The sequence below is a fragment of the Callospermophilus lateralis genome, chromosome 3 (assembly GCF_048772815.1).
Source record: "Callospermophilus lateralis isolate mCalLat2 chromosome 3, mCalLat2.hap1, whole genome shotgun sequence".
NCBI lineage: Eukaryota > Metazoa > Chordata > Mammalia > Rodentia > Sciuridae > Callospermophilus > Callospermophilus lateralis.
In genome coordinates, this window is record NC_135307.1 from 60,788,582 (window position 1) to 60,932,760 (window position 144,179).

A 144,179-nucleotide genomic window follows, 5' to 3' on the forward strand; every position below is an offset into this window, starting at 1 on the left:
TCTAAGAATAGCAAGAAAGATGATGTGAAGAAAGAGAGGGGAATTGAAGGTTATGATAATAATGAAGGCAAAATAAAACCCAAAAGGGTGTATTAGAGAGACTGATTGTTCTTAATGACTGTTTGCGTGTATGGGTGTGGGTGGGGAATGAAGAAATACAACTGTGACCCAGTTAGAAAATGCAGAAGGAGGAACAGGTCACAGTGGAGGTGCTAGTAAGTTCAGTTTTCCTGGAGAAACCAGGAAGACAGAGTGAGCAGATGGGTGGATATGTGTACCTCCAAATCTAGAGGGAGAGTGATCATAGACTCTGTGTACAAGTGGTGAAGTGATGAGTGGGTCAACCTGTGTCTCTAAAATGCCAGTAATGTTAGGGGCTTCCAAATGTGGTCCAAGGACAGCCTTGCCTGTGTCACAGTCCCTTGGTACTGGACTCTATCAGAGGCCCACTGATACAGTCTCTGTAGGCTGAGGCATGAGCATTTGCATCTTAACCAGAGTCTTTGCTCTGAGAAGAAATACATTTTGAAAAACTGACAAAAGCTGTAGACCCAGCACCATCCAATAGAAATTTAATGTGAGTTAGATATATAATTTTAGTTTTTCTAATAGCCATATTTTTTAAGAAGTAAAAAAGGGCAAAATTAATTTTAACAATGTTTTTTAGCAAGCATATAGGTAATATTTTGATTTCAGTTAATCCATATAATAATTATTAATGAATATTTCACATTCTTTTTTATCACTGTAAGTCTTCAAATTTGAGTGCAGAGTTCATTCTTTCTAACTTTTAGTTATTGATAGACCTTTATTTTACTAATTTATTTATATATGGTGCTGAGAATTGAACCCAGGGCCTCACACATGCCAGGCAAGCACTGTAACACTGATCCACCACACCAGCCCCCAGATTTCATTCTTAACCACCCACTTTAATTGAGGGCAGAGCATATCAAGTGCTCAGTAGCTACACGTGGTAGTGACAACTGCAGCTATCCACTTCCCATTTCGTGCCCTGAAAAATACACATACACACAAAATTTGCTAGCATCCTGGGGATTCTCATGGCTCATAGAGCACATCTGTACTTGGTTGACAACTTTGACTTCTAGGGTCTTTGGGGGTTTTGTTTGTTTTGTTGTTTGAGCCTGATTCTGGGAGTAGATGACTTTCTTTGGTAGAGTAAGGATTAACTTTAAATGTTTTACTCACATAGAATATAGAGTAATGTACACTGTAGAATGATTAGAATTCATCCTTGTACTCAAAAGAATGGTTTAAACAAATCTCTTTGTTTTGCAATTCAGCAATGGACTGTCTATTCTAAAAGATGGATTTTTGCATTTTCCAGGACATACTGTTGGTTGCAGACTTGGTTTATTAACTCTGTGGATATTGTTTCCAGGCCAAACAGAAATAGAGTTCTATGTGACATTTTCTGGGTGAACCCTTTAGATAGGATTTTAGTCCTGTGAGTTCTTTTCTCTGGTTTGAGTGGCTTCCTTTCCCCAGGCTTGGTTATATACATATTGCAGAGAACTGTCCTGAGGCTGTCCTCCCTTCCCAGACTCCTGCATATGGGTCCTTAGGAGCAGTACCTTCATAAAGAATACTTCTTACTGAGTCTCAGGCAGAATTATTTTTAGAGGCAGCATCCTGTTGTGTTTGAAAGAATGACCCCCTCCTGTAATTAGGACTATTGGGATGATTTGATTGTGGTCTCACCTAATTATAGACCTGTGACAATGGTCTGAGACCATCAGCATATTTCCGAGGCCTCTAAATCAAGGGTGAGCAGTTAATTGCTCACAGGTGTTTTCTTGTGCTTATGAATACATGCAGTTTGTGAGTTTTACAAAACTTGGCAGAAAAAGGGGCCATAAGTCTGAGCAGGTTCTTAGATTTACTGAGCTGATTAATCAGGCAGAGGAGGGATTTGACTACTCTGTTGAAGAAGCTGAATGGTTGGAGTACAGCTGACACGTAACCTACACATTCAAAGGATAGTTTAAGAGGAAATCAAAAGGAAACAGAGAAAAACTTTAGTAAGCTGCTGCCACTAAAACTCAGTGCTGTGGCTCAGCCTGTCCTTGCTGCTCTGTGGAGATAAGTCACCTCTGAGAAATGGTGCTAGGTGCTAAAATAAAGCAGAGTATGTCAAGATACAAATTTTAATTTCTAAAGCTATCTGTAAACTACAAGCCACACCATTGATTCTTGTCTTCTGCCCACAAAGAATTATTGTTGGGACAATGACCTTGGAGAGTATGGAAATGTAGATGAGAGGAATTTTATTTTAGATGTGTTTGGAAATTTATCCTAAGCAAGCAAATGTGATATTATTATTCTATGGCATATCATAACACCTCAAAGAATGCCCTAATAATTGTCCCAGGTAATTTCTACAGCAGTTACCCATGAGAATAAAAGCACATAGACTTGCAGATATATAATTCACTTACAGCCAGGTAGACCACATCATTCTGCCCAAGAAACTAGGTAGAAAATGATTTTGCAATTCAGTTCAACAAGCTAGAGTGAATGCCCATAATGAGCTGGTACTGATATTAACAGAGATGAATATATAGTACATTCCTGCTCTCAATTTACTTACATTTGAGAGGAGATGATGAAGAAAAGAAAAGAAAGTGGAGAATTCCAATTGAAAGTGCCACATGCTATAGAAGTCTCAAAGCAGCCAGGGAATTCTGGAAACATTTCATAGAGACTGTAGCAACTGAGCCAAGTTGTGAAGGATTAGGAAGACTTAGTCTGGATGTGAAAACCTAGTGTTCTGGGGAGAAGATTAGCAGAATACAAAGGACTATGTGGGGAGTGGGTAGACATGAGAGTGGAGACAGCAGTAGAGATGACAAGCCCCAAGGATTCCTTTCCAAAGAAGGAGAATTAAGTTTGCTTGCAATCTAAATGGAAAGATCCAGTAGAAAGAAAGAAATAGAGACATGTGGAAAATATGGGTATAAAGGACAGAGTTTGAAGTTGTTCTGAAATAGAGGGATGTATCAACCTCCAACCCAAACTGGAGAGAAGGGCAGCAGGGTGAGAGTGGATGTGGAAAGCTTGTGGGGGGATGCAGAGTTGAGACACCTGTGCTTTATGGCCTCACATTTTCTGATAAAATAGAAGATGACATTATCTGCTTAGAGCAATGGTTATAATCCTTGGCTATAAACTGGAATCATCTAAAACAAAATAATAAATTTATTAAAAAGTACTGATTCTTGGCCTCATTGCCAGTAAATTAGTGGAACTAGGATGCAGGGTAGGAACTGGAATTTTTCAAAGTACCTAGGGTGACTTTAATGGGTTGCTACAGTTGAGAACTGCTGGTTTAGACAAAAGGGGTTCAAGAAAGCAGTGAATATTTGAAACAGATACTGGGTGTGGGGCCGGGGGCGAGAAATTCAGCAAAGAATAAGCAGTGTAACTGACAGAGCCACTTTTCTGCTAGGCTAAATATATAAGGTCAGTGTGAGGACTCTCAAAGACAGGTGAGTCTTGAGCTCATATATTTATGAGGACCAATCTGCAAGAGCTTATCTATCTATCTATCTATCTATCTATCTATCTATCTATCTATCTATGTATCATCTCTCTATCTGTATATATTATTTATTTATTTATCTATCTATCTATCTATTTATTTATTTATTTTTGCCTAGCAGCACTGTTTGTGGGTTTGTCCCAAGGTGGGTTTTGGTGGCTTCTGGCCTGATGGTGTTGAAGAGCATGGGCTCAAGGAGACTGAGGTCTGAGAGAGGGTTCAGGTCATTTCCATGCAATCTAAGCTGTGCTGGGAAGAAAATGAGGCAGGAAGCAGACTATCTGAATTTCACTATTATCCTATATTTTTGTTGGAGTAGTTTTGATAAACAGAAATATGGGCCAAAAACCAAGCAAATAAACAAATCACTAGGAGAAACAAAGGAAGCAGGGACTCCACTACCTATGTAATTAGTTGCTGTATAGCCTAGAGGTGACAGTGCATGCTTACTATAAATATGCATGGCATTACTATGTCAAGAACTAAATTTCATCTCCATCCTGTTTTGAAAACCACTTTATATGCTCATAAAGTAAAACCTTGAATATGTCTATGATGTGTATGGCTTTCCCATTTGTCATAGGAAGCTTCTCTTAAATCCTTAGGGGAGCTGTGTGGTAGCCCCCTTGTTTTCCACAGAGACAGGCAGCATTGCTCTTGTTAAGGTGGTGACCTACTATTGAACTGCTTTGCATGTACACAGTGAGTCATTGTTCTGGCAGAATTCCCTACTCTCCACACACATTTTGACCTACCTTTGGAATGTGGGAACACTGACCTTATATATGTAGCCTGGCAGAAAAGTGGCTCTGTCAGAGATTTTACTACTGAACAGCAGGGGGTTGGTGGTGGGGGGAGAGAAGAGAAGAGAAAGGAAGGCAGGAAAAGCAGTAGCAGGAGATGGAGAGCAGAAAGGGCACAATGGTGAAGAGGAACCGGAAGTCATTCTTCCGTCTGCAGTATTGCTCAATTATGGGAAACCTGATTAAGCAAATCACAGTATGTTACAGCTACATTTCAGTGAGATAACAATATGAATGTGTATTTCTAATGCAAAATATATTTAAATAATATATTACTGAGTGAACATGTTTGGGACCTTGAACAAGTTATGTAACCTCTTTGTACCTCCAATTTTCTTACTTATAAAAAAGAATGATTATATAACCTCCTTGTAGGGTTGTTGAAGGGATTAAATGAGTTAATATTATTGGAACAATTCTGGCACATGGTAAGAGAGCAATGTGATAGAGAGGACTTTGTTCCCAACACAATGAAATATGTCTGAAGGGACATATTTGCTAATTATTCTGATCTGATCATTATATATTGTATACCTGCACTGAAATACAACAATGTACCCCCCAAATATGTACAATTGCTATGCTTCAACTAAAAATATATTAATGAAACATTAAGAGCAGTAAAGTAAATATTTATTCTTGTTAATATTGTTTTTCTGTGTATTAGGCAGCTGTGAACTTGAGGATCTTAAACCTCCTTTTCTTGTTTAATTTCCTCCTTTAAACTTGTTTTGGTATCTGTAAAAGGAAGATATAATCATCTGGGGAATATATCGATAAATTTAAGGGATTAAGGACAATTATGTACTTTAAAATATGCAATATACAAATGTTATAGCATACAGTGATGATACATTTATTCACAAGAATTTATTGAACATTTATTATGTACATTTATTGAGCCAGAATAGACATAGTATCTGCCTTCATGTCTATAGTTTGTGGTAGAAGTTAGGTATTTTACACTGAGAAAGAAACCTTACACATATTATGTGTTAAATTATATAAGGTATATAATGATACAATAATTATTATAATAAAATAAATACAAAATTCAAAGTTGTGAGGGTTGTGAAAGAGAACAGATTATTAGGTCTGAGGTTAACAATTGCATTCTCTGGGTGTATTACATCACCTACCTTAGTCTGGGTGCAAGACTTTTTTGAAGATTTACGTTTAGAGAAAACTTGAGGGTAAAAAGAAACCTGTCAGTGTCCAGGGTGGGGTACAGGGTGATAGGGAGAAGAAAATATTTTAGATAATTTTCAATGCAAAGAAGGCCAAGACAGCTAGAATTTAGGAAGCCAGGGGGAAAGTGGCACAAGATCTGAACTCCATTAATGTATCTGGAAGCAAGAGCATGAGTTGCTCATATTTTCTTCTTTAAAGGGCTGGCTGTGAATAAAATAGAGTGGTTAGGGGCCAGTGTGGACGGAGAGTGACCAAGGGGAGGCCATTGATAAGTGGTCCAGCAAAGAAATGAAGGGTGGCTTGGGGAGAATGGAATAAATTGAGGTGGGGAGAAAAATAGGCAGAGTCAAAATATATTTTGGAGGTGAAATTGACAGGAAATGGTGCTAGGAAGATCACAAAGTGTGAGTGCTGAGAAGTATCAAGAATGATGCCCAGTTTTCTAGTCTGAGATGCTAGGTAGATGGTGTGTTCACTGATTGAAATGAGGAAGTCTAAAGCAGGAACAGGTTTGGTTGGAAGATGATTACATGTTATTTGCTTTCAAAATTATTGAATTAAATATAGAAATTATTTTAATCCACTGAATTCAGTAAATTATTATAATTACAAATGTACTTTTATGAAGAATTGACAGTTTCACTTATGTGAAATATTCACGTGCATGTGTATTTATACATATATATGTAAATTTGTAATATTAAGGAAGTCCAGATGATCCTTGAACTTCACACACTTAAAGAATTTCAAATAATTGGTTGTGAGTAAGAAAAAAAATATGTAATCAATCATCAGGGAACTCAGAATCCCCTTGATTGTTATTTTGGCATCATTTGAACCTACTATTCTGCACATGACAGAAATTTGTCATGACAGAAGTTTAATTCAATAAAATGAAGAGTCTTCTTGTATTTATATTAAAACAAATTTATATCTATACAGAAGCTGAGAAATATGAAGGAATATTCATTTTTTAATAAATGCACAGGAGACCAGGCATGGTGGGACACTCCTGTAATCCCAGAGACTCTGGCAGCTGAGGCAGGATGATGGAATGTTTGAGGCCAGGCTCCGTAACTTAGATTCTGTCTCAAAATAATAAATAAATAGGATTGGGGATGTAGCACAGTGGTAAATCACCTCAGTACCAAAAATAAATATACTAAATGCATAGGAAGCTAGGGTTCAATCAGTGAACAATGAATACATGTCTCTTCTGCAATCTTTTGCTGTAGATAGCCATTCATTAAATAACATAGTTGGGCTTTGAGATATAAAATAAAGCAAGGGAAAGGAATACAAAGAGAAGAACAGAAGGAAAATAAGGACAAAAAAGATGGGAAAGGAAATGGAGGAAGGAATGAGAGAGGGAAGGGAAAGCAGGAAGCAAGGGAAGGGGAAAGGGAGAGGAGAGAAAGATTTCTTCCCAAATAGCCTACACACACACACACACACACAAAAAAAAAAAAACCTCCCTACCATCATTACCTCACAGAACCATCCCTCTCTATTCTATACTCAGAGCATAAAGGTCTCTAGCTATTGGGCAGTGTATGACTGTAACCTAGGACACAAATCAGTCCAGATGTTTGGAGAGCCTCATATTTCCTAGAAGCTGGTCCTCGTACCTACCAAATTAAATCAGCTACTTTGCATACTTTTTGTCTGAAATAACTTAACAGCTGGATTCCGTGTGTGTGTGTGTGTATGTGTATGTTTGTGTGTGTGTTTGTGTGTGTGAGTGTATGTGTTTGTGTGTGTGTTTGTGTGTGTGTGTGTTTGTGTGTGTGTGTTTGTGTGTGTGTGTGTTTAGGATTTAATATTAGTCCATGGAGAAAAAAGAGTTGGAAAGTGAAAAGAAAGATGAACTTGAGAGTAATAGACGAGGCTTTCTTATGATAACTGTATTCAAGTTGTCCCTGAAGATAAATGGGCATTTCCCCTGTCGCCCAGATCCTTTCAGAGATGACCAGCCAAGAGCTGTGAGATAAGACAAGTTATTCACCTTTACGAGCCCCAGGTCCTTCGTTTGTAGAATGAAGCAACTAAAACTAAATAGTCTACTTGAGATTTCTTCCAGGTCTATCCTTCTACGACTTTGATTCACCTTCCTGAGAACACTGTATTCCAACACCATGGGAATTGGCTTGACTTGCTCTGTGGAGGTCATCCAAACCTGATTTCCACTCAGCTTGGTCTGTGGATTCTACTTTTAAATTGGCCTGGGAACTTTTCCTCTAAAATTTACAACTGGATGAAATAAATCCATCAAGGGCAGCTAATTAGCACAAGTATAGCTGCCAGCAGTAACTTATGAAGGAAGTTCTGTAAGGATAAAAGGAAATTATTCTCCCAGACCACAAGAAAATTTCCACTGATTTGGCACAGGATCAGGAATTGGGCACCAGAATAAAGGGCTGAGGGGTGATAACTGGGTCCTTTTCACTGAGAAAGGTATGATTCTAAAATGGGAATGGACAAAAGTCCCCCTGTGCCCTTCATTCTATTTAGAACAAAGTTGGCTACCTCAGGCACAAGAGCTTCCACGGAACACATGACTACAGAACTATGGTCCAAGTATTGTATTGGTCCCCAGCAATGTTGCTGGCATATTATTGTTTATAAGTTGACACCAAACTTGGTGAGCTGGGCAGAGCACATACACTGTCTTTAAGTTCTGACCTTCCCAGAGACAGTTCTAGAGTAGGAAGTAGTAAATTCAGGGAGAAGAAATGTCCAAGCCAGCTGACTTGCCAGAGTTTGCTGATAGAATCAACTTTGTTTGCTGCAATGGGGCTTTCACATCACCACATTCCAGGCTGAAGTATAATTACTTTAAACACAGAGTGGCATTTAACGACGCCACTGTTTATATGCCCAAATCAGCCCTCAGAGAAAACTGCCTTTTAAGCCTTAACTTTTTGATATAACCTCAACACTGCACATGACTTTGGCAGAGCAAAGAAGCCTGTTTATTTGTGCCTGATGGGATGACTCCAAGGTGCTGAGTGGTAGAGTTTCCAAGGGAGCTGTCTCAATGTCTTCGTGGGTCCAGCTTTCAATGGGGTGGAGGTTTTCTGCCTTACTGTCCTTTCAAAGTGATGTAGTAGTAATGAACTATTGTGACCCATTAAGGTCAAGTTATTGCCCACATAAACTTCCTTAGCTCCACCAACACATTCAGATGGCATGTTTCACCCAAAGGGGAAGGGCCTAGATGAGCTTTTTAACTGACCTGAATTTACTACTGCTCCACCCAATAGGTTGTTCAGGAAGATGGGTGGATCTTCATGAGAACATAACAGCAGGGACTAACTCTACTGGATTAGATAGTACCATTTATAGATTCTTGGATTTCTAAATGAAAGAAGCTGTACATACCAATGACTGATTTGCTTATTTTCTTCTGGTTCTAGGAATTGAATGTAAGGCCTGATAAATGTATCAGTAGGCAAGTACTCTTCCATTGAGCTACATCCCCAACCCCCAGTAACTAATTTTTTTAAATTTATTTAATTCATATAATATCCAAACAATGCCTTTTAAGAAGATAGAAGAGCATAAAAGAACCCTTTTCACAACCTATTATAAGTAGACAGTGTTTCCCCTACTTTAGGATTAGAAAACAGAGACTATTTCAGGCAAGCTGGGACAGAAAGCCAGTGAAAATACTGAAGTTAGAAGTGAGAGCTTATCATCTGAGCCAAGCTTGTGTGGTCACAGAGGGCACCAACATAAATAAGCTGGCCATATCATTTCTCATGCAAAACAGGACTGTTTTTTAGATTGCAAAGGGGATTATTAAAATATAACCAAGAATTACAGGTTTAACCTGAGACTTTTATCCAAACCACTCTCCTGCAGCCTTTACTAGTTGTACCACATCTGGGTGAACCCTGAAACCAATGAAGTGGAAGCTTCAGATTGCACAGGTTTCTGTGAATGCTTGGTGAGGCCAGCACTCCTAGAATGTTGTAGGTTTAGAACCAAAGCAATCAGGAAGTATTCTTTTGTAAAATTTATGGTACCTCATTTAAAGAGAGGTAAAGTCCCAAATCTCCAAGGCTTGTCATTTAGTTTCTTCTTCTAAATAATTATTCTGAATTGTCTTTATTTTACATACATATTTTTATTTTTCTCAAAGAGCACCCTCCTATTCACTCCCTCACTGCCATCCAAATTGTATAAACTTCAAGCTCCACACCTGGTAGAAGGCCACCTGTTTAAATGGGATGGTCTGAGAGAGAAGTAGGAATCAGAGTCTATCCAACAGGCTGCAAACCAGGCAATTTCTCACACTACCACATTTGATCAATGGAATCAGAATTAAAACCATCACTAAAAGTTTCTCTAGAGAAGCTAAAGCAAAGGGTCACAGGTGAAACAAAAAGGGTAGCAGTAGTTCTGATTCCAATTTTCTGGGTGTAGAAAGAAATGTGAAATTAGTTCACTGAATGCTTATGAGCTTCAGAACCTCTTGTAGTGTCCTGTTAGAGTTACTTCCCTGTCCTAGAGCTTCACTCCTAGGCAGTCCCTGACCACACCACAACTCCCCCACCTGGGAAAAACTCAATTGAGTTTCCACAGAATTTAATTATATTCACAGTACTACAAAGATACAGCCCAAATCAGGCTTTGGGAATCCTACAACTGAATTCCTTCTCTGCACAGACTATTTTTGTGGTTTTGTAATGTGTCATCAGAAGATCCCGTTTTCTTGAATGTGCAGTGAAAATAAATAATCCCTGCTCCTCAAAAAAAAAAAAAAAAAAAAAAAAAAAGAGTTCCAATTTAAAAATCAACTGGTCTCTATACTTATGAAGCGATGTCTTCAGTGTGGAGAATGTAAGATAGGAACATGTAGTTGTTAAAACAAAACTAACAGCACAAAAAACCCAAACTAAAATAATCTTGGTGGTACTCATCATGTTTTAAAGAATAAATTGAGATTCTCACACTGCAGAATCTCTGCTTCAACAAGTTGTGCATTTTGAACCAGTCCATCATCATTTTCCTGATCCTAAGGAAGTGGCCTTTTAAATGGGCTCCTGGATTCTTCAGGTCCTAATGCTCAATTACAGTTGATGAAGAACATCAACCCCAGGTCAGTCACTCTGAATGCTGTAGTTCTGCACATCACTCAGTCCTCTCTCATCTCTGGGGCCTTTCAGATTTTTGCAAAGATCACACACATTTTCTCATGCTTCCCTACCTATTTACAGCTTTCAACCTGGACTACTTCCCATCATTCTCCAGTTTTCCCACATACCACAGTTTCCTGGAAGACTGTCAGACCACTCACTGTTGCCCGCTTTCATTAATGGTAGCCTCTTGTTCCTGCTCACGCCCCAGGATGCTGAGCTGTGTTATGAGGTTTTGTTGACTAACCCATCTCCTTCACTAGATGAAGGCAATCTGAGTGTGAAGACTGTTTTGGCTATAGTTGTAGACATTCAAGGAGTGCTGGGTAAAGGAACAAATGAATGAAAGCAAGAAGACACTGTATGGCACTGACATGGCAAGAATTGTAGTTTGGTGGCTTTGGAAATAGATGTAGAGAATTTCTTATGAAACTTATTCTGCTGTTTCTCAACTTAGAGTCTGCAGCATTTACTGAAAATACCATGTGGGTAATACTATTCAAAGACACATAAAAAGAAAATTCCAAGGTCTGAAAGATTCTGAATGATATATTAAAGGATAAATTAGACTCTCCAGTCTAGTTTCTGGACTTTCTTTCTTTCCTAGCTTATAATATTGTGGCCTTCCTAAAATTGAGATAAATCTGTAGAGTGAGTGTGAACAAATATATATCATTCCATTGTGGAATACATATATCTATCCTGTTGGTCTTTTTGAAAGGGTTTCTGGAAGGCTCTGCTTAGCCAGTGGACCAGAGCATCTTCTGGAGCTGCTTCCGTGCAGTTCCAGGAGCCCTTTAGGGATGTTTTTCACTTGACCTTATAAACTGCAGCACTGAGATAGCTAAACATCAGCATCAAATCTTTTATGCTCCACAGGTTAGTAAAATGAATTTTTAAAGTCAAAATTGGAGCTGAGGGAGTTTGGAAAGATTTGTCTGGAAATCTAACTTGCTATCTCAAAACTTACTAAAATAATTGTTCATCCCAGTCTTGTACTCATTTAAAATTGCATAAAAACACTGGAAATTTTTCAAATTGTCCAGGTAGAAGAAAAATTGTAATGACAATATAAGATTACATTGTATTGTTGGAAAGCCATAAAGACAGTTAACATGATCTCTCCTGTTATATTAATGGGCCAACATTATCATAATTTTAAAACATTACTTACTGCTTATTCTATCTCCAGCATAATATGAGTTGGAAGGGGGCAAAACAAGGTGGTTGGAGGGAAACTTTGTAAGCAAAATCTATATTTGAACATTCGATATCTGACTTCCAGCCATCTGCATATTTAGAATGAGATGAATTTTATTGTGTGGGAAGTAGTAGTAGAAGGTTGTATGTATTCATCTCCTAAAAACTAATCCAGAAGAGGTTTAATAATTTCTACTAGTGCATTTTCAGACAACATATGAAACCAAAAAATCTAAATAGAACCCAGAAATTTTAAGATTTCTAAGCCTTTATTTGTCCTATTGTCCTTCTGGAGTTTCCCTTTTCTTCTTTTTAAATGATGGTTGAAAAATAGACACATTTCTATCCATGGCAAGAAGCAGTACCTGGATAACTCTTCCTTGCACCCTTATTGGAATGGAATTTATTTAGTGTCATAATGAGCTGCAACACACACACACACACACACACACACACACACACACACACACAAATTGCTGTAGCCTTCAAATCTTGTTAGCTGCCAAGAACAAACCCTATCATTCCAACCAGGTGGTTGTCCTCCTTGTTCTTTGATATGACATGCTCATTCCTAGCTCTAGGTCTTTGCAGAATGTTCTTTCCTTTCTTCTCTGCTTATCCACACTTGCTTCTATCAGGTCACAATACCAATGTGTCCCCCCATTCTCTTCAGCTACTGTTAACTGTGCCCTTTTCTAAATTTCCCTAGTACTTACTGTCCAAATCATTCTTTTTTTTAGAACTTAATCTTATTTTCTTTTACAAGGTCTATGTCTTTTTTTTGTTTTGTTTTTTTTGGAGTTGTCATATGCTGGGTTCATGCTTGGCATTAAAGGTACAAGATAAATATTTATCTAAGCAGACTAAAAAATCATCTAGCCCTGGGGTGGCACTCCAAGGTCTGGAGAGCAAGATAGCATGTGGATTTTGAGTCAGACAGAATATTTTAACCTCGCTTGCCCTGGTTTTTGTTGTTGTTTTGTTCTTTTATCCTAAAAATAGGAATAAGAATACCTACTTTGCCAAGTTATAAGTATTAGAAATCATAAAGGGGAAGGGACAGGTACAGGGCCTTCTGCATAAAGACTTTCAATAAGTAGAGGTGGTTGTTTATGTACCTGGTAAATAATTATCCTATTTTGTATTAGTTTGTAAGTGTATCATAATCATCTGTGATATAATGCTCTTTCAATTTCTTGATAGTCTTAACTTGAGATACTGGGACTGAATAAAGTTGAAAGGAAATGTTATTAAATTATCAAGTCTTAAATTAGCCAGATTTAATTAATCCTTGATATTTTTGGTCACATTTGTTTTTGTCCATAACATAAATTGCAGATTAATAATCTTGGCTTCTTAGGTATATCTTTGTGAATGAGACCTAGAAAGACACTTCATGAGTGACTGAAAAATAATGATTGAAAGATAGGGTTTTCCTTGATTGAAATGGGGCATAAAGGAATCAAAAGAAGGTAATAGCCAGATAGTACAACCTGGTACACAGGAGACTGAGACCAGCAGATGGAGGAGCATAGTCCAAAGCTCAAAAATCAAGACAAATCAGGAGATGGTAGGGTACAGAGTGGCTGCTGGGCCAAGATAGGAAGTGGCAGATGGACATGTTGGGTGCTAGTTCTCAAAAAAGTAGGTCATGTCATTTTCATTGCTAATGTTGGAGGATAGAAGAAGCTTCTGGCCTGCTCATCTTCTCCCTGCTTCTATGGATTTTGTATTTAATGGAATAACACAACATAATCTTTTTTGCAATGTATCTTTTGCTTGGTATAATATTTTTGACATTCATCCATGATGTAGTGTTTATTCTGAAATGGTCCATGTCCATGCATCAACTCCTATTATTAATAAGGCTGCTATAAATATTCACATGCATGTCTCTGTGTGGATATATGTTTTCATTTCTCTTGGATAATTGCTAAGAGCAAAATTGTTGAGTGATATCATAGGTGTAATTTTTAAAGAAATGACGGCCAATTGTTCTCTAGGACGAAAAATATCTTACATTCCCACTAGCTCCACATCCTTTCCAACACTTCTTATTGTCTGTCTTTTTAATAGTACCCATTTAGTGGATGTAGGCATTCTACCATGATGAATCTACTTATCAACTTGAAACAGGCTCTTTGATATCTGAATAAGCAGAAATGGGATGTTAGTTCAGGAAAAATCAGAATCAAGGAAGTTATTTATTCTTCATTTTATTCTCGAAATAATGGGACTGGGTGAGAAGACACACATGCAGAGGAAAAAGGAAAGCAAAGAACCCAATGTTTACTAACTGTCCACATGCTAGATATGAAAGGAGCATTTCCATGTTTTTTAAATGCAAAATTTATAATCCTTGAGTTTTATAATTGCCATTTCACAAATGAAGCAGAACAGACACAGAGATAAGAAAATTAAAAGAGGTCACACAGATAATGAGTGAAACTGGGATTCAAGCCCATAGTATCCAGTTCCAAACTTGATTTTATTTCACTATGCTAACTGAGATAAACAAAGAAGGAAAAAGTTTAATGATCAGGAGAATTTTAACAGGAAATAAATGTACCTGTCAATTAATGAGGAACTATGAGATTTTGCAGTTGCCAATTATTATACCTAAATTACACAGTCAACAATATCGTGTAATACAGAACTTCTACTCATTTCCACACTTTGGTGCTGTATGTATATGCAAAGTTCAAACCCTGTGGTCTAAGAGTCCTAATTGAAAGCTTCAGGAGGAATGTGGAGGAGTGGGAGTCCTGCTTATTGAAAAGGCATTTTGACTTTCTCCCAGCTAAGAAAAGATTGTTCATTCTGAGTACTTGCCCAGTCAGTGCAGAGAAAATCCACAGAGACATTTTTACCATCCAAGGTGAGAAACTGAGACGTTCCAGAATTAAACTGGTACATTTTTTGAGTAATAGTTTTGCTTCCCTCAGGGAAGAGGAATCTTTGCTGATGTCATTGCCACCCACCACCACCTGGCATCTCTGCATGGTGGCTCCAGGGCAGTATGTAGAAGGAATGGTGAATTTAGAAGCAGTTGCAGGGCCCTTGGAAGACATGCCTCTCCAAGAGACACATTTAAAGATTCCACAGTGAGCATCTCCTTAACCTTTCTGTTTAGAACATCGGACTTGTGGTCTCACCCTGTTTTTCCCCCATAAATGTTTATTTGGTTTTCATGAGAGGAAAAGGTGGTATATTATCTTTAGGATATCTAGTTTCCTTAATTCCCCTATTACTTATAGAGTCCACTTAAGGGGCGGCTTGTGCTTAGGTTGGGAACAGCATAAGAGGAACAGGGATAGGAGATGGGCATATTAGTAAAATACTATGAAGTTGCTTTTTCTCTTTAAAACAGCCCACAAAAACTCTGGTAATTGGGGATTATTTGGATTCTTACCAATTACATCTTCAAATTTTAGGGCTTTAAAGTAAATCCTAATTCTGTCAGTAGTTTGTTAACTAGGCCTGTCTGTGTACTTAACAGCAATTATCTTCTAATGGGAATAAAAACACCAGTTAACAAACACAGCATCAAAGAGTGAGAAAAAACCAGCAACATGGGAGTGGGAAAGATGGTGGAATGAGATGGCCATCATTACCCTAAGTACATGTATGAAGACACCAATGATGTGAATATATTTTGTTTTGTGCTCTATATGTGTAATATGAACTGCAATATTCTGCTATCATATATTACAAATTAGAATACAAAATAAAATTAAAAAACAAAAGGAAAAAAACAGCAAGAGTGACAAGGCATTTTTCCAGAAAAAATTCTCATTGGTGTACTTATAAAAGCAGTGGTATTATAGCACACAGGTCAATGTACTTCCCAAAGTACGTTGTTCTAAGAAGTTTTTTTTTTGTTTGTTTGTTTGGTTTTTTTTAAGCAGTGCTGGGGATCGAACCCAGGGTATCAGGCAGGCTAGGCAAATGCTCTACCACTGAGCTACATTCCCAGCCCTGTCCTAAGAGATATTAACAGGTAATCTATTTGGGGTGGGGGACCCCAACTCCATAATCAAATAAGTCTGGGAAATACTAAGTAAATTTTTTATTGAACATCAGAGTCTTTATTACATTAAATGTTCATTATGAATTGTGTAAAAGAACGTTCTGTGGAGTATTTTCTGGGTTTCTTGAAGAGAAAAACTTTTAATCGCAACATCATTTGATAAAACATTTGGGGGGGAAAAGATGGCACAAAAAATGTACAAGAATGTAGTTTCTTCTCTATGTAAAGTTCTCATATCCAGGCAACCCTTTTCATCTCACTTCCATCCCGTCTTTCTAAGAGCTTCAAAGAGGGTCCAGTCTGGTAAACCCATGGAGCATGGGAATATATTGAAAGAGGAATGATGCTTATGGCTCCTTCTATATCTGAATTGTCTTCCAGGAACCTAGAAAGCCAGGCTGATTTAGGTACTCATTAATGATGATTTCATGTACAAAGGGAATTCATTGTAAGACAAAACTAACTTATACAAACAGAACTATTATTACTGTTTGAACTTGGATTTACAAACTGACTGTAGGAAGACAATTTTAGGATCATGGGAAATTTGAATGGTAAGGAATTATTATTAATTTTGTTAGATCTGATAATGGTAGTTGGTTATATTAAAAAAACACCATTTTTAAGGGACACATACTCAAGCATTTAGTGTGGAATATTATGATGTCTAACATTTGCTTAAAATGCCTCAAAAATACATGAAGCAAATAAGGCAAATATTAATAACTTCAAATCTAAGTAATTTGACATATGGGAGCTTTATATTTTTCTGTAGGTTTGGACTTTTTTATCTTGAAGTTTCTTAAATGTGGATTTATCAGCACCAAATCAACCAAATCAAACTGTCATTACTTGTTGTATCCTGGGTTGCAAGTGTACAAGTTGTTTCCCTCTTTCTCTCATGTCACATTACCAATGTTTTGGGGGTGTGGGAAGCCAAGATGATGGCTGCCTCTGGCCTTTTAGGGTCTTTAAACCTTAACCAGTCATTATGGCCTGGTTCTTTATTTTCAAGAGCCCACAAAGCAGTGCTATAGGTGTATGAGCTTGTAATGTAACAAAAACCTTACTTATTGCCCAGATATATATGGTGACACTACAGATGCTAGCTCAAAGATCAACTATTTCATTAAGCAAGTAAGTATAACATGTCTTGTTATTACTGATTAGTTCTGATGTTTGCTGTCTATAATACAAACACAGCTGCATATCTTTGAATTAAAACAGAGAAAGTGAATAATAATTTATCATAATTATAAGGTAACTATAAATTAAAATAAAAAGCAATGATATGTTTTAAAAGGAAAAGAATTTAAATAATACAAATAACTCTAGTCAATTTATAAAATGTGTCTTAAAAATAAGTTCTTTGGGGACAAAAGAACTACTTAGGATTAGCATAACAAAGTTATGTATTATATTTCACATACTAAATGACTATCAATCTTTAGAAGTGATATTTTAGTGTATCTTTCTAAATTTTAGTTTTGAAAGTAGCTTTTAAATGAATGCTGCAATGGACAGAATTATGTGTAGAATCCATGCTATTAATCCATATCACCTGTATTTTGAATAATCCATATCATACTTTTGAAATGTTACTGCAGAAGGTTTACAGAACATGCTGAGTATCTGCCTGTAGTTCTATGGTCTACATAAAGTGGATTCCCAGAATGATCAGCCATGGCCTAAGGCATAAAGCCATTAAATGTACATTTGTAAGCTGTTTTGGTTTTTCTACGTTGAAACAAATATATAACTACATTTTCATGTACTGAAATAATATACAACTATTTTTTTAAAAGTGCTTGTCTGTTACCATCTAAAATCATGTGGCATAACACAAAGAGTACTCTTAGTACACTTTGGAAGATATCAACCTAATTTAAGAGCAACATGAATAAATATATCAGAACCTTTGCTAGTAGAGAAGAAAGGGAAAATTATTCCTCAAAGGACAAACTATACTGTAATTATATTTGCATGACCTGTAGCTGGCAAAGTGTCTAAAACATCTTAAGCATGCAACAGATATCTGTTTGAATAACTGAATGAATTCTTATCATATCTCTGAATTATCTTTACTCCCTATTCCCAAAACCAATTAATTGTCAAGGTGAAGGATTTAATGAAAGCTCTTAGTCCATGAAAATTAAATTGCTGGGCTTGGCCCCTTTTGTAGAAAATGTAAAGCTCATAAAATGCAAATACTCCTGGGAAATCCAAACACATTTCATTTACAAATATCTATAAAAAATGCAAAAATATTTTGATAAATATTTACTAAAATACGTTGATATTAGCTTTCAACATTTTTTCAAACACAAGAATATGGAAATTTCTCTCTCATGAATCTGAAAGCAGCGTAGTATAATTAAAAGAATGCAGTCAGAAAGACTAGGCTTGTATCCTGGCTCTGACACTAGTTAGCTATAGGTAATCTGGTAAACACACTTAATTGCTCTGAGCTTTGGCTTTTTCATCTATGAAATAAAAATGGTAAATTATCTATAAGTTTCCTTACATCTCTAAAACAGAGTCCACTTTCTGATTATCCTTCTCCCACAGGATACTGAGTAGTGTGCTTGGTGTTAAGTTTTAACTTCTTTACTAGTATTGAGCAAGAGAGTCTGGCATGAAACTATTCACGGACCCAATAAATTATCATTCTGAATTATGAACCTAACTCCTGGCAAACAAAAATCCTGGGCATATCAGTAAAGGGTCTTGGTTGTCCAATTTTTAAAAAAGTTTATTTAGAAAAATTTAAAATGCTCTCATTTTCTTTAATATTTTAAATAAGTTTACTATGAGGCAGAACATTTTAGTTTCAAGAACATATTCTCTGCAGTCAAAAACTGTGTTTGAATCTGGTTTTAAAACCTAGGACATGGAATTTTTTTGTGCCTCAGTCACTTCACCTTTTTTTTTTTAAAGTGATTATTAATTTGAAAAAATACTCTGCTTCTTGCATTTGTTGGGAGGTATAAGAATTAAATGAAAACATACTTTGCACTTGGGTGTCTGATATGTAATAATCACTCAGTAAAACTGATACAAACTTTGTTGTATATCCTTTATCTAGAACAAGAAAAAACTTTTTTCTGCTTAAACAAGTCTCTTGTGGGTGTGCCAAGCCCTTCACTCTGACCTATTTATGTTCTTGTTCTCAGAATGAAAGAGGAGGCAAGTGAAGACCATCACCTGAGTGGTCCTTCCCATTCCTATCCTGGAGTCCTAGTCCTCTCTTCCACTGATAGAACTGCTTTGGTCAACTCAACTTTGCCCTCAGTTGGCTTTTTTTCTGTTTGGCTTTGTGCTATTGCCCATGTGAAATTCTATGTTGAAGATGGCTCAGGAAGTCCTTGTATTAGCTAGCACCCTTCTGTTTTTGTGAGCCACATGAGATAACGTCTGTGGTTTAAGAACTATAAAATGCTACTTACTCTATGTAAGGTCCAATTTGAGGATAAAATCTACAGGGAAAAGGCTAGAATGTGCACTATGACCCCTAGAAGGTCTCATTGTTACAAGGTAAAGTGCTCATGAAGCTGTTTATATGTCCCCATTTGTGAACCCTGAGAGGGATGATCTAAAGGAAAGTAGAAAGCCCCTTTCCCAAGAGGTCTGAGAAACAAGCTAAGAAAATAAGCAACTATTGAGAAGAAAAAAAATTCACTCATAAACATCATCTCACATTCACAAACATTTTAATAATATTTCACATTTAAAATTCTTCATTTTTAATTAAAATAATTGGTCATAAATTCTATTTGTATGTGTATGTCCCATATTTAAGGGAAAGAATAAACATCTTAAATAAAGGCTATTACATCAAATCCTTTAAGAGCTGATTATACTTTGATGTTAATGAATATTCTTCCTTTATTTTAGGAACAATTTTTTTTACATATTTTTTAATTAAAAACCAATATATATATTATTTTCTTTTTTTGAAGAGTAACAAGAGTGATACCATTGGCTAGAAATAGTGCTGTCTCACATACTTCCAATGCAATGTATCTAAACGCAAATTAAGGGGAATGAAGAATAAGGAAAGTATTCCCCCCATTATTTACCATAAGTCACAAAAATTAAAGGGATTGCATTTTGAAGGAGGAATTACAAGTAGTAAGAATAAAGTTTAAATTCGGAAGTTTATGTCTTTATATTCTCATGAATGTAATCCATAAATCTAAATATAAGTTTTTTTTCAAATCCATTTCAATTTAGGTCATCTTTCCTCAAATCTCCCAAAAGATTTTAATGGTTGTCTTCTCTTGAAATTAGGATATATATTTATGAGTTCTCCAAAATGCTGAGTAATAACAATCTCTGATTTAAGAAAGTTTGCCAGTTTGCCGTTTTTTTTCTATAGGTAGTGAGTAGAGTGAGACAGGATAGCTTGGTGCCCAGTCCCCAAGAACAAGGGAACGGCAACTCATCCTTACCGTGTTGAAAATGGCTCTGGAAGTCCTTGTATTGGATCAGTCCTTATATTACCACTCCACTCAGACTGAGAGCTTCCAGCTAAGGGTGGTTCTGCATTGTTCACATTCCTACTAGAGAGTCTCACTGCTGTGCCACTTTGCTGAGAGTCACAGCTGACATAGGAGGTTCCAGTGACATGCTAGATTTTACAACCTGGCTTCAACAATGATACACAAAAGCATAGGAACTAAAGACAAAGATGATTCCAGGGACTGCCAATTTCCCATTTGCAAGCTAAACTGTCAAACTTTCTCCTTTATACTATGTTGTATGGCTCAAATGAAGTAACTGGAAACTTGGAAGAGAAAAGGCTGAGTTGCAAATAGAATGCAGAGGGGTGTAGCAACTTAGCTGAGAGCTTTGATAATTCTTGCTTGAAACTTATCAGTTTAAGACATGGGCAAGCTGAAGCTGTTGTAATGGAAGCAGTGTCACCAAGCACAGCCATATTGATTCTTTCTTGGCAAATGACTTCACATAATTCTTTATAATTATTTTAAAATAGTTCTACCCACTGGAAATGGGCTGAGAATTTTGTTCCTAGCCCTTTTTGTTCTATATACATATCTGGGTTTGAATCAATTTGAGTGGGCACATATCTTGAGTACCTCTTTCAGTTTGCTGAAACAGTTTATTGTCTTAAAACCTGGTACACTATCAAAAAATTGTACACTCCAATTTCAGATTCTTTTTTTTTTTAAACACTAAAACCAAGTCGGTCCGTCCGTCCTTCCTTCCTTCCTTCCTTCCTTCCCTCCCTCCCCCCACCCCCCACAGGGCTTTTTTGCTTTTTAAAAATGATTTAGAAACTCAACTACTGATGAGTTATTTAACTTTGGGTAATTGTCTGTGCCCTGGCTTCCTTATTTATAAATAGGAATTATGGTGTTAACCTATCTCATAGGATTGCTTTTATGATAAAATGAGATAATAAACTTGGCACAGTACCTAAACACAGTAAATGATCAATAAATAATAAGCTATCATTTTTATTTTAAATGAATTACATTTCTGGAAACTACCCTTAAACTTTTCATTGCAAAATAGTTTGTATCCATGCCATCTTACATTTACCTATGGAGTGTCCCCTTCCTGAATGGACCGGCACAATGAGGATGAATTACATCTCTCTATATATCTAGATATACACACATTATATTATGTATGTATGTGTGTGTGTATATATATACATACATATGAAATATTTAAATATTCATTAGACAGCATCAAAAAAACAAAATTATGAAATGGGAAGTAGAAATTGGGATGCTTATAAATCTCATTCAGTTTATATTCCATTTCCTCAACTCTGCCCTTTAGCATATTTATGGAAATGTTAATTAAGACTATGCTTCATTCATACACAATTAGTTTGATGTGGCAGTTTATGGTGACTAGATGCAATTATGTTATTCAAAAACTTCATCTTTAGTTGAATGGCTTCTTATTGACCAAATTAATAACCAGCTTTAGTTATTCCATTCACATCACAAGAAATTAAAAATAGACAACCTTTTCCCAATTTAAATTAGATGTTCTGACGTCAATGTCCTCACTGTGATAAAAAGATTACTAATTGCATCTTAACACATTCCCCCTCCTCACATGTTTGCATTCATTGGAAGAGGGTGATACAGTATCTAAAGCACTTGGAGCTGCAAATCAAACATTTCAAAATCTGACCTCTTCATTTAAAACTTGCTTTAGCAACAGGGCGACTGCTCATATGGTCATGAATGGGTGTCAAAATCATTTGGAGTTTGTTGCTGTTATTTTAATTCAAGACCCTGTCACCAGTTCTTCAATGGTATCCTCAAAATCACCCCATACTAGAAACAAAGACCATAAGGAAGACATAAAATGTGTATTGGCTGTTTCAGGGCTAAGGGAAAATCCAAATAATGTTAGAAGAAGGGTAGATGTAGACTCTAAGTCCAGATGCCTCACTATGTAAGTTCCAAAGACACGATCCTTCAGCTCCAGCTGCTTTTCAGCAGGCCCTTGGCATGTTCTGCCAGTATCCCAGATGTGATCCACTGACCACCTAACACACAGGGCACCTAAATGTTCCAGTCAAGTTTGCCTTTTAGATCAGCAGTTCTCAAGCAGAGGCAATAATCCTTCGTTGTGGGGCTGTCCCCTGCCCAGAAGGCTGTTTAGCATATCCTAGCCTCTACCTGCTAGGTGCCAGGAACATTTCCCTTCTCCCATCCCCACGAAGTCATGACAACCAAAAATACCTCATCACTCTCTGCTTGAGCAGCACTGAAGTGGCAAAATATGGGTTGAAGATTCTTTTGCCTCACAAATATCTCCTGTCTTCAGATGCCACAATACCCTTAATAAAGTCATGTACTTTTCTTTCTACAACCATAGATTAAAAATCTTCAACTATGGGTACAAGTTTAAGGTAACTTTGCTGAGAATACATTTCAATTAATGCTTAACTAGTCAGTGCATAATGGAAAAGGGTTGGTTCTCAGTACCTACTCAGAATGGAAATAATAAGTGTTAGAGGTTTCTGGACACATGAAATGAGCAATTTTTAATTAAAAATCCATTAATAAAGAAGAAACTTCTAAATCTTGACTGTGTTACCTGGAATTATTCCATCCATTTGTCAAACATGTACCAAGTGCCTTGTCAGGTGAGGTGCTAGGCATAGTATGAAATATATAGAGATCAGCATCTCTGTAGGTGAGAAAGGTCTAAATGGTGAGATGTTGAGTATTTAAGAGAAATAATTTTAATGTAAAGCTCCAGGACAGGAGGTTAGTTTGTTTACTTCTGCATCCCTAAAACCTAGTACAAAATGGTACTTAACAAGTATCTGCTAAATGAATCAATAACTGAATGATGGGAGAAGGCCTTGGAAGAACTAGAGGGGCTTAGGACACAGAGTTTGGGGAGGGGACTGAGGAGTCAGTTTATAGAGAGAGTTCTATAAACTATTTCAAAAGGAGGTAGAAGGGACTAAAATCCAGTAAGGAAACACATGACTAGTTCTGTAATGAGAGCATGACACTTGTCAGAGTAAGAAGTTAGCATAGAATTTCTTGGGTTCAGACCCAGGCACCACTGTGTATTTTCTGTAAGACGTTGGGCCAGCAGTGGTATCTCCCTTAAAAAGCTGTTGTGAGGACTCAATAAAGTCATACTTATACATCTTAGATGAGTGACCAGTAAGGATTGGTTGACTGATTAGAATGGTAGGATTTGGGATGAGGAACTTGAAGAGAGCCATGGGCATCTGAACAGTCATTGAAACAAGAAAGTCAGGCAAACAGGGATGAATAAAAAGGTGATGAAGCATCTGTGGCAACACTAATGGACTGTGGTTTTGGTGCTGTACTTGACTAATCAGCTCGTTTATTCAGTTTTTGTTAGGCTTCCTTCATGATTTTAAAGCAAACTGCAAGAAAAGGGATGACCGAGTTGACCTGATTTTTGAGATTGTTAAGAAATTTGGATTAGAAGGTCAAGGGGATTGGGACACAAGACAACCCCAGGGATTAAACAGAAAAGAAAAGAAGCAAAACAAACAAAAGCAGTTAATAAATTGAGGGGCTTGGGGACAGTAGGACTGAAAGTCTGGAGAGACAGGTGGAAGGGCAGGATGTGGTGAACAGAGCAGCTTCCAGGAAGGGTTCAGAGGTACAGCCACTCCTGCTGACATGGAGTCCAGTCAAATTTCTAAGGAGAGTGAGCAGTAGAAGCAAGGCCATTCATTTACTCTTGTGGAACTTGAGCCACTCTGTTCCCAAGGCTATCTCATCAAAATTATTTGATGGCAAGGAATTAAATAATAAGTAATCACTCCAGTAAAATCCTTTTAATGAACTTCTTATTATTGGAAAGATTGTAGGATAAACAGTTTTAAAAGCAGAAGTGAATGTGAAAACAAAATCTACCATAAGGAACAGGGATTAATATAGAATATTTATCATATAATTATATCTACTTGAAAAAAATAAACATTAATGAACTGGCTTATATAAGATGTCCCATTCAAATCATCCAGAAGTCTTCTCAAGAGATAGATCCTTTCTCATAAGTCCTTGGGATATCTGCCAAGAAGCATCTCAAAAAATGTTAATCCTTTCCTGTTCTCATCTCAGCATGTCTCTCTTCTCTCCCCCCAAACCTTAACACACAAATGCACGCATACAGACATTCTTCCTCCCTCTCTACATATAATTTATGAAATTCACTCATTTAAAAATATGTGCCAGACACTATTCTAGATACAAGGTCACAGAATGTAGAGATCAGCTCTGTGTTCATGAGGCTTAACTTCTAAAAGAAAAGACAATGAATAAATAAGTGAACACATTCATAAAAAATTTAAGAGTGAAGTGCTATAAAAAATAAGCACATGATAATACTTTATACTGATTTGTATATTGAATCTGTATTATACATAAAATTAGCATAGATTAGGTATATATCTCCATTATTTTTTAAGAAACTGGGACACAAGTGACAAAAATTATTGTCTAATATAGACTATCAGCAGAGTAGAAAACTGCTAATTTGTTGATTGCTTTTCTGCTCAAGAAACCACACAGAATGTTTGGCTTCATTATGTATGAATCACAAACATATACAAAGTTTTAACAAGGGAACATATTTAAGGAGTGTCTACCCTACAAGAGTTTTCCCTTCAAAGCTAGATCTAGTTTAGAGTGCTATTGCCCAGCACTTTTTTTTCTCTCCATGCTTATCAAAACTAAACATCTGGATCAGAGGTATTTTGAGAATAGTTTCCCAATCCATGGTTTCTAGTTCAAACTCCCTGGTCTAATTACCAGTAGTCTTTCCTTGAAGAACTATAATATAAGAAATCAGTCTAGGCTAAGAAAATGCTTGATTAGGTCACCTTGAAAAAGAAAAATCTAACCATTCCTTACCTGTAGAAGACTCGTTCCCGCCCCGCCTCCCTTCAGATTTAGATTTATAGCCAAGCCAAAGAAGACTAAGGGAAGATTTTGTTTCTTAGACGAGAGGAAAATAGGAATCTAATTTAGGTATCTAATAACATTTTGTTGCTTTCATCCAACCAGCTAGTATAACAAGCAGATAAGAGCTTTATTTTATATACCCTGTTTTATAACCAAAATATCAAAGGCAAAGATGTTTCTTGGAAGTCCCATAAACAGAATCCTTCAGTGTTAGTGAACTTCCTATGAAATTCCAAAGCAAGGGTATTTATCTATACTTTTATTCATCATTCATTTATAAGCAATGAAAAAAATTAGGGCATATATGTTATGCTTACAATTTCCTTAACGTAATTAAGTTAAAACAGAATGGTCAGATTTCAGAAACCCTCTTCAATTGGGCTGCTGTTGATATTTTCTATAAAGCCAATACTGGCCAAGCTGGAAATGCATTTCTGAAAGATGGATGTTCCATATCCCACTGCTTTTGCTCAATAGGTCTTAGGCACAAATTGAGAAAATGTCATAAAATACCAAAGAACTTTGCAGGGACCTATGACATCCATAATGTTATCATTTGTGTTTGAAAGTAACTCCTCCAAGAATATTATCTCAGACACAGACAGAGCATGCCTGAGGCATAGTTCAGAGTGACCAGGGTGTACCCAGATTCCTGCTTCCTTTTGTCTCACATCTATCTCTCTCAGTGGGAGTAGAGGGAGTTGCCTCCCAACAGTGGAGTAGGTATGTTTTATTTTAGCTTCTCAGAGAGTAATCAAGAAACCAGAGCTAAAAAAGTACCCTGGAGCTTTGAAGACCCACTGTATAAACATACAAGTAATACACAGTACATTTTTATACCATAGGGAATCTATCCTTTTTCTCATACTTCTAGACATTTTTCTATACTAGAGCCCTTCTACTTACCCTCAGTCTTAACCCTCATGCCTAAGGCAGCAGTCCTACTTTTTGCATGGAACTCCTCAACTCTATTTAAGTTTAGCAGCATCTCCCTTCAGCTAGTCCTGCCTCTGCTGCTATGCCTTTCAACCCTAACCCTTCAATACAGTTCTCTATGCTGGGTTTTCCTACCTTGTACAACCAACAACTTCATAAGAACGAAGGACTGAGCCTGGCCTTCTTAGCCCTATCAAACTTTCTTTTTCCATCTGGAGTATTCAAGTGTTCAAGCCCTCTATGAATTGGAATGTGATGTTAATGGTCAAATTGAAACCATAACAGAATAAAAACAACATAGCTCCTCAGCTCTGTTGTATATGTCTACTATATACTTTCATATGCGAAAACAAACCAAACTTTGTCCCTGTGTATCAACTTATCCTTCTTTTAACTATTTTCTCAAAAGTTGATGAGCAAGAAAGCAGAGTTTAATGATTATAATTTTTTCAACTTTCTATCTCTAAATTGGGGAAGATAAATCATTCTGAGTTATCTTGCTATATAATATCAATCCCTATGCTGTTGTACCACTGTAAAACAATGACAAATGCACCTCATGGGGAAACAACCTCTAAACCCATGGCAACATGAAAATATTGCAAATTGAAAATTCATTTAATACACCTAACCTACTAAAAATCATAGCTGAGCCTACTTAGCCAACCTCAAATGTTCTCTGAACACTTACATTATCCTATAGTTAGGCAAAAAAAAAAAAAAAATCTAACATGGAGCCTATAATAAAGTGTTGAATATGTAATTGATTGAATCAACTACATTGCAGAGTGTTGGTTGTTTACCTTTGTGTGGCTAATATCACAAGACAATATTTACTGCATAATCACTAGACGAGGAAAAGATAAAAATTCAAAGTGTGCTTTCTACTGAATGTTTACCAATTTTGTACCATCATGTAATCATTAGTTAGGGACCATAAGTTGGGTACCATCTGTATTTGTATTCTTGGTTAGATGCTCCTAGAGCATGATAATCAGATAGTTGGATTAAATGATGTCAATAAATTTTCCTGATTTGAGCACTAAAATCTTTTTTGCTGTTTTTACTTTACTGAACACAGTAAAATTTCAGCTGAGAATAGTAAGAAGGGCATTTTAAATGTTAGGCAATGGAAACCAGAACTATAGCACTACACTATTTAAGTTTCTATGTGTAATGATTCTATCTTTTATCAGCTACAGGGACTTTAAAACCCTACAAGAGGACTTAACTTTGTTTGAAATACATTTAATTTTGTTTTTAAAGTGAATCTCCGTAATTACAAAAAAGAAAAATGAAACTAGTTTCTTTATTATGACCTTCAGTCAGAATGATGAGTGGTATTTAATTTCGGAAAAGTATTTTTTAAAAACCGGTATGTCAAATTACTGACTTCTCTTCTCAGATTAGAACTTATATTTCAGCATTTAAATATACTCTGAGGGGCTAGGGTTGTGGCTCAGTGGTAGAGCACTTGCGCAGCACATGTGAGGTGCTGGGTTCAATCCTCGGCATCACAAATAAATAAAGAATAAAGGTATTGTGTCCACCTACAACTAAAAAAATATTTTTAAAAAAACTTGTTCACAAATTTAAAAAAAATATACACTCTGAATCCAAAAATCCTTGAATTAATTACATGAGATGAAAAATATTTTTTTCTCCTAATGCACTGAACTAAATTGCCAATATATTATCCTAGTGTATAGAAAGTACCTGTAAAGACATATAAATTACATGTATGAAGATGTGGGGGAAAAAAAAGAATAGCATCATCTTAGATTGGGTAAAGAGAAGTGAGGGGAAGGGAGGGGAAGGGATGAGGGAAAGGGGTGGGGGAAAAGGAGGAATAGTGGAATGAAATAGACATTATTATTGCTGTGTGTATACATGTGACTGCATGACCAATGTGATTCTGCAACCTGTACACTCAGAAAAATGAGAAAATTATATCCCATCTGATTCAAATGTAAAAAAAAAGAAATGTAAGTTATAAATTATATAAAAATTATAAATTATAGCAGTTACTATCTATTCATTTTCTACATAACTATGTTCCTTACACCAAAAAGTTTAAATATCACCTACCAAAGCTTAAGTCTTTTTAATTACAATGGTAGGCTATAAGGTCATTGTGCTTTAAAAGCATGCCTCTGTGCTTGCTAATTCTGTGACTTCTACCTGTCTAAACTTAAAATAATCTGGGGATATTTAAAACAATCCAAAGCTCATGTCATATTCTGGAAAAATTAAATGGTGTGCCTGGGACACACACATTCATAGTTTTTGAAAATTCTCATATGATTCCAACATGCTGACCAGCTTGAGAGGCGCTGCATCAATGGACCTGTTTCCAAGCAAACTTCTGTTCATCTTTCCTATCTCAAGAGATGTCTGATGCTGTCCCTGCAGGTCCTAGACTTTTTGCTTTTCCTCTTGCATCTCTCTACATTAGCAAGCTTTAAGGATGCTTTAACTCTTCATGTGCATGCTTATTTCTCCAATCTGCTATAAGATTCCAGAATATTTTTGTTTTTGAACTCCGGGTCTAGCACTGTGCCTGTTTTATAGGTATACTCAATATACCCATGGGATGAATAACTTTTTCCTAAGAAAAACAAAAGATAAAATATAGTTGTGTTGATATTTAAGTGTGCCTCCTGTAAACTTTTACATGCTATATAGCATCAAATTTTGTCCCTGGATAATCAAGTTGTGCTATTTTTAAAATACATTTTTTTCGAAAAAGTAATAATTTCAGATGTTCAGGATGATGTTTCACTGGTAGGATTACAGGACTGTGCCACCATACATGGCCTGATTTAAAAGTTTAAAGTACATAGTTTACAAATGTATTATATAAGAGTCTATACTTACTGCGGCACTCAACACTGTTAAAATGATCATTACAATTCAAAAAATATTCATGTAGTAAATTTTGTTACAACCTAATTCTAGACAATAAACCCAATCTTAAACACATGTTTTTTTTAAAAAGCTGTTTAAAATATTTTGCTCTTTGGTTTGCCTAATTATTTTATATTAGCAACAATGTTTCACAACCTAACAATATGTTGTTTTTTTATCTACTAGGTTTCCATGCATGAAGCTTGAAAATAAATTAGATTTAGGAACTGTTCTCCAAAATAGTAATATATTTCTCATTTACCTCGTTTATCATATACATGAAGTGCTGGATTATCTCATTAGACATCAAATTAAAGACCTTACCAAGTAGGTATTCAATATGCACATATTCTGAAGGCATATAAAAATAAAATTGAGAGAAAAAGTTTAATCTTCCACTTTAAGTGACTATATTGTGATCTACCACTGTTAACCAGTATTTTATTTTAGTATACTAATTAAGTACAACTAATTTTAAAAGGCAGGGATTGAAAACATACTTATTCTCCTTTCCATAAAGTTGTGACTTTACACCATAAATACAATATCTCTAGAAACTGTCCAAGTTTTACAAGAAATGAGTTCTGAAGATATTATCAGTTGTGAAAAACACGAAAGATCACAGCTCCTAATATGCAATTTTAGTGTCAAGTTCTCAGAGCTGTAAGACAACTATTCCAAGTGAGCTCCAGTTGTAAAGAACACAAAGTTGAATTTCTTTTGCTATGCAAACAAGGCACAAGGGACAGGCACATTTTGAATCAATAATAGCTAGCTTTACACATTTGTTTGGGTCGAAAGCAGAGGACAATTTTAAAGTTGGCTTTTGTCAGCCATCTACCAGATGTTGGCTGGTGTCCTTTCTCAAGTTCTCCTTTGCTTTCTTGTCAAAAACAGACACGTGGAACCCTCTGAATCATTCCTTTTGTGAAGGACCACTGGGGTATTTCTGCCACCACAGGCCAGGGGTCACAGGGTAAGCAAAGTCAAAGGAAGACCTAGGTGATTGGAGTTTCTAGGGGCCAGAAGGAGTTTGGGCCTCTTCCTCTGTCCCTAGAAACTCGCTCCTTCCTTAGACCTAACAACGAAAGGTGACAAAGAAACCCCCAAATCCTGGCTCCGTTCTTAGTGCTATAAAAGCTTCGTCCACGGTCCCTTTCTATCACTCGCCGCCCAGCCGGCCACCCTCGAGAGGGGACAAGAATAATTTCTAAGGGTAACATACACCCCAAACAGCAGAAGCTGTGTCTACCTGGAAAACAGGAGAAGCAGAGAGAGCGGGGGAGGCCTGGCTTCCTTGGCAGCGCCCCCTCCATCCAGTATATAACCTGAGGGCATGGTATCCCGAGAGGTGGGTGGGCAGGTGGGTGCGGGACTGAAAGGTTGGAGGGAATCGAGGAGTCACGAAGCCTCCTCCGGTAGGGGCCGCCTCCCTTCCGAGTGGCCTCCCCTCCGTTTGTTCTGAATTAGTAAGAAGCAGCTCAGGCCAAACAGCCGCCCCCGCCAGCCGACTCTGCTTGGGAGGGAGCATCCCGAGGGAGCGGGGCTGAGCCGCGGAGAGGGCCATTTGGCCAGAAGGGGGAGTTCCGACAGTGTTCCCTCGCGCCTCGGTCTGCCTCGCACTAGGAAAAGCTTACATCGCCATGGGCCACACCACGGCGTCCACCTGAGGTTCGTTTCGCTCCTCAGGGCCTGTGAGGGGCGGTTCCCACGGCTTTCTCCCCTTCCAGGCCCGCGGTACCCCTCCGGAGTACGCTTGGTTGGGTCCGAGGCGGGGCGGGCAGGGCGCTCCACGTGCGGTGGCGAGCCCTGCGCTGGGACTCCGGCGGCTCCTCAGCCTCCGCCACCACCTCGGGCGGGCTAGGGACTGAGCCTCGGGGGCGGGACGGGGCGGAGCCATGGGGGGCGGGCCGGGAGGCGAGGTGGGGCGGGGCGGGGCGGGCGCGCAGCGCTCGTCTAGCAGCCCGAGCCTAGGGGCCGAAAGGAGCGGGCAGGCTCGGCGCCGGCAGGAAGAAACCGAGAGCTGAGGAGGGTCCGACGCCTGGCGCTCGGGACTTTTTAGAGGTAAGAGTAGGATCCCAGAGCCTGGGGCCTCCTAGTCCAACCCCTCGCCTGGGCACCGAGCCCCGGCCGCCGGCTGGTTCTGTGTCGGCCGGACCGTGGCCGCCGCGACTGGACGGGTTTCGGGAGGGTTTCTCGAAGTCACCAGTCCCGGCGAAGGCAGTGTCCCCCTCTCCGCGTCTTTCTTCTTTTTCTAGCTCCCTCGGGTCTAGGCGTCGGGCACCCGGCGAGCAGGTCGCCTCGGCGAGTCGGAGCTCGCCCACGCCGGGGCGGGAGGACGGGGCCCCGGGGCAGCAGAGCCTGGCAGCGGGGGAGGCGCGGAGCTCCCGGGCCGCCTCTGCGGAGGGCGGGAGGCCGGTCGCGACTGCGGGCTGCGTTCCTGGGCTCCGTGCGCCGTGCCTCGTCCCCCGGATCACTGGGCTCCGGAGGTTGCAGGGCTCGGTGGTGTCTCCGACGCTCTCTTCTAGGGCTCTTGCCTGTCGCTCTCCGTCACTGTGAAGGGGACCAGCATCTGAGCCCGCATTCCTGGGGGCTGTGCGGTGCCGCCTGTTGTGTGCGCCTGGAGGCCGGGCAGCCCGGCTTCGGGAAAGGACCGGAGCGCAGCGTCTGCTCCGTTGACCCTGAAAGTGCCTAGTTGGGAAACCCAACTCCGGTATGGAGCTCGTGGGCGCCTGAAGGGGATCTCGGGGATATACGAGTTGGGGGCGCGGCCTGCAGAATTTGGGTTTCTGGAGGAGTTTGCGGCCGTAGGCCGGGCGTCAGGCAAAGAAGACCACCAGTTTACCCTCCGGGCTGGCCGGTCAGGCACTGTCAGGTACGGACACCTGGGGCCACCCGTGGGAGGTCCACAAGGATTAAAACAATTAAAACAACACCTCGAGTCCCAGGATGGCATAGCCTAATAGTGGGGCATTTTCTAAGCTATGAATAGGTGGAAAACTGTCAAAACTAGTATATTTTAAAGTTGAAATGAAAGCTTGCAAAATTTTGGGGCCGTACAGTTGTGTAGCTAGTGCCTAAAGAAATATTAGGCCATGGACTCCCTTTTTCGTTTTTGTTTTTATTTTAGCAAAGAATCTGTTTTGCCAGTATTTTCCTCAGGAGCTGTGCGTTACCCACAGCAGGGAAGAGAAACTTAAAAATTCTCAGGTTGCTTTTGACTTAAAGTCTGTGCTCTCGCACTTCTAAATGTAGGGGAAAAAGTATTTCTTGCTGTATTTTCCATGCATGATTCCTTCTCTTCTTCTCAAGGACCCGGTGATATTTGTTAATTGGTTTTATAAGCATCTATTTAAATGTAGTTTTTGTACGAAATACTCCCATTTGCCACAGGGTGTAGTTTGGGGATTAGAAAATGCTGTTGGAGAAAGCTGCTAGTGGCTTCATTTTCCAAGAATGTAAGTCATTTCCTTTCTGTGATTTCAGGGAGTTGATATTTCACAGCATCAGAACTTTGTGGGGAAAATTTTCCGTAATACATCTGTCATTAAAAAGGCTTTTGGGTTTCCTTCCTAAGAGCAGTGCATAAATTTAAGCCAAGCAATGTTAAAATATAAGAAGTTTTTCAGCATCTAGAGCATTATAAGACTACTGTAGAAATAAATTTTAACAACCGAGACCTACAAATGGTCTGCAGGATGTAAAGTGGGGGAGGGGAGAAGACCAGAAAAAGGCAGGAAAACAGATGCCTTTGCTTTTGTCCTCTGTAGTATAAAACTTGTAGCACCTAATCATTTTCCTTGGGTGTAGTTTTGGGAAATAAAAGGTTTATGTTAAAAAAGAAAATACTTCACAATATGAGACAACTGACATTTGAATGCCTTTTCAGTATGTTTGTAAACATATTGGATTCATATTTCATATTAAAGTGGACCTTTGGTAGGATTATTATATATAAAGAGTCCCTGAGGGGATATCTCATATCAGGTTATCTGCAGGATATCTTCTTCAGAAAGCAGACTGGCTGTAATATGAACTTACCCCACACCCCCCATATCCCCCTTTGAATTGCTTGTAAGAATCCCTGAGATCTGACATTGATGGGCCACAGTAATCAGCAGTTCTTGCAGTGCTCAAAACATTTTGGGGGACAGGAAGTCTTTCTCTATATCCAGTCCCTCCTTTTGGTGGGTATCAGGGGTAAGTACACAATTTGAACTTGCAGATTTAAGATGCCCCTGGTTCTACAGAAAAAAGCCTGAAAACGACATGGGCTAGGATACAGACACTGCTTTTAAAAACAAATGCCACTGTGCCAGGTAACAGTTTTTAGCTACAAGTTCCTTAAAAACTATCATTAGACTGGGCTAGCTGAATTAGGGGTGTTATAGAGCTTTTTCTAGATTCTGGATCCTGTTTCCACCTTTAACTATGTTTGGATTTCAGAACTTATGACATAATAGACTGTGTACCCTTTTGTGGCAGATACTTGGAATGAGAGTTTCAAACAGAATTGTTTTTGACTGAGCTGTCAGTTTTAGAGTTTAGTGCAAATGAATCCTGTCTCACAACTAACTTTTTTTGATAAAGGAATTCTTTGTAGTTTTCAACTTGGATATTGCACATTTTGATTTCTAAAGATGTGTTTTTTTTAATAAAACCTGCAAACAATTATTTTATTACATGAAAGTCAGTACCAAGAAAAGATTAATTCAATCCAGATGTAAAAATGTATGTGAATTTTAAATTTGGATGATCTCAACAAGTTTTCTTTTTGTTGATGAGGCTGCCTGGATCCCAGATGGCATTCACAAATTATCCCTTAGGTTGTATTCTGAATTGAGTGCAAATTTCATGGGCATTCTCTAAAAATAATTTTATCATGGTTTTAAGTCTTTAAAAGGTAGAAAGTGGAGATGCATTTTTTTTATTATTCATTAATACGTACTTCATAATGCTCTGTTTGGTACATGAAGCCTGTTTCTCAAGTGGGAAAATAAGTTATTTAGTATTTTGTATCCTTATGTGCAAAGTATAGTGACTTTCTTTTTTATTTGTGCAATTTCAACTTTTTCCTTTTACAGGAAAAAAAAAAGTTTTAGTCTTCAATGGAATTCTGCTGCAGTATAGTTTGTGATTTCAGGTGAAGCAATTAGTTCTTGTATGAAGAGCCTAATTCTCTGTGGCCTTCTTACCCCTGACAACAAACAACAAACACAACTTATAAGAAAACTTCAGTGTATTTTTTAATCTGTATCCCTAACACTGGAATTTTAAATGGTATTTGTGGCATACTTACAATTATATATTTTTAGGACGTCTTTGAATGATTTATATATATATATATATATATATATATATATATATATATATATATATATATATATATTACACATTTTGAGAGTTTGCTACATTGTGATTGTGTGTAAAACAGAAGGAGGAATAGGAAAAATTTAAGGAAGGAATTTATGATAGTGAAATTTTAGTTAAAATATACCCTTCCTAAACCTAAGCAAGGAAAATGCTATTATTGGCCTCTGTGGTTAAACTTCAATGTAGGGGGTAGTCTTTTTGAATTGTACCTTATCCTGGGGTAGAGACTTTGGTGGGGGGCTATAAAAATAAGTAAAAACAAGCTAACGAGATAATTTGAGAGAAAGGAGAAAGTAGAATACTGGGCATTGAGTTGCAAGGAAAATTTAAACTTAGAAGGATAAGTATTTAAAACAAGGCTGAGGTAGGAAGAACTTTTAATTTAGATGTGGGAATTAAAGATTGAGATCTTTTTTAGTTGAGGAAAAAGGACTAAATGATTGGAATTGAGCTGCCTATAAGCATGGAATAGGTCTTCTGGTTGATATTTGCCTTGGAAACCTTGTCTCCCTTAGTGTTGTGTTGAATCACTAGTTTGATGTTAAATAATGTGCAGAGTCTGGGTGCTTATTACTGTCCCCTACCTCCACCAAAAGCCAGTTCCTGTTTCAAAGATTGGGAACATATTTTGTCTAAGAGCTAATGATGAAACAAATACAAATATTTAATTAGTCCCCCAGCATTTGGGGAAGCTACCAATGCCTCCCTCCTATGCTGTGGGACCAAAAGGACTCTATAGCAGTAATAGCTGAAGTTATTATAAAGTTTTGAGTAAAAAAATTAGCAATCTGTATTTCTCATTATCTTATGTAATTTAGTGTATAATTACTTCTGATGCAAGTTTGTATACTATCACTTTTTATATGAATCATATTGCGCAATCATGCAGTATACCATATTGATCAAAGAGGGATTACAGAATACTGAGAATGGCAAAGAATTCATTGATCTGACAATTGGTCATATTACCTCATCAAGATAAAAATCTTATAAAAAAAATTCCCAGATGAACCCACTGTAGTCCTAAGGAGAAGGCAGTGCTTTTCTGAACGTTCTTTTGAGTTGTATAGCATTTTCTTGAATGTCTTTCCCCACCTGTGTCCTTATCAGTAGAGTTCAATCTCTACAGCAGGACACTTGGTAGAGATTGGGTCATTACTGAGGTCCTTGCATTAATGTGGTGATAGTTTGGATGATTTTTAGACCCTTAGTATTCCAGGTATTTTCAGATGTTTTTTTTTTTATTTTATATAAAGCAACACCTTATATTAATTGATAGTCATTGTTTTATGTGAGAGAAGGATTCATTGTAAGAATGAATTCTGGAAGAAGATTTTAGGAAATGCATTGAAGATGCACACTGAGCTTTCTAGGTGGTTCTCTTTCTGCTCACATTAAATGATACACTTGTGGTATATCATTTCAGTAGATGTTGTCGCCGTCATCATTGTCTCCTTCTCCTCCTCCTCCTCCTCCTCCTCCTCCTCCTTCGGGGGTGGGTACTCCTTGTTTTATTTCTTCAAATTTGTTCTTGAATTATTACATATAGCCAGAAAAATACACAAATCAGAATCATACAGCCCAAAGTGATCACATTTGGGTAGCTAGCATCCAAGTCAAGGAACAAAAAACCTCACTGTATGGTCATAGTCCTTGTCCCAAGGTTAACTACTATTCTGACTGCTAATGTCATAGGTTAATCTGTTCTTGGACTGAATTTAAATTCAATCAAACATAAGATGTTGTTTTTGGTATCTTCTTTAGCTCAATATAATGCCATGTAATATGTCCAAATTGATAAAAATAGCAACAATTCTTTTTTTTATTTCTGTGGATGAATATACCCAATTTATTTATCCATTCAGCTGATGAACATTTGGGTAATTTGGGGCTAATATTGTTGGGTAACCTTTTGATGGCTCTTAAAGTTAACACTTTAGGTTGGAAGGAGAGCACAGTCTTAAGATTAACAAAGTAACTTCCAAAATTTTTTTCAGAATAGTCCGTTCTTTAAAAAAAGAAAAAAGCTGCGAAGAAGATTTATTTTTTGCATTCCTCCTGTGTTTATGCTTCTCCCCTCTACAAAGTTCTTTGCTTACTCTACACCACCCCCTCCCAATGAAGTTATCTTTTCTTAAATACTCATGGAAACATTCAGTCTTTACCCAAAATAGCAGTGAAATTCTGATTTTAAAGTCTGTGGTAGTCCCCAGAAAGCACTTAATATAAAACATAGGATTATGATTTCACTGAGAGATCTAATAGAGAAAACAAAGTGCTTGCAAAGGATGACTATTTGTACAGATATTTTATTTCGTGTTTACCTAAAGAATAAAGGAGATTTCATTATTCAAGAAAGGGGTCAGCCTTTTAACTTAGGATTGTTAAAAGGTGAAAAAAGTATAAAATTATAGATGTTTTATAAGTTTGTTGTAAATATATCCTGCTTGGATGAGATATTGCTTACAACAGCAGAATTTAGCATGTATAATGTTAGATTTTTTTCTTTTTTTTTTAAAAGAGAATTTTTTAATATTTATTTTTCAGTTTTTGGTGGACACAACATCTTTATTTTATTTTTATGTGGTGCTAAGGATCAAACCCAGCGCCCCACGCATGCCAGGTGAGCGTGTTACTGCTTGAGCCACATCCCCAGCCCAGATTTTTTTCTTTTAAACCTGTTGATCATAGATCCACTTGGATAGGTTGCTCAGTGAATTATAAAGGTATAATACATCTTGAACATAGAAGAGAGGCAAAAAAGTATTGAGATCAGTCTTCTGGGGTCCAAATCCAGTTCTTTTATTCTCCATTATTATATAACTTTGGGAAAGTTACTTCAACTCTCTGAACCTCTTTCTTAATCTGTAAAACCATGGGTAATAATAGTAACTACGCTACAGAGTTGTTTCGATTATTAAATGAAATGGTACACATAAAACAACTGGCCTGGTCTTTGCCACATAGTAAAAAGTCAATAAATATTGGCTATTATTACATAAGACAAAAAGAAATCATATATAGAAAGATTTGTGTATTTTTAGAAGTCTCTGAGCCTTTGTTTATCGGAAATTCATGGGGGTGTGTGTGTGTGTGTGTGTGTGTGTGTTTGTATTTATTTATTCATGACATTAAGCAGGGGAAAAAAACCTAGTATTTCTCAGTTACATATGTTGGAAATCATTATATTGCTGTATAAGGAACAGCTGGCCTGTCCCTCATCACTAATTGATCGAGTTATTTTTTTCCTAATTCCCAGCCATCTTGGTCCCCCTGGCTTCTGCCTGCTAGATAATTGTCTTTTTTTGCAGATGCCAACAAGCAAATCCACAGATTTAAATTCTCTTTGTGGTGATTAATGTTGTGTAAAGTACTTTTAAACTTAAAGAGTACTGGTGACCCAGGTCTTCTGCTCATGTACTCTGTACAGTTTCATGTGAGTCCTTTTAAAGAAAGCAGCTATGGGTGTGGGGCAGTTGTTTATTCCTCCCACTTCCCTGCCAATATTGACAGTTTATATAATGTGAGTCAAATCCTTTATGATTTTTGTTATGAGGCTCAGAGTTTAAGATTTTAAACCATTCATTCAAAGAAAATTAATAGTCGAAAGTTTCAAAGGGAGCATTTAAGAAAAAGGAACTTAAGCATGTTAGAAAGACACACTTACATCTAAATAGCATAATTACAAGCTCAGCCAAATAGACATAGGATCCTCTAGATGAATCATGCTTTATCATTCTACTCTGTTCATTAAAGGGGGGACTGTCCCCATATAACCCTTTTCCACATCTGCATTGTTTGTGTAAAATCTTGAACTTAGTACTAACTTAACACTTTAAAAAGGTTCACTAAGTCCATAAAACATAAGTTTTGTCTTTTTCAGTATTCAGGACTATAATGAATACTTTCAGCAATGCCTGCCAAAGTATTTTATGTCTGGAGTTAGGGAACAAAATGTATGGAAAGGTATTAGACATTTCCAGGTAAGTGTTAAATTGACTCCTGGATTTTAGGTAGCAAAGTCAATGATGGCCAAGCATAAGATGTCCCCAGCTTCCTTAGGGTTCTGGGTTTATTTAGGGTCATGAAGTCTGACTGAGATCTATCTTCAGGGACTTTTCTAGGAGCAACAAGAAAATCAAGAAATTGAAATTATTAAATGTTTAAATTACTTTGTTTATTTAGTCAACATAACATATGCTCAGGATATGCCAGACTATGTTCTAGGTCCCAGAGACAGGGCAGTGAGTGAAAAAAAGAAAAAAAAAAAAAAACTGTGCCTCTGTGGATCTTATATTCTGAGACAAATAACAAACATAACAAAGTAAATTTTATTGTGTTTTAGAAGGTAATGCCTATGTGTGGGGTGGAGTAGGCTAAGGGGCATTAACTGGCCTGGGGTAGAGGAGGTCTTTGCAATTTGGATTCCAGATGCTCCTTTACTTAAGATGGGATTTTTGTCCCAATAATTTTGAGAATATTGTGAGTTGAAAATGCATTCGATACACTTAGTCTACTGAATATCATAGGTTAGCAACATAGTAGACTAATGATTATCAATTGTTTGCCCCAGTGATCAAGTGCTGGCTGGAAGCTGTGATTCATTGCCAGTACTCAGCATCATGAGAGAATATCATACTGCCCATTCACTATACTGAGAAATATTAAATTTCAAAATTCACAGCACAGTTTCTATTGAGTACATATCAATTTCATACCGTGGTAAAGTTGAAAAATCATAATAGAACCATCCTAAGTCAGGGATTTTCTGTAATGTGGTCAAGGTAGTCCTCACTGAGAAGATAACTTGAATGAGGACAGGAGCCACCCAGAGATCCCTGAGTGAAGAGCGTTCAGCAGAGGGACTAGTGAAGGCCTTGGGAGGACTGTGCCTGGTGTGAGAAGGCCACAGCTGGGGTTCACAGAGAGCCAGGAGAATAAGAGTAGATGACATCAGAGAACTTTGGAGACTTCATGGGGTAGGGCCTGCCTGGATCATTTTAAGGACTTTGTCTTTTACTTTGATTAAAATGGGGAGCCATTGGAGGCTTTTAAGCAGAGGAGTGAAATGATATGATTTGCATTTCATAGAATCACTGGCTGCTATGTTGAGAATAGAAAAATGGAAGGGTGGTCAAGGGTAGAAACAGGGATACGAATTAGTATCTATTACCAAAATCCATTTGAAAGATACCAATAGTAGAGGAGGAGATGTTGAGAGATGGCTAAAAAGAAGAGCCAGCAGAATTTCGTGACCAGTTGTTTGAGGAGTGTGAGAGAGATCATGAGAGAGATCAGACAGACTATAAAGATAACATAAAAGCATTTTGCGTAATTTTGGAGTTGCTAGTAACTGGGATGGAGAAGATAACCAAGACCTGTTTTGAATATCTTGTGTTTGACTTCCAAGTAGAGAAGTTGGAGAGGTTGTTGGCTATAGAATCTGGAGTTTACTGGAGAGGCCCAGTTTGGAGATACAAGTTTGGAAGTTGCCAACAGAATTTGGTTGGGGTAATTTGAGGAATATATGTAGACAGAGAAGGAGGCCCATAGACCAAGCCTTGGAGCAAATCAAGTATCTGCAGTTTGTAGAAAAGAGAAGAAATACCACAAATAATATAAGAAATTATTTTAAACCTAAGGAATTATGCACATATTTCAACATAGTGGATCCAGTTAAATGTCTCTATTCCTTGAGTAACAGTGTTTAATTATTGGAATATATTGATAATTCCATTGACCTACACCATAGAACAGATAGACTAAGAGATATTTTTCTATCATAATGATGTACTGGGTTAAAACTAGATGCTTTGTCTAGATGTTGAGTTTAGAAGAAGAAATGAGAGAGATAGGAAGGAAATTAGAAGAATGACCCCAAAGACAAGAAAAGAAAATGTCCAGGAGAAGAGAGTGAATCAGTGGTATCACATGGTGCTAAGAGGTTCAGTACTGGATGAGGATTGTGAGTTGCTTTTGGATTTAGCAACCTGGAGGTAATTCCAGTTGTTGATGGAGGGATAAGGACAGAGACCCATTTGGAGTGGGCTCAAAAGAAATGGAAAAACTTTTAAAAGATTAACAATTATTTGCAATTTGGTTTCTTATCAATATTTAACACTGGATGTGAGTATTTTTCATGTCTGATAGGATATGGGGTAGGACTCCAGAAATGGGAATGTTGGAGGCAATAAGGGCTTTCATCAGACTGTGATAGGGATGGGGAGCCTCTGAGTTTCCCCCTAGTTGTTATTGATAAGACTCTAGTATGAAAATTATAGTCTCTTGATTTTGAACAATTCCCATGCAGTTTAAAAATTCTTTATAGAAAGTCTTTGGACTGTTTCCTGGGCTTGGAATGTAGCTCAGTGGTAGACTGACTGTGTTGCCTAGTATGTGTGAGGCTCTGGAGTTCCATCTCCAGCATCCTCTGAAGTACACACACACACACACACACACACACACACACACACACACAAAGAAAAAGAAAGAAGTATATACTGAATGCACTCACACTTTGTGTTAACACATTTTTAAATAAAGATGACTTATTTAATTTAACCTATCAATTATTTTCTATGAAAAGTGAGCCGTGCTTTGAATTGGTTTCTTTGTCAGCTTTGCTGATAGGTTTGAGGTGTCCAAGTCACATAGCATAGTGCCCCACCAGCCTGGAAGCCTCAGAGGAGATGGTTCAGGTTAGGGATCCCCAAGAGCCAGAGCAAATTAAGTAATAGAAAAGTTGCTTTTTTCTTATTTCTTTTCTACTTCACTGATGAAATTCATCAAGGATATTATTCCAGAGTATGTGATTAAGCAGTCTTCATAGTTCTGTATTTTATGTCATAATTATGTACCAAGAATTTTCCAGGAATTACCTTTGAATTATAATGCTAACTGTCTATAATACTATCAAAACAAATCAACAAGTCTCTGATACTAATTATCTTTGCTTTCTCTAAGCTTATTAAAACACTCACACTTAGGCTTTTAATGCATAACTATTGTTTTTGGAGAGTTAAAGGCTTACAGTGATTGGTAGAAGTAGCAGTTTGTTATATGTATTTTGAGTGTTGTTTGGTAATAAAAGGAAGTATAGTATTCGCCTTTGGAAAGTTGCTAATTACAGAAAATCTTAAAAAGGGCAAGAACTTCTCATTTGCAGTAGATTATGGCACATATGTTAAGATGTAGAGCTCCACTGATTATATATGTGTTTCTAGTGAATTGTGTCATAGACACACAATGTCAGCATTCTCTTAGGTACTGCTTTGTCAACACTATTTTATTAGTATCATTTTGAATGTTTTTTCAGCTGAAACTTGTAAGTCACTCTACAGTTAAATGAATGTAATTGGCTTGTAAGAGAAATAATCAAGGCTAATGTGAAATTATTTGGCAGTGTGCAGAGTGTTTTACATGTTACATAGTACAGTGTTCAGAGGTTTAAAGCTAAGAAAAAATTGAAATTAATGTTAACTCTTTAAGTCAGTGACCACAGGATAAAACTCAGATCTCTCATCATGGAATTCATCTTGCCAAATAAGAATTGCAAGCCTGAGGTCCACAAGCAAGATTGGCTGTAAATATGTTTTAGCTCTTGGTGTGGTGTTAAAAACATTTATCTGCCAACATTTAAAAATCAAAAAATCTGACATTTTTAAACATTGAATTTTATACTTTCTTCTGAAATATTGGAAGGCCTGTCAGTGATCTCTTGAAGCAATATAACTTTCCACTTTGTACAGTATGGCCTCTGCAGTCCTCACAGTTCCCAGAAGAGATTTTCTTGCCCCCAACATCAAGACCAAGTGGCTTTGAACATTCCGTTGTTGCCTGCACCTGTGAGTTTGCTATGCTTGTTTTATAGTTACTTATTTTCCCATTATCATTTCATAGTCCCTCAATTCTAGTCAAAATGTTCTCCCTGTTATGTGAGATATACATACATGCTTAGTATATATCATATTTCCTCTTCTGGATTCTCCTAGTGAACCCCGGTTACATATTGCTGTATCACATCGTTGAAACCTAGTATGCAACACTTTAGTCATTTATATATGTATATATATTTTCCCCTAACTTTCCAGTTGTACTGTAAGTTTCTTGAAAGAACCATATAAATTCCTAGTGCCTAGCAAATTTATTTTATAGTTTACTGGATTAACTATTGTTTAGATTTAGCTTCCAAGGCATGGTAGTCTGTGATTGTAATGACATTGTAGAAGTACTAGAAAATGCCAAAATGTTGTTTAAAAATCTACTTCTTCAAATAGTGCTTTCTTAATTTACTCTGCCCATTCCTTTGTAGTAGCATGTACACGATCTATTTGAGTATTAATTCACTAAACACTTCATTAATTACCTATTCCTTGGTTCTGTTATATAGATGAGTGAAGTTTCCAGATAAATGGGCCTTTACTGCTTATCATTTTCTTTATTTAAAAAAATTCTTTTTAGATATACATGACATAGAGTGTATTTTGACATATATACATGGAGTATAACTTATTCTAATTAGGATCTCATTCTTGTGGTTGTACATGTTGTGGATTTTACTGGTGGTGTATTCATATATGAACTAGGAAAGTTATGTGTGATTTATTCTACTGTCTTTCCTATTCCCATCCCCCATTTCCCTCCATTCCCCTCTATCTAATCCCCTCTGTCTAATCTAACTTCTCTTCTTCCCTCTCTCCCCCTTATTATGTGTTAGCATTTACATATCAGATTCATTTTATTTTCAATATGCTTCTAATGACTAATAGTATTAAATGTCTTATTTTTTCATTCATTTGGCAGATAATGTGTCCAGTATGATATATCCTGAAACTTTTTTTTTAAGCTATAAAGGTAGATTTTAAATAATGGAATACTAATGATTTAATTTTGTTAAATATTACTGAGAAATAGGTAACTTTCTCATCTATTCCATGGCAGTTTATAAAATAATCAGAATATAAAAATATATAACTTTCAAAATGTAAGAAATTTCTATAGCAAAATAATAGAAGTGTGCTTTTTTAATAGGATACGAGTATTCAGGGAAAAGAAAAAATTGCCATTAGCCATAATCATTGCATTAATAATAAAAAATGATAATTTATAGCTTTAGAACTTATTTTATGATATATAAGTTGAATTCTGTTTTAAAAAGTAAATAAAAGACAAAGGGAAACTGATAGAAATTTAAACTTAGCTAACTTGGAAAACAACTTTCGTTTTATGAAACTATAATAATTCCAAAAATATTTTCAGTAAGTATTTTTATCATAACTTTCAAAATAAATAATTAAAAAACAAATATATTTGCCTACAACTTGTTAGAAGATGGTCCCTTTGTTTAATATTTCTAAGCTAATGATGGAAACACATTAATTGTTGGTCAGTCTAATATTAAAGTCATATGGTATCATAAAAAAAACTTAGTAGTTCAGTGGAGACATGCATGAACCAAAAAATAGAGTGGGTTTTTATGTGGCTGCATGTATTTTATCACAACATCAGAAACGCTTTACATACTTTTTCCAAAGAAAATCAAATTCTATACTTAACTAAACCCATCTAAATATAGTGGTGAAGTTAATTTTTCGCATAGCTCAGTGTCACACTGAAACAAAGGTCAGCTGCCATGGTGCCATTTCTGAAGTCTGTTGAGGAACTCATGTTACTTATAATTATAGAAAGAGATTCAGAAATAATTAACCTACATAAGGAAGTTTTATTTCAAATAGAAGCCAATGTGATATTAAAAATATTTAAGGAAATCATTAGAAAACAGTTTTTAAGAAATGTCAAGTGTCATCTATAACTTCACTTCTAATTAAGTATTTTTAAAATAAAATATTTTTAACCTAAAATATTTATTTTCTGGTCCTGCATTCATTTTAAATTTGTAAAAAAAAAAGTCATTGAGCTAATGATTTGTAACTGATAAATTATTTGCTCTTACAATTGTGTTAAGAAATTAAAAAGAAATTTTCATATATTTCCTTCACATAATAAAACCTAGCAGGAAAAACTAATGGAAATTATCTAATTTATCACACAAAAAATCTTTTAAAAACTGCTTTATGTATTTTTGATCTAGGCCAGTATTTCTGACTAGAAAGTTTTCAGGAAATTTATAATCAGCATATTATAGACAAAGATATAAATGCATTTTAATCTATAGTCTATTTTCTGTCAAGGAAACTTGAAATATATTTTAAATTGCCTAGGAAATTGAAAAGGCTGTGAAATTTTGTTTGAGGTCTTGGGTGGGCTGGGTAGTGGTCAAATTGCATTTCTAAGTGCTTGAGTCCTTACCAGACAAGCTGTCATGGTGACTCCAATAGGTGTATGTTTTTCTGGTGGAATGACACTGTGTTATCAAGGTAGTCATGTCTGCACAAGTAGACAGTGAGCTGCTTGAGGACAAAAGGAAGCTATGTTTATGCCTCTCTTGAGCACCTTGCACACTGCTAGCCCTTGACATAAGCCCACTACATTATAACTTTATTCTTTCTGATCCATGTAAGGGAGAAAATTGCCATCTGGATTTAAACTAGCAAATCAAGTGTGACCTGATGACCCATGGGGAAAAAAAGAAAAAACTAAAAGAATATGTTTATCAAAATCCATGTGCCTCTTTTTCAAGTCTGGCATATGAGCAAAATATAACCCTCTTCATATTGCCAGTATGTTGGCATTGAAAAATATACATTTTATTACTGAAATTTTCAAAATAGGCAAAATACATATTAAGTAGTCAAAAGACCCCAAGTAAAGTTTTCCTTTTTCAATTGCCAGTGTAATGCAGCAATAGAAATTATCTCTGATTTCTCAATACAAGAAGGCAAGGAATCTTTTGAAATGCCTTAGTTTAGGGTTTATTCTCAGTCTTCTCTTATATATTTTCTTATATATTCTCTTATATGTTTTCTGTGAGCCTAATGAAAATATAGTATTAACCCATTTTCCCTGCTTTCCTGGGGTTGACCAAGGCATAAGATTAATCCATTGGAAATTCTCATTTAAACATGACTGCAGTTTTCCCTCCTGTTGTCCGCTCTTGGGGTGATTCAGTTGTCCACAATGAGATGGTCTTAATTTGGCCTGGATCTTGCTCATTTGAGTTGGTGTTCTTGGCCCTGTAGCCTAGGATTTAGGTGATAATGGATGTCATATTTTCTTATATAAGAGTGTTGTATTGCCTACCTTTCAGATTGGGGAGGGGGTGAGACAAGTTTGGATTGTTTCCAAATAAAAATTTTATGCTGCTGTGCCAGCCACCTTCTGTGCTGTTGCCTTGACCCTCTTGGAGATCTATGAATTTCAGCTTCCTCTGACTTCTATTCTTCAACTCTCCTCTCTTTTCTGTTTCTGCTATATCTAACCACCTATGTTATCTATTATTACAAGAAACAAAACCTCTGCATATGATATGTCCTATATTGGGATTAAAGGGCTAGTGGAGAGGAAAGTAACTAAAATCATATTTAGAGATTTTATCTCCTAAAAGTTTATAGGTATTACAGTTAATTTTACTCCTGTGTGCGTATTTGTACATTTTTCCTCTTGAAAATATTCATAAAATTACCATGTAGGTGGCCTTGTGAATTTAAGCCTTCAGAAACTTAGGGAGAAGTTTGAGCTATACAAAAACTAAACAAAAAGTTAAACAACAAAAAACCAAATAACCCAATCAACAAATGGGCCAAGGACTTGAACAGACACTTCTCAGAAGAGGATATACAATCAATCAACAAATACATGAAAAAATGCTCACCATCTCTAACAATCAGAAAAATGCAAATTAAAACTACTCTAAGATACCATCTCACTGCAATAAGAATGGCAGCCATTATGAAGTCAAACAACAATAAGTGCTGGCGAGGATGGGGGGAAAAGGTACACTCATACATTGCTGGTGGGACTGCAAATTGGCACAGCCAATTTGGAAAGCAGTATGAAGATTCCTTGGAAAGCTGGGAACGGAACCACCATTTGACCCAGCTATTCCCCTTCTCGGACTATACCCAAAAGACCTAAAAAGAGCATACTACAGGGACACAGTCACATCAATGTTTATAACAGCACAATTCACAATAGCTAGAATGTGGAACCAACCTAGATGCCCTTCAATAGATGAATGGATTAAAAAAATGTAGCATTTATACACAATGGAATATTACTCAGCACTAAAAAATAACAAGATCATGGCATTTACAGGGAAATGGATGGCATTAGAGCAGATTATGCTAAGTGAAGCTAGCCAATCCCTAAAAAACAAATGCTGAATGTCTTCTCTGATATAAGGGGGGTTACTCAAAATGGGATAGGGAGGAAGAGCATGAGAAGAAGACTACCACTAAATAGGGAAGAGAGGTTTGAGGGAAAAAGAGGGAGAAGGGGAAGATAGAAGGAGACCCTCATCGTTATACAGAATACATGTATGATGTTGTGATGAGAAAAAGAAAAACAAAGTGTGTCACATTAGATTGGATAGAGAGAAATGATGGGAGGGAAGGCGAAAAGTAGGGGGGATAGGAAGGGCAGCAGAATAGAATAGACATTATGGTTGCTGTATGTATATAGGTGACTTTATGGCCAGTGTGATTCTGCAATCTGTACAGTTAGAAAAATGAGAAATTATACCCCAATGATTCAAATGTATGAATTGCCAAGATCATTGTAATGTCATGTGTAGCTAATAAAAAAATAAAATAAAAAAATACTAAACAATGTGTTTAAGAAAAATCCACATGTTTATCTTATAAGTCTGACTTAAGCAAAATACAACTCTTTAAGAGTACTTAGATTTAACATTGGCATTGAAAAAATATAAATTTTGTTGTTTAAATATTTGAAAGGCTATAGAGATTGCATTTGAAGATTACTAATAGCATGTAATTGTAAAACAAACCATTTCCTCGGAAAAACAAACCGGCGTGTCATTGATTAGGTCACATGGAAAACAATTTTAACTACATATATATTTTTAAATGTTTGATTATAAGAATCATTCCAAATGGTGTACTTTAAATTCTCTGCTAAAAGGTAAAATAGTATATCTGTACTTTAGTTAATAAAGTTTTTCTGCCTGATTATGGTGAGAAATACAGCCACACAGAATGATTAAGAATTCTAAGCTAGGCGCAGTAGCACATGCCTGAAAGCCCAGTGGCTCGGGAGGCTGAGGCAGGAGAATCAAAACCAGAGTTCAAAACTAGTCTTAGCAACTCAGCAAGGCACTTGGCAACTCAGCAAGACTCTGACTCTAAATAAAATATAAAAAAGGACTGGGGATGTGGCTCAGTGGTTAAGTGTCCTTGGATTCAATCCCTGGTACCCCCCACCCACAAAAGAATTCTGTTAGAATTTTGTATTACAATAAACTGTAGTTCAGAAGTTGAATTATATCCAGTATTTGAGAAGATGTATTTGGAAGATACTACTAGGATGGAATAACATATTTGAAAATGCCTTATAAGTGTGGTACAGACAAATTTTAAGTTTGAATCACAAGTTAGCTGAATGTGCATTTACCTCTGATAGGTGTCAGCAGAAGAAACAAGAGCAGAGAATTTGTTATAGTGTGAATGTGCCAGCCTAGAGAATGTTGCTTAACCTAGGCTGCAAGTAATAGAAGGGAGATTCTGAAACCCTAAATTACTATTCATTTATGGATGCATATTTGTAGGGCAAGGATGTACAACATGTATCATATTATTCTAGGGGTCTAGAACCCAATATGATTAAGAATCATGGTTTGTTTATGTTATCTCTTTCTTAAAAATTAATGTAATGTGGGCATCTATTTCATTAGATTTTCTAGTTTTGTATAATAGTTTATAGGTATATGACATTTTGTAGTTTTAGAAAGAATATTTACTTTATTTTACTGGATTCTCAAAGTGGTAGTTTGTTTTACAGATGAAGAGACTTTAATGATTACATGTTTTCTGATGCATTTTGTGACAAACATATTCCACCAGAACATGGAACTCATCTAACATGGACATCTGTGCTTTTTTTTTTTTTTTTTTAATTTTAAGACATTTCTAGAGTGTTTGCAAAATATTCTGCATATTTTTATTTCTTTTTTGATACCTTTTAAAGTCAATTTTAGTTTTTGCCAGACACTAAATATTTTATGTTCTTTAGCTTACATTGATTTTGCCATAAGAAAGTTTTATGTCAGTCTGAGCTAGAGATCTTTTCATTTTCTACTTTCTATGATAATGCATTTAACTTGATATAGAATTTTAGATCATTAGATTTTATACGTAGAAAGCAAGGTACATATCAAGCTTCGCATTATCAATCCTTTCTTCAGGGCACTTGTTATCTTGAAAAATCCTCTACTAATTTATGGAACTGGTTGGAAAAGGGAAATTAAAAACTGTTTTGAAATGATTTCACGTTACACATTTAAGGTTAGACGTTAAGGATAACTGCTTGATCTACTCTTTAGGACTTCATTATCTTTGAATTGGAATAAAGAAGGCTGTAAAGTTCAAGTGGAACAAGGCTAGTATTTAGTGGAAGCATTTGCATATATCTGTAGCTCCTTTTTATTAATGGGTAGTATTCAGTAGTCACAATTTATACACAAATTTATATCACTTTCTGTTAATGGATATTTGACTTGTTTTCAGTTTGTTAGTATTAATGAAGTTACTATGAACATTCGTGTATAAGTCTTGTGTGTATATATTTTTAGTTCTTAGCTGCATGATAAATGAATGCTTAAATATAAAAAAACATAAAAATTCTTTTCAAAGTGGTTAAGTCATTTAACATTTCTAACACCAGATTATCAACAAGACTTGCATTGTCAGTCTTTTTAATTTTAACTCTTCTGGCAAATGTTCAGCAGTATTACAGTGTAGTTTTATTTGCATTTTAATAATGATTAATAACATTGAGTATCATTTTCACGCTTATTTGTCATTTGTATATCTTCTCTGGTAAAGTGGCTTTAAAAATTTTGGCCATTTTTTTGTCTTCTTTTTGAGTTTTAAGAGCTATTTATGTTATTCTTGACTTAAGTCTTTAGTCAGATGTTTTTAAAATCTTTATTTGTTCTTTTTAGTTACACATGACAGTAGAATCTATTTTGATATAGTTATACAGCATGAAGTCAGATATGTTTTTAAAGTGTTTTTCCCAGTTTGAGAATTTCTCTGTCATTTTTAAAATTTTTTAATATTTTTTTAAAGATGGAAGATTTATTTTGAAAAATAAATTTTACTATAACAAAATTTAAACTTAAATTTAAAGAATTAGACAGTGAACTCATGTACCCCCCATGTACTTTATACATTTAAAAAAAATTGTAGTTGTAGTTGGACAGTATGTCTTTATTTTATTTGTTTATTTTTTGTGATGCTGAGGATTGAACCCAGTGCTTCACACATGCTTGGCAAGTGCTCTACCACTGAGCTTTATACAGCCCCAGCCCAATTTCTCTGTCATTTTTAAAGTGTTTTTCAAAAGGCAGAGTTCTTACATTTTTTTTTATAGCTCTTTTTTTTGTACCCTAAAAATCTAAGGTCATAAAGACTTCCTAGAAGTTTTCTGCAAATTTTAGGAGTTTAGCTTTAAAATTTGAATCTGTAATTCATCTCAAGTTAGTTTTTGTGTAAGAGTTATAATTTTTTTCCATGTAGATATCAAATTGTTTCAGCACCATTTGAATTGTCCCCCATTGAATTATCTTGCTGCCTTTGTCAAAAATCAAATGATTTTCTACATGTGACTTTATTTACAGGCTTTTTATTCTATTGGATATTTCTGGTTTCTGTTCCGTTAACCTATATGTCTGTCCTTAGCCCAATATTATACTGTCTTGATTCTATATCCTTTATAGGAAGTCTGCAAACCAGGAAATAAGTTCGCCCACTTTATTTATTTTCCAGATTGTTTTGGCTAATTTGGAATCCCCTTGTTTATTTTTACAGAAAAAAAGAAAGAAAGCTCATTGGAGTTTTTTAGAACTTCGTTTTGAAATTATTTGCGACTTACATGAAGTTGCAAAAATAGTAGTTCCCATATTCCCTTTGTTAGTTTTCCTCAATGATAATCTCATAATTATGTTTTTAAAACTAGGAAATTGACATTGGTACAATACTCTTAACTATGATATACACATTATTTCAGTTTCTACAGTTTTTTTATGCAATATTTTAATGCTTTGGCATTTTGGTCCAGACTGTGTTGAATATGTAGATCAATTTTGGAAAAATTGACATATTTTAATAATATTGGATCTTCATTCATATACATTGTCTCTCTATATTTAGTTAGTTTCTTTACTGTTTGAAGAATTTTTTCTTCAATGGATAAGTCATATATTTTGTTAAATTTATCTTTAAATACTTCATATTTTTGATAGTATTATAAGTGACAGTTTAAATTTCAATTTTCAGTTAGCATTCAACATAAAGCAGATTTTTTTTTTTTTTTTTGGTACGTTAACCTGTTGTTTTGAACTTTGCTAAACTCAATGATAGTATTTTTGTACATGTTTCAAGATTCGCATTGGCAATCATGTCTGCAAACAAAGACATTTTTACCTCTTCCTTCTTCTTCCTTACTTATCTGGCTGGGATGTCAATATCATGTTGAATTGAGTAGTGAGGCTGACATCCTTGCCTTGTTCCCAGTCTTAGGGGAAGAAAGCATTCAATCTTTCAGCATTAAGTAGAATTAATATTAGCTGTAAATTTTTCATAGATGTGTTTGATCTGGTTGAAGAAGTTCCTCTTTATTATTAGTTTGCTAAGGATTTGTATGTTTTACTATGAACATGTGTTGAATTTTGTCAAATGTTTTTCTGTATTTTTTTGAAATTGATTTTGTAGTTTTTCTTTTATCATCTATTTTTATAGTGAATAATACCAATTGTTAAAAATTTTTTTACTAGTACATTATAGTTATATATACTACTGACATAATCATACATGCATGTAATACAGTTTACTCCATTTCAGTCCTTTCTCTTTTAGTCCTTTCAATATTTTCTCTTTTCCTTTCTCCTCACTCCTCCTTCCCCCTGTTCCCTTTCTCTACTGGTCTTCCTTCTATTTATTTATTGTTTTATTAAAATTGGTGCTTTATAGATATACATAAAAGTGGAATTCAGCCAGGCACAGTGGCATACACCTGTAATCCCAGTGACTCAAGAAGCTGAGGCAGGAGGATCACAAGTTCAAAGCCAGCTTCAGCAACAGCAAGGTGCTGAACAACTCAGTAAGACCCTGTCTCTAAATAAAATACAAAATAGGGTTGGGGATTTGGCTCAGTGGTCCAGTGCCCCTGAGTTATTCCCCAGTACAAAAAAAAAAAAAAAAAAAAAAAGTGAAATTCACTATGGTATATTCATAGGTCTACATAGCATAATTTGTTCAAAAACCCAATTTAGTCATTATATTTATTCTTTCTTTATGTGTTACTGGATTCAATATAGCAAATTTTGTAGGATTTTTGTGTCTGTGTTCATGAGGGATATTGATTTTTTTTTCTTTCTTTGATCCTTACATCACCTCATTTGGTGAATTGCTGGACTCAGAATTAGGAAATATTTTTTTCTCTTCAAATTTCTAGGGGACAAAATGAATAAAATTGGTATTATTTTTTCCTTTAAACATTGATTGAGTTTACCAGTGAAGCCATCTGTCAGGAGAGTTTTCAAAAAAATTTTAATTTAATACATATAGGGATGTTCAGGTAATCTATTTCTTCTTGAACGAGCTTTGCTAGTTTATGTCTTTTAAGAGACTTGCCCATTTCATGTGTATTATAGAATTTATCAACTTAAATTTGTTTATAATATTTTCATTACTGGGTACTGGATTTGGAGAGTTTGAACTGTGTTCTGACATGTAGGTATATTACCATTTGATTCTTTCATGTACTCCTTTTATGCTTTAAAAATATAGGTCCAGGGCTGGGGATGTGGCTCAAGCGATAGCGTGCTGGCCTGGCATGCCTGCGGCCCAGGTTCGATTCTCAGCTCCACATACAAACAAAGATGTTGTGTCCACCAAAAACTAAATAAATAAATAAATATTTTTTAAAAATATAGGTCCAGAGCAGCCTTCAGGCTAGAACTACTTCACCTGCTATAAGGTAATATCCTTTTAAAGCAAGCTGTCTGATGCCTTAAGTATTGAAGGTCTCTCCTGTCTGCCTAGTGAGAGTGAGAACCATTCCCAGATCTATGTGAGCTCCAGGAATTGTATGCACTCTTGCTTTCTGAAGATTCTTTCCCTGGCCTTGTGAAAAACATTTTTTTTCCACATAGGTTTGCCAGTGATTTGAGGGAATCTTTGTAGATCTTTGGATCTTGCTCTGGTGCCACTGCTTCCTCTTTGATAAAAATCTATGCTGCCTACAAGTTCTGGCTGCCTTTGTCGCCCAGACTTTAATTTCACCTTTTCAACTCAGTGAGATTGAGTTGATGGGCAAGAACTAGGAGTTCTTGGCTCTAACAGGTAATTATTTTTAACTCCTCAAAGTGGAAGAAATACTGTGTAGAATATAGTGTTTATCTTGATTTTTAAGGTAGAGTCCCTTAGAATAATCACTTGTCAATTGAAAATGGTTTATAGGTTGTTTTGAGTATGTGGTGCAATTGACAAGTTAAGACTGAATTGGATTACTTTTATAATATCCATTTATTAACAAAAGTGGATCACTTAAAGCTCATTTGTCATTTCCAGTTCTATAAATGGCAACTTAAGAAACTGTCCTATCTTATACTCTTGGCGCAAATAATTTCTAAACTCTAGACAGATCCCATTCACTTGGAAGATGCTTTTGAAGGAAAGACTATGCAGAGGGAATTTCAAGGTTTGATTCCCTGAATATTGGAGACCTAAAGGTTTGTTTGTTTCAGTACTGGGGATTGAATCCAGGGTTTCACACATGCTAGACAAGCACTCTACAATTCAGCTACATCTTCAGCCCTTGAGACCCAAATTGAAGGTGAAAAGCAACTAGATAATTCACAGTTTTGTGAAACTTATATCTGTTAAAAAGAATCCTCACCCATCTTTCCCTAGTACAAAATCCATTACCCAACCTTTTCTTAATTGGTTCTTCTAAATGTGAGGGTCATGAAAAAAAATAGACATTCCTCTTTGATTAATTAATTTTATGATGCTGAGGATCAAACCCAGGACTTCACACATACTAGGCAAGTGCTCTACCTTTGATCTACATCTCCAGTCCCAGACACTCCTCTTAATGAGTACTTAAAAAGACAACAACAACAAAAAAAAGTCCCACTTGATTGTTTTTGTCTTTGGGACAGAAATGAGATGATTCTAAGGCAGCTCTTGGCAATAGACAGTTTTGCTTTGGGTACGGTTAAGAGAGTAAGAAAGTTATAATGTGCTATTGGTGTTGAGTGGTGGTCCTTCCATGAGTGATGGCTAACCTTGGAGTAGGCTGCCCATCCAGTTTCTCCAGGATAAAAGTTTATGGGTCAGTTTCAGGAGTAAGTCACCTTTCTGGTGTGATTAAAGCCTTATGGGGGAGGGGGGGGAAGAATGCCAAGCAGAGGTAGGGTGGTTTCTGTTTTTTGTTTGTTTGGCTGTTTTTTTTTTTTTTTTTTTTAAACTCTGTCCTTCAGAGTTGATGTATGGTTCTGTTTTTCATGGAAGATTAACCTTGTTAGTGTAAGGTAACATATAATTGTATTTTCCTTCCTCCACACCCTTTAAAAACCAGACTTTAAGTCTCTTACAGCATCACAGGATGACTGCCATAAGAAGGAATGCTCTCTTTTGGCAATATGGAGGGGGATGCACATCATACAACCAGAAAATCCACTGAGTTGGTTTGTCAAAAGAAGGTGACTTTACTAGGCTATTCAGTGATAAACTATGGAGTTTTGTCATCTTCACATACCAGAGAGTCTAGAGGTTCACCATGTGGTTTTATGTCTATCTTTTTTTTTTTTTTTTAGAAAAATGGATAATAGTTGACTTAGTCTGTAGCTTACTTCAAAACCCCAGTTGAGAAGAGTTTTACAAATAAAACCTGCAAATTGGCATATGGGAAATAGAATATTATTCCACAGTAAAGTACCATTGGAAAATGATATCCACATATCATAGCCATTTGGTGGAACTGGCAAATCTGTGGTAGTCATCTTTCAGAAGCAGGGTAAGGCAATTAACTGAGCAGTGGATGACAGGTAAGAGAGACAGTTTCTGATTAAAGCTGAGGTAAGGTGGGTTTTCTTTGGGAAAAACATAAGGGGTGCAGCCCTGATTTTCTGTGATGCTCCCTCCAGCCACCAATAGTCTCCAGAACAACACGAGACACCTCTGTCTCCTCAGAGTAGATTTGCCTATTATTTGATGACACCCTAGGGAAATGGGTTGCTTTTAAAGATTGGATTGTTGGTCTCAAGTTAATGAAGGCTGTGTTAAGATAGAAGTGTCTTTTAATGAGTTGGAGATTGAATCCCTACATGACAATGACAATGGGAAGTATTTTGTGAAGCTATAATAAAGAAGCTATATATAAGATAAACACTTTTATCATTGTATCTTAAGTGCTTTTAAAACTATCAATCAGAATTCTGAATGGATGTGACAACTTTGACTGCAACCTATGTATTCATAGCAAAACCCCAAAGTGGGTGTTAAATAAGGACTTTTGTAATATAGAAAGCCTTGTTAGAAATGTTCAGAGGGTTTTTTTTGTTGTTGTTGTTGTATTTTTTTTTTTTTTTACTTTGAAATCTATAGATTGTGCTTTTGATCTTTTACTGTAAAGAATGACTTGCCCCATGAGTCTCACTTTGCACCATTCTGCTTGTGTACTGTATGAGTGAGGGCATGGCCTGTGGCCAGTGCTACTACTTTGGGTGTGTCTCAGGAATAACATAATCTCAGCCATGAAATTTGTGTTGTATAAGGGTAAAAATTGGATTCCTGGCATTTCAAAGTCTTTTTCAGGCTACGTAAAATTTTTCTTTAATAAAAGGTGATTTATATGATCTGAAGAGATTTTTTTTCTGTAGTTTTCAGGGTAAAAGGCATGTTTTATTAGCACTTGATATATTTGACTTTCTGAGTCATTTTAGCACATTTCTTAACTTTTCATTTAAATATATAAATCATTAACTTTATGAAAGAGACTAAATTATTTTCTAACCATTAGAGTGTTTTAACAGAACTGAAAAAAAGATCCTGTAAGAAAAAGCATACATTGGGCCCTCAAATGACTCAGATAATATTGGCCAGGGCGTTCTCTCAAGATGTTGAATTTTTTTTTAACCCATAAAATTAAGGAGTTGGATGAGGTCATCTCTCAGATATGATATAATATATAGTTTTCATTTAATTACACTTCCTTGAAAGTTTTCCATGGAGTTATGGGTAGAAACTCAGAAATTAATCCATGTATGTGTCAACTAATTGTCTCATAAAAAATTCATTAATAACACTAAAAGCTCTAAGCTTGTTTACAGTTTCAGAGCCATGAAAACAATCATGTAGTAGGTGAAATAATATTTTATAATGATCACATTAGTACATGGTACACTCTGCATAGGAACTCAATGGATTCCTCTTATGTGAAACATTATAGCAGTTACAGGCAGTTACAGCAGAATCTCATACTTGTTCTACATTATGTATCATTTAAAAAATTTAACCACCAGTATGTGATTATTCGCAGCATTATCAACATCAGTACCTCTGATTTATTTTACTTACTGAGATTGTGAAATATACAAATAAAAATGTTTTTAATATTTATGTGCATTTCAAGAAATAATAATGATAAAAGACACCATTGGATTTACTACCAAATTTAAGAAGAATGTTTCTCTAGAGTCTTTGAAGCTCCCTGTCCCTTTCTGAATACTTCTCCTACCCCCATCCAGCACCACTGTTATAATTTTGAGGTTAATCATACCTTTACTTTTCTTTAGAGTCTTATCACATTTATAATGCCTCCAAATGAATTGTTCTTTGGTTTTTGCTTATTTTTGAAATTTCTGTTCACAGAAATAGAATTATGTCATATATATATTTCTGATACTTGCTTTTTTAACTCAACATTGTTTTTGAGATTCATACTTAATGTGTAGCTGTAGATCGTTAGTTGTCGCTACTGAATGTTTTTAATGTACTTTTTATTGTATTGTCAATGGACTTCTTTGTTTCCAGCTTATATATTTTATTGTTGTTCATAGGAGGTTTTTCATGGTATAGAATATTCTTATACAATGTTCTAAGAATGCTAGAAACTTTCTAAATGTTTTGTTTAATCTTCGTTAAAGGAATTATATGCTCTTTGGGGCGGGATAGTATTTCAGAGGGAAAAAGTAAAGATAATGTTAAGATTCCATATATTGCTATCAGATAATGAGAACTTTACAGCAAAATCATTATCTACAAAACTATAATTCCTGTGTCAGAGAGAATTGTGTGCAAGTCCCATGAATGAAAGAATCAAAGATTTCATTGTGGAAATTAGAAGCAGATGCTTCTAAGTCAGAGGATTTTCCCTGAGAGCAGCACTTTTTGTTGGCGATGTCATGCTAGAAATTCATCTTGGTTGAAAGGAATTTTTGTGCCTGGTTGCTAAACCTGATATGACTTTTGAATACAGATGGCTGTGAAAATAAGATTTCTTTGGTTTAAAATTCATGAATTTTACATTGCCTTCGTACTTCTTGTTGGTTCCCTGTCTGGTATCTCCCCTCATTCCTCAACTTCTCAAAGGTACCCAGGTTTTCATTTTGCTATTCATGTACTTCAGGGGAAGTTGATCCCACTTCCAGATCCAGAGGTAGGCTTGTTCCTACCAAGTGATGGAAGCTGTGTGACCCAAGATATTCAATAAGAATAAGTGTCAACATTATTTACTTGCTTGCTTCTATATTCTGCTGGTTTGGCAACTCTGAGAAATGTTAGCTTAAAGATGGAGCTGATTTAAAGGTGCAGGAAGAAACCCGTCCTATATGACATTGTAAGCTATCACATCAAACCACCTATGGGCCCATTTATTCTACTTCTAGGCTCCAAGTTACTTTATCTTTTAATCTTCCTTAATATCATTTTATTAGTCCTATTTAACTACTAATAGTTAACATTTATGTAGTGCTTCCATACTATTGTTATTTTCATTTTACATGTATAAAAACTGAGATAGATGAAGGGACTTGTCCAAGGTCATACAGCTAGTTGTACAAGGTTATTTGCTTAGTATATAACCAGCCGAGTAAGATCCAGGCATTTTGGCTGCAGAGTCCTAAGTTTCAATTTGGTATTTTGGGTACCTGTGACTTAGTGTATTCCAACCAATATGTCTTCTTGTATGTATACTTTCACATAAATTATCTTAACCTGACACAGAGACTTTTCTATAAACATGTGTCTTGATAGTGTTGGAGGATAGCATTTTCACTGTTTGTTTACTAAATTTTGGGGAAAATAATGCATCTTTTCTCCTATAACTAACTTGCAGAAAATATTCAAGAAACTGTGACCAATAGTGATTCCCACTGGGTGGGAAAGTACATCTTAAAGAATTTTACTCTCAATTGCTAAGGAACTTACATTTATGATGAATAAGTCTAAACAATTTATTGAGCCAGTCCTACTGGGTACCTAATACAGAGCCAGTACAACCCTAGGCATTAGAGAGGCATAAAGATGCAGACAGAACCTGTCCTGGAAGAGGTTTGAGTCCTCCACAGGGAGCAGGGGAATCACCAGTCGGCTCCTCAGGATGTGGAAGCATGCTTCCCAGACCAGTGTCTTGCATGGTCCATGGAGAATGAAGATGTTTTGTTCTCTTGGACGTGGATGGGTTGATGGGACAATGCCCAAGGGAGGATATTCTAGGCAGAGGGAACAGTGTGGTCAAAAGCATGAAAAGTATGAGAGCAGGACTTGTTGAGAAAACCACAAGGAAATGAATCGTAGTAATTCAAAACATGAATAGGAAAATGGTTATGTTGAGGAGGAGTGGGACTGATGGTGAAAGATTGCAATGCCTTGACATTTAGTTATCCTGTGAAAGTGCTGAACCATTAAAGAATGTAAGCAGGGCCGTGATATATAAGGTTAGATATATAATTTAAGAAGGTCCCATGGCAGCTTTGTAGGATGGATTTAAGGAATGAGACAAGAAAACATTAAAAATCCAAGTGAGAACACAACAAGGATAAAGCGGGAGTTAGCCATTAAAAAGGTAGTCTAGAGAGAAGGAAAGGATTTTTTCTTACTAATATTATTTTTTAAATATATGTGTAGCAATTAAATAATCCTCAATCTTTCAATCATTGAGGTCCATTAATTTTTAAAATTCTTCTTCTCCTCTATCTTCTTCAGTCTTTGTGTCTGGAAAGATGGTTTATCAAAACAAATTAAGTCATTTGTTTTCATTTTTTTCACTCTGCATGTGTTATCAAAATAAGCACTTAAAAATGTTTTGAATGCTATTTAAGTGAATTATCTTTGAATTTCCATTGAGATATCACCATAGGTAAATATTCCATCAGGCTTTTTGAAATATTGAAAGATCCACATGATTTCTATTATGGGCTTTAGGATGGAAGCCATTTAATAGTTGGTTAACAGAATTATGCTTATTAATCTTTAATATAAGAAAAATGATTTCATTTTCCCAAATACTCCTATTATCATTATCCTTTGTGTTGCCTCTGTAAAGTAAATAAATGAGTATAGTCATACCAGAAAATAATGCCAAAGAAGGGAAAAACTTGAGAGTAGGAGTCAGAAAAACTTTTACCAAAGCTAGAGAAGGTGATTGGTAGAGGTAACAGAACAAAACTTTGAAGTGTATGCTACTTGTGAACCTTCCTGATGAGTCTCATCAGAAGCCTCTCCAGGTACTAAAGAAAGTGACTTACGTTTCGGGAGAACACCCCATAACTTGGTGTCTCAGCTGTCCAGTCTGTGAGTTCAGACAGGAACCCTGCACCGGGCTGGGGCCTCCCTCCCGCCTCTCCGCCAGGCCCTTATGTCTGTTGCTTTCCACTCTTGGAGTTCTTTCTTCTTCTCCCCACAACAAATGTTGTTTCCTCCCTTCATGAAATCTTTTCTGAATGCTACATTTCTGCCAGTTGCAGCCTTTTTCTCAAATCCCACAGCCTTCATCTTACCACATTCATTTAATATTTAATTTAAAGTAAAATTACATCACTTTCTATTGTTTCTACTGTGTTAATTTTGACTCTTTGAAGAGATTATGAACTCTCTAAGGGCCACAATTTAGAAATAGTGTGAGAGTCTAAGAGAATTTCGCAATTATTAAAAAATAATTCTCAAATATAAGATAGTTGTAGTTTTGTGGATTGGTTTCTGTGTCCTCTATTCTGTACCATTGGTCCACCCACCTGTTTTGGTACCAGTACCATGCTGTTTTTGTTACTATTGCTCTGTAGTATAGTTTGAGGTCTGGTATCGCTATACCTCCTGATTCACACTTCCTGCTTAGAGTTGTTTTTGCTATTCTAGGTCTTTTATTTTTCCATATGAATTTCATAATTGCTTTATCTATTTCTACAAGAAATGCCATTGGGATTTTGATTGGCATTGCATTAAACCTATAGAGAACTTTTGGTAATATCGCCATTTTGATGATGTTAGTTCTGCCTATCCATGAACAGGGTATATTTTTCCATCTTCTAAGATCTTCTTCTATTTCTCTCTTTAGGGTTCTGTAGTTTTCATTATTTAAGTCTTTCACCTCTTTTGTTAGGTTGATTCTCAAGTATTTTTTTTTTTTTTTTGATGATATTGTGAATGGAGTGGTTGTCCTTATTTCCATTTCAGAGGATTTGTCGCTGATATACAGGAATGCCTTTGATTTATGCGTGTTGATTTTATATCCTGCCACTTTGCTGAATTCATTTATTAGCTCTAATAGTTTCTTTGTAGACCCTTTTGGGTCTGCTAGGTATAGAATCATGTCATCTGCAAATAGTGATAATTTGAGTTCTTCTTTTCCTATTTTTATGCCTTTAATTTCTTTCGTCTGTCTTATTGCTCTGGCCAGTGTTTCGAGAACTATGTTGAACAGAAGTGGTGAGAGAGGGCATCCCTGTCTTGTTCCAGATTTTAGAGGGAATGCCTTCAATGTTTCTCCATTCAGAATGATGCTGGCCTGAGGCTTAGCATAGATTGCTTTTACAATATTGAGGTAAGTTCCTGTTATCCCTAGTTTTTCTAGAGTTTTGAACATAAAGGGATGCTGTACTTTGTCGAATGCTTTTTCTGCATCTATCGAGATGATCATATGGTTCTTATTTTTAAGTCTATTGATGTGGTGAATAACATTTATTGATTTCCGTATATTGAACCAGCCTTGCATCCCAGGGATGAATCCTACTTGGTCATGGTGCACAATTTTTTTGATATGTTTTTGTATCCGATTTGCCAGAAATTTATTGAGGATTTTTGCATCTAGGTTTATTAGAGATATTGGTCTGTAGTTTTATTTCTTGTAAGTGTCTTTGTCTGGTTTAGGAATCAGGGTGATGTTGGCCTCGTAGAATGAATTTGGAAGTTCTCCCTCTTTTTCTATTTCCTGAAATAGCTTGAAAAGTATTGGTATTAGTTCCTCTTTAAAGGTTTTGTAAAACTCTGCTGTATACCCATCCGGTCCTGGGCTTCTATCTTATATTTGATAAAGGGGCTAAAAGCATGCAATGGAGGAAGGATAGCATCTTCAACAAATGGTGCTGGGAAAACTGGAAATCCATATGCATCAAAATGAAACTGAATCCCTTTCTCTCGCCATGCACAAAATTTAACTCAAAATGGATCAAGGAGCTTGATATCAAATCAGAGACACGGCGTCTGAAAGAAGAAAAAGTTGGCTACGATCTACATACTGTGGGGTCGGGCTCCAAATTCCTCAATAGGACACCCATAGCACAAGAGTTAATAACTAGAATCAACAAATGGGACTTACTCAAACTAAAAAGTTTTTTCTCAGCAAAAGAAACAAGAAGAGAGGTAAATAGGGAGCCTACGTCCTGGGAACAAATCTTTACTCCTTACACTTCAGATAGAGCCCTAATATCCAGAGTATACAAAGAACTCAAAAAATTAAACAATAAGAAAACAAATAACCCAATCAACAAATGGGCCAAGGACCTGAACAGACACTTCTCAGAGGAAGACAAACAATCAATCAAGAAGTACATGAAAAAATGCTCACCATCTCTAGCAGTCAGAGAAATGCAAATCAAAACCACCCTAAGATACCATCTCACTCCAGTAAGATTGGCAGCCATTATGAAGTCAAACAACAACAAGTGCTGGTGAGGATGTGGGGAAAAGGGTACACTTGAACATTGCTGGTGGGACTGCAAATTGGTGCGGCCAATTTGGAAAGCAGTATGGAGATTTCTTGGAAAGCTGGGAATGGAACCACCATTTGACCCAGCTATTCCCCTTCTCGGTCTATTCCCTAAAGACCTAAAAAGAGCATGCTACAGGGACACTGCTACATCGATGTTCATAGCAGCACAATTCACAATAGCAAGACTGTGGAACCAACCTAGATGCCCTTCAATAGATGAATGGATAAAAAAAATGTGTCATTTATACACAATGGAGTATCACTCTGCATTAAAAAAATGACAAAATCATAGAATTTTCAGGGAAATGGATGGCATTAGAACAGATTATGCTAAGTGAAGCTAGCCAATCCCTAAAAAACAAATGCCAAATGTTTTCTTTGATATAAGGAGAGTAACTAAGAACAGAGTTGGGAGGAAGAGCATGAGAAGAAGATTAACATTAAACAGGGGTGAGAGGTGGGAGGGAAAAGGAAAGAGAAGGGAAATTGCATGGAAATGGAAGGAGACCCTCATGGTTTTACGAAATTACATACAAGAGGAAGTGAGGGGAAAGGGTTAAAAAAAAAAAAAAAACAAGGGGGAGAAATGAATTACAGTAGATGGGGTAGAGAGAGAAGATGGGAGGGGAGGGGATGGGGGATAGTAGAGGGTAGGAAAGGCAGCAGAATACAACAGACACTAGTATAGCAATATGTAAAACAGTGGATGTGTAACCGATGTGATTCTGCAATCTGTATACGGGGTAAAAATGGGAGTTCATAACCCACTTGAATCAAAGTGTGAAATAAGATATGTCAAGAACTATGTAATATTTTGAACAACCAACAATAAAAATTACAGAAAAAAAATAAAAAATAATTCTCCTCACTTATTACTAAATTTAGAGACTTTCTTTATATTTTAAAATATATACTAAAATAGTATAATTTTTTGGCTATCATAGGTATCTGTGATTTGAAGGGAATGTACTCAAAAGTATTTTTTTAATTTTTTATGTGACTTTTGATATACTATGATTTGCTTGTTGTTAGACTCTATAGATTGTTTTTCCAGTTTTTACTTTGATGGAATACACTTCATGAATACTTTTGTTCAGAAGTGTAATGTGCTTTGTTTGAATTATTTTTTATAAATTCCCCAGGAGTGGGATTATTGAGTCGAAAGGTATGAACATCTTTATGACCTTTACTATAAAAGCCATATTGGTTGCAGTGATTTACAATGTTTCCCATAGCTTTTGAGAATATATAAATTTCACTAATTTTTCTCCTTATTGCAATATAAAGTTCTCGTCTTTCTTATTCTCCCTTTTCTATAGCCAAAGACTCACTACATAATTTTAGTTATTAGAGTGTGATGAGTAGTACTTGGCATTAACTTAAAGCCACTTAAATATGAAAGTTCTTTTCAATTCTTAACCTCAAGGTATATAAAATCTTATTTATACAAGAATGAAATAATCTATTAGCTACCAACAGGAAAAAAACGATTTCTCAAGTTATGCTTGATGACAAAATGGATAGATTACAACCACTACATATTACCAAAAAGCAGAGCTTCTACTTGTTTTTCATGATATGAAGCCAGTTCCTTATCTTGGTAGTATTTATCAAGGTCTATTCTAACTGGGTCGCTTATGAGTAACCCATTTAATAATCTTCTTAAAAATCTCATGTCAAAGGAAAGATAAATGGACTCAAAGAAGTAAAAAGACTTGCCTTGAGACACCCAGGTGATATCAGAGCTGGAATTCAAACCCAAGCAGTCTGATCTAGAGTCCAAGCTGTTAAGTAGCACATTATACTGCTGATCGTTACATTTCCTCTTTCCAATCTCAACCTTTCCATTGGTCCCACAACTAGCCTGCATTTCACGTGAACAACATAGCCACTTATAGTGCAATGTTATAGTCAGATTACAGTCTCTATTGGGTTACATTTGGTAATTAGCTTCATGGTTTTTCCCTTATCAAATATATATATATGCCCCAAATTAATGTATTTTTACCAAAATTACTATGAAAATACTATTAGCGCTACATCCACAAATTATGTATCAATCTACCTTTTCAGATACTTTGTTTTCAGAAAAGGCATTTTTTTTCATGGCTGCAGTAATTTATTACAGACAATGTAGTAAAAGTATATTCAGCACAAATCTGTACAAACACATCATAGTCTCTAATAAGACTGGATTAATACCCACACATTAATATTTAAGATGAGGAGGTATTCCTTTAATGCTGAAAATTATAGTTATGAATTAACTGCCCAACATGATTTGCTTACCTTAAAAACATTTATGCATTATTCACATAAGTTACTTGTTGTATGTGGTGCTCTTAAAGAATGGTAGTGTCTGCAAAGCAACTCTACCATCTAAATTTTTCAGTTACTTGGAGTTTTTTCTACTTTTGTAGATCTTTTCTGCTTATGATGCATACTCATCATAGTGAATATTCTGCTTTGTTTTTAAAATGGAGAGAAACTTTAATACAGAGCAGTTTTTTTCAAGAAAAGTAAATATTGGTATTGGTGTGCAGCCAGTGGGTGTAAATATTTTGTGAATAAATGAATAAATTATGAAGCAATCAACTTCTTGTTGGGTGGACTATATTAGAGAGGACTTACTCAGTTGCAAGTGCCAGAGTTAGTTTAGGAGCAAAGATAGTTGATTGGCTCACCAAGTGGGAATTACTATGGATGATTCCTGGCTTCGGACACAGCTAGAGGCAGTGGTTCAAATGATGTAATCAGCACTCATTCTGAGCTTTCCTTTCTTCTGTGGTGGTATCCTTCTCAGGAAAGTTCTTATAATGTGTTATCAAAGATGATTACTTGAGGCTCTAGACTCATATCCTTCTCACAAAGAGCAATATAAAGAAAGAATTTGCCCTCTCCATCCCAATGTTTATACAAATTTCATGGAAAAATTCTGGTTTTGCTTAGGTTTTATTTTCACCTAGTAAATCAACCTTTGTGGTTGGAGAGTGGAGTACCCCATTTGGCCAACACAAGATCACATTCCTATTCTATATTACTTTTCCACTCTTTCAGATTGGAGAATATACTATGATTGATAGCCCATTGGAAACTTCTAGGATGGTACTTCCAAATGGAAAGGTGGTGCCAAACAGGTTAAAGCATGTGTCCTCTATCTTCAATCCTTTGGTCAGCCAGCACACATTTGAACCCACCTACCCACACATATCTTTTCTTTTTTCTATACATAAAATTTCAAAGGGGTAACCACCTAATATAATGTTACTGACCCATTTACAAACAATAATACATTTAACTTTATCCCCAATAGACCTCCCAAAGTTTAGCCCAATTGTTGCATCTGGCTCTAAGGTGTATATTTCTGATATGAATTATTGTTACCTAGTTGTAGGCATTCCTTCTCATTACCTGGAAACTCATGACTCGTATTTCAGTGAACAATGCCTCCCCCTAAACAACTCGATGTATGATACTCATTAAAAATACTCATTAAGTCTCATGTAATTCTTCCAGTAATCTTAGGAGGCCATTAGTATGGATGTTATAGATGAAGAATCAGTCTCAGAGATTAGCTGACTTGCTCAAGGCCATACAGTTAGCTTTGGGGAATCTACATTAGGGTCTAGGTTTTACTCTGGGGGAGGTTGGTCTATCTTAATCTGTATTTTGTCCATATTGCCTCTAAACACCTGAGAATCACCCTATGAATAATGGTCTTAGCCCTTCCACAGTGCTTCATTTATCTATCCACACAATGATTGGAAGATGGGAAAGAGAGGACACTAAAGAATCTGATGTTCTTGCCTAAACATTTGGCTCCACATAGTTGATAGATATCAGTTACTTTCTTCTTAGGTAAAACAATAACTGAAAAAATGGGCAATGACACAAAAGTGTTTAATTTTTTTATTATTCAAATTAAGTGACAAAATAGTTCTATGGTTCTCAAATGGCTCTTATGAGTAAATGAACCTTTCTTTTAAAATGGAAAAAAAAATCCATATAACACAGAGCATACAGGCAAATTGAAAATGAGGTATCAGTTATTTCCAGGTAACTTTTTATGTTTTCATGTATTAGTATCAAGATATAGACCCTTCTAGAAACAAGTGTCTAGTAATAATGGAAGTATGTTTCTGTGAGAAGTGTAGTAACACACTACACTAAAAAAATTTAAGTTTCAAGAAGGCTAAACTTCAAAGATATTCCAAAGTCAGAGGCCATGCACATATAAGAAGCTGAAAGATTTGACTTTTAAGGTTCGTATTTGAGTTTTTAGAATTCAATTATTGATTTTTAGTTAGAAAATATGTATTTAGGAAGAGCTATATTATTAAAAAAAAAAAAAAACTCAGCTGGCTGGTTAAAAGAAGCCTGTAATGACTCTGGTGACTCTGGAAACTTAAAGAGCATTGGTTCCCAACTATGGGTAATTTAGCTTCTAGGACAAATTTTGGCAGTGTCTACAGACATTGTGGGTTGTCAAACTGGTAAGAGAAAGGCTGCTGGCATTTTGTGGGCATAAGTCAAAGATACTGCTGAACATCCCATAGTGCACAGGACAGCCCCTCACCACAAAGAATATTTGGCCCAAAATGACAGTAGTACTAAGGTCAAGAAAGCCTACTGTAGAATCTTTATTGGCCAAAGACATATGTAGTAAACCAGACAACCAGCATTTAGTGAGGATATGTGCATTGGGGATTAAAACACACACACACACACACACACTCTCTCTCTCTCTCTCTCTCTCTCTCTCTCTCTCTCACTTTCTCTCTCTCCCCCTCCCTGCCTCCTTCCCTCCCTTTATCCCTCCCTCCCTTTCTCCCTCTCTCCCTGTTGTAAGATACCTTGTATATGATGTGTAGTAAATATTAGTCATCATAAGTACTATTATTTCATCTATTTTGAACAATAAGTGAGCCTTAGCATTTACCATTCTCACTGCCTGGAAAACTCTTTCTTGAAATTAACAAATGAATGGATGGATGGATAGAAGAAGGAAATGATAACCCCCTCAATTCAGGTGTCTGTTCAGATATTGATCCATCAGAAATGCTTCCCCTGATTACCCTATGTGATGTAGCATCAGCACCACTCTCATATCTCCATCATCTCTCTCACCTATCCTGGACTTACTTTTCTTCATAGCATGTATTATCACTATGTATTGTGTGTATGAGAACAGGGTATTTATTTTGTTTAGTGCTGTATGCTTAGAGCTTACAGCAGGTGTTTAATGCACATATTTTGTAATAATAAGTAACCAAAAAAAGCTGAGGCATTTGGATATCATTTTTAGGATAGACTATCATACATTAGAGACAATATACTATTTATTCCAAAATGACCTCACCCACAGTAATGTAGCACAATATTCACATACTTAATGCTGTTATCCATTATAAATTCTCTTGAAGTAGACATGAGTGTACTCTTAGGTATCAAGGACAAAAATGTTTTTTGGCAGTAATGTGTCCTTAGATGATTATTCCATAAGTGGTGGTGCAACATCTATTGCTTTTGTAGTCTTGCTTTTCAGCAAATAAACATCATATAAAATATATCACATTTATTGATTTCCGTATATTGAACCAGCCTTGCATCCCAGGGATGAATCCTACTTGATCATGGTGCACAATTTTTTTGATATGTTTTTGTATCTGATTCGCCAGAATTTTATTGAGGATTTTTGCATCTAGATTCATTAGAGATAATGGTCTGTAGTTTTCTTTCTTTGAATTGTCTTTGTCTGGTTTAGGAATCAGGGTGATGTTGGCCTTGTAGAATGAATTTGGAAGTTCTCCCTCTTTTTCTATTTCCTGGAATAGCTTGAAAAGTATTCGTATTAATTCTTCTTTAAAGGTTTTGTAAAACTCTGCTGTATACCCATCCGGTCCTGGGCTTTTCTTAGTTGGTAATCTTTTGATGGTTTCTTCTATTTCCTCAATTGATATTGGTCTGTTTAGGTTGTCTATATCCTTCTGACTCAATCTGGGCAGATCATATGACTTAAGAAATTTATCGATGCCTTCACTATCTTCTATTTTATTGGAGTATAAGGATTCAAAATAATTTCTAATTATCTTTTGTATTTCTGAAGTGTCTGTTGTGATATTTCCTTTTTCATCCTGTATGCTAGTAATTTTAGTTCTCTCTCTTCTTCTCTTCGTTAGCATGGCTAAGGGTCTGTCGATTTTATTTATTTTTTCAAAGAACCAACTTTTAGTTTTTTCAATTTTTTCAATTGTTTGTTTTGTTTAGATTTCATTAATTTCAGCTCTGATTTTAATTATTTCTTGCCTTCTACTTCTTTTGCTGTTGTTTTGCTCTTCTTTTTCTAGGATTTTGAGATGAAGTGTGAGATCATTTATTTCTTGGTTTTTCCTTTTTTTAAGGAATGAACTCCAGGCAATGAATTTTCCTCTTAGCACTGCTTTCATTGTGTCCCATAGATCCCGATATGTTGTGTCTGTGTTTTCATTTATCTCTAAGAATTTTTTAATTTCCTCCTTGATGTCTTCTATAACCCATTGATCATTCAGTAACCTATTGTTCATTCTCCAGGTGGTGCATGATTTTTCCTTCCTTCTTTTATTGTTGATCTCCAGTTTCATTCGATTATGATCAGATAAGATGCATGGTATTATCTCTACTCCTTTATAATGTCTAAGAGTTGCCCTGTGACATAATATATGATCTATTTTTGAGAAGGATCCATGTGCTGCTGAGAAAAAAGTGTAACTGCTTGATGTTGGGTGGTATATTCTATATATGTCAATTAAGTCTAGGTTATTAATTCTATTATTGAGTTCTATAGTTTCTTTATTCAACTTTTGTTTGGAAGATCTGTCTAGTGGTGAGACAGGTGTGTTGAAGTCTCCCATAATTATTCTATGGTGGTCTATTAGACTCTTGAACTTGAGAAGAGTTTGATGAACATAGCTGCACCATTGTTTGGAGCATATATATTTATAATTGTTATGTCTTGTTGGTGTATGGTTCCCTTGAGCAGTATGTAGTGTCCCTATTTATCCCTTTTGATTAACTTTGGCTTGAAATCTATTTTATTTGATATGAGTATGGATACTCCTGCTTGTTTCCAAAGTCCATATGAGTGATACGATTTTTCCCAACCTTTCACCTTCAGTCTATGTATGTCTTTTCCTATCAAATGCGTCTCCTGTAGGCAGCATATTGTTGGATCTTTTTTTTTTTTTTTTTGATCCATTCTACTAGCCTGAGTCTCTTAATTGGTGAGTTTAAGCCATTAACATTTAGGGTTATTATTGAGATACGGATTGTTCTTCCAGCCATATTTGTTTATTTACATTACTTAACATGGTTTGTTTTTCCTCTTTGATTATTTTTTCCCTTTTACTGTACTACCTCCCACTGTTGGTTTTCATTGTTATTTTCCATTTCCTCTTCCTGTAATGTTTTCCCGTGGATGTTTTGAAGAGATAGTTTTCTAGCTGCAAATTCTTTTAGCTCTTGTTTATCGTGGAAGGTTTTAATTTCATCTTCCATCCAGAAGCTTAATTTCGCTGGATACACAATTCTTGGTTGGAACCCATTTTCTTTCAGCGTTTGAAATATGTTGTTCCAGGATCTTCTAGCTTTCAGAGTCTATGTTGAAAGATCAGCTGTTATCCTGATTGGTTTACCCCTAAATATAATCTGCTTCCTTTCTCTTGAAGCTTTTGAAATTCTCTCCTTATTCTGTATGTTGGGCATTTTCATTATAATGTGTCTAGGTGTGGGTCTCTTATGATTTTGCACATTTGGCGTCCTGTAGGCTTCTAGGATTTGGGATTCTGTCTCATTCTTCAAGTCTGGGAAGTTTCCTCCTATTATTTTGTTGAACAGATTGCTCATTCCTTTGGTTTGGACCTCTATACCTTCCTGTATCCCAATGACTCTTAAGTTTGGTCTCTTTATGTTATCCCATATTTCTTGGATGTTCTACTCATGGTTTCTTAAGAGTCTCGCTGAGCTCTCTATGTTCTTTTCAAGTTGAAATACTTTGTCTTCATTGTCTGATGTTCTATCTTCTAAGTGTTCTACTCTGCTGGTAGTATTATCATTAGAGTTTTTAAGTTGGTTTGCATTTCTAGGATTTCTGTTTGTTTGTTTTTTATAACCTCTATCTACCTGTTATTCACCACATCAATAGACTTAACGATAAGAACCATATGATCATCTCGATAGATGCAGAAAAAGCATTCGACAAAGTACAGCATCCCTTTATGTTCAAAACTCTAGAAAAACTAGGAATAACAGGAACATACCTCAATATTGTAAAAGCTATCTATGCTAAGCCTCAGGCTAGCATCATTCTGAATGGAGAAAAATTGAAGACATTCCCTCTAAAATCTGGAACAAGACAGGGATGCCCTCTCTCACCACTTCTGTTCAACAAAGTTCTCGAAACACTGGCTAGAGCAATTAGACGAAAGAAATTAAAGGCATAAAAATAGGAAAAGAAGAACTTAAATCATCACTATTTGCAGATGACATGATTCTATACCTAGCAGATCCAAAAGGGTCTACAAAGAAACTATTAGAGCTAATAAACAAATTCAGCAAAGTGGCAGGATATAAAATCAACATGCATAAATAAAAGGCATCCCTGTATATCAGCAACAAATCCTCTGAGATGGAAATGAGGACAACCACTCCATTCACAATATTCCCCCCCCCCAAATAAAATACTTGGGAATCAACCTAACAAAAGAGGTGAAAGACTTATACAATGAAAACTACAGAACCCTAAAGAGAGAAATAGAAGAAGATCTTAGAAGATGGAAAAATATACCCTGTTCATGGATAGGTAGAACTAACATCATCAAAATGGCAATATTACCAAAAGTTCTCTATAGGTTTAATGCAATGCCAATCAAAATCCCAATGGCATTTCTTGTAGAAATAGATAAAGCAATTATGAAATTCATATGGAAAAATAAAAGACCCAGAATAGCAAAAACAACTCTAAGCAGGAAGTGTGAATCAGGCGGTATAGAGATACCAGACCTCAAACTATACTACAGAGCAATAGTAACAAAAACAGCATTGTACTGGTACCAAAACAGGCGGGTGGACCAATGGTACAGAATAGAGGACACAGAAACAAATCCACAATATTACAACTATCTTAAATTTGATAAAGGGGCTAAAAGCATGCAATGGAGGAAGGATAGCATCTTCAACAAATGGTGCTGGGAAAACTGGAAATCCATATGCATCAAAATGAAACTGAATCCCTTTCTCTCGCCATGCACAAAAGTTAACTCAAAATGGATCAAGGAGCTTGATAACAAAGCAGAGACACGGTGTCTGATAGAAGAAATAGTTGGCTACGATCTACATACTGTGGGGTCGGGCTCCAAATTCCTCAATTGGACACCCATAGCACAAGAGTTAATAACTAGAATCAACAAATGGGACTTACTCAAACTAAAAAGTTTTTTCTCAGCAAAAGAAACAAGAAGAGAGGTAAATAGGGAGCCTACGTCCTGGGAACAAATCTTTACTCCTCACACTTCAGATAGAGCCCTAATATCCAGAGTATACAAAGAACTCAAAAAATTAAACAATAAGAAAACAAATAACCCAATCAACAAATGGGCCAAGGACCTGAACAGACACTTCTCAGAGGAGGACATACAATCAATCAACAAGTACATGAAAAAATGCTCACCATCTCTAGCAGTCAGAGAAATGCAAATCAAAACCACCCTAAGATACCATCTCACTCCAGTAAGATTGGCAGCCATTATGAAGTCAAACAACAACAAGTGCTGGCAAGGATGTGGGGAAAAGGGTACACTTGAACATTGCTGGTGGGACTGCAAATTGGTTCGGCCAATTTGGAAAGCAGTATGGAGATTTCTTGGAAAGCTGGGAATGGAACCACCATTTGACCCAGCTATTCCCCTTCTCGGTCTATTCCCTAAAGACCTAAAAAGAGCATACTACAGGGACACTGCTACATCGATGTTCATAGCAGCACAATTCACAATAGCTAGACTGTGGAACCAACCTAGATGCCCTTCAATAGATGAATGGATTAAAAAAATGTGTCATTTATACACAATGGAGTATCACTCTGCATTAAAAAATGCCAAAATCATAGAATTTGCAGGGAAATGGATGGCATTAGAGCAGATTATGCTAAGTGAAGCTAGCCAATCCCTAAAAAACAAATGCCAAATGTTTTCTTTGATATAAGGAGAGTAACTAAGAACTGAGTAGGGAGAAAAGCATGAGAAGAAGATTAACATTAAACAGGGGTGAGAGGTGGGAGGGAAAGGGAGAGAGAAGGGAAATTACATGGAAATGGAAGGAGACCCTCATGGTTTTACAAAATTACATACAAGAGGAAGTGAGGGGAAAGGGGGAAAAAAAAACAAGGGAGAGAAATGAATTACAGTAGAGGGGGTAGAGAGAGAAGAGGGGAGGGGAGGAGAGGGAGGGGAGGGGGGATAGTAGAGGATAGGAAAGGCAACAGAATACAACAGACACTAGTATGGTAATAGGTAAATTAATGGATGTGTAACCGATGTGATTCTGCAATCTGTATACGGGGTAAAAATGGGAGTTCATAACCCACTTGAATCAAAGTGTGAAATATGATATATCAAGAACCAGGTAATGTTTTTAACAACCAACCATAAAAGTAAAAAAATAAATAAAATATATCACACAGATATATAAGTGATTTTATAAATGTGTGATAATTAAATTAGAAAATAGGGGTCTCTACAATCCAATTTTCCAAATGAATTTTTTTGCTTTGTTTTTGATAGGTATATTGACTCGATATGTCTTAACCAGGCTTGCCTTATAATAATCTCTTATCAAATTATCATCTTTTTCCCCCCTTTTTTAGGGAGATAACCCTAGAATTGAAAATCCTCTTTTGCCTGTATTCAAAAGGAGACTATATTATATGGGTGGACATTCAAGGTGGAGAATTTCATACTCAGTGTATTTTGTTTTTAAATTAATTGTTAATGAAATGGAAGGGTAAGACTTGATCACTATTAAGGCTGTTTTTTTGTTGCCTAGAAATGACATTAGGACAACATGGTTTGTCCATAAACAAACTGTCATAAGATGTCAGATGTGAGAGATTTGCCTTGGAGTAGGAAGTGTGTCCTCCTGGCACTGATTTGGGGCTCAGCTGAGGATGAAGTATAAGTAGCCATTGTCTGACAGGCTGCTGTGTACAATTCAAATTGATATAAATTTAGTCAGTTCTTTTCCCCGGGACTACCCCATTTAAGATTAATTTTTTTACTGGTATATGTGGGAGGAGAGATGGTGATTTTGCTATTTCAGTGGAACCATTTAATCAGTTTTAATGCTGTCCTGAGTAAAATAAAACTTAATACTTTCTCTTTCAGAGCTTTTTTCTACCTTCAAAGCAAAAAAAAAAAAAAAAAAAAACAAAAACAAAAAAACAGCTGTAAAATAGCACTGTCTCTTCTAAACTCTGCTTTGATTAAATTTGCTTCAATAATCTTCCAGTCTTCTTCTGTGTTACATACTTGAACCATAAAATAAAAGTTGTACCCAAATGAAACTTTCAAGTTATTTTAATGATGCTCTTGAAATATTCCAAACTTCAGAAGTTTTTTTTCTCAATTTATCTTTTAAATCCTAGAAAGTAGGTCAGTAGGAAATACCCTGCTTTAATTGGTTTAATTAGAAATGGAAAATTATATGACTAACTCAATTTGAAGTATAGACTTAAATAAGAAGAATTATACTGGGGTTAATATCACTTAAAAGTTTGGCTTAAATAATAGGCATTTAATCATAGCTTATAATTTCTTTTGTTTTTTTTTAAACATTTCATAAAGTAAAGAGGAGGTCTAACTATTGAAATAGATCAATGTACAGGGAATATTTTTTTCCATGAAACATAATATTTGACAAAGAAATCATTTTAAAACTGCATTACTCAAATGATATGCCTAAGAGTATCATTGTACAGGACCTTAATAGATATGCCTTGGGGATATTCCTGTACTCAAGTAAGTTTAAGAGATACTGAAGTAAATTAGAAGTTGCCTGCATGATTTCTCAGAGGCTTTAATGTTTTCTGAATTTCTAGGAAAGGGCTAAATAGAATACAGTAGTAAACAAACTTGTTTGTCCCTAGATCACCATTTTTTAGGAAAATGTTCTGAGTACACAAATTTGATCTTCTTTAGGGTTTTATACCTTTGAAATGTTAAGAATGTTACAGTGATGATGTGATATCATTCACATTTGTTGCTTAATCCCATTTCTTTGTTCCCAAGATATTTTCCCAATGTATACCCTAAGATAATATATCTAACACTATGCTCCGTAACTCCCATTAACTAAAGTGATGGTTTTCAAACGTGGCTGCACATAAGAAATACCTGGCCTGAGACATTCTACGTCAGTAGCAATGTCACTGTGCTCAAGATTCTGCACCTATTACAAAGCACCCAGGTGACTCTTATATAGTCAACACTGTACCCTGTCAACTGGTACTTTGGAACTGTTGTATGAAAAGCATGCATTTTTCTAGATGAGTGATTAGATTTTGGAATCAGTTAGATTGTGGTCCTAGAATACATGGCTGACCATCCATTCTGGAGAAAACCATAGCACTGACCTCCAGCAATCCAGTGAGGTGATATGATGGTGCCTACCCAATGTGGAACAGTTGCACATATCCTGTAAGAAGAGTAGAATTTTGGGCTGGGGATGTGGCTCAAGCGATAGCGTGCTCACCTGGCATACGCGGGGCTCTGGGTTTGATCCTCAGAACCACATAAAAATAAAATAAAGATGTTGTGTCCACCGAAAACTAAAAATAAATATTAAAAAATAAAAAAAAAGAAGAGTAGAATTTCTAAGCAGACTTCTGGTCTCTTTCCTAATGAGGAAATGCAGCATATGATTACCATTTGTTTTTATTTATTTTTGACTAATTCTTTTATAGATGCCATTTTATTTATAACTTAAAAGAATGCTAAATTATATTTACTTCTTATGCTAATATATTCACTCCCCTCCTGCTGATAGCAGATAGACATTTAACTTTAAAGTGCAAATAGGCCAAGATTTGATCTCATTTATGTTTGATTTGTGTTTCTTTGAAAACACCTTCCTAGAAATTCTCTGTTGCATCCTATTTAAAAAAGTTGGCAAGGAATAATCCCATATATAGAGGACAACTAATCTTAACATATCTTTTTTTTTAAGAGAGAGAGAGAGAGAGAGAGAGAATTTTTAATATTTATTTATTTTCCGGCGGATACAACATCTTTGTTTCTATGTGGTGCTGAGGATCGAACCCGGGCCGCACGCATGCCAGGCAAGCGCACTACCGCTTGAGCCACATCCCCAGCCCAACATATCTTTTTTGAATAATGTTCTATTAGCAATATTATATGTAAGCCTCATTAAAAGTAGGAAACATTTGCCACTTTTAAAATTGCTCTATAACGTGTTACCAGTGCAATAAGACATGAAATGGAATTGAGAGGTGATTATTGAAAGTTGGAGATTAAATTTTCACTACTTGTAAATAAAATTTTATGCATCAAAATCATATAATTTTTTAAAAAATAAAAACAACCTTTTTTCAACTGATTAGAGATGGAGAGGCAACCAAAATACATAGTGGTTTAATATATACAGTCTTATTATTTCTATGTATTAATTGATTGCTGAAATGAGAAAATTAAGTTTAAATTATCAAATTAGAGAATCATGAGAGAGCAGCATCATAAAAACTGAACCAACAAAGTTGTAAGAAGGGCCTAAAACCCATGGGAAATTGGTGAAGTGAATCCTGTACTTTACTCCTGATGGTCTAAAGATGTCTGATTTCCTTAGCAGAGTGAGCTAGTAAGGTGAAGGAAGTGGAAGCCAGTCTATGGTCTTTGAAGAGTGAATGTGATATAAGAGTCAAGACATTTATTTTGCTAGTAATGGAAGAGAGGTTTTGTTGTTGCTGCTATTTTTTTGTCATTTGATTTCCCATCCCTTAGTTATCTTCCTGTGAGACTAGGAACTCCTCAAAGGAAGGATCTGTTTCCAAGAGCATAAGACTGCCTTGCATGTGTGAAGCACTTGTTGGCTTTGAATTTAATAGATGACTGTGAATGAAAGTTTGAAAACTGCTAGTGGGCAAAATATAGAGGACATTTTGGTGACTTCTCATGTATTGAACGAGGCCCCCTGCCTGAGACATGCTGTTCCTGTACCCACATAGTACTTGTGCTCTGCTCACCTCCCTGTCTCTGTCTTCATCAACTCAATACCTTATTCACCGGCCTCCCTTTGGGCTTTTTTACAGCTATGAAACCTACGTAGTCAAACAGCATGATGCTTCTCCTGTCAGCTGTGTGATGAGGAGGAGAGTTTGGCTTTGGAGCGCTGGGAACCTGAGCGATTGCTGAGGACTCGGAGCCCAGCCCTGACCACTGAGAGCTCACAACACAATGAACAAATTGAATTTCCAAAACAACAGAGTCATGCAAGACCGCAGGAGTGTGTGTATTTTCCTTCCTGATGATGAATCTCTAAACATCATCATAAATGTGAGTAGATCCATTTTAAGCAGTGTTTAAATATTGTGTTCCTACCACATTCATGTTATGGCTTGGTTCAAAGTGTGATCAATGTAGAATGAGACCAGTAGTAATATGGCAGAACTGGGGTTTTAAGTAATCTACACAGGAACGATCTTACGTTATGACTTATGTGCAGATGCCTTCAAATTAGAGAATTTTCATAACTCTATTCAAAAACAAACACCATTTTAAAACCTTTTTTGAAATATAATTTTTTTTGAAATATATAAAGTCTAACCAATTTTAAGGACTAGGTATATGGGCTTTGCCTTTGGGCACTAAGTAATCGCTTATGACTTTGAGAGTTTGTGAGTTTGTGAGTCAGAGTCAACTTGTTTAGTTAACCTGGATTGAGGAATATAATACTATTTTTTTAACTCTAAAATCTGAGTTATAATTTACATACTGCAAAGTATAGAAATCTTAGTGTGCAGCTAAATGAATTTTTACTAGTGTATATAACCTTGTGACCACAACTCAGCTTGAGATATAAATTTTCAGCACCCTAGAAAGAACTTTTATGACCCTTCTAGTCAATAACCTCTTTCTAAAGGTAATAACTATTGCAGTCTCTATCACCAGAGAGTAGTTTTGTTTATTTCAACCTTCATGAAGTTGAAATTATGTGATATGTTCTCTATCTGGCTGCTTTCACTGAACTTTTGACCTGTGAAATTCATGCATGCCATTTCATGTGATAGTAATTCCTTTTCATTGTTGTATAATATTCCATAGTATGAGCATACCCAATTTATTTATCCATCTACTGTTGATGGATATGGAGTTATTTTACATTTTAGACTATTACAAATAAAACTTCTGTTAACATTTGATGAGTATGCACATACATACACATTTCCTGGTTTATACCCAAGTGGATATGTGAATCATAGGGTTTAATCAACATATGTGACCTTGATAGAGACTGTCAAACAGTCTTATGGTCAGTAGCATACCTAGCATTTTTCAGTCCCTCTCCCTATTATCCACTTTCATATCCTTTCATTTACTTAATTATATTCTGATGGAATTAAGGGGAAAAAATAACCTTAATACAATGCCTTGAATTAGATTTTTCCATTTATACTACTTTATTTTTAACCCAATTGCTGTATAAAGGAATATTTCTAAATGTTATACTGAATATATATGGCATTTAAATAGCATCAATAAAAGGTTTAGATAGGAAAAGTTCTGCTTTATAGGCACATTTCTGGATTGGAATTTATCCTAAAAAATCAACAGTTTCTATATTTATTCATGTAACCTCATTTCTGCTCATAGGAATTGTCTGAGCATTAAACCTGCCTATTGGATTTTTATCATCTGATAGGCAGGGTTTTTAGTGATGAACTGCATTCCTGCTCAGGATACTTAAGGTTATTTTGGATATACAAAGTGTTAGGCTATTATTTTTGTAGCATTTGGTTTTTAAAATTTAGTAAAAATTGGCAACATTTCATTGTAGGTACTGGCAAAATAAATTCAAAATCTATTATACGTGTGAATATGCTGTTTAAGTTCTTTTATACAGTTATATGAAATATGTTCTTTAGATTTTTAAAATATACATATTCTAGGACATGCAACATAAGTACTTACTAAGCTTCTCTCACTTCCATGTCTGTCTTCTTATTCAATGGGATATAATATGTATGTGTGCTCATGTGTGTAAATCCACATACAGGATGTGGACTAAAGCTAACTAAAAATCCCATCAGGGGATTAATTAACTGATTGGGTTAAGACTCTGAGTCATACTAACTGCAGTTAGGTGGAGAAGACCAATCTGACTTAGTGAAGAATACTAAGAGGAAAGTTTAATTTCTTCTCAAATTAATTAGTACTAGAATCTCAGCTGCATGAGATAGTTTTGGAGAACACACTGGAAGATAGCCAATCCATATGTTCCTATTGATCTGTGGTTTTAAAACTTGAATTTACATCAGAATTATTTGGGGAGCTTGCTAAATTTTTAAACTATATGTTCTACTACTTGAAAATGCTGATGTAGAAAGTTTATATGGTTCTTAAATAGAGGCTGTGGATTCTCTGAAATCTTAAACAGACAGGCAAAGACTTGTATCCCAGTGTCACCTAGTTTCTTTCACTCTCCAGAATTCCATTTACTAGATTGTACTTGTAGCATTGTATCAGTGGCCTGACCCTTTTAACAGTATATTATGCACAATATATTAAGCACCAAGTAAATGGTTATTGTTAGTAATAATATCATCATCAACATCATTATTGGGAGAAATGTTGTAAGATTATTCATATTTTAACTCTAGTTTACTAGATTTGTAAATTTTGTAAAGTTGCTTAAGCTTATGTTTTTGTTAGCTTTTTGCTGTTGTGACTAAAATTCCTGACAAGAACAATTTTAGGGGAGGAAGAGGGCTCATGGTTTCAGAGGTCTCAGTCCATAGAAGGCCAACTCCATTCTTTGGGGCTCGAGGAGAGGTAGAACATCATGGCAGAAGAGTGTGGTGGAGGTGACTTACATGGCAATCAGGAAGCAGAGAGAGAGACTCCAATTCACAGATACAAATGTACACCCCAAAGGACCTACCTTCTCCAGCCACACCCTATCAGCCTTTAGCTCCCACCCAGTTAATCCCATCAGGGTATTAATTAACTGATTGGGTTAAGACTCTCATAGCCCAGCCATTTCACTTCTAAGCCTTTTTGCATTGTCCCACACATGGACTTTTGGGGGATATCTCACTTTCAAACCGTAACAGCTTATTGCCTTACACATTTCCAAATTCAGCTTGTCCAGTACCTGGTACTCAGTTTTCATTGCCTTCCTTTCTGCCTACCCTTTACAAAGAATAATTGAAGAGCAGTCTAATAGTGAAAAGAAGTGAATATGTCAAAACATCCAGACCTGAATTTAAAGCCCATATATGAATAACTTAGAAAGTTAATTGAGCCTCCTTCAGCCTTAACATCTTTAACTGTAAAATATGAATAATATCTGTGCTGTAGTGTAACTGTTAAGAATTTGGGGTTAACACATAGCATTGTTGCTGGTGCATAGAAAGCAGCTGTTATTGATATAGGTTGAGTATCCCTAATTCAAAAGTCCAAAATATGAGCCAGTAGTCTATGCAAATTTTCCAAAATCTTAAAAACTTTGAAATATAAAGCACTTCTAATCCCAAGTGCTTTGAATAAGGGTGACTCAACCTGTATTTTAATCACTATGAAGAAGCAAATTTTATGCTTCCTTAATTCCCCCTGTTTACAAAATTAGTATAATAATCTCTCTAAGGTGGTCAAGACTGTGATCATGGACTGGGCGGCCATGTATCATAATCAAGGTGAGTTTTAGAATCACAAGGACCTGTGTTAAAATCCCCACTCCACAACTCACTTTGCAATTTTTGAGCATATTTCTTAGAGAATGTTTGTTTATTTTTTACTGTCTTGTTTGATTTCCTCATTTATGAAATGGGGATAGTCTTATACTCCTCACCAGGACATTGTAGGGATTTAAACACGTCACAAGCATAAAGTGCTTAGTGTAGTGCCTGGCACCATGGGATTGCTCAGTGAGTGCTTCATAGGGTAGCATTTTACTTGTTCCTGTCCTTGGAGCTGTTTGTTCCTTTCCTCAGGGTGTTGGGTAATTGAAAGGAAAATGAAGAGGCTGCACCCCTCCTGGGCTTATAAGGTCTTTCCCTCCAGGGGCATAAGACTCTTCTGCCTCACCCAAGCTCCCCTCTAGCACCTGGACCCACAGGAAAGGGTTAAGTAGCATAGAGCTTTGCCACTGCTAGAAAAATATTTCAACTCTACCAAATGACCTTTTTTTTTTTTTTTTCTTTCTACAAAGTATTATGTTTGGATTTAGAAAATAGCACTTTGTAGTTTGGATATAACAAATTAAGTAGCAAAAATAATTTCATCAAGAGTCTTGTGTTTTATTTCATCATTTGTAATTTTTTTTAAACAGAAAGATTTTTTTTCTCTGACTAGTATGGTTTATAGAATGTTGCCCTTCTGCATGTGGAGTAAATTTCAATCATTTTGAATTTTTTAGGTACTATACTAGGGGCTATTTTTAATTATGTTAATCATCAAGCAGATATTAAGTATGGAAACAGAAAATTTTGGAAATAAAATCATGATAAATGTAAGAGCCATTAGTTTTTGTGATAGAAATTTTGGCTAAGAGCATATGTCTTTTATTCAGAGGTGCTTAACTATTGAGCCACATTCTGCCCCTTTTATTTTTTATTTTGAGTCAGGGTCTTGCTAAGTTGCCTAGGGCTCTCACTAAGTTGTTGAGGCTGGCTTTGAACTCTGAATCCTTCTGCCTCAACCTCCCACACCACAAGAGCATATGTCTTAACTAGGGCTAGATTGAACAACTTTTTCTAGAGAACATTTTAAACTTTTTTGTGCAACAGCAAACCATTGATATATTTAGAATCAAATTGGTGTTTTAACTTAAAAGTTCCATATAGAGTATCATTTTAGATAAATCTTTAACTCTTAATACCTCATACTGTGTAGCACTTTTTAAAGTTTCCATTGTTCCTGAAGATTAAATAAGTTGAAAATTTCGCAATCAGCTTAAATATGGCTTGAAAGACTCATACTATGTGAATACAGAAAACTCAAGCTTGTTTTAACAGCAGGTAAGACTTCACAGCCACATCCTTATTTAATTATAGTTTTTAAATAAAAACACTATATTTATTGATGGTTGTTAAAGAGCTTTATCAGTAGGCTACAAATATCTGATTTAAACTGGTGGGATAATAATAATTATAAGAGATAATGGAGACATGTGCAGTATTGTTTGGTCAATAGTCACAAAGTTACAACATAGTTTATTTTATGTACACTTAGTTCAGGGTTTGGAATTTTAACTGTTTGCTACATTTTGTCCAGACTACTTTATGTCCAGTTAGGTCAAACTGAGGATTAAGTACATCAAACTAAGTATTCAAGGTACTCTAGAATAATAAGGTCTCAAATTTGTAGTATTTAGTTCGACTCAAGAATTGTATATGACATTTGATATGTTCTCTTTTTATCATCATTTATTTAAGCCTATTTATAAATTATGATAACATGGAACTCAAAATCCTGAGTGTTTTCAGTGAACATTGGAGATAATGTAGTCCCTGTAGGACACACATGAAGCTGTCTTATGGTTGAATCAAGCTAGTTGTATACAAGGGGATGATAGTGGTTTCCCGTTGGTAGATGTGATCTCTGGGTTGTAATTGTGGGTTTACATTGATACATTTTTTCCTAAATTTCTAAATAGTACATTTATAAAATAGTTTTCTCAGTAAATTAGGAAGAAGTCTGTAGTCATGGAACACAACAAAGATATAGATAGGAGCCTGCGGGAATCAGATTTCTGGCTTTCATTCATCAAACATTAATTTGAGTGCCTACTACATATCCTGAATATTAGATAAGACACTGTCCTTGTTTCATTGAGTTCCTGATGCTGCTTAAACAACTGAATATGTGCTACTCTGGCCTTAGGTGACTCTTCTTTCCAACCTAAAATGCTTTAGGTTGGTCGCCATGTAATAATGAATGTGCAAAAGAGCAATAATAAGTCCATCTTTCTCACTGTAATTAGAATTATCATTAGATAGTGTTGAATTGTTTGTTTTCAATTTTCTAGGCATATTTTATCAAGATATTGAGTCATTAAATTCAGAGTTAACTAATTTAAAACTTATAAATTTAAACTAATTGGCATCATTATCACTGAAGAAATGGTTAGAAAATTAATGCCTATGAGAGGGGATATGCTACATGTAATACATGTAGCTATAATTATAAACTATCATGTTGCACATATTTGAGTATTATTTATTCATTTATTTATTTTAATACACAAGTGATTTGTGAATTCTGTCTTTGATACTACTAGCTACATGACTTTAAGCTGAGATTTCTACTTCTATAAAATGAAGAGATTGAGCTCGAAAGTTGATCCCAACTGTAATAAACTTTGGTAATTCAAATTCTGCAGATTCAGCAGAATTAATGCCCTCTCCCAACACTTTATTAACATTTGAGAAAGATCAAAACTATGTCTTAAATTTAGAATAGCTTACCCACAGAGTTCCAGATTAACATGATTTTAAAATGGAATTATACTAGACTCAGAAAAGGACAAAGATATTAGATAATAACAGTGATTGGCTGAAATAAATATAAGCTAGGCAGTCACTCATTGTTCAGTATATAAATAATTTGCTTATAGTATTAAGAAGACTTTCCTTTAAAAGATACTTGCCCTGAACAGGCATTTATCAAAAGAAGATACACAAATCATCAGTAGATGTATAAAAAAAATGCTTAGCATCCCTGAGCATCAGGAAATGTCAATTAAAGCTACAATGAGATATCACCTCACACCTATTAGAATGGTGCTTATCAAAAAGAGTGAAGTTAGTGAGTGTCAACTCATTAGGGAATGCTTGTAGTCTGTTTCCATTGTGGAAAACAGTACGAGGCTCTTCAAAAAATTATAGAACTACCATATGGTCCAGCAATCCCACTTTTGGATATATATACAAAGGAAATGAAATCAGTAAGTCGAAGAGACATCTGTACTCTCATGTTCATTCATTGCAGCACTTTTCATAATAGGTACCATATAGGATCAACCGCAATATCCATCAGTGGTTGAATGGATAAAGAAAGTCACATACACACATCACACAATGGAATACTGTTCAGCCATAAAAAGAAAGAAATTCTGTCATTCATAAGAACATTTATGAACCCGGAGAATATTATTATGTTGAGTAAAATAAGGCAGGCTCTACAGAAAGATAAATACTGCATAGTATTATTTATATGTGAGAACTAAGAAGTCTAACTCATAGAAGCAGAGAGAGAATAGTGGTTATCAGAGTAGGGGTGAGTGGGGATTGGAGAGATATTAGTCAAAGGATACAAAATGTCAGTTATACAGAAAGAATGAATTCAAAGATCTATTATATAACATGGTGACTATTGTAAATGATAATGTATTATATACTCAAAAATGTGTAGATTTTAAATGTTCTCACTACAAAAAATCCATATATTATTTCAGTATATCTATTCAATAATGTATACACATATCAAAACAACATATTGCATCCTGTAAATTTAAATGATGCCTTATTTTTCAAAAAGAAAGAAAAGATGCTTTTCAAATGAGTACTTTTTTTGGTAATCAGGTAGGCTGTCCTAGGCACCTTTTTTCATACCCATTTTTCATACATTGATCTGGGAGCCTTTCCCACTCATCATGAGATTTATGAGTCTTGTCCAATATTGCATTGATACTTAATTTTCGTGTTGTAAAAATGGATATTGTCATAATCAAGGAAACACAGCCATAGATTAAAGTGATTTCCACAAATTAACAGTTGTTTTGCTAATTGGACTAAGGACTGTGTCACTTAGTCCTATCAAGGTATATATTTATAGGGCATGAAATTGCCTGATTGTGTGTACCTAGTTTAATTGTTATTTCAAGTTGTGCTTTTTTTCCTTTATAGGTTAAAATTCTGTGTCACCAGTTGCTGGTCCAGGTGTGTGACCTTCTCAGGCTAAAGGATTGTCACCTATTTGGACTCAGTGTTATACAAAGTAAGTCTTTTTTTTATTATTTTTATTTGTTCTATTTAGTTGTACATGACCGCAGAATGCACTTCAGTTCATCATAAATCTTTTTTATTAATATTTATGTTTTAGTTGGTCACAATATCCTTATTTTATTTATTTATATTTATGTGGTGCTGAGGATTGAATTCAGGGCCTCAAATGTGCTAGGCGAGCGCTCTACCACTGAGCCACAATCCCAGCCCCAGTTCATCAAGAATCTTAATCCTATCTCTGATAGATTTAGCCAAAGATCCCTAAACTAATGTGTAACTTAAATCAGGCATTTAATTATAAAATTGTGATTATCAGAATGTTTGTAAACTTATCTTCACACTTAGTCTAATATTTATTTATTTATTTAGTTAGTTAGATTCTGGGGGTTGAAACCCAGGGCCAGGCCCTTGTGCATGCAAGGCAGGCACTCTACCAACTGAGCTATATCTCTAGCCCTAATATTTATTTTTTAACCTTAACTACTATGTATTTTTTTATAATCCAGATTTTATGCATTTATTTTCTTATGTTTTAAAATTAAATATTTTTAGACTTTTTTTTTTTCTGTGTACTGGAGATTGAACCCAGGGGCACTTTACCACTGAGCTACATCCCCATCCCTTTTTATTTTTTATTTTGGGGAAAGGTTTACTAAGTTGCTGAGGCAGGCTTCTGATTTGCAGTCTTCCTGTCTCAGCCTTGTGAATCACTGGGATTATAGGCGTGTGCAACCACATTTGGTTTACCATCTTATGTTTTAATGAACTAAGCTTCATCTTTATTTCCCTGAATTGTGGGAATAATTAGAGCTAGGAGAAAAGTATCCTAGATATTTTTGTAATCCATTTTATAATATTTGAGATTACAAAAATATTTCAATATATATAACAGTGATCTATTAATTGCATCTTATTTTCTGTCCTTCCCTCCCCACACATTTTTCCTAGTCAGACTATATAACTTGAAAACATAGGGTTGTTATTGTCCATATATTTTATGTGAGAAAAATTCAAATGAAGAATTCCATACAAGCTTTCCTCTCCCATAATATCTTAGAGTTAAATTCTCCGGACTTATCCGCAACCATTGTTTTTATAAGTTTTCTTCTTTCAAATCATATTTTGAATTTTCTGTGATTTAGTCTTCTACATACTCAAAAACCTTTCATATCTTTGCTCATTTTTACAAGAAGACTTTTTTTCATGAAATTTATTTATATTTTATACTTGGGCATAGGTGTTGATTATTTACTAATAGTAGGATTGGTATAAATTTTAAAGCTTAATATAGAACATGAAGAGAGAGCCTACAGAATGGAAGAAAAATTTTGTCACCTGCACCTCAGAGCATTAATCTCCAGGACATACAAAGAACTCAAAAAATTTAACACCAAAAAAAACCCCAAATAACCCAATCAATAAATGGGGTAAGGAACTGAACAGATACTTCACAGAAGAAATACAATCAGTCAATAAATATATGAAAAAATGTTTTACATCACTAGCAATTGGAGAAATGCAAATTAAAACAACACTGAGATTTCATCTCACTCTAATCAGAATGGCAATTATCAAGAATACAAGCAATAATAAATGTTAGCAAGGATGTGGGGGAAAAGGTCCACTCATACATTGCTGATAGGACTACAAATTGGTGCAGCTACTCTGGAAAGCAATATAGAGATTCTTCAGAAAATTTGGAATGGGACCACCATTTGACCCAGTTATCGCTCTCCTTGGTATATACCTAAAAGACTCAAAATCAGTGTACTACAGTGATGCAGTTACATTGTCGTTTATAGCAGTTTGGTTGCTAAGCTATGCAACCAACTTAGGTGCCCTTCAGCAGATAAATGGGTAAAGAAAATGTACATATACACAATGGAATGTTACTCAGCATTAAAGAATGAAATTATGGCATTTGCTAAATGGATGGAATTGGAGACTATCATGCTAAATGAAATAAGCCAGGCCAACAAACCAAAGGCCAGTGTTCTTTCTGATACGTAAATGCTAATTCACAATAGGCACAGGGGAAGAATTAGTTGGAAGCTCACTGGATTGGAGAGGGGGGCTGGGGAGGGTAGTGGGGGGAAGAGAGGAGGAGGGGTATGGGAGAGACAGTAGAATTAATTGGACATAATATTCCTATGTTCATATATAAATACACCACCAGTATAACTCCACATCATGTACAGCCACAAAATGGGAAGTTACACTCCATGTGTGTATGACATGTCAAAATACATTCTACTGTCATGTATAACTCAAAAGAATAAATATTTTTTTAAAAAAAAGTTGTCTCTCTCTACATACACACACACATACACACACACACTCTCACTCACTCACTCTTATATTGGTGTGAGGAATTTAATCCAGGGCTGCTTAATCATTGAGCCACATCTCCAGATCTTCTGTTTTGAGCTAGGATCTTGCTAAGTTGCTGAAGTTGGCCTTAAACTTGTGATACTCCTGCCTCAGCTTCCCAAGTCACTGAGATTACTTGAGTGTGGCACCATACCCAGCATCAGTACATTTAAGTGTTTATATTTGCAAGTTGGAAAGTGCATCATGATCAAGTGATAAACTAGGCCCTTTCTCTTCCAAAATGTGAACTGTGTTTAGTTGATTTTTTAGGAGATGCTAATCATGGTTCAGGGATCACATCAGGGCCCTGTGAATCAGCCATTTGCTTTTCCATTTCTGCCTGTGGTGGTCAGAGCAGTGAAAACACCAACACTAAGCTCTGTCCTTGTGTTAGTACATACCTGTGTTGTCTTTCAAGGAAGAGTCTAAGATGCCCTATAGAGTCTAAGAATTTTTAATGTTATATACTCAAAAGTTAATTCTTCTCACTGAACTACAGCTACATTGTTGATATATGTTGTTCAGCAAGTCAGTCCAAGAAAGTCAGTTTACGGCTCCCTTCAGTTTCAAAATAAGCATTTTAAAGATGTCCTCTTTCAAGGTGAAGAATCAGTGAAATGGGTGTCTGATGGCCCGGTTCTAATTCTGGTTCTGCCACTAACTAGCTGTGCAACTTTGGACATACCATTTGACTTCTGTCATTGTCAGTTTTTCACATGTCAAATAGAACTTACTGCCCCACCAATTTTGCAGGATTGGTGTGTTCTTGAGAATTTTTTTTTAATAAGCCTCATTTTGTAGAGTACTTTTAGGTTCACAGCAAAGTGAAGCAGGAAGTATAAGAGTTCCCATATATGCCTTGAACCCCCACCCCTGACACACACAGAGCTTCCCCCACTGTCAACATCTTGCACCAGAATGACACATATTACAATCAATGAACCTACATTGACACATTCTTAGCACCTGAAGCCCATAGTTAACATTTGGGTTCACCCCTGGTGTGTTATATTCTATGAGTTTGGACAAATGTATAATAGCATGAAACTACCATTCAGTATACAGAATAGCTTTATTGCCCTAAATACTCTCACACATTCTTAGATTGGTATCTGAAGTTCTCCTTATAAGTCAAATAACAAAAGATATATTTTCTGGAGTACTTCAAACATTAACATTTTAAAATACAACTATTATTAACATTCTAGTGCCCTCTAAATACCAGGAATTAAATACCATTTCAAGTATTGGACTTTTTGTTTTGAAATAATTTTAGATTTACAGAAGTATTGTGTGAATACTACAAAGAGTTCCCATATCCCCTTCATTCATATTCCTCAAAGGTCAACATTTTATCTCATCTGTTTCTTCCATTTATGCATGTCTTTCCTCTATTCCTACATACTACAAACAAGGACATTCTCTTCTGTAACTACAATGTAAGTATCCTAATTAGAAAAATTAACACTGGTTTGATACTAAATGGCCTTTAATTTTGTCTGTTGTCTTAGTAATAGTCATTATAGGCAAAGAGAATATAGGACTGTCAAATTTTTCCACTCACAAATTTCTCCACATATTTTTCTTTACACTAATGAGTTTATATTAACACACGTAATTCGAATCCATTTCCATGGGATTCATTCCAGTCCTTTCTTTTTTCATTATTTGTAACCTCTTCCTCCAACAGTAAGAAACCCAGCCTACTCGTTCAGTCATTTACCAGTTTATTACAATGGATACAGATGAAGAGATGCATAGAGTGAAGTTGGGAGAAGGGGTACAGAGTTTCTGTACCTTCTCTGGGAGCAAAATTCTCCAGGAACCTCCTTTCAGCTTTTCAAAAACTCTAGAATTCTTAAATTAAAAGCTCTGATCAAATTGTAAGGGAGTGGAAATACAGTGGTAGGTTAAAAATATGTATGTGCTCCCATGGTGAACAGTCTCCGTTGCTGTTTATTTTTTGCTGCTTCTTTCGGAAACTCACATCAAACGCAAATTAGATTTAACAGGAAGGCTGTCTGGTCTTGTCCACTTTGTGTTTGATCAGTATAAATGAGAGATGGGAGATAGTATTCCTAACCTGATAATTGGGTTTAAGTGGCATCCCTTTGTTGACTCTGGGACCACTACTTCATCCTTTTCATTCAAATTAGATGATATAATATTCCATTTATAGCCAGAGTAGCTTTACTCTTCCTGTTCTCCTCTGACATTTTTCCAGTTGAACCTCACTATTCAGCCAGGAATCAGCAGTATAATCAAGCTTGTTTATTCTTGGAGCAAAGAGACCGCTTCCCTTCCAACATGAGTATTTTTATGCAGAACATTTCAAGAGGATGCCCCCAGTTAGTGACAGAGAAAAAGGAATTGGTTTGTAAAATAAATAAAACTTGATACAAAACAAGAGTGCTTAAGACTTGTCTGGTGGAACATATTTCTCTTTTAAAGATTATTTTTAGGAAAAGTGGAGAATTTATATTCAGCTTTTTTCACATAGTATTCATTTTTACATAGTTTTAGCAGTCTTATTTTCTATTCACCTTATAAACAAGAACCCCTTGAAGAAATATTTTGGCATTCATACTTGTTTTTCATAAGATTCTTCTTTTTCCGCAAAATGAGTCCCAAAGGCAATCAAGAAAACACAGTATGACAAGTTTATCATTTTGTTTTGATGCAGGAAATACAGAGAATTATTCTTAAAGACTATTCTTGACAAAATGGCTTCAGAATTCTCACTTGGAAATGGGCTGTCATTAATAATTTATAATTTCTTACATAGCAATTAAATGGTGTTTCTGCCCTCTTTCATTATTTTGCACCTACAGGAACAGTTTTCTGTGAGCTAAACAAAAGCATGTTTTTCCAAGACTAAGTGACACCCACAGTGTTGGAAATTATATGAAGTTATAATGACCCTAGAAACTAAGCAAAGCAGAAATTCAAAACTGGGTTTTTAAAATTAATCTTACATATTACAACTACATTTTATGAGTTTTTATATTGTAGAGGTGAAATAATTTATAATCTCATTAATGTGTAGCCCATAGTACCTTTAATATTTTAGTATCTCGTTGAGTTTTCTTGGTAGTATATAAATTCAGACTACATTCACAAATCTCAAGGCTTCTTTTAAAAAGTTGTTTCTTTGAATATTATTCTCTTTTAAATATCTCTTTTTTAACATCTTGTCTTTTTTATTTTTTTACTGTGCAGATAATGAACATGTATATATGGAGTTGTCACAAAAGCTTTATAAATACTGTCCAAAAGAATGGAAGAAGGAGGCCAGCAAGGTACGACAATACGAAGTCACTTGGGTGAGATTATATTTATGAGCAAAATTTTTTTGATATTTTTTTTAAACTTGTTTATTTGGCTGTTAAATATTATAAAAATCATGAATAATAATTTATTCTATAGAAAATAGAAAAAGGGAATGAATTATACATTCTAAAATATCACATTAATCAAGTATGAATAACAAATAGTATAATGGTAGTTCTGAATGTCATTTAAAGTTGGATAATAATATTTTAGTAATCTTGTGATCATGCTTTGAAGTAAAAAGCATGGAAAAATTATATGCTTCTTTTCCATAGTTACATTGTCAAAACTTGTTCTTAAATTTACTATTAACTATTTAATCTACTTTTACTATACTTGCATTTGATCTTTAGTTATCTTATCATACTGTTGCCTTTATTTAGTAAACATTCCATTTATACGGGAGAACATTCACAGGAAATTCATATTGAGTTTCCAGGATCACCCTAAGTAAGTCAGGAATAAAATCACAGCGTCTAATCCCAGGTGATCCAATTCATAGTTAAGAATTCTTGGGATAAACTGGAGGGTTACTTCAAAGCCAGCTACAGACTAAAGAAGATGAATGTCTAAATAAACAAATAGCTTATTAGAATTTGGTATGTGGAATGTCAAGGGAATAAGAGAACATTTGTAATAAGGAGCAAATGGTCACCACAGGGGACAGAGCTGAGCCAGGAGCTGAATCTCAGCTAGAAATTTCTATGACATTTATTTTTATCTTCCCTTATGTTGTCATTGGCATTACTGTGAATGAGAATTAGATAAAGAGATAGTGTCCTGTTTTGCTTTGTAATTTCCTAGTTTTTCAGGGACCTGGTATTCCTGCGGAACCCACTTCAAGCCCCCACTCATTACTACTAAATAAAGCCCTTCAGTGTTTAAAAGTGTCTTGCAAATAATGGTATTGTACTTGCTTTTGAAACCCATTTTTGAAGCAGCCAAAAATAGCTTGTTTTCTGTGTGTGTCTTTGTTTTAGGGTATTGACCAGTTTGGGCCTCCCATGATTATACACTTCCGTGTGCAGTACTATGTGGAAAATGGCAGATTGATCAGGTATGAGGACAAGGAGGAATTCTGAACCTTTGTTTTCCCATTGCACTTCTTCTAACGTACCAAATAAGTTACTTGTGTTTACTGTTTCTTTCCACCTGTTAGAATATAGTCTATAACAGTAGCAATATTTTTCTTTTTCATCTTTTTACATCCTCATGTATCTTCAATCTATAAAACAAAGGTACAATCAGTAAGAAATATTTATTGAATATTTAGTGATAGTAGTAGACTATGAATGAAAATGTTGACATCACTGGCTCACGTATTTTTTACTCCACATTTTCACTAAAATACTAGCCAAGAAGAAGGAATTAACACTTCCATGGAGAGGTTGATTAAAGGATTATATTCTTTTCTAGGAGTGGGATGGGGTGCGGAAGGGGCAAGAGCTCACTTGTAAAAGTGCCTACATCTTTGCCTGGTATTCCTTTTACACTTGAGGGTCTTGTTTCTATTCCTACCAATGCTTCAGAACTAAGATTAAGCCCAGTGGAGCTATCCTGTGGGACACTGAGGTGCAGTTTGTTGAGGGCTGGTAATCGAGTCTTCCTTCTAGGGGTGGGTTTGTGAAGAGTACTCTGCCCATGATGCAAATTCAGAACTCAGCCCTTTGAAAGCTCTGTTAATCTTTTGTATAGAAGGATTTGGTGCTTTAAAATTTTCAAAGGTGGTTTTTCTTAGCTGATAGAAAACACAAGAAATGTGAACTCTGTGTTTTACTTTATTATTAAATTCTGAGAAGTTCCATGTAAAAGAGAAAAAAATACATTGCCTGGTGAATTATTTAGCAAATTAGTTCTTGATATTTTATGTTATTGCTAGGTGCAAGTTAAAGAGTAAAACACATCATCCCATGAGGAATATTTTTTAAAAGACTAAGAAACTTTACTAGTCATTCTCAGTTTATAGTTTTATTTTATTCAGTTTACCTGATAAGAGTGCAGTGCCTTGGAAAGAAGGAAAATATATTATTTAGCCACTAATTAACTCCATGGAGCTAACCTATACTTCTGCCTTTTCTCCCAGTCCAAACAATGTGTGGTCAGTATTATAAAAAGAAGTGCTCTGAAAAGTTCTATGTCCCAAGGGGAAAGAATTACATAAATGCTTTATTTTTAAGCTCCTCATATTTAAAAAATTGCCTCAGTTAAAGTAAACCAGTATGTTTTTATTATCATCTACTAATGAGCTATATATCTTAGGTAAACAGTCAACCTAAAATGGTAAGGAGGCAGTTAGCTCATTAAAATACATACATATGCACACATTTTTTTCTTGCATATGTACTTTGATTGCAAAGCATCCTATTTGCCCATGAACAATTTTTTTTTTGAGATTTGACCAGGTTTTCCATAATCCACCTTTAATGGAGACTGTATTTATTTCTGACCTCAGTGGATTGTCGTGAGTGCACTAGTAGCTCTTCATTTTGTGGGCAGCATATGGTTGTCATGACCCTGTCTATGAAATATAAAGTAATATCTACTTAATAAAAAAAATAACAGATTTAAGGGAAGCTTTTAGTTCATTCTCAGAGAATTACAAAAACAAAAAACACTATGGTTAAGCAGATTTTTGTTTTCTAGAAGGGTATATAAACAAACATTTTTAAAAGGGCCTCTGATATTTGTAAGTGCTCAGCTAGGAAACAAAAAAGAAAGGCAAAACATTAAATCCAGGATTACTCCTATATTTGTACTTATTTGTGTCATGTGTAAAGCATCATCGTGGTAACAAACTATTTTAAATACAGCAGATGCTTTGGCTTCTAATAGGTCCATTCTGTGCATTCAGTGATATTTTTACCATATTGGAGTAAATACCTCTACCCTTCTGTGATGGATCAAAAGCTGTGAGCCTTATCTTTGCTGTGGTAGTCTGACTTGGAGTCGTCCCCTCCCCTCACTCCCATGAGCAGCCCTCACCCCCTTTTCAGTGAAGTGGTGGGAGGAGAAGAAACAAAGGGCTCCTGTCACCAGATGGAGAGCAGGATTGGGTTCTGTTTACATGCCATTGCATTGTTCACCAAAGTGTGATTTCTGTTTTCTTTTATTTTCCTAGTGACAGAGCAGCAAGATACTATTATTACTGGCACCTGAGAAAACAAGTCCTCCATTCTCAGTGTGTGCTCCGAGAGGAGGCCTACTTCCTGCTGGCAGCCTTTGCCCTGCAGGCTGATCTTGGGAACTTCAAAAGGAATAAGCACTGTGGAAAATACTTTGAGCCAGAGGCTTACTTTCCATCTTGGGTAGGCACTGTTTTCAAATTCTCATGAGTGTTTTCTTGAGTACTTTTCTAATTTGCTGTTTCTTATACTGTTTTTAAGAGATGGGAACCACATGGCTATGGGGCCATTAAAACCACCCATGATGCCCCAACATATACTTAAGCCTTGAGAGCATAATGCACATGTCTTGATGTGCTTCTCAGCATGTAGCCAAGGGGGAGAGTCTGTTCTCCACCAACAGTATGATGGAACTTGAATTTGCCATTCTCCTTCACCATGTACTGGCTGTGTCTTATTCACTCTTAGTAGAGCAGTGTTTTCCCCCATTGAGTAGGAAAACATTACTCCTTAAAAGATGAGATCATTCACAGTTTTCTTGGGCTGAGAAAACAAATCTAAATCAACTTCTCACTCCGACCTCCACGTCCTTTCCTCCTAGGAGAGGAGCCACCCTTTACTTTTGAAAGAAAATTTAGGTTGTTCCAGTGTGAACTGTCAGTCCCTTTCTGTATCCTAATTCATTTATCTTCCCATCCTTCCTACAGATCTTGCTCTTTTCTCTCTTCTGTGTCATCAGCCCCTCCTCAGACTCACACTCCTTTAGTCAGGACACTCAGAATGTGTTTGTCCATACAACCCAGAGAAAGAAGAGCCACCTCCGTTGCCTTCCTTCTCAGGAAGTTTCTTGAAAAAGCAGTGTGTAGTATAAAGTTACATGGCATAATGATTAGCACTGTGGACTCTGAGAATGTAGTGTGTATTTAATTTTCTAGCTTCTTCCTTCCCAAGTGAACCCAGTGCCCCACACAAGCTAGGCAAGCGCTCTACCACTAAGCCACAACCCCAACCCTTAACCAGCTTTAACAACCTCCTATATGCAGGTAACTCCCAAATCTATTTCTTTCCCCTATGTCTGTGAGGTAGCTATTCATCCTTAAGTTCCCAAACTCAAGATTTCCTAAATCAAATTCAGCTTCTTCCCACCTCACTTCTGTGTAATCCTATCTCTCTTTTTGTCAGGGGCACTGTCATCTGCCCATGTGCTCAGAAACTGGAGTCAGATGGAACTCTGTCTTATAACCATGCCTTCTCCCTGTCCTGTCCAGCCCTCCTCCACAGCACCCTCTGATAAAACACTTCAATACCTGTCACCCTGCTTAAGAAATAACATCCTTTTGTGTTCATGGTTTCCCTCCCTCTCATGGTCCCTACCATTTTCCAGGCTCCAGTTCTCAGCAGCACTGTCGCTTCCTCACTTATTCCATAGCTTGAGATGATTTTGGAGCTTCCCTGTCACCTGTGGTGTGAAATCCAGAGCTCCTAAGTATGACCTAGAAACTCCCCAGGATGTGGTCTCTGCTGGCCTCTTGAGCTCTCTCGTGTTCTCCCCCCGCCCCTGCCCACTCTCTCTCTGGTTGTCCAGCACCTTGAACTTCTGTTTTAGCAATATTCTGCAATTGTATTCACACTTACTGTGGTATTTCACACTTCTGGGCCTTTCTTGTAGTTCTTTAACCAGTTGAGCCCACTCCCTTTTTTTTTTCCCACATGTAATGGTTTTATTATTATTTTTATTTGTTTTAATTATTTATACATGACAGTGAATGCATTTATGAACTTTGATATATCATACATAGATGGGAGATAATTTCTCATTTTTCTGAGTGTACATGTTGTCATGCAGTCACATACATACATAAAGTAATAATGTCTGTTTCTTTCTACTATCTTTCCTATCCCAAATGCCCTCCCCTTTTAAGTCTGCTGACTCCTTTGGGTCCTCCAAAACTCAGTTCTGGTGTGGCTTCCTCTGGGCAGTCCAACTAGGCCCTATTCTGGCTGAAGAAGACCTTGAACATAAGTGTTATCCATCTATTTTCAAATGATCTGTTCATCTCTTCTCCCCAGTAAATTCAGTGTTTCTTAGTATATTCCAAGGACCAGACATAAACAGAACCTTTATTATCTTCAGTTCACACTGAAATGCTCAATAAATTTCTGATTGACATTGCTTTACTCATTGAAAGAGTGTGTGTCAAGCTCTCACTGTGGAGTGCATTGCTTTCTTGCTTCCTCTAGTTGCAATCAGACACTAAGTTTGATAGTTATATCAGAGATCCCCAAAGAGTGTGCTATGGTACCAGTTTCCTCTACTCTAGAGATGACCCCAATCATCCATTCTGTTACTCTACAAATATTATTTTCTGTTGTTTTTGAACTGAACTCTTCCGCTCCGTGGCTGTAATTTAGAAGTTAAGTAGGATCAAGAATTTGCAGATATGCTGACAGTAGATTTCATTGTGCCAATCATTTTGCAAGTATAAACTGTGACGTGTACAAAATTATGCAAGTTTGCATGTCATTTTTTTTTTCTTGGTGACTTTAAAGCCAACAGAACCTATTTTTTCCACCTCCTGTGACTTTTCTTCTTAGATATGCAGTACTGCTGATAGTACTGCATATCTGGCTTATAGCATTAGCTGATTCAGCTTAGTCTCTTAACAGTTGATGAAAACAGAATAAAAGTGGGAATTTTCTAATGGAAATTAGCCAGTTTACATGGCCTGCTTTAGATTCTCTCCCTTTTATCATTTTGGCAATGGGGGTGGTACTTACTTCCCTCCAACAAATGTTGCATTGCACATCCCTTGTATCCCAACAGGTTGTTTCCAAGAGGGGGAAGGACTACATCCTGAAGCACATTCCAAACATGCACAAAGATCAGTTTGCACTGACCGCTTCCGAGGCTTATCTTAAATATATCAAAGAGGCTGTTCGACTGGATGATGTTGCAGTTCATTACTACAGATTGTATAAGGTACAAAACTGAAATAAATTGTAACTTTTGAGAAAAACACCTTCTCAGTTAGGATTTCAGTTCTCTTGAAAATTATGATTTCCTTTTTTAACTGACTTTTACAAGTTTTGGTTGAACTGTACTTTGTTATCAGAGGTTAGCCTGGAAAGTGATGGTGCTTTCCCTCTGGCATGGAAGCAGGATGGAGTATTTTTTAACAGTTCTTATTTTTCAAAGTGAAACCTTGCGTACATCCTATACATTAATTACTAGAATACCACAGCAATAGCTAATGTTTATGGAGTACTGTGTTTATGGGGCACATTTTACATGTATTCTTTTTTTTTAATCCTTATAACTCTATAAGAAAGGAACTGTAATCCTCATTTTATAGACCAGGAAACTGAGGAGGTTAAGTAATTCACCTAAGGTCACAAAACTAAGTGATGAGCCTGTATTAAACCCAGGCCTCCTGATAACAAAGCCCTTGTGCTTAAGCCACCACACTCACTCCTCACTCTTTGAAATCCTTTACTGTCTTTTGTGTCATGTGTGTCCCTAGTCTCACCCTGGGGCAGAGGTTACATACCCAAATAATAGAGGTGGGGGCATGTTCTGCCCAGAATCACTTACACTGCTGTTTCTCATCTTCTTGTCTTCTCTTCCCTCTTCCCTCTGTTTTTTTCCCAATTCCACAAATGCCACTTCCTTGGTAAGAACTCCTGAATTCCCACTTCATTATTCAAGATATGTTTGCAAACCTAATAGGATGAAGAGCATGGTCAGTTGGGCCTAATTGCTTGGAATTGAATCCCAGCCTGCCTTCTTACTGTGTTACCTCAGACAACTTATTTACCCTGTCTGTGCTTCAATTTCCCCCTTAGTTAGATGGAAACAATTATATTTACCTGTTAGGATTGCAGTAGACTAAAGGAATTAGTGGATAAAGAGTGCTTGAAACAGAGCTCATAACCTGATAAGCACAGTGCTAAGCTTACTACTTTTCATCATTAGCATTGTTATTACTGTGCTTGTTATCTCTGCCACACCCTCGTGGTAAAGTTAGCTTAACTAGACCATTGGAGACTGAACTGTATTTAGATGTATTGCTGGGTAATCTAGCTGGTTCTGAAAACTTAATCAGGGACCAACATATTCTCCCTTTTTCCCTCTCTCCCTCTCCTTTTTCTTAAGATATTTTATGTGTGACACTTTACATGAGAAAATGCCAATAAATGATACTTTTGACAATCAGTTTATATTTTGAAATGTGTTAGAAGTATGAATAATATGATAGAAAAACTTTGGCTTTGGAATAAAGTATCAGGTAGAAAGCATATGTCACTACTCATTGCTGCTGGGTCCTCGGCTACTATAACTATAACCTCGGGCCATCTATTAAGTAAGAATGATGCTATATACTCCAAAAGGTTGAGAGGGTTTAAGGAGGTAACAAATCTGAAATAACAAGGTGGAATACCTGGCACATTAGTGAGTGCTCAATAACTATTAATCATTTCTTCCCTTATGTGCTAGGGAAGTTTGCTATTTTAAGAATTTTATGAAGAACTAAGATTCTTTCAGTAAGGAAGTACGTAGGCCCAATGTATCTTTTTTTTTGTCAAAACCAGTTTTTCAAGTTTGCTTGATGTGTGGTTCTTCTATGTTGCATAGAAAATTACTCTCTTGTCTGCTTGATTTAATGAAAATTTAACTGAATAAAATGAGTGAATAGATATTGTTACTTGATGAGCAGTTTTCATTCTTTGGAGAAATCAAATGACAACCATTTAATACATTTCATTTACGTGTTGCTTATAAAATGTAAAAAAGATAGGACATGGAATATTCTGGAATAAAAAAGCTGTTTTATGATCCTTTCCCACCAATACACACCTCACACCTGAACAACCATCTTTTCTTGAGCACAATCTTATCTTTGAAGGTATCTCAAGTACAGCATGGAAAGGAAAATTAGTCAAAATTTGTCATGGATATGTTTCTCCTGTTAAACCTTAGAAATACTTTCATTACATAAAAATATATTACTTGGAAAGAAACCAGTCCAAATAGGTTATGTCTTTATCTCAGATGACTATGCATTTTCTAAAAATATTTTTTCCCATGTTTGAGAAAATTGGCATCAAACTTAATAATGACCTACACATATTCATTGGTTTGAGAGTTAATGAAAATATTTTAGTTGTAACTTTATTTTATATTTTGAACTTAATACCTTATATATACTTATTACAGATGAGCACTTGAAAGAAGGGGCCAAATCTCAGAGTATGTTTTTAATTGTAGGATTATTTTTCCTTATGCTTGTTGTAGTTTAAGTTTCATAGTTTATGGTTTAGTTGGTAGAATGCATATCATACTTGCAAGTGATAACTGAACTTCTTAAAAAGAAGTACTTCCAAACTAACTGAATATAAAGCTTTTGTGGTTTTATTACCTGTGCTCATGAAATAGCCTTTAAATGTTTAATCATTTATCGGTACTTTTGACTTCAGGATTAGGAAGCTGGGAGATTTGCCCAATTTTAAATATATGTAGTCTAATGCATCTCAGTTTATAACCATGACATTAGATTCAAGATTCTAACATCTGAGAAAAGAGTAAGCATAGATGGAAGGTGAAAAAAATTACATGATGCAAAAGCAACAACAAAAAAAGTCTTATCTATTAGAGTTCTCAATAACCAAGTATTTAGTATATTATAAGAAATGAAAGGATATTAATATACTGAAAACACTAAAACTTTGAAACCTAAGGACTTAAAATGTAGAATATGCCATTATTGATTTAATGTAGGCTCATTATTTTCTCAAATCTTGTAGAAAACTTGGAATGTGGAAAGATGTGAACAAAGTTAAGTCAAAAATTTTCCAATCCTGAAATTTCTCTTTTTTTTCCTTTGGTGCTAGATTGTTTGTTATAGGGGAAAGAATATACATTTTCATAATATTTTATTCCTGCAGGATAAAAGGGAAATTGAAGCCTCACTGACCCTTGGATTGACTATGCGGGGAATACAGATCTTTCAGGTTGGTACATGAGAATTAAGTGTCAAATGGTATTGACCATGTCTTACATTGAAAGTGTGCCTGTGAGATCCTGCCATAGGCGCAGTGGTTCATTTCCAGTTATTATTTCCTATTTGTCTAGCACAGATGTGGATGATGGAGACTGAGTGAAAGAAGTGACTCAGCCTGATCTGATAGTAGTAAGTCCTCTGTAACAGAAAACAACAAGCTGAAAGTTAGCCCAGGTTCATCATTAACAGATCACTAGCAATTGTTAACTATCCAAACATTTCTGTTTGTATGGCATTGATTTTCAATATTCTTTTTTATTCTCTAGAGAATTTAATAACTGTGGAAATAAAAATGGCATTTTAATATGGAGCCTGTAATTTCTGTAACCCTTTTCTGATAAAATTTGTCCCTTTAATAAGTAGTGGCTGTTACCCTTTTGCAGGTAGGATACTGTTATCCTACAGCCATCAACCAGGGAGAGAGAAAAATCTTCCTGCAAGATAGAGGACCATATAAGGATATTTTTGATGTAGGCAAAATACCCAATTAGAAAGTCTGAGTCCCTTATCACATCTTTTGAATGTCTGAGTCTTTTGGACTTTTTATTTAAATTTAGGGATAGGCCAGAAGGGAAAAGATTGCTTAAAAGGGCCAGTTAATGCAGTCATGAAGGAACTAAAAGCTACAGAATTTTATCAGTAATCTTTTAATTACTGTCTGCACTTTTCCAGAGAGAGTTGAGGAACTCTTTCATATTTTAATCACTAAATTTTAGTTTTCTAGGAGAGAAAAGCTGGAACCATTTTAGAGTATATGTCCTTTTTCCTATTAACTCTAATGCATCATTATTTTTTCCACAGAATCTAGATGAAGAGAAACAATTACTTTATGATTTTCCCTGGACAAATGTTGGAAAGTTAGTGTTTGTGGTAAGTTGAAAATAACTGATTAAAAAAAAAGAAAAGAAAGTAAGAAAAGTCTCACAAGTTGTTTGTTTTTGTGAACTTTATTTTTTGTCTTATTTTGTTTTTAGAACATTTTGTCTCAGGCACAAAAGTTGTTGTTTTTAAAAAATTGAAGCTGGAAATAATTTGCTTTCTTACATCCTTATAATCCCTGTCAGTCATAAGAGTAGTGAACTTAAAGTCAGAGAATCTTATAACAAAAGAATTTACTGATTTTAATTTATGTGTTCCTACCACAGTACCCTAAGTTATTTTAGTTGCAGAAGAAATAGGGTAGGAAAAGCATGAGTCAAATTCATTAGATGGGACTACCATAGGAAAACCTATAGCAGAGGGCTGGAAACAGAAAGCCGTAATCACAGGGTGAAGTATCTTGGTATGGAGACGGGCTGGTGCTTTTGGAGGTTACTTCTTTTGAACAAAGAATAAAGAGTGATATGAAAAGATGTTTCTATTAATATCAGACTATTTAAAACTCATCATTATAAAAGAAGGTCTACAATACTTAATGGGAAAATGCTTTTATTTTTAGAATCTTGAGAATGATACACTTTCTTTTGTTATAGCAAATTCTTGATTTTTCCCAGCTGTTTTTTTGCTTTGGCATCTATATCCATTTTTTTGGTAAGGTTCAAAGAATTCCACTTAATATTGTGTATACCTGGTGATCATTAAAATTTATAAGTCTGCTTTGTTCAGAAATTATTGGAAAATATACAAAGTAAGTATATAAGAATAAGGATTTAAAGACCTATGCTTCTCCCCTGTAAGGAAGATGGCCTATATAAATAAAGGACTGCATTGTGCATGGAATGTGGACCTGACTCCATGCTGTCCTGTGAGTCAAGAGACCTATTTCTGATTTCACATTACTTTAATTACTTGGGCATCATTCAATCCAGTATTTCACTGTAGTCATACATTAAGTGAGGCCTGCCCTGCCTCCTCCTTACTGGCTCTATTGTGTTCAAATTCTTTGCAAGAGGATCTGACCTGTTTGAAAGTGAGCAAATCGTAATTCTGCTTATTCCTTTCGTGGCCCAAATTCAGTAATAATAAAATGTACTAGTCAAATTGAGATTTTGGGGGTCCTGCACTCATGGTTCCTGAATCTTATTGTGAATCAGCCTTATCTGAAGAGTTTGCTGGCTACCTGGCTGTGTGACCCTGAGAAAGCCACTTAACTGCTACGTTGGTCTCATTCTAAAATGGTGATAATTGAGCCTTCCTCAGAGACTTTTTGCAAGGATTAAGTGAGTTAATAGATGCTTAGTGCTTACTAAATGTCAGTTAAAACTATCCCAGCATTGGGATCCACTAGTAGGTCCTTTAAAAAGCCCAGAGGTTTGGACTGAGGTTGTAGGTCAGTGGTAGAGCACTTGCCTCGCATATGTGAGGCACTGGATTTGATCCTCAGCACCATGTAAAAATAAGTAAATAAAATAAAGATATTGTGTTCATCTATAACTAAAAACAAAAAGAAAGCCTAGAGGTTTTTTTTTGTTGTTGTTGTTGTTTTTTTTAAAAAAAAGCCCATTTCTATCTGAGCCTCACAATCCCATGTTGCTTTCCAACTTTGAGGTATGTAGATAGACTATACTATCTCCTTGCTTTGTCTTGGCCTTTCAGTGGAGAATCATTCTGTCCAAAATATTTTATATCTCTGTTGCCTAATTTGTTATTAGAAAAGTTTAAAGAATTCATAATATCCAAATACAGTAGGAATGTTGAGACTCACCCACAAACATACAATTTTTATATTAATAATCCAGACTTAAACAGTCAGGTTTTTGGGGAGAGATATACTGGGCCATGAACACAGGTGTGCTTTTAGCACTGAGTCATATCACCAGCCCTTTTATTTTGAGATAGGGTTTCACTAAGTTGCTTAGGACCTTTCTAAATTGCTGAGGCTAGCCTTGAACTTGAGATCCTCCTGCCTTAGTCACCTAGGTTGGAGATTCCTTATATTATTACTAATAGTTATTCTTCTTTCTCTTTTTCCATCCTCCAAATACCAGCTGCCTCCTTTATCCAACTAGAGAAGTTTTCTATATTTTTTAAACCCTAAATAGGTGTTCTGTATTGTTCACTATCAAAACTGATTTATTGCATTTCCAGAATTTATCATAAACTATAATTATTTCATGTGTTTATTTACCGTCTTTCCCATTGGACTGTAGCTCCTTGAGAGTAGGGACTTGTCTTATACATTGTTTTTTTTTTTTTTTTCAGTGCCCAGTCAGTATTTGAGAAATATGTGAATGCTTTAATCTCTTTAGAATTTTATCTCTTATTTGTTCAGTTAGGGTGTTGGAATTGCATCTCAGGGTGCTTTTATGATGGGCCTTTCCCTTATCCATAATACAAATAGCCTGACCAACCAGAGAAACCAAACACATTCCCTAACTGTCTTGTGTAGAAATTGTTTCCTAGAGGACCTTGGCTAGATACTTCCCTGAATTTTTTATAATCCTCTGTCCTGTGACATTTTTGAAAGGGAAAACAGTAATCTATCCCTTAGGGAATTTTGAATGGAGCTTTATACATCTATTTCTGAATATGTAGTCTTTCTTACTAAATAAAAAATGAAGGAGGCCTTGGCAAATCAAATCAGACGTCTTTCTTCCTTAATTTGATTCATGCTTTTCCTCCACAGGGTAAGAAGTTTGAGATTTTGCCAGATGGCTTGCCCTCAGCCAGAAAGCTCATATACTACACAGGGTGCCCCATGCGCTCCAGACACCTCCTGCAGCTTCTCAGCAACAGCCACCGCCTTTACATGAACCTACAGCCTGTCCTGCGCCACATTCGGAAGCTGGAGGAAAATGAAGGTATCACAGGGTCTTGGGGTTGTAGCAGCAAATGTTGCCTCTACTACCCCTGGGCTCTTACTCTACTGCTGCTGTGAACCAGATTTAAGCTCTGGAAGCCTGGGATTTAGAGACTGGAACTCTCAAGATTCAGAGCAGCAGTTCTGTTTACATCTCAACATGGTCCTGGAAGGCAAGAGGATGGGCTTGAGGCCCACCAACCATAGCACCTCTTCAAAATCTCTGAAGTTACCCCAATCCTTTAGATTCATTCTCTTTATTTAAAGTTTCCCACACCTTGCCCAAAACCCCTCACAAAGAACCATCATAGAGAGGCACAGGGCTAGGGTTTATCTGCAGCTTATATTTTATCTGCAGCTCAGAACTCTGTATACACTGCCCCACCTTGGTGCTGTTATCCACAGTCTGGAATTCCTCTCAATGTGATTATTCCTTAGTTTAAAGTGATAAAAGTGTCTCCAGCCTCTCAGATTGACAGCTGGAAGACCCCCAAATTTGACCCAACAAGAATGACAAAGGAAAAAGAACTTTTTATCTGAGGACTTTGTGAGACAGTCCTATGGAGGCTTTACTAAGCTGCAGTTGGAATACAGTAGTCTATTTGGGGCCCCAGAGTACCAGGCCCTGCAAATGGGGGAAAGTCAGAGTGAGGAAGAGAATCAGAAGTCAACTTTACAATATTAATCTAATGGTTAACCTTTTATCTTGAGTTGTGGCACATTGGTATTCCTCCATCTAACTCACCCAACTTCTAATTCTCCAAAATGCTATCTTACACATTTACTTATTTTTTAATGTTTTCAATTTGTTTTTCAAAGTCATGTTCCAGTTATTCTTATAGTAATTAGGCCTTATGATAATTTGATTATTAGAGTTAATGGACCTCAGTATACAGATTTTTATCTTGGATCCATTATCTAAATCAAGTTTTGACCCCGAGACCTTTTTACCTGCAAAAACAGGACAACAAAACCAATAAAATAACCTTAAGTTCATGCATTTATTTGAGTTCTCTCAAAAACTCTCAATCCACATAAGATCTTGTTTGGAGAGTCCCTGGTAATTTAGCAGCAATTAGGACATGAATCACTCCCACTGTCTGCCACTAGACTGCATCAGTCTAAAGAGAGAATTCATATAACTTTTCAGATGCATTGGCTTTTGCTGCTGCCAGACTGGCAGTTCTTCCCCACCATGACTCATCTGGCTGGGAAGTCCAAGATCAAGGGATTGGCACCAGGTGGGGGCCTTCTACTCCATCATCCAACGGGCAAGGAACAGGAAATAGAAATAGTAAAAGGAGGCCAAGTTCCCCCTTTTATAGTGAACTCTCCCCCTGTATAACAGATACATCTCCCCTGTGCTAACATGAATATTAGGAGGAATTCAGTGGAGGGCAAAAGCAGGAGCCTTTGAGAACCGTTGACTTAATTAGGTGCAAATCCTATAATATGCCAAGTTTACCTCTTTCCTAAATGGATACAGTGGCACCTTGAGAAGTTCATTTATTCCATCATCTCTCACTTGTAGCATTTTAGTAAATTCTTGTGTAGATAATCTTATGGTGAACCCTTTAGGTCCTAAAAGAATTAATTACCCTCCTCTGTAGTTTTTAAGATAAAATTCTAAAGGATTTTGATTTCTTGGAGGGACAGGGCTTTGTCCATTACAATGCTTCATGCCTAGTATAATTGGGAGCATCAATGATGCTCTTGTCTTAGTTCATTCTATGCTACGATAACAAAATGTCACAGACTGAAGCATTTTATAAAGAACAAAAATGTATTTCCTTCCATTCTGGAGGCTGGGAAGTTCAAGATCAAGGATTGGCACCAGGTGGGTGCCTTTTACTCTATCATCCAAAGGGCAAGGAACAGGAAATAGATATAGTAAAAGGGGGCCAAGTTCCCCGTTTTTAGTGAACTCAACCCCCTAAGAATGGCATTAATCCATTAATGAGGGCAGAACCCTCATGGCCTAGTCACCTCTTAAAAGTCTCATATTTTAATACTGTTTTAGCAGCAGTTGGATTTCAATATGAGTTTGGCAGGAGACAAACAGGCAAACCATAATGTAGGGGACTGAAGGATGATAAAGGTGTAAGTTGGAACTTTTATTTGGATAACTGTAATGGGAAAACATCTTTTCTTTTTCTTCTTCCAAAGAAAATGTGCTCAATTTTTTCTGCTTAGAGGTACCTTTAGTGCAAAGAAGTCTTAAGCCAACTTTCTCTGGGCCAACTTTGGCCTAAATCCAGTTATCTTATCTACACCTAAGGGCTTATCATTTTAATAAGAAGCACCTCTTTCTTGACATCAGAAAAAAAGTAGTTTTCTTAATTAAATTTCATTTAGAATTGCCTTATCTGTGACACTGTTTTACCATTTTGTGGTAGGAAATGATAATGAGAATTTCTTCATAGCATTTAGAAGAGAAGGAAAAACATTGCCTTGTGTCATTAAAAAAAAAAGCTTAAGTCCAACTTCATTCAGTAACTTGAATATATTATTAAGTGTAGGTTAAGAGGTATTATTTACTCTACTGTGCTCAAAAATTATGCATGAAAAACTGTTGTCTCTGAGCTTGCTTTTACAAAAGAGGGAATAAAAAGAACACAGATTGATGATCTATGCTGTTAATACCAATGATTATTACGGGGAGTAAAAGATCGCATTTTGCATTTCTTAGAATAAATTCCAGAATTATTTAAGCCTTTTCCTCATTTTGGAACTGGGTGAAGCTTTTTAAATGTTTGCAAAAGGCCTCAATGACACAAACTAGGAAGAGAATAGAAGCTAGTCCCTTAGAACACCAAGGCTGCGCTAATATGTTGACAGCAAATATGATTCACACTAGGCTCCTGTTACGTTTTCACATAAGTGAACTAGTGACTATAGAGGAACTGTAATTGATTCTGAGCCTATCAGGAAGATGGAGTGAAAGGGCTTAAAAAAAAACAAAAAAACTTATTGGCGCATTATAATTATACGTAATAGTGGACTTTGTTGCTACACATTAGTGTATGTACTTAACACAGTTTAGTCAGTTTAATTTCCCATTACTTCCCCTTTCCCATGCTTCTTTCCTCCCTCTAGTCCCCTTCCTTTACTCTGCTGGTCTCTCTTCTATTTTCATGAGATTTCCAAACCTGTCCCCCTTTTGTTTTCCTTCTTTTCTATCTAGCTTCCACATATGAGAAAAAACAGATGGCTCTTGACTTTCTAGATAAAAGAACTATTTTTAAAGATGCAGGAAAACTTGAAATATCAGATCCACAATTTCTAATTGTCTTAGACCTATAGAAATACAGCATCTTGTAGCAGTGTTTTATTTATTTATTTTTCTCTTTCTGAAGAATGATAAAGGTGTAAGTTGGAACTTTTATTTGGATAACTGGGCCACATGGCTATTATTTTGAAACAACAGTGTATAGAAATTACATGAGAAATTTGTAAGCCCCTTTGATCCTGCATCTTCATCTCTGCCCATGTTGACTTCACAAGTTGGGAATCATCAGAGTCCATCTCATTGTGATGATGGGAAGGGATCTGCTACTGAGTTCCAGCTTGCCTTCTCTGTGGCTACACATACTTGCCTTTGTGTTTCAGCCTGAATCTTTAGAATAACATGAATGAGCTGTAGCCCAGAAATGTTTACATAGCCTTGCTCAAGCATTTTTTTTGCATTTTGCATTCTGGAAAGTGCCTCTTCTGTCTCCTGCCACTCCTTGCCTCTCTGGGGAGGCTATAGTGATTGTGCTTCAGAGCTGGATTCAGACCTGAGGAGTGCAAGTATTTTCATTTAACCGAGAAATAAGACAATTAAATCCATTAGCAACCCCCTGAGACCTCAATTACCCTTCTAGTTAGCAGTTTGTAAAATAACATCAACTTAACATTCCCCAAGTGCACTCTTGTCTTTAATAGTGGTCTAATGTGTTATTTCTCATCAGTATTGAGAAAGCAAGAAGGCTAAACAGTTTTTTTACATTTTCTGACCTGAAACAGAAAAATAATATTTTTATATCAGTACATACCTGCAGCTCAGTTTTAACTTCATGCTTTAATAAAAGAGGCTCCCCGTTGTCTCTCATTTCTAAGTTTGACTACATTAAAGAACAGCACTGACATGTTAAATCAAAGAATAGTTTTACCAATCTGAGGCCACATGTTTATAAATCATCAGACCAGTAGTGATTACTGTGTTTTCTAAATAGATAATAAAGCCTCACTAAATGGAGAAAAGCACTCTCATATTCATGAAAATCTAAACTAGAATCTTTGAGAGAAATTTTCAGAATAGTTTTTTCTTAAATTGTTTACAGCAGCTAGACCTAACAATGGACCAAATTTAACAAATGAATAAGCAAACAAATTAAATTGTCTTCTATAGCAGTGCTTCTGAAATTATCTGTGGAAAAGGACCAAATTTTTTGAATATCTAATATGTTATGGACTAATACTTTTGCAAAATACAAAATCACATTAATGACTGTCACATTGCTCTGGAAGTTTCGAAATGTTCTCATTTATTGTATTTATTTCACTATGGGACAGTAACAACTTGCAGAAAGAAGTGGTCTATGACTGCACTTTGAACAGCACTTCTCTCTAATGTGTGAAGCTTCAGAATGCTGAGTGGTTTAAATAGTTCCCTCAAGTCTATTATGTTGGTTTTCATTCATCCTGCATCCTCCTAAGTCAAACTTCTCTCTCAGTTGTCACCACTTCTCAGTCACTAGATTCAGAATTTGAAATTGTACTTGTTCTTGGCCTGATGACTCGCCCAAGCCAGCCAGCCATTCCTTGTGTCTTAGTTGACATGATGATGAGCTGTGTTCTCACCACACAGAGAAGAAGCAGTACCGGGAATCTTACATCAGTGACAACCTGGACCTTGACATGGATCAGCTGGAGAAACGGTCACGGGCCAGCGGGAGCAGCGCAGGCAGCGTGAAGCACAAGCGCCTGTCTCGTCATTCCACCGCCAGCCATAGCAGTTCCCACACCTCAGGCATTGAGGCAGATACCAAGCCCAGGGACACAGGGCCAGAGGACAGCTACTCCAGCAGCGCCATCCACCGCAAACTGAAGACCTGCAGCTCAATGACAAGCCACGGCAGCTCCCACACCTCAGGGGTAGAGAGTGGTGGTAAAGACCGTCTAGAAGAGGATTCACAGGATGATGGTAACAGTACTGTCATCACCAGATCACTTTTTTTCCCTGTAGTTTTTTCAACTATTGCTTCTGTAGAATTGGTATCTAAGGAGCAGCTAGGTAGCGGTAATAGAGAAGTGGTATCATGTGGTCTTCCCTTGTGACTTAGTTGAGTTGCTTGTGTTTGATTGTGAACAAGGCAGCCCTCTGGTCCAGATTCTTTGCAGCCAGAGGGTTGGCTGTTTAAGTGAAGTAGAGTGGAGTTTAGTCCTACAACCCTCACATCTATATTTCTGACTCCGAGATTAAATATTTAAAGCCAGTGGTTAGGACAGCGGAGTGGAGTGCAGTGATAGTGACAGAAACATCTTGAACTTCCGCTCCCTCCCCTAAAGAAGATTTGAGTCCATGATGTTGATTGGATTGGTATGGTATTTTTTTTAAGTGCTTCCTACATAAGCAGAACTATAGGGAGTATAAACAAAGTACAGCACCTGGCTGCTAGAAACTTAGTCTCTGTTAAGGAAATCAGATGAGATCTATGGCCTATGTCAGCCTATTTTAGCATCAGTTGCCTCTTTTTAAATATTTTTTCTGTCTCAAATGAGTGCCATAGCATTCTAGTTGGGTGAAAACATGTTGACTCTGTTAAGGGAAACTACAGAACATGTTTACTATAGAATTCATGTGGCTCTCAAAGCAAGTCTCTGAGTGCCTTCAGAGCAGCAGCTATGGGTGAGGGGGAGCTTCAGGAATGCCCATTCTGCCTTTATCAGCAACCCTTGCTTTGGCATTCAGCAAATGGCCCATCAGCCTCAGTTTTCCCTTGGTCATCACAGCAAGGTCATGCAGTTTTTCTTCTTAAAGAATAATTGATAATCAAATCATGCCATGAGAGGATACATAGATAACACAGAAGGCTTATGGAAAAGAGACCAAGTGACTCTTGAGGCTGAGAAACCCTAGAATTTCCTATTGAAGAGTCTCACTAGCAGATTTACTTTCAAATATGAATAATTATATGACTACCTTCAAAATGTGATCACCATTTTCCTTCATGTTATTAAATGTCTTCTTTTTCTTCTGGGTCAGAAATAGAGATGTTGGTTGATGACCCCAGGGACCTGGAGCCGATGAATGAGGAATCTCTGGAAGTCAGCCCAGACATGTGCATTTACATCACAGAGGACATGCTCATGTCAAGGAAGCTGAATGGACACTCTGGTGAGCTCTTATGGCCAGTTCTTTCTCTGAGGCAGTAGATTATTTTAGACCAAAAAGCATATGTCTCAGAAAATAGAAGGGGCAGGTGGGAGCTCTAGATCAGAGGCAGGACTGGAAAAGAGCTGCTTTGAGTCACTGTCCTCAACTTCAGGGCCAAGTGCCTTCTGTGGGAGAAAGGAGGAAATTAGCTTCTTCAATCCCATGATTTAGACAAAAGGTAGTTGTATAATGGGTTTTCTTTCTTTCTTTTATTTTATTTTATTTTGTTATTTTAAGTTAGAGTCAGAGAATCATGTAATGCCTCTGGAATAGGCCTGGAGACCTTTCGGTCTGGCCTCCTACATTCTTACAGGTGAGAAAACCTGTAGATTTAGAGAGATGAGTGCTTCATGTCTAGACACAGAAGTCAGGCCTCTAAGTTTGCCTTGTCTTTTGTTCCCCATTGTATCATACAAGTATAGGAGTCTGGAGGAAAAACATACCAAACAGGGTTGACCTAAAAAGATACTCTTAAGTTTTATATTGGTATAAATTCTTCTAGAAGACATGCATTTTTCACTGTCACCCTATTTTAGGATTACATAATAGTATATAAAATGTATGTTTCTACCATATGAAAGATACTATATTAAAAAGGCAGCAGTGTGGCTTTCATTTTTAAATCTCAGTTGCTTCTATTTGCTTTTGTCACATGTCATGAATTAGTCTCTGTTCTTTCAGGATATCTGCCTTAGGAGCCAGCACTATAGAAGTAGCCTGAGTAATTATTGTCCTGCCACTTCCAGCTTTGATAAAGTTTAAAGCCCTGTTGAAACTGGGGTGTGGCCTGTCATTGCCCTGTCAGCTCCTCAGCCCCAGGACAATGCTTGAGCTTCTCATCAGTGTCAGGCACCAAAAATCAGAGGGCAACAGACTGATGCATACAGCCCCATCATTCTGGCACTTGCTGTGCAAAAATATAGGGCACCTTTAATTACCTTTAATTTACTTACCAAGACAAACCATGCCCTGCAGACGCTCTGCAGGTCCATTCTCCCTTACCAACAGACATTTGATGCTGGTCCCTATAGATGTGCTTATTAGTTCATATGCTAAACTTTGCTTCTTTTGCCCATTTGCTTTACTATATTGAACTTTCTCTTCACAAATACATTCTAATATATGTTAAGTATAAGCTCACAATTATAGGCAAAAGATAGGTTCATAGGTAGCTCTACATATATTTATTTGTGAAATGAAATAGTTTAAAACAGTGTATACTGCAGGGCCTGTGGGAAGGAGGACAGGGGACAGCCTACTTGTACTTTGTGTATTTCTATGTTCAACTTTTATAAGGTTGTTAATTTTGTAAATTAAGTAGAAATAAAATTTAAATAGAATGGCTGTTTTAAAAAATTATACACAAAAAAAGTTTGTTGAAATGTTATTTGTAATACCAAAAAAAGGAAAAGAACAATAAATGGTTAAATTATACTCTTGGAATGTCATCCAGCCATTACATATGAGATTTTCAAAGAATATTTAATAACATAAGAAAGATAGGTAAGGAAAATAGTACAAATTGTATAAAAGTATGATCTAATTTTTAAAAAATGTTTATATAAAAAAAAAGAAAATACATAAAAATGTTTACCTTTTCTCTGTTTGATAGGATTATGGGTGACTTTTTTCCAAATTCTCTACAATGTGAGCATGTAAACATTATTTTTAAAACACTGAGCTAAGGTTGAGTAGGAATGAAGGATACAACTCTACCCTTCTTTTTTAAGAAGTGTAATGGTAGGTCAGAGTTTTGAGCATCTGGCTTGATTCTGACTTTTTTTTTTTTTTTTTTTTTTTTGTGGTGAGTGTGGGTTTTGGAGAAGAGTATTTGCAGGCATGATAGCCAAGGACACATTTAAATTCACAAGGAACCATACCATGTGCCAGCCCAAGTCAATACATTCCTGTAAGGATTTGTTTAAAGGTTTAGGGCTCTTTATAAGATAAGTGTGTTTCTCAAGAAAGCCTCTGCAAAAGCAGTGTGTACCAACCCCTAGAGCATGAGCCTCACCTGAGAGTTCTTAAACTGTCCACGTGTTTGCCAGGAATGTTTTACATGTCATGTTTCAGTTGAACTGATTATTGAATCCTCACTGTACACAAGGCATCTGCTGAGCTCTGAATCATTGAGATATTTCTGAAACCTTAAGGAATAGAACACAAAGAGCCATTTCTATAGGCTACTGGGATTGGTTGAATAAAAATCCCATTTCTTGAGATTCTTTCTTTGTGAGGTTGGGTGTACTTTTCCTAAGCCATTTGGCCTTGTTGGAGGACCTAGGGCTTGACCTACTCATTTTCTTTACCTGTCTCACTGGTGTTCATTTACATCTCCAGTTCTAGTCAGTAATTTTAGCTTCTGAAACTTTTTTTCCCCCCCTCAGGGTACTTTATTTACATGCCACAGTCATAAAGGGAAATGTCAGCCCTGGGTTTCTGCTTCTGAAAATGTGTCAGATTTTCCCTGAGCACTGAGGTGATTAGGGGCTATGTTGATCTCAAAGACTGGCACAAAATCCTCACTGTGGCCTCCTACCTTGGTCTCTTCCTGGTGGGATCTGTAGCAGGAGATTTGTGCCACAGTGGCCTCATCAGCCAAGAGGAGCTCCTTACCCTTGTCACACATTCACTGTCAGGCATCAAAACCAACACTGGTGAACAGATGTTGTTATCAGCCCCAAGTTGTAAGAGGACACTAAGACATGGGGAGACTCAGTCATTGGCCAGGATACACAGATACTTCATTATCTTGCCAGGCTTTAGCTCAGACCTGTCTGACTCCCAGACCAATCCCCACACCTAACAACCACCTTTCCAAGTGGAAGCAAACCTAGAGGCTGCATCCTCTTCCCCAGGGGGTAGACTCAATGTTGGTAATATGTGGAGGAGGGAGAGGCTTCATGAGATTTCACAGAGACCACTTTATACCTGCATCTTTGTCTGTTTCTGTTGTTGTCATAAATAGCTTATTTAGAATTTTGTTTTAGAAAATTCTAACTCTAAACTTCTTTCTCCACTCTAGCCCCACTTTTATGCGCTACCCTCTTTTCTTGCAAAAGCATATGTGCCACCAAAGGGTCACAGCGAGGGTCCTCAGTAATGATTACTATTGGATTTTTCTTTCCTAGTAGTAGCATGTGTCAGAATAGAGTTGTGAATAATCTGAAATAATCATTGTTTTCTTCTCTGTATTTTACCTCAGGGTTGATTGTGAAAGAAATTGGTTCTTCCACATCCAGCTCTTCAGAAACAGTTGTCAAACTTCGTGGCCAGAGTACTGATTCTCTTCCACAGGTACAAAAGGAATTCAAAATTTTAAATTAGCAACTGGAATTTGAGAAAATTTTAATCAGGAACTATTTGTATTTACATAAATGAGCAAGAAATTAACCCAAGGACAGGATTCTTTTCAGATACATATGTTCTTGTTTTATTCTGAATTTATTTTCATCCTGTTAGTTCCACTTATTTTTAAGGTGGTTTTTATTTTCATAAATTGCATATTTTTAAGGTGGTTTTTATTTTCATAAATTGCATACTCTATATAGGTGGAAGTCTATGGTCTTCAAGCCTCAGGTTACCTGTGTGTGTGAATGTGCACAGGCATGGTGCATGTGTCTGTGTGGGCAGTAGATCTCAGAAAACCTGAGGGAATAATATTCTTGTTGGATGTTTTGTGGCAGAAATGTTTCCACTCTCTGGTTATTGCATTAAGGTTGAATTTTTAAAGTATACTGAACTAGAGCATTTGACAACCTATGATCACTGTTAAACTATTAAAATGTAAAAAGATATAGTAAAAGTACTCTGAAACTTAGGGTTTCAGCATTTGGATTTAATCTGCCTGATACTGCTATTCTCTGAGCACTTGCTCCTCCTCCTATGCCTTTCTTGGGCTCTCTCTGTGTTGTGTATGTATGTATGTGTGCACTTTCTCTTTTCTTTTTTCTTTATCTCTTCCTTCTTTTTTTCTTCCTTCCTTCCTTCTTTCTTTCTCTGGCATTTTGAGTCTCTTTATCCCCTGCTTCTTAACCCTTTCTTCTTTTTTTCTCATATTTCCTCTTATTTCTATCAAAATAGCCATAATATAAAAATGACATTTATTAAATATTTTTCTGAAAATTCCAAGTCATTTTTACTACCCTCTGCTAGCAATGATTAATTGGAGTTCAAACTCAAGTTAGACTGTGTGGTTTGCAGCTTCACCACCCAGTGTTAACTCTTTTGTACAAAAAACTGCCCATGAGACTCAGCTGAGAATCAGATATCACACCTACACATGTGAACATCACAGATACATGTGTATGTGCCTGGTCTTGTGGGAATGACCAAATGATCCTTTGTGTAAGATCCTGTTGGAGCCTGGGAAGACTGCATCATCACAGAGATCATCCTGCACAAGTGGTACCACTCAGATGTGACACTTGGTAGCAAAATGTCCTGCAACTTTTACAGCAAGCAAAAGTGATACCTTGTTTTCTAGCAAGGCTGTCCTTTTTAGTATGGAGCAACAACAGTTAAAGATATGATGCCTAGTTTTCTTAATCAGCCCATTAAGTATCTTCCATTCCCATAATTATCTGAACCATTTTTAAACTAAACATATTTATGGGATAATGAGTTCCAAAATCTGCTACCTGCAATAAAGCATTTGGCAAGACACAATTTCTGAGCATTCAGAAACAGTCTCTCAATCTTGGTACTGGCCTCTCAACCTTTTCAGCACCAAGAACACTCTATACTCTACCCAGGAATTTTGGTTTTTTACAAACTCCTTCTTTGAATTGTGCTTCTTTTTTTTTTTTTTTTTTTTTGAATTGTGCTTCTTGATTGATAACTGTTTTGTTTTATTTTGTTTTGTTTTCTATTTCCTATTAAACTGATTACAGACCTCAGCACAAGAGTGTAGTTGTACTGAATTGCCTTATCCTGGTGAGAAAAGCAAATAGTATTGTTATCTTTACAGCCTTAGTTTATGATAATTGCTTGATTTCTGAAATGCTGGGGATAGTTGGATTCTGTTGAGTTTGCATTTCTTTGCTTTGGGTTATTTATCTGTTGATCTTTTAATGGAGAGAATAATAGCATTTGTCTTCTATAGCTATTGGGAAAATTAAATGGCTTAATACATGCTAAGTGTTTAAGTCAGACCTGACACATAGCAAGTGCTCAGTAAAAGTCGGCTGCTGTTGGTATCAGTGGTGGTGGTGGTAGTAACATGTTTCCCTCACAGAGTCTCAGAGGCCCCAAATCTACTGATTGGAAACCACTTTCTAACATATAAGGATTATTTAGCTTTTTATGTCTTTGCACCATCTCTCTTTGAAGAGCAAACACGCTAACCTTTCATTTAGTCTAGACTCCTAAAGTAATCTCAGCCTTCCCTTATTTTTCAGACTATATGTCGAAAACCAAAGACTTCCACCGACAGACATAGCTTGAGCCTTGATGACATCAGACTTTACCAGAAAGACTTCTTGCGAATTGCGGGTCTGTGTCAGGACACTGCTCAGAGCTACACCTTTGGGTGTGGTCATGAACTGGACGAGGAAGGCCTCTACTGCAATAGCTGCTTGGCTCAGCAGTGCGTCAACATCCAAGATGCTTTTCCAGTCAAGAGAACCAGCAAATATTTCTCTCTGGATCTTACTCATGATGAAGTTCCAGAGTTTGTGGTGTAAAGGACACCTGTGTGCAGCCAGGTGGGCAGCCTGCTGTTTACCAGCTGCTGTGGAAGTCATGGGTTCTTTACATATTGTGCCATATTTCTTCACCCCAACCATAGCTCTTTCTTTATAATATTTGTGATGGAAACAAAAGCCTTGGGACAATTGCACTTTAAGTATTATGCAGAGGTTAAGGAACTACAGAGAATGTACAGCAAGACAAGTGCCCAGAAGTTTATTGATCCTTTGGAAGGAAATGTGCTTTACAGGTTACCAGGCCTTCAAACTGTTGGACTGTGGTGTGTTTGTTTATCTGTTGTTTTTTACTTCAGTAAATGTAACATTCAGTTTTTATCACATGAAAGATGTTAGGCTTATATGTTTGCTTGTAAAATTTTTTTTGACCTCTCCCTCATAAAGTGCTCATGGTTTAAAGGAGGAGAGGAAGGGTTCTTTCTTCTTGTAATGGAGAGACCATTGCTTGGTATATAGCCATTGCTGCCTCACTGAGGATGTCCCAACGTGAACACTAAGAAGTGGTCACAGTCGCATGGTTCTAGCAAGCCAAAGATATGTCCATAACAGAGGCACCCACACTGATAGTCAAGAAGACGTGAACTAAGCAATAACCAGAAGAGTGTGCACACTGCGATGCCTGTGACTCCTTCACACCTGATAAGTTTCACGTCCTCCTCTGTGCTCTTCCAGAAAGCTCTGGGATTCAGTTGAGTTCCTCCTTGGATTAACAGATGAGTTGTGCTCACGACATAATACATTTTGTGGCATTTACAAAGCTGGTGTCTGTTGAAACAATGGGAATGTCTCAGAAAACGTACCTGGTGGTGTTCTGTTTGTTTTCACTTTTTAATTATCAAGAACAAGTGATGGTAATGCTAGTTTCTGCTTAACCAAAATACCCTAACTATATGTATATATTATACATATATAAATACATGGTATTATGTGTGTTTATATGTGTTTAAAGCTTACTAACTCTTCATTTTGGCTTCCATAACTATCTTGCATATATAAACTTCCTTGTTCAGTACTGAGGATACATCACTGAATGAATAGTACCTACAGACAATCAGATGATATACGTAGAGTTAAGAAGACTTTTTCCTCATGTGCCTTTGGCCATGATTCTCAACCCTGACTGCATAATAGAATAATTTGGGAAACTTAAAAAAAAAAAAAAAACTAACAATATCTGGGTCCTAACCCAGACCAATTAAATCAGTCTCACATGGGTGGGACCCAGGTAGAATTTCCTTTTTCTTTAGGTTTTCCAGATGGAGCTAATATGAAACAGGGTTGAAAGCCACTGATCTGGAGGGTGTTTTTTTGTTAATTTTGAAGTAAAGGTGTACAGAAGAAGTTAGTAAACAAGAAAGGGCCATTTTTAAGACAGTGACTGTGTGCTGCTGTTATGCTATATAATGAAACCAAGTCAGAAGGATAAACCTATCCACTTTTTGATGTACAATAAAAATGTTGTTGCTTGTGCTTCAGGAGAGAACTTCATAGCACAATGTCTTTCTATAGGATGTTTTTTAATGATTTAGTATTTTACAACATTTGTTTACCATATTTTGATAAACCATTTTTGCTATTTGCCAGGTTTTATTAAAAGAAAACTATATATTATTTTCTAAAGAAAGTCATATTTTTGTACAAAATTATGTTTTCAGGTAACAAAGAAATAGATTTAGGGGGACAATAGAATATAGCAGTGTTACTGTGGATGGGAGTCAGTATTAAAACTCGTGACTGCAAACATGCCCCACCCATGCTGCCCTTCATGCAGGGCACAGCAGCAAAAGAGCTCATCCCATTAGTTTCACCTGACACTTTAAGAGGAAAACAAAAGTCCCGTATAGTCCTATGGTCATGAGATTATTTTGTTTTCATCAAATGCTTTCAAAGAACCAAAGTTTCAGATATCAGAATGTATAAAAGTATCTCAGTCTCTGTATAAAGAATAAAAGAATGAAGAGATTGTTTAATGATTTTTATCTATAAGTCATTAAATAATCCACCATATCTTGTAGATGTTTAAAAGTCAAATCCTGGTCAAGTTTGTACTCTGAAGAACCCAGATCATAATGCGGTGCATTTCCTTAGCCCTTAATGTTTCTTGCAGATGTTTTTTTTTAAGTATTTAATTGAACAAGTAGCACCTTATACTTTTTTTCCTCTGCTTCAGCTAGAGTCAGACCTTCAGGGTTTTGCCAGCACTGTTGGTGGTTTTGCACACCCTCTTTCTAATTGGATTTGTGAATAGTCTTGTGGGTTTTCAAAAATGAGACATGCTAGGGAACATTTTTGCTTTTCGATCCACTGTTTGCAGCAGAATTATATATGTGTGTGTATATGAAAATCCACTTTGAATAATCTACATTTTTGTATTTGGAAATTGTTTTAAAAAATAAAAATGGAAAAGTATAAAGCTGTTATTTATTCTGCCTTTGTTACATATCCATTGCTAGTAAATATACCAGTTTGGTATATACTGCCTCTATACATCATCTACATTTGTATTTGCAACAATGAGCTTTATATCTACATAAACTGTAAATAATCCTTTCTGTGAAAGGATCATCATATCAGGATGATACCAAAAGTATGTAAAGAAACTGCATTATTTTGTAATTATTTCTTATAGGTGTTTCATGGTAAGATTAGTAGTCAATAAAGTTACTTTTTTGCCTTTAAAATGTCTTATTAGAATTTCTCGAGCAAGAAGCATGAAGAAGTGCATGTTTTCTTTCTGTCTTTCTGTCCTATGATGGAACATATTAAAGGACAATCTAAAGGATCCTTGTGATATAATTCCAAGCAACACAGTCCTGTTAGTGATGATGGTGGTAGCTGTCACCGGGCACCACCATGGCCAGGCCCTGTTTGCATGTTCTATAACTGCATGTATTAACTCATTTAATCCTCATATTCTCACAAGACAGGTGCTATTTTTATTGTCAAGTTAGAGGGGAGGGAACTAAGGAGACTTTTCACAGTTTCTACCAAACAACGTGTGGAATAGAGCCCTCTGGCCAAACATGGAATCCAAGAAAAACTTTTTAGTGGGATGTTACTTGTGAATTTTGCAGAATAACTGATAAATTTAAGGAAATTGAAGTCAATGGAAGAAAATACCTGTTTAGCCACTCTGCATCTGATGCTACACACATCATGTCAAATCCTCCTTCCCAGGAGTTGTCACCCTCCTCCTCATTTCACAGTGGAGGAAACAGTTAAACTGCCCAAGATCCTACACCTGGTACAGCAGTTTTTCTACCGAAAGCTTTTTCCTTTATATATACCATGTTATGCGGTGCCCTTAGAGAAAGTCAGATCTGAATAGAGATGACCGACTCACTTTTGGTAGTGTTGATAAGTGAAATTTGTTTACTGATTTGGTGACTTTTTTTTTTTTTTTTTGGTTAAGCACCCATTATGTGCCAAACAGAGAGGAGACTGATAGAGGCATTGCTTTGACACAGAGAAGCAGTAAGGAGCTGGCAATGAGGAATGGAAACCTGGAAGATATGGAGGTTTTACTGGAAAGGCCATCCTTGAATGGGGAGTGCTGGCAGGACGGGGTGAGATGTGCACCATTCAGGCAAAGCCTTAGAAGCAAGAGAACAATGGTCATTGGAGGACCTCATGGGACCTCTTGCTTGAGTCGTCACTCTAGCCTAGTCACGAAAGGCCCTGGATGCCTAGAGAAGGGCAGTAAGTTGTTGTTTTGTTTTTCCTAGATAGCAAGGAGCCACTGAAGGGAGTTGTAAAAGGAAAAAGAACTGGGCTGGCAATGTAGCTCAGTGACACAGGACTCACCTGGCATGCAGGAGGCCTTGGGTTCCATCTCCAGTATCTCAAAAATAAATAAATGAAAAGGAGAAAGATTTGTGTTTGAGGTTTGAGAGAGAATGGGAGCAGTGCTTGTAGAAAGTTGGGAGGGGGCAATGAGAATAGAGATGGCCAGGGTCTGAAATAAGGGTGTGGTGGCAAGGAAGCAGAAGCCAAAGACTGATACACAAAGTTGTCCTTTCCTAAAATGCTTGACAAGTAGGCAGTTTTCCTGTGCTTGGGAAGACTAGAGTTAGCCACTGCTTTAAATTATGAACTGAATACTCTGTGTGAATACTTTGAATGTTAGAAATTGGCACAATGGCCACATCCACTTTAGTCCACAGCCACACTAGAATGACCTAGAAGGCATTAAACAGCAATACTTAGAGCATCCTAGCTCAGAGATTCTGACTGATTTGATGTGGGGTGTTTCTGCAGATGACACATGTACATCAGGGATGCAACCTATTGGTCTATATCTGAACCTGAGCATGGCAGGACAGCCAGGCTCTCTGCCTCCAGAATAGTGTGGGACATGTTTGGGTGAGTCTCAGGCTGTCCAAATACATGCCATTTTGTGAGAATGGCATTGTTTTATCAATCAAGCTGTCAGAGAGTGAAACAAAAAAGTTCAAGTGAGGCACTGAACTCACCATTTCAGAAAATCTCAACACCCCCACATTCTAGAGAAGAGGGTGTTACATGCGTATGACTATTGGGCTAAATATGAGGGAGGAGGCTATGTAAGTAGAATAAAATATTTTAAAATCTCCCTGTCATTGTTTTATTTGCCTCATCATTTCTCAGATGTTTTGTACAAGTTGATCCCCACACAGAGGTATAATGAAAATAAGCTAAATCCAAACAGCCCTTTGATTCCAAACACTTGCATTTAGAGCTTAATGGAGGAGCCTGACCTCTGGAAAGTCCTGCTCAAATGCACTGAGCCATTGTAGGTGACGAAGTAATATACTCTCAAGAGATGAATCGAAGTCTATAAACATGGCACAGCTATAATTAACTAATTTGGTACTTAGGGTGGGTGTTTACCCATCTGGTGTCAACTTTAGTCAGCTGAGGTCTCCTCAATTTATTATTGTCATTACTTAAAGAGATGGATTTCATAAGAACAAACAGTTCCCAACTTAGGGAGGAATTATGTTCCAAGTTTGCTTCTAAATTGGTGGTTTGACATTTAGAACACACATCTTCAAATTCCCTAAGTAGCCCACAAATGCCTATTTAACCCAGAGATATTATTAGAGCTAATTTTTTTCCTGTGCATTAGTAACCTATCTGTCAAAGAAAAGGCCCATGACATAAAGGAGGTAGGTGGAGTAACCCAACAACCAGCTACAAGTATATCAGTAGCTCAATCTTCAGGTTTTACTTCTCATAGTTCCTCCATGCCAAACTATAATAAAAGTAGAGAAAGCATCAGGCGGGCCATGCCACGATGAAGTAGCCCCAAGCCAGCGTCCTCAACAACAAGGATTGCTTCTGCTGCTTCTCATCCACACCCCAGACCCCAGTCCATAGCTGCTCGAGGCTGCTGTGCCATCGTCAGAAAGTCAGCTAGACAAGACCTTCAACTTCTGATCCACAGTGGTGGGAGGGAAAGAGTAGGTCCAGCTTTAAGAAACTGAAGCTCCAGAATATTTTTAAACCTTTATCCCTGAACTCCACAGTAAGAGTAAGATACTGCAGAGGGAAGTCAAGGACCCCTATTGGAACCTTAAAATGCAATAATATGAACATGTAAGACCCTAATGTCCACTGGAGGATTTGAAAAAAATCCTAAATAAATCAATAGACCATGTTCCTCAAAAGAAAGACACAATTGTGTAAATGTCAAATTTTCCCATCAGTTCCAACTAAAATTCTAAGTGAACTATTTCAGCCATGATGAAGCAATAAGGACTAGCTTTATCATTCAACCTTAAATAACTTTAAAAAAACAAAACAAAGAAAATATGTATAAAAATGTTTTTAACCCAGGCTCTGGTTAGCCTCTTCTTCCCAGTGGGACTGTGAAATTTGCTCTTCCACAGTAGGGTTCTGCAGGGCTGGTATAGGATTGGGTGGGATTTTCAGAATCTTCTGGAAGCCTCAGTTTAGCTCCTCCCCAGCCATCTTCCTAGTGCCTCTCTTTCCTGGGCAAGGGCTTCTGTCGAAAGTGGCCCCGACTCAGTTGTGGACTGTAAATGGTCCTCAGTTCTTCCTCATGCTCTCATTATCTTCGACTTCCACTTCCTCCCCACTGAACTGGGATGGTTCTGGGTTTCCTGAAGGCGCACGGGCTCCAGTCAGGAGAGGCTCCTCTGCCAGCTGCTGGCTGTTCTACCCATCACTGCCGCAGCCTACATAGTTGTCATACACATAGTGCTTGCTTTGGGTGTGCATTCTGGGTTTCATTCCTCATCCCAGCTTCTACTGAAAATCATTGTTATTGCTGTTATTACCAGAGCAGTCGACTCAGCCCCTGCCTGTCCCTCTGGCTGGGAATTGGAAAGGTCCTGGAGCTCAGCTGCCTCCTCTTTCACCTGGTCCTGCAGTCTGAGATTCCCAAAGCCCCAGTGTTCTGCCCTCTTTCCTCTGTCTCTCAGGTGTCCCCTCTACTTCACCAGAATGAGATGGCAGGGAGGAAGTACAGGAGGACCTAGGCCCTCTCCTATGCTTGGGTGCTCCGCATCTCTCATCACTTAGGAGTTCCCTGTTTTCTTAGCCAACCTTTCCATCCAGTGGCTTGATCCCAGCAGTCCACCAATTCTCTTGATGTACCTCATTTAGGCCTTCTCTCTCTCTCTCTCTCTTTTTTTTTTTTAACCACATCTAATGCCCAGGGAGAGATCAACAGGATTATGTTTGTATTTTCCCTCCGCTTTATAGCCAGGTTCACCAGGACTTTTCATTCATCATGAACCAAACCATGTTTTCTGAATGCACTGAGGAAACGTCTATCCTCCTGTCTTGAACTTTGCTGAGTCCTGCTCACTTCTTCTCTTTAGGTGCTTAATAAAGCATTCATGCAGTGTCACTCCAGAGGACCCATAGTGATGCTCTTTGACACTGTGAACAATGGTCACTGTCTGCTGGGCAAACAATTCTGCAGGGCTACACTGAAATTGAGAGCTGACTATGTGGTTGGAAAATGGAATGAAATTCCCTTTCCTTTTTAATGCTGTGAACTGGGTCCTGACAAAGCTTATGTTCCTGAGCCAATAAGCCACTGGATGGTGGGAGGCCCTCATCAAGAGAGCACCCAGGCATTGACCTGGCCCTTTCCAGTAACAGGAGATGAACACTTTCCTGTGGAAAAGTCTCCTTTGGATCACAATAATTTGGAAGTTTCCACCAAAAATTTGAAGGAAGTTAGTTTGCACAAACTCAGCAATTTCATTTCTAGGTTTTTACCCTTTAGAAATAAATACCTATTTTTAAAAAAAGATTTAACAGTATTTATTTGAAAAGAGAAACATGTTGTATTATCTAAGTGTCAAGTTAAATCAGCACAATCTTATTGTGACATAATATGCAGCAGTTAAAAATAATAAACAGTTTAGATGTACAAATGTTAACTGTTGTTGGCCTGTGTACAAAAAGAAAAATGAAATGCTGTACACTAGTATAGTAGGAAAGCCCATGATTACATATGTGTGTTTAAATGTAAGTGCATGAGAAAGGACCTTGAAGGAGATCTAACTAAAGTATGGCTAACTCTGAAGAGCAGAGTGACTGAAGACATGGGAGGAAAAAGATGGAACAATGTCCAACTCAGTGGCTTATGGCTCAGGAACACAAGCTTTGTTGGCATTTGGTCCATATCAAGGAAAAGGAGCAGAGATTGTGTTCCACCTTCCAGCACATTGTGCAGTCAGCTCAGTCTTTTAAAAAAAAATTCTTTTATATTACATATCTTCTCAGGAAACTAATTTCAAAAAATGCAGAGAATAAAAACTTTTTTAAAAACTATGATTAATATTTTCAGAGACAAACTATTATGCTCAGAAAATTGGAGAAGACTGATATGCAGATAAAGGAATAAAGATAGAATTGTAAGAGCTCTTCAAAAATGATAATCAATAAAAATGAAGAAAAAATGTGATAAACAAAATAAATATTTCAAAAGAAGAGGTGGAAGATAAAGGGAATCTCTTTGAAAGCAGAACAAGGAGACAAAGAGAAGGACAACAGAAAGAACAAGAAAATGAGAGAATCGCAATACACCCAATGGTAGGTATTAACAGACATATCCATAAGATAGACAGCTTCTATACATAGGTAATGTGGAGGGAAAATTATACAGGAAAATTTCTCAGAATTGAAAGATGCATTTCTAAATTGGAAAAAACTGCAAAGAATACCCAGAAAAGTGAGTATCATAAAGACCAACCTAGAATGCATCCTCATGCAACTTGGAAAACATCCTAAAAGTTCTGGGAAGAATGTGGGGGAAATTTGATAATGTATGCATAGAACAACTAAGCAAAGAGAAAGTGACTAACTCTGAGAACAAAATGTTGAAAAAAGACATATCATCATGGTACACCACATGGCTCAGCAATTAACCTTTGCACAATCCTTATGTAAACACAACATCAATTTAACAAAAAATATGGCATAAGTATTCGAAGGGAAGAAAATTCTACGTGGAGGGGGAAGAGGGGGGAAGGTATGTCAAGGTGCTATTTTCTCATTTTTCACACTATGCAGTTGATACTGTCCCATATAGGAAAAAAAAAAAAAAAAAAAAAACGATTTGTAAATGTTCTAAGACCTGCACTTAGACACATGGAGGTAAATGTTTCTCTTATAAAACAATTTCAAATGTTGAAAGCATGGGTGTTGGGGAAGGAAGAGAAGCTGCTCTTTTTTGTTAGACTTTTTAGTTCCTTGACATTTAAATTATATGAATATACTACTTTGATAAAAGTAAAAAAAAAAATTATTTCAGTAGCCTTGTATGGTGTTAACCACACAAGTTTCCTGAGAGCCATTAGGTGAAAACAAAAATGGAAATAAATAGGGGTGGTAGTCGTTCCGTTTCTGTTGTGGGAAGTGGACTGTTGGGTTTGCCTGAAGTGAACAAAGCACGTGGTGCCCAGCCCAGGAGGGCCAGCCCAGGAGGCAGGCTCTTCCTGGATGCGGGTTCTTCTGGGAGGTGTTGGAATATTAATAAAAAGGGCCTTGGGAGCCACATGGGAGATGTTTGTAGGGAAGATGCTAGAAGGTGAGACGGGTCACCTTCTCCATGCACACTGGGAAGGGTGGTATGGATGCCCAGTGAGAGCGATCTGGCTCCAGTTTCCTTGGAGACAGCAGCCAGCAGATGGGCGTCTGGTAACCCAAAACCCTTGTTGAAAGGGCCCAAGTCAGTTGCTCCACCTGGCACTAGGGCTAAGGCTGACTTGGGTTTCAGCCACAGGCCTCTGGGGGCTCATGACAAAAAGTGGGGCTGAAAGAAGCTGGAACCTGAGACCTGGTATTCAGAGGGAGGGGCTGGAGACACAGAGATGGGGATCCTTGTGTGGGGTTGGGAGAAGAGGCTAGCTAGGAGACTGTGCATCAGTCTTGCCCCTAGGTCAAGGGTTCACAAACTTAAAGGATTTTCAGAATCTCTAAAGGAGGTTTTTCAATGTATAGATTTATTTCCAGGCCTCCTGCTTATCAGAGCCAGGTAGCGCCCCTGGTTCTGATGCTCCTGTACATCCTTCTGACCACCCTTGGAAACGGCTGTGTCTGTTGTAGACAGTTCTTGCCCTTACTGTCTCTATCTGAGCCCCTCCTTTCCTAGAATTTCAGGTACAAAAGTTGCTTTCCAAATGCCAGGGATCTAAGAGAACATTGTTTAAAAATATGCCTTTTACTAGGGACTTGATATCGTCTCTATCACAAATTCACTCTTTGGAGAAGCAGGTATTCTGGAAAGGGTAGGGACAAAGCTCTCCTGTAGAATGTTGTCAGTTTTCATTCCCATCATCCATCTTCCATGAGAACCTCTGAAAGGTGATTAAGAGATTTACAAATAGTTCTTTCTCCTCGAAGGTCTCCAAAGGGTGTGGTGAAGGTCAGGTCATCAGTGGTGGGCAGGCTGCTGGACTTCTGCTCAGTCCCAAGAGGCAGAACCCCAAATGAAGACATCTAAATGGGCTGACTTCAGCTGTAGAAGATGAGAGCTCAACTTTAGGAACCTAGTTTCCTTTCCCACTCAGTACTGGGATAGTGGAAGGAAGATGGTGGAGAGCTATAAGAAGCTTTTCCCCTAAAGATGAATGGAAGGTTGCAGCTGGATCACTTTATCTGAGTCACTGTGCTGATACTGTATTCAGCTGCCTGGAAACTGCACAGCTGATTTCCCAGGTGGGTTTAGGTGTTCACTAAAGATCAAGACCATCCTAATCCAAAATCCAAACTAGATATGTTTTATGATGAAGAAGACACATGGTAAACTTAGATATTGAGAGATAATAGAGCTTTGTCGTTAAAAAGTGTACCAGGTTGTAAACTGGGCAGAGCCCATGCCTCCCGTGTTCATAGCATCACCCTCATGACCGAGGACAGTGCCTGACATAGAAAGAGTGCCCAATAAATGTTGGATTAAGCAATGGGTGAAAGTTCTATAGCAGTGTGCCAAGGTGCCAGATAGGCCCAGTAGAAACCAAAAATAAGTTCTCTTTACCTGGGTCACTCTTCCTGGTGCTTCTCTTCATTCAATCTTAGCTGCATGACCACCCTTCCGAAAGTTCTTCCCCACCCCCACTTCTAAAACTGCCCTCTCCATTGCATCTCTACTACAACCCCATTCATTTATTAATAGCACCTGCCACAATCTCCAACTCTCTCACTTACCTATTTTATTTCTTATTTTTTGATTACCTGCTGTGAAGGCACATGGGAGCCAGAACCTTCTCCATCTTGTTAGTTCCCCCCAGTCCCTATCATCTAGAATAGGCCCCAGGTACAGTAGGAGTTCCAGGCCTTGGGTTGAAGGAAGACAGTAACACTAGATTATAAGAAGAGAGAAAACTTTTCTCAATTCTGAAACGTATTTTAAGTGGTTCTGAATGGGGATGGTCTTATGGTGGATTTTGCATATTTACTAACATCTTTCCCTCCTAACCCTCCCCCAAAACTGCTAGAGTTGGGTGTTCATGTAGTAGATTGTGTCTCAGCACCAAGGAAGGACAACCAATGGGGAGCATCTTGAGCAGTGAGCTTAGCGGCCTCTAAATCCAGGATGATTTGACTAAGTAACGAGGAGGATGGAAACATATCAAAGGGAATAAAATAAGGAAACCAATTCTCAGAAATGATTAGAAGGAACTTGAAGCATTAAAAGCATCCAGAATAGACAGGGCCAGCTTGCAAAGTCTTGGCTTGGAGACTGCCCCCAGTTTGAGCCACTGCTTACAACATTGTTCAGAGTGCTTCTGCACCACCCAGAACCATCAGAACCACTCAAAGAGTTGGCATGAAATGCAGATTCTTGGACTCAACCCCCATGCTTTGAATGGGCCTCCACGGGCAGGGCAGGTAATCTCCTTTTCTAATAAGCGCCCTCCAACACACACACACACACACACACCACCTCATGACTATTAAGCAAGTGGTTCTCAGACATGACAGGTGGAAATGGGAGATTTCCCTTGGGACCTAACCTGACTCCAGACAGCTTCTGGAGTGTCTGCCCCATGTCTATTACAAAGGCAAAGGGAATCCCACAAGCCACTGCTGGACACTGGAGGAGCTGGATGAGTCTGAGTGAGCCCTCATTCCCACCCCAGGCTGCCCTGCATGTGGGGCCTGGGAGAAACCAGGTCTGAGCTCTTCTTTGGAAGATCTACTGCCTCTTCCTAACTGCAGCCTGACCTCTGGTGGTCAGAAGAGGTTTGGTGGGAGAGACCCAGAGTGGCCTTGTGTGGTTCCAGGGGAAACTTGGAAACTCTTAGAAACTTAGAAACCCTAGAAACTCTGCCTGTACTGTACTCGGAGATGTTCTCCCCGAGACTGGGAGTAACTGAGGAGGTGCTCATGCGCAGTTCATGGATTCTCTAACTCCTTGCTCCACCTCTGTTGCTCACTCATTTCCTTGGCTCCTCTTCACCTGGACATCTGCAGGTGGCATTTTAACTTTAATTCTGCATTTCTTCCAAGGGAGCAGAAGAGAGAAAAAAGAACAAGGAGTGACTGGGCCTTTTTCACAAAGCATTAATATTTTTCAGGGTTGTGTGTTTTCTTGAGGAAGGAGAGTGGCCAGTGACAAACTGGCAACCCAACCCACCTATGGAAGAGGTGCGTGTGGCTTCCATTATTCATGTGAATGTCTTTCTTCTCATTGGCCTTGATCACACTCTGGCACTCACCTGGCTGGAGGACCCGAAACCACCAAGGATGGAGCCAGCTGGCTGCACTGCTGCCACAGCCCCGTCCCTGTTCCCCTGGGTCCTAGTGTGGCCAACTTTGCATCCAGATCCATAACCTGCTCAACTTGCATGAAAAAGTTCATAAAAACATTTAATTTAGGGGCTCGCATTGTGGCTCAGTGGTAGTGCACTTGCCTGGCATATGTGAGGCACTGGTTCAATTCTCAGCACCACCTATAAATAAATAAATGAAATAAAGGTCCATCAACAACTAAAAAATTTATTTTAAAAAACCATTTAATTTAAAGAAGATTTTTAGGATTTGATAGCCGGTACACCTGGATCACCTGAATTTCATGATAAATAGTTGAGTACTTTTGCATTTCTAGAATTGAAATACAGAGTCCAATTCAAGGAATTATTATTCTTTTGACCACTGATCAGTAAGGTAAGAAAGGTGAGTATAATGATGGTGGTAAGGCAAAGACGTCACATATGGAGGAATGGAGTAGCACATAGCCTCAGCCTGAGAGTGCAGTCAAGCGAACTGTGTGGAGTTCATGTATTTCACCATTTAACATGCTCTACAGGACACTCTCTATAAGACATCTGTTGAATTGGATACTAGGAAGACAAAAAAAAAACTCATAATTTTTTTAGTAAGATTTGTCTTACGGAAGCAGTGGAAAGAGCGCAAAAATTATCAATCATGATCTTCTGTGGCATATTTAGCTCTTTGAATTGCTGCATTATTAGTATCGTTGTTGATCTCATTCATAGAACCCATAGACTCTTATTTGTTTCTCAGAATAATTCTATGTAGGGGTCCTACTGTAATTCTCATTTTGTAAATGAAGAACTGAGTCTTGAGAAAGATCAGATAAGTTTGCCCAAAGCCAAATAGCTAATAGATGGTGGAACTGGTGCTGGAATCCAGATCAGCTTGGCTTCAGCACCCACACTGATATCTACTAGGCAGTAAGGACCTCCAAAGTCTTTGACATGGTTTAGACATGAAGTGTCCTCCAAAAGCTCACGTGCAAGACAATGCAAGAATGTTCAGAGGTGGAATTATTAGGTTATAAGGTGGAGCATGGTCAGTGTGCTAATACTGATAGATAGAAATTAACTGGGAGGTAACTGTAGGCAGGTAGGGTGTGGCTGGGGGAGGTGGGTCACTAGGGAAGACCTTTGGGGTTTATATTTTGCCCCTGGTGAGTAGAGCGAGCTCTCTGCCATTTGGTTGTCATGTCCTAAGCTTCTTTCCTCTGCCCCTCTTTTTTGCCATGATGTTCTGCCTCATCTCAGACCCAGAGCTATGGAGTGGGCTGGCCGTGGGCTGAACCTCTAAAACTATGAGCCCAAAATAAGCCTTTCCTCCTCTACATTGTTCTTATCAGGTCTTTTGGTCATAGTGACAAAAAAAAAAAAAAAACTTATCTAATACAGACTTCCACTTCTAATCTTGTTTTTGCTGTTCTCAGGCTTAGCATCAACTTCTCACCCTCTCACTTGAAGAGCTGTCTCTACCCACTTACCTGTCCTGACGTTCTTTCCTCCAATCTCAGAAGATACAGTACACTTCCTCCTGTCAGACCTCATCCAGCACCACACCTCTCCTCCTGCCCTCCGAGAACTGCAGCCCCTATTTCATTCCTCTTGGACCTTCAAGTCATCACCCTTGTTTCTTCCCTGCCGGGTCATAAATATGCCCAAATCACTCCTTTTCTAAACAAGCGTGCAAAAAAAACCAACAACAACAACAAAATAAAAGCCTCTTTACCCTGTACCCAACTCAGCTCTGCCCAGTTCCTGCCCCACCAACCCCATCCATCACCACTTCCCTCCACCCCTTTTCCTCCAGAACCTCCCAAATGGTAATTTCTCTCCACCTTTTCCACTTTCTCAGCTTCATTTATAATTCCTTTCACTGCATTCTGATTTCTGAAACTTCCTCATCACCAAATACCATAGAGGTTTCAGTCTTCATCTTGCTGGGTCTCTGCTGTATTTGAAACCATGGAATCCTTCTTCCTTGAAGGCCTCTGATCTTCTGGTAATGGCATCTCCCCTAGTTCTCTTTATACTTGGAAGGCCATTCCTCTTTGTCCTTATGGGCTTCTTTTTTGCTGCTTATCTTTTGTTATTATTATTATTATTATTATTTTAGTTGTAGTTGGACACAATACCTTTATTTTATTCATTTATTTTTAAGTGTTGCTGAGGATCAAACCCAGTGCCTAGCATGTGCTAGGCAAGCACTCTACCACTGAGCTACAACCCCAGCCCTCTTTTGCTGCTTATCTTTTAGGTGTTATGTTCTCAGAGTTCCCTCCTTACCCATTACTTTTCTTCCTCTTAGCTTCCTTCCAGGAAAATCTCATCCACTCTCCTGGTTTGAACTACACCTACCTGTTGCATTCTCCTAAATCAGTATCTGCAGTCTACATCTCCCTCAAGCTCCTGCTGCCGGTTGGTCATCTCCACCTGGATGTCCTCTGAGCACAGCAGACTCAACTGTACAAAACCAAATTCACCACAAGACTCCTTTCTAAACCAGCACTTCCTGGGTGTCTGTTTCAGGTGGTGATGTCACCATCTAAGCTAGAAACTTAAGAAATCACTCTTGATACCTGACATTCAATTGTCTGATAGGGTCCTCTTGGTGGATCTTCTAAATGCCTCTCTCTCGGTTTTGTTGTTGATGGTGGTGGTGGTTCCCACCCCCCCCCAATATCCTAGTTCTGGCACAATTGTCTCATTCCTGAATCACGCAATAGTGTCCTAACCAGTTTCCCTATGGACAGGAATATCTTTCCTAAATCTCTTCTCCACCTAAGGGCAGAGCAATCTATATAAAATATGAACTATCTTCATCAAACTCTCAGTGGCTATCTGTCATTTAGAGTCAGAGCCCCAGTTCTTTTGTGAGATGCACAAGGAGCCCTAGGATCTTGCCACTGCCTGTGATAGGAGCATCTTCTTCAATGACTCTCCATTGCCCTGTCTACAGGACAGAACAGTCTGTGGTCACTTGAATTCTGCAGTTCCTCATTTCCACCCCTCAGGTGTGGCTCTCCAAGGAGAAGTTCTTTTTGCACCCTAGCCCCACTCCTCACCCACCCAGGTAGCTTCTATCATTCATTCCTTAAAAACCACTTCTTACCAACCCTCCTCTCCCCCTCAAGTTTCTGTTCCCACGATTTGCCTTGTGTCAGTGCCACATTTCATCAAGTTTTCATGGGAATGTGATAATGCCTGTTTTGAATGCAGGACTTCTAATTGCCTTAAGTGATCCAAATATTCTCTTGCTTGCTAAGTGAGATTCGTGAGCTATCAAGGAAGTATTACGAATACTTGGGGTGCCATAAGCTGCCTTTCAAAAGCTATTTAGATTCTAAAATGAGAAGGAAAGATGTGGAAAGAAAATGAGTGCCCCCTCACTAGAGGGCTACATGGAGGCATGGCTCTGAGGACCGCCAGGATCACTTTAGCCCAGGCCTGAGTATAAATGAGAAGGGGTGGAAACTGAAATCGACGCCTATTTCCTAACACATAATCACAACCGTCAATGCTGTCTGAAGTGGACATGCAGCAGCAGGGAACATGGGGGAGATTTAAAAGCCATGCCACTGAGGTTGTAGGAAAAAGATAAGGAATGCATTCACATCTTTACGGGACAAGAGGAATGAAAGAATTTTAAAGCCTAGTCAGGACTCAGTTCCCTGACCAAGGGCAGGACTACTAGTGTATATCCCACTTTAGAGTTAGGAGGTCTGACTCTAGACACAGAACCAAGGGCAGCACCAAAGCACACAATCCTGCGGCTTCCAAGCAGCTCTACAGGGTCTCCCTCCTTACGTCTCCCTTCCAACCATCAGTTGTCATCCGTAGCAGAATCTCCTTTTGTGTCCTTTGGTTTATCCTCACCATTTTAGGAGTGAGGGAGGCGACTTTTAAAAAATAAATACATTTTCATTTGACTTTAAACATGCTGCGTTTCAAGTTTCCCTGCTTCGCTAGCTTTTGCCTTCTAAAAGAAGAGAGTCGTGTGCCATCTTGTGGCCGAGAGCCGCCATAACAACGGTTTTGTACCCACCATCCCGCCTGGGTTCCTTGGAGCAAAGCTCTGGAAGGGGATCTGGTTGGGGCAAGAGCAGTCCGAGAACGCACAGTGGAGAGACCGATGTCACTGGGAGCTGAACTGGCCAGTAGTAATATTGCAGTAGGGTCCAAAGGGACCTTTTCTGGTCTCTCCACTGCTATGAATTCATCTTTAGCTGCCATTTCCCCCCTAGATAGTAAATGGATTTTGATTGCTAAGGCCTAAAAATAACAACCTTGCACTGTGGCAAGAACACCAGACTGAGAGCTAAGACACCTGGCACCTAATTTCCCCTGTACCACAGCTTCCCAGGTGATTTAGCAATAGAGGATAATAGAAAAGGCACTGATCTGGGGCCAGGAGTTTCCAATTCTGGCATGATCACAATCTGGTGTGTTACTTTAGGAAACTGTTCTGCTGAGCGCCATCTCGCTCTCAGTTTCTTCTTCATAGCTGCCCTTCCTGATAGTGTCCTACAAGTGGGGAAACCGAGGCTCAGCGAGACCTCAGGAGCTGTCCAAGGTCCCACAGAGCCAGTGAGTAACGACTCAGGCGGGACTTGATCCAAAGTCTGAAACTCAAGTTTATAGATCTATTTAAATTTGTTTTCTGTTTTGTAATTTTTTTATCGTGTGAATTAATACGTTGTAGGGATCAGACCTAGGCAAAGTGACTTGGGTTTTTTGTGTCTCTTGGTGATAGGACAAGCCCAAATTCTGTGAATGCTCAACAAAGCTGCAGACACGGTTGCCTATTAATTCCACGTGTGTTCTCACCGCCCGCCCCCCTCCAATCTAACATTGTTTGTAAAGGCATTTAAGAGATCCAACTCTTGAGCTTCAAAAACCATGTCCTTTGATTTCTGAAGATAAAAGGTACAACCTAGAGAGAGAACACTGTCATTCTGCTGAGGGATTAAAAGGAAAATTAAATCCTTTATAGGGAAGACAAGATGTTGTGTGCCTCTGATGTAGCTAGCACTGCTCCTAGGACCGTACCCAAAGGACGAGGTGCATGTTTTATCATCTCCAATTTCCCCGCTGAGAGAACCAAGGCACAGAGAGGTCCAAAAACTGTTTGAGATCATGCAACCATGACTTCCACACAGGCCTTTTTTCTTAAATAACTTTATGTAAGTATAATTGGCATTCAATAGACTGCATGTGTTTAAAGTACAAAATTGGATAAGTTTTGATTGTATAAAGCTGTGAAACCATCGCCACACCCAAGATAACGAACATATCCATTATCCAAACACTTTCCTCATTTCCCTCAGAAATCCCTGCACTGCCATCCCCAGCCAACCATCCATCTGCTCTGTCAGTGTAGTTTTCATTTTATACAATTTTATACAAATGGAAGCATACGGTATGCCCTCTTTTTTGTCTGGCTCTGTTCATTCAGCATAGTTATTTCAAGATTCATTCATGTTGAATGCATATGCATTCATATATATATATATATATATATATATATATATATATATATATATGATTATATTATATATAATATGTATATATAATATTATATTATATTAGTATGGATACTTCATTCCTTTTTATTATTTGGAAGTATTTCTTTCTATAGATATACCATAATTTATTTATCCATTCTCTTGACGATATATTTTTGGATTACATTCTGCTCACTGAGTCTGCAGGTTCTGCAACCACAGACAGGAAATGTTTGTAGGCTTTTAATGGTTGCATCTGTACTAAACATGTACAGACTTTTTTCTTGTTATTATTCCCTGGATGATACACCACAACAACTTTTTATATAGCATTTCCATTGTATTAGGTATTGTAAGTCATCTAGAGATGATTTAAAGTACACAGGAGGATATGCATAGATTGTATGCAAATACTATTCCATTTTATATAGGGGATTTTATAGAGAAGACTTAGTATTTTGGCATCCACAAATTTTAGTATTCTTAGGGGGTGCTGGAATCAATCTCCTGAGGTTACCAAGGGATAACTGTATTTCCATTTGGGGGTTACTATCAATAAAGCTTCCATGAACACTGATGGGCAAGTCTTTGTACTAGATGTAAGCTTTCATTTCTTTGGGGTAAAATCCTAGAAAAGGAATGCTTGGGTTATTAATCAGCATATGTTTAATTTTTAAAAAAACAGTTAAAATTTGTTTCCAAAGAGGCTATACCATTTACATACCAGCAGCATAGGAGAGTTCTGGTTTCTCCAAATCCTTGCCAGTGCTTGCTATGGTCAGTCTTTTCCATTTTAGACATTCTAACAGGTATATAGTGATATCTCATGGTGGTTTTAATTTGTGTTTTCTTAATAGTTAATGGTGTTGAGCATCTTTTCATGTGCTTTTGGATCATTTGTATATCTTTATGAAGTGTCTGTTCAAATATTTTGCTAATTTTTAAAACTGGATCATTTGTTTATTATTGAGTGTTATAGTTTGGATTTTGAATGTCCTCCAAAGGTCTGTGTTTGAAAGACTTGGTTTCCAGGGTGGTGCTATCGGGAGACAGTGGAATCTTTAGAATATGGGACACAGTGAGAGGTCCTTAGGTCATTGGCTGTGTGCCCAAGAAGGGCATTCGGGGACTCCAGTCCTTTCAACCTTTACTTCCTGTGGTTTTGCAAGTGGTTTTGCTCTGACATATGGCCCCACTAACAAAACCACACCAGTGGGGTCCTCATGGACTGGAACCTCCAAAACTGTGAGCTAATGTAAACCTTTTCTCTTTATAAGTCAATTACTTCAAGTATTTTGCTACAGTAATGGAAGACACTAACACATTTAGTTTTGTGAGGTTTTTTTTTATGTATTTTAGATCTGAAATTTTTTTGGATCTATGTTTTTCAAACAGTTTCTTTTATTCTGTAAATTGTCTTTTCATTTTCTTACTGTCTTTTGAATAGTGGACATTTTAAATTTTAACAAATTCCAGTTTATCCATTTTTTTCTTTTATTTCTATGTTTTATTGCTGTATGTAAAAGCTCTTTACATAACCCAAGATCATAAAGATGTTATGTATTTTTCTAAAGGTTTCGTGGGTTTGGTTTTACTTTTATGTTTATGACCCATCTGGTTTTTATTTTTTAAAATATGATGTGAGATACATATTAGTTTTTTATTTTTTATTTTTTTTTGCAATTGAATATTCAATTTTTCTAGTAAATTATTCCAATAAATATTCATTTATTGAAAAGACTATCCTTTCTCCACTAGATTTCCTTTGCACCTTTGTTGAAAGTCAATTGACTGAGATATATATTATTCTAATTCCATATTCTCTATTCTGTTCTATTGATCTATTTGTTTATTTTTATGCCAATATTGTACTGTCTGATTTCTATGGCTTTATAATATAGAAACAAAATCAGTTGCAGGGACTGAAGACTAATACAACCACTCTGGAAAGCAGTATGGAGAATCCTCAAAAAACTAGGGATGAAACCATCCATATGTACCAGCTATCCCACTCCTTGGTTTTTTCCAAAAGATCTAAAGTTGACATACTACAGCCATACAGCCACCTCAGTATTTATAGCAGCACAATTCACAATATCTAAATTATGGAATCAACCCAGATGGCCCTTCAGTAGATGAATGGATTAAGAAATTGTGATACATACGTATGTATGTGTATATGCATATGTGCATGTGCATGTATATGTGTATACACACACACACACACACACACTCACATGATTCAGTTCTACTCAGCCATAAAAAGAATAAAATTATGGTATTTGCCAGTAAATGAATGGAAATAGAGAATATCATACTAAATAAAATAAGATAAACTCAGAAACTCCAAGGTCAAATGTTTTCTCTCATATGCAGAAGCTACAGTAAAGGAAAAAAGTGAAGGCAAAGAGAAGGATAGGATAGCATAAAGGTAAAGGAAAGGTCAGTGATGTAGAAGGAGATGGCAAGGCAGAGTGGAGGGATGGGAAGGGAGGCAATGCAGGATGAGTTCTTTAGAAATCGTGTTATGTGTATATATAAATATACCATAGGGACTTTCACCTTCGTGCATAGGTAGAAAGAACCAATCAATTATAAACTAATAGAAGAGTGAAAGGAAATTAGAGGAAAGAGAAGGGGAGAGGGGAGGGAAAACCAGAGGGAAAGCAGGAGGGTCATGAACTGATATCAAATCCCATGCATGTGTGAGTTTGTTGGGATGATCCCGACTACCATGTGTAACTATAAAGCTCTAATCAAAATCAATAAGTAAAACCAGGGAGGCTGAGCTTTACTGTTCTTCTTCAGAGTTGTTTTAATTATTCTTGACACTTTTCACACAAATTGTAGAATCACCTTGGTAGTTTCTAACCCCCACACCCCCACCCCCTGATTAAAAAAAGAAAGAAAAAGAAGAAAATGTTCTGAGATTTTACTCAGGACCACATTGACTATATAGATAAGGTTTGTCTCATTTTTTAACATCTCTCAAGAGTCACAGGCTGTTTCCTAATGTCTGTATTTTGATAGCCATTGTTTCATTTTTTAAAGTGTGCTTTGTTCTTGGTTTTGGAGTTTTTGTGGTACTGATGGTAGTGCTGGGAATTGAACCCAGGGCTTTGCATATGCTAAGCATCCTCTCTACCACTAAGCCACATCCCCTCTCTCCAAACTTATTTCACTTTTTTTTTTCTTCTCATGTTTTGTTTTTTTCAGTCAGGGATTTTAAATGCAGTAACTGTTCTCCACCTTGACTAGAAATAGCAGGCTAACAAACTAAGGACTTTAATTCCGAATCCCATGTTGTTTCTATAAGAAACATAAAAGAGAATCGAAATAATGTTACCTTTTTAAAAAAAATCTTACAAAAAAATAAGTTTTACTCCTGTTACTACTTTCCATAAAAGCTTAAAATGCTGTCCCCCAACTCCTGATACAATTGGATTACCACAATTCAACTTTAAAATTCTCAAGTTTTTGTTCTCATAGATCAAATCTCTTACTTTTGTTCAACACTTTATCATGGAAAATCACACACACACACACACAAAAAAAAAACTGATCTCATGTCAAAATTATTTATTTAGGGGAGATGGAGAGAGAGCTGTTTCTTCTGTAATTCTGATAGTTGTTAAATGATTTCCTAGGACAGATGACATAGTCATTTGGCAGGAAAAGTACTAGTTCTTCTGATAAATCCCACCTTGTGCCCAAACAGAAGGGAACTGTGGGATATTGATGGTTGTAGGCAAGTGCTCATCTTCTGAGCTACATCACCCGCAGGAATATTGGTGATTCTAAGCAGAATCCCTAAATAATCAACTATATATACTTAACTTGACTTCATTAACTTTTTGGAAATGAACCTGTTGGGAAAGCTAACCTAATGTCATCCATTGAATAAGGAAAATAGAAATTAGATAATTAAAGTGAATATGGCTGATGTGAATAAAATGAAGTTTAAAAATGCTTTATTACTCTTGCTGATTTCAAAGCAACCCCTTAATGAAGATTTTTTTTCCACCAGCAAAACTAATTTGACAAGTTCACACAGCCAGCACATCTCAATTTACACTTTCAGTAAGTGGCTTTTTTGTATTACAGAGAATTGATGTGTAATATCCCAGAATGAAACGGGACCTAAAGACAAAAGGAGACACCTCACAGTGGTGGTGGCATGATTCTTCCTATCTAGTTTGGACAGGAATAGCGAACAGTAATATTTTCAATTTTTTTTTAAACTAGATTTAGTCTTTTCTATTTTTTTCATTGATAGCTTGCCTTAGAAATGTTATTGGAGGTATCAGGTTAGTTCTAGAATTTATTCCTCCTTGGATATGTTGATAGAAGTAGGAATCTTGAATACCAGTAACATTTCCAATTGCCAGTTCCCATGAAGAGGGAGCAACATAAGATGGTAACTTCTCAGAAAATTAATTTCAGTTTCAACCTTGTAGCAAATGATCACTAGAACATATAGTACTGACCCAGCTGCTCAGCTTTCTTAGAAATGACTTAATTACACAGTGGGAACAGCTGCTGGAATCAACCAAAGACACAGGGAAAAAAAAAAATCCAAAACAGAAGAGAAACAAGGCAGGATTAATTTGTGGTCTAACTCATTAAGCCCTCCTGCTGTCATCTTTTGCCAAACCACTGAGCCTTCATGTTTGAGAAAATGTTCTCAGACCTCCAGCCACTCTTATTAGTTCTCTTGATTTTGCAGAAACCATAACAGCCCCCAGGAGTCATTAAAAGCACCCAGAGCATGTAATTTATTCAAACTGGGTGAACACTGCCCAAAGAGACAAGGGAGCCAGTTCATAGGGGTTTTGCCTGCCCTTCACGATGGTGGTGGTAAATCTCCCAGTGGAAGTGGCTACCAACTGCCCAGAGAATCTCTCACATGCCTTCCATTTGTCCTTCCTCCTTCCTCCATCTTCTTTCTTCTCTCCTCTTTCCATCTTTCTCTCTGTCCTTGTCACCCTCTGGCTGCTGGTCTGGGGTTGAAGGTGGGCTGTCGGGGACATATGCAAACAGCTGCTGTCCGTGTACTTATTTGACAGCTTTTGTTCATTATCTCACCTAAGCTTTCGGTTACCTCAGCATCTCAGAGGAGGTATTTCTCCCCATTATACAGACACAGGATGGAGGCTTAAGGAGGTTATGTAACTGACCTAAGGTCATTGTACTGGTTGTTAAGCAATGTTCTTTCTCTTTCAAAACTGCCCTATTACGCATTGCTTTGTGATGCTGAAGCTGGAACTCTGCAAACCGCATTTCTGCCTTGGCAGCTGGCTCTTTGTTAACAGATTTGCAAGAGACTCTGAGGGCAGATGAGGGAGAAGGGACCTGTTTCTTCCCATTTCCTTACTGTTCTGTCACCATCATCCCCATAATTGGGTTTGTCACCCCAACAGCAGTAATTTTCCACACACCCAGAACCAGCACCTCAGAAATACCCACACCTGTCAACCATCTCCCCTTTCCTAGAGATCTGTATCCCAGCCAAAAAGGGCCCCTGCTTCAGACTTCTGGGTTCTAATACCTTGTCCCTTCATCCCCACCTCACCCCCTGGTAGTCTTGGGGGCTAGGAGCTGCTTCCTGAAGTTACTATCTCTCTGGTGACCCAGTGTTTCCTTTTTATATCATCTAATTCCATTGAACCAATTCCTTACTGTCAATCCTTTTCTGTGCAAATTACTGGTTTGGTTTCCATGTTTCTGACTAATACACACAGAAGTAATAGGATTAAAACACAACTGTGTCTGACTCCAAAGCCAGGCCTATAATTCCTATTCTGTGCTACTTCTCACCCCCATCTCCATTTGCAACACTTTGAGTTGAGTATAATTGGGAACTCAAGTCATGTTCTTGTGGTGCATTCCTTGGGGAAAGTCCTAGACAGTCATACTGATGATTGAAGATTTCATTCACTGTCAAATGATTTAGAAAACCCCTGGAAATGGCATAAATGACTATGGAAGCCTTAGTTAAGTAAGACAGAGCTCTGATTAATGTATTACTAAAAACATCACAGAATTGACACATTTACAAGTCATCAAAATAATGGGAACTTGCTGGGAGCCATCAGCCAAGTAGGTATGACAATTTCCTTGCCAGCGTACCCCCATGTTTCTTTAGTGGAAGGACTCATGGAAATAGGACATTTTGCAGCGACATTGCATGTAAGGTGACCTTGCTCAAGGACCAGGGCGGATCCGTGTTTAGGGTGTTCCCGGTTTAGCATAATACGAGATTAGGGTGATCCCTGTTTGGAATAGGGCGTATCCTGCTGCCTGAGTTCCTCTTGAGTTCTTAGGGTCAGACAGTATATTTGGGAGACAGAAGCCCAGTGGGTGTGGATTTGGGCAGAGAACGTGGATTTCCCCAGAACGTGTTTGTAGAAGGCCAGTGTGTGATCGGGAATAAAGAATTGCTGTTTGAATCTACAAGTTGTGAGTGGCTCGTGATTTGTGCCCAGCCAGACTGCGGCATCTGGTGGCTTGAACGTGGAACGCCTGCAGCTTGGGGGTAAGTGAAATTGCTCGCCCCTGAGGGAAGGCAAGAGAATGGGTGACCATTTCAAAAAACAATGTGTTCTCCTTTTGATTTATTTTGTTTTTCTTTCAAGCTGCCTATCCCTAGAAATTTCTCAGGCAAACTGGAGAAAATGGTTGACTAAAGGTTTGAAGTTTGTCGGCCCTGAGGAAGAGAAAATTGATACAACGATTTTTTATTTCGTTTTTGTTTCATTCAGTTTCGGTTTTGTTTTGTGTTATCTTATTGGGTTGTGTTATCTTTATAGTAGATTAAAACAAACTGAAAAGATGTTAAGTAAATTGTTAGAGGTTCAGAACATGGAGAAAGACATTTTAGATCAAGCAAAAGAGAAGGTCTCTCGAGCTAGTCAGACAGAGGAAGAAAATTTAAAGGAAAAGGGGTTGTTAGGAAAAAGGCCACAACAGGAGGCTGTTACTAACTCCGTTTTATCACAAGAGGGCGTAATTCAACCAACAGCCCCACCGATAGAGACAACAGAGTGGCCCTCAAACCCTGTAGTTGATAATTGGGATCCTGAGACAGGACCTCAAAGATTAGCATGCCCTGTACTTGAACAGGTAGGAGGGCAGCGAATTCACCATGCTTTAGATTTCAAAACAGTGAAGCAGTTAAAGGAGGCTGTAACAACCTATGGCCCCCAAGCTCCCTTCACGGTGAGCATGGTCGAGTCCATTACTAACTTGGACATGACGCCAGCAGATTGGGCTAGCATGTGTAAATCTGTGCTAAATGGAGGACAATATTTGTTATGGAAGGTTGCCAATGAGGAATTTTGCGCAGAGACAGCTAGGCGAAATGCAGCAGCCGGTTACCCTCAAAGAAATCTAGAAATGTTGTTAGGGAAAGGACCTTATGAGGGTCAGCGGCAACAAATTGAATATGATCCTGCTATATATGCACAAATTGCTGCAGACGCAGTTAGGGCATGGAAGACTTTACAAGGACATGGAGATTTACAAGGTCAATTATCTAAGGTAATACAGAGAGCTAATGAACCTTACGCTGACTTTGTAGACAGGCTAATTCAAACTGCTGCCAAAATTTTTGGGGATACGGAACAAGCAATGCCATTAATAAAACAACTGGCTTATGACCAAGCAAATCGTTGCTGCAGAGAGGTTATTAGACCATGGAGACATGAAGATTTAAACACATATATTAAATTATGTAGAGATATTAATGAACAAGGGCAAGTCTTGGCAGCTGCAGTACAACAGGCTTTAGATGCCAGGCCAAAAACATGCTATGATTGTGAACAAATAGGACATTTTAAAAGGAGTTGCCCCATAGGAGGAGGGTTTAACAAAACTAGGTATCAAAGAAAGAGAATACCGGGTATTTGTCCACGATGCCGTAGAGGGAGACATTGGGCTAATGAATGCCGTTCTCAAACCACCGTAGAGGGTACTCCCTTATCAAAAAACGGACAAGGACCAGGTATTTACCCACGATATCGTGGAGAAAGGCATCAGGCTCCATTGCCAAAAAACGGACAAGGGGGCCCAATGCTCCGGGGCCCACAACCACAAATATACGGGGCAGTGGAGGAACCCAGCAACACCATCAGGGTAGTGCTCAGGACACATTGTCCATTAAATCCCTCATCAGACAAACCCGAGGGAGCACAGGGTTGGACATCTACGCCTCTTCCAGAGCAGTACTAACTCCAGAGATGGGAGTTCAAATCATTCCCACAGGAATAAAAGGACCTCTTCTCCAAGGGACAGTAGGCTTGTTATTGGGACGTAGTTCATCTACATTAAAAGGACTTATGATAAGTCCTGGGGTAATTGATCCCAATTATGTAGGTGAAATAAAAATTATAGCTAGTTCTCCAAGAGGTATATCAGTAATTTCACCTGGAGATAGAATAGCACAGTTGTTAATAATACCCAGCCTACATAATAAATTTCCTAGTCATAGTGCAGAAAGAGGTTCCAGGGGATTAGGCTCCACAGGTGTAGATTGGGCTATGCTGTCTTTAAATTTAGATTCTCGCCCAATGTTAAAACTAAATATTCAAGGACACGACTTTAATGGGCTACTGGACACAGGTGCTGACCTTAGCATCATATCTAGTCGGGAATGGCCAAAACATTGGCCATTACAACAAGCCACTCAAACACTTCGAGGCCTAGGAGTGGCTACTAATCCCCATAGAAGTGCAATGGTATTAGATTGGAAGGATCCTAAAGGATGTGAAGGAACTATACAGCCATATGTATTGGATCATCTTCCTATAAATTTATGGGGACGAGATGTCCTAGATCAATTAGGTTTGACGGTAACAAATAACATCAATCCTAATGCGCCCACTACTAGGGTTAGACAAGGTTTTAGGAAAGAAAAAAGATTAGGAAAACAAGGACAAGGTATAGCAGCACCAATTCAAATAGATCAAGGAACAGACAGTCATGGGTTGAATTTTCAGAAAGGGCCACTGAGACAATAAAAATTACTTGGAAATCAGAAAGACCAGTGTGGGTTCCTCAGTGGCCCCTGACTAAAGAAAAGATACAAGTAGCCCATGATCTGGTCAAACAACAGTTAGCGGAAGGACATATACAACCTTCCATATCTCCCCATGATACTCCCATTTTTGTCATCAAAAAGAAATCTGGTAAATGGAGATTATTGCAAGATTTAAGAGCCATTAATAATGAGATGGTTATTATGGGACCTGCTCAATCAGGGATTCCTCAATTGTCTGCTTTGCCAAAAACCTGGCATGTTTTAGCTATAGATATTAAAGATTGTTTTTTTTCAATTCCAATTCATCCCTGCATTAAATCATGAAGGTCCTGATCAGAGATATGAATGGAAAGTACTCCCTCAAGGGATGGCTAACAGTCCAACTATGTGTCAAATATATGTTAACAAAGCAATCCAGCCACTTAGAAATCAAAATCCTGAACTACAAATATTTCACTATATGGATGATGTATTATTGGCACATAAAGATAAAAACATATTGCTGTAATGTTATGCCACACTTACAAACTTATTTAAAAATTATAATCTAGAGATAGCAATAGATAAAGTACAATTAAATTTTCCAATTAATTATTTAGGAGTTCTATTATCCTCAACCATGGTCCGTCCACCAAAAATTCAAATACGAGTAGATCAACTCAAATCACTTAACGACTTTCAAAAGTTATTGGGAGACATAAATTGGATAAGGCCTTATCTAGGCATACCAACAGGAGATTGGGACCTTTATTTGATATCCTAAAGGGTCCATCAGATCCAAACTCACCTCACATGTTAACTCCTAAAGCAAGAAAGGCATTGAAAATTATTGAAACATATATGGAAAATATACATTTGGATAGAATTGATATAAGTTTGCCTTTATTATTTATTGTAATACCAACAAAAAATATTCCTGCAGGAGTATTTTGGCAAGAAGTTCCATTATTGTGGATACATTTATCTTATTCTCCTAACACTGTTCTTACTAGGTATCCTGAGGCTGTAGGACAATTAATACTCAAAGGAATAAAAGCAGTGAAGGGAGTGTTTGGAATTTCTCCCAATAAAATTATTACTCCATATACTATGGATCAAATTGATGAGTTAACTAATGAGTTAAATACTTGGGCAATAATCATGTGTAAATCTAATGTTTCATTTGATAATCACTTACCATCTAATCCTTTGTTGTCTTTTTGGTCTAAGCATCCTGTAATTTTTCCAAAAATGACAAGAAAAACCCCTATCATGAATGCTCCAAATATATTCACTGATGGGTCAAATAATGGTACAGCAGCAGTAGTTACCCCTGATCAAACTTTTACATTTTTAGTACCCAAACAATCAGCTCAAAAGGTAGAGCTTAATGCAGTTTTACAAGCCTTTTTGATGTTTAAAGATTCTGTATTTAATTTATTTTCTGATAGTCAGTATGTAGTTAATGCTATAGTATCTCTTGAAGATGCTGGTAGGATTTCCCCTTCTTCTACTGTTTTCTCTTTGTTTTCCACTATACAAAGTCTAATCTGGGACAGAAAAGATCCATTCTTTATAGGACATATTAGGGCACATACAGGATTGCCTGGAGCCCTTAGTTTGGGCAATGATTTAGCAGATAAAACTACACATGACATACATATTTTCTCTACACTAGAAGAAGCTACGAATTTTCATAAAAAATTCCATGTTAATGCTAATACTTTACAAAAGCGTTTTAAAATAACTAAGGAACAAGCCAGACATATAATAAAACAATGTCAAAATTGTGTGACCTTTTTACCACAAGTTAATCTTGGAGTCAATCCTAGAGGACTGATACCTAACCATATTGAGCAGATGGACGCCACACACTTGCCAGAATTTGGAAAATTAAAATATTTACATGTTACAGTTGATACTTCTTCCGGATTTTTGATGGGCTCCCTTCATGCCGGAGAAAAAACTAAAGATGTTATAGCTCATTGCTTACAAAATTTTGCCACTGTGGGCGTTCCTAAACAGTTAAAAAACGATAATGGTCCTGGTTATACTTCTACCTCTTTTAAACAATTTTGCTCATCATTTGGTATTACTCATATAACAGGAATCCCATACAATCCACAGGGTCAAGGCATAGTTGAAAGAGCTCATCAAACTATTAAAACATACTTATTAAAGCAAAAAGAGGGAATTGGAAAGGGGTATATATCCCCCAAAGATAAACTTAAAATAACGCTTTTTACTCTAAACTTTTTAAATTTGGATTCATCAGGACTTAGTGCTGCAGAAAGGCATATGTATCCAAAAAATGTACATAAGCCTAAAGTACTTTGGAAAGATATTCTAACAGGACAATGGAAAGGTCCTGACCCAGTGATTGTCTGGAGTCAGGGCTCTGTTTGTGTTTTTCCACAGGGAGAACAGCAACCGATTTGGATTCCAGAAAGACTAACTAAAACGA

The 144,179-nt window shown here is 37.0% G+C and overlaps 1 protein-coding gene across 2 annotated transcripts; it reads left to right on the forward strand.

The window, feature by feature from the left end:
- The first annotated feature begins 31,202 nt into the window (after window positions 1-31,202).
- On the forward strand, window positions 31,203-117,640 carry Frmd6 (FERM domain containing 6). 2 transcript variants are annotated; one of them, XM_076848302.2, is made up of 14 exons: window positions 31,203-31,289; window positions 76,300-76,543; window positions 84,115-84,205; window positions 89,803-89,906; window positions 90,894-90,970; window positions 93,032-93,218; window positions 95,860-96,015; window positions 98,979-99,044; window positions 99,896-99,964; window positions 102,660-102,834; window positions 107,686-108,021; window positions 109,084-109,215; window positions 112,460-112,551; window positions 114,654-117,640. In XM_076848302.2, the coding sequence occupies exons 2-14, from the start codon at window positions 76,445-76,447 to the stop codon at window positions 114,936-114,938; spliced, it is 1,869 nt and encodes a 622-aa protein (XP_076704417.1). In that variant the 5' UTR covers window positions 31,203-31,289; window positions 76,300-76,444; the 3' UTR covers window positions 114,939-117,640. The 2 variants fall into 2 exon arrangements, with proteins under 2 accessions (XP_076704417.1, XP_076704418.1); XM_076848303.2 differs by having other exon boundaries at window positions 89,803-89,882.
- The last annotated feature ends 26,539 nt before the right edge of the window (window positions 117,641-144,179 follow it).

Coding starts and splice junctions, on each gene's coding strand:
- Frmd6 (XM_076848302.2), top strand. CDS start 76,445: ATGAACAAATTGAATTTCCAAAACAACAGAGTCATGCAAGACCGCAGG. Junction 76,544..84,114: donor CTCTAAACATCATCATAAAT/GTGAGTAGATCC, acceptor TTTCCTTTATAG/GTTAAAATTCTGTGTCACCA. Junction 99,965..102,659: donor TTGGAAAGTTAGTGTTTGTG/GTAAGTTGAAAA, acceptor TTTCCTCCACAG/GGTAAGAAGTTTGAGATTTT.